The following is a 142,351-nucleotide window of genomic DNA, read 5'->3' on the forward strand; positions in this document are numbered from 1 at the left end:
ACATATTCGGATTCGGGTAGTCCAGCACATATGTTGAAGAGAGACAATGATAAGTTGGATAGGAGTTCACTTGTTTGTGGGTTATCCTAGATAAACGAAAGTAGATTTATAGTCTTTAAAATCAGAAGGTCATTGTTAGCATCAATGACTGATTTTTAGAAGAGGACTATATAATGAACCACAAGCCCATAAGTTCTTAAGAAAGTAACAAAGGACATGTCTAATCTAGTACCAACTGTACAAGATGAAATATCACAAGAAACTGTAACACGTATCACAAATGATACACAATTATAGACAGTGTCTCGTCGTAGTGGGAGGGTTGTTATGCAACCTAAAAGAGTCATGTTTTGGGAGAGCCTTTGGACTTTATCCCTGGTCAACATGAACTCAATCCCTAGACATGTGACGAAGCACTCTAAGATTAAGATGCAGCATCTTGGCAAAGAGCGATGAATATAGAAATAGAATTTAGTATTCTAATAAAATCTAGAAGCTTATAGAATCACCAAATAGTGTAAAAGCCATTGGGTGAAAATAAGTCTACAATAGAAAAAGGGATAGATGGGAAAGTGGAAACTTTCAAAGCAAGGCTTGTTGAAAAAGGAAAACCTTTTATCGGTAGCCATGCTTAAATCTATCCGGATTCTTTTATCTATTGCTGCTCATATAGACTATGAGATTAGGCAAATGGATATCAAGACAGTTTTTCTTTATGGAAGTCTTGAAGAATACATCCATATAAAGCAACCAGAGAGGTTCATTGCAAAGGGCAAAGAGCATCTAGTATGTAAGCTCAATCAGTCTATAGACTGAAGTAAAGCTTCAAAGTCTTGGTTTATCCGGTTTAATGAAATAATCCAATCTTATGGATTTAGTTACCGGATAAGTCTTGTGTATACAAGAAGTGTAATGAAAACGTGGTGGTATTTCTTGTACTATACGTAGATGATATTTTGTTAATTGGCAACAATGTCAAGGTATTATCGGACGTAATGGTATGGTTGTCCAAACAATTTGATATGAAGGACTTAGGAGATTGTGCACATATTCTTGGGATCAAAGTTATAAGGTGATCTTGTCCGAAAGCTGAATCAACGGACGCTGGGCACGTGGCGCTCTCCGAGTGGTTGACGTAGATCTCCAACCGGTCGTACGAACCTCCGGCGAACCTGCAAGGAAGTCGGGCCGAGAAGGGGTTCCCGGCGACGACCCTCCGACGCTCAAGTCAGGCAAGCAGACAACAAAGAAATGGCTCAAAATCTCAGAGAATGCATACCTCCGGTGAAGTCCGAGGCTCCTTATATAGAGCTGGGAAGGAGCTCATGCACACATGCCGAGGCGAATACGTGTCCCCAGCCCATACCTCAGTAAGGGCTTATCAGAAAGCTTACCTAACACCATTCTGCTACAGTCCAAGCACATTTTCGATGGGACAGCGTAACCCCTTGTCGTAAGGTTTGGAGTATGGCCTGGCCATAGAGCATGCACGCTGTCAGAAGATGTTCCTTGTCCTTTTCTCCTTACTCCATGACGGGTGTCCGGCCGGTCGGCACTCCACTCACACCCGGCCGGTCATGTGTACTGGTCCACTTAGGAGATTCCCGGTAATGTGCTCTGTGGAGACTTTGCAGTATGCTATTCTATGCCTTCGGCCGAACGGGCTATCCGTTCGGCCATATGCCTCTCTTCAACCCGAGCGTCGGAACCCTGACTCTTCGCCGGGAGCCTGACTTTAATGAGACCCCGTTAGGCCGACCGGGCTCCCCCTTCTCCGGTCGGCCGTTCAGCCCTTTGCCTCCACGTGGCGTTGACTTCCCTCAGAGGGGGGTCCCTGTTCTAACCGCTGGATCACTTGCCTCCCCTTCAAGTCTAGTCGAAGGAGGCGGTTAGTCCGACTGACTGGACCATCAGTTGGGCCGAGCGGCGTGCTGCAACTACCATCCGCTCGGAAACCAAGGGCAGCCAAAACGCCAATCAACGCCACCGTTACTCAGCATCTCTTCGAATTTTCCGCCAATCTCCATCATTAAGGTCTAACACGCGCTCATTAAATGCGTTCCAGTGGTTGAATGCCACGTGGCGATGCTGCCGTCATCGTACGGCGGCGGCGTGGTGTTCTGATGGGATCGAGGTGGTTCAAAATGAACGGCGCGATGAGTGCTCCGATTCTCGCGACCTGGATCCAACGGTGGAGACCGCTCAGGCTTCGCCCTATAAAATCTTCGCCTTCTCCACTTCACCACATTTGCGTCTGCGCGAGTTCACCGCTTCCCCTTGCGCTCCAAACTCTCGGCGATCTCACGCTTCTGTTTCCGGCGATCTCCGGTGCTCTTCCCTCGATCTTCTTCTTCGTTGTAAGGTTCTTCTCCTTTCTCTTTGGTTCTAGCGTTTTCTTTGCGCCTCTTTCCCCAGTTTTCGTCCTCGGGTACTGTTCCGTTGCCATCTTCTTGCTTTTATCTTCTGCTTTCATTTTTTTCGGTTTCGTCCGCTCGGACAATGGCCCAATCTTCCCAACCCAAAGACGAAACTTTTGGCCCATGGTACACTACCATGGAGTCGCGCTTCGATCGGCGCGACGCCAATGTTTTGATTAACGGTTTCGACATCCCCTCCAATCTTGAAATCATCCTACCCACAGACTCCTCTCGGCCAAACAAACCGCCGCGCGGAGCTTTTTGTGTTTTCCGCGACCATTTCACGGCCGGTCTGCGCTTTCCACTTCATCCCTTTATCATCGATGTCTGCAAGTTTTTCGGCGTTCCGCTCGGAAGCCTAGTTCCCAACACCTTCCGCCTTTTGTGCGGTGTTGTCGTCCTGTTTAAAATCCATAATATTCCCCTCCGACCGGAGGTTTTCTACTACTTCTATTACCCTAAACAGTCTGAGCCGGGCACTTACATGTTCCAAGCTCGGCCCGGCTTAGTTTTCTTCAATAAACTTCCTTCTTCCAATAAGCATTGGAAAGAATTCTTTTTTTATATTCGCCTTCCCGAGCGGGCTCCCTTCCGAACCCAATGACAGGTCGGAAATCCACTCTCCTCAGAACTCAAAAGATTCAAGACCCGACCGGATTATCTCCACGTCGCCAATATGCTGTCCGGTCTACGGTTTGACATCAATAAGTTCCTTCCAGAAGGGGTCATGTACATATTCGGCTTGAGTCCGATCAGAACCCCACTCCCGAGCGGCTTCGGTAAGAATTCCACTTCGTAAATTCATTTTAATTGCTAACTGATTTTCTTTGTTTTCCTTTGCAGCTAACACCATCATGGAGTCAGTGATGGTAGGCATCTTGAAGAGAAGAACGGCGGCGCTCGAAGCCGCAGCGGCCAAAGAAATGGAGACGCTCGGCATCCAGCCGGTTGGATCTAATGAAGGGGAGAGTGGGACCCATGCTGGGGAGTCGGCCGCTCAGGCTTCTCTTCCAGGGCAAGCGACTAGCGCAACTGCCAGTCGAGAGCCTTCCACTCGGGATGAGGGCTCAGCGCAAGAGGAAGAACACCCCCTCCGACAAAAAAGACGCCGGGAGGAAACTCCGCTCCACTCGGCTGCTTCAGCTATACATCCATCTGAGCGGGTTACCGCCGCTTCTCGAGGTAAAGCTCCAGAGATCGAGGCGATTTCGTCCGATCGGACTCCCTCCCAACTTGACGCGTCTGCGGACCCTCTCGAGGCAGTTCCAGTCAGCGTCCTTCCACCCGCTCCCCGCCAGGTCCATCGTTCTACAATTTTGTCCCAGTTTTCTGCGCCGGCTTCCGCTCCTTCTCCGGCTTCCGCCCAGACGACACCCGGTCGGCGCCGCACTATCCAAGTCTCACTTCACCTCCCTACCGAAGAATTGCTGCTCGAGGCCGATCGACCCTCCGCGCCCGAGCACATGATCACAATGAAGGGGCCCTTAGCTGAAATGTGGGCCGACGCTCGGGCGCGTGTGGCGCTAATTCCGCTCCGCAACTTGGCCGATAGCCACATGCAACAGGCCACCGGGGTAGGTGTATTTTCTCCAACTCCCTCGCACATTCTTTCCGATCGGCTTATAATAAATTTTCTTTTGTCAGAGATGGGTGGAGGAGATCGCCGTTTCCAATCGGCTTGCGATGGTGGACGAGGAGCTTAAAAGGCTACGGAGCTCGGGCGACACTCCTCCGCAAGGCCCTTCGTATGCAGAGCTTCAGAAGGAGCTCAAAAAGACTCAAGATTTACTGGCGGCCGAGCAGAAGAAGACGGCCGATCAGGCCCACGCCTTGGCCGAGTCCGAGCGGCAAGTCAAGTTGCTCGACCAAAAAATAACCCTGGCCACCACTCGAAAAAACACGACAATCTCTGATCTGGAGAAAAAGAATGTCGAGGCTCGGGGATTGGAGCAGAAAGTCAAGGAGTTGATGGAGCAACTCGATAAAGAGAAGGCGAGTCGCTCGGCCGACGCAATCAAGCATAAGGACGAGCTGAAAACTCTGCAGGAATCCCTTGCTGCCTCCCAAGCGGTCTTCACAGAATATCAGGAGGCCGAGCCGAGCCGGGTCATCGCCCTGAGACAGAATTACATCCGCTCGCCTGAATTTTCGGAGAAGGTTTGCGAGCGGATGTATACTGCATTTAACCTTGCTATGGCCGCCACGATGACCTATTTGAAATCCAAGGGGCTTCTTCCCGAGTCCACCATCATCCCGGCCGCGGATCAAGTGGCTCTTCTCGACAATATCCCGAAGGATCTGTACGATTATCTTGAATAAGAAATTTATATGTGATTCGGCTGCTCGGGCAAAGACTACCCTTTTTGTAATTCGGCCGATCGGCCTTAGTTTCTTTAATGTAATCTCTGTTGACTTGCTTTGTCCTTTTCCTAATCAATATGCGTGCTGTCCGCTCGCCTCTTATCCTATCTCTTATGTTCAAAAGGGATTTTTACGAGTATTTTGAGTAAGTATTCCGCTCGGCTCAATATGACCTTCTTCGACAGAAGAGGTTATTTGCTGGATATTGAAGTACCTTTGGGTACTGGGCCGAGCGGGACGTAGAGGCGGTCGAACGATTATCGATGGAGAATACCTTTAGATACGTGTTCGCCAGCCTTTTTTATTGCCAAATTCCGCTCGGAGGGTTTATAGACGCCGACTCGTCTCTCGATTTTTAACGTCGGAGCTCGACGGGCTTCCGCTCGGATGATTTATAGACGCCGGCTCGTCTCTCGATTTTTAACGTCGAAGCTCGACGGTCTTCCGCTCGGGGGGTTTATAGACGTCGGCTCGTCTCTCGATTTTTAACGTCGGAGCTAGACGGTCTTCCGCTCGGAGGGTTTATAGACGTCGGCTCATCTCTCGATTTTTAACGTCGGAGCTCGACGGTCTTCCGCTCGGGGGGTTTATAGATGTCGGCTCATCTCTCGATTTTTAACGTCGGAGCTCGACGGTATTCCGCTCGGAGGGTTTATAGACGCCGGCTCGTCTCTCGATTTTTAACGTCGGAGCTCGACGGTCTTCCGCTCGGAGGGTTTATAGACGCCGGCTTGTCTCTCGATTTTTAACGTCGGAGCTCGACGGTCTTCTGCTCGGGGGGTTTATAGACGTCGGCTCGTCTCTCGATTTTTAACGTTGAAGCTCGACGGTCTTCCGCTTGGAGGGTTTATAGACGCCAGCTCGTCTCTCGATTTTTAACGTCGGAGCTCAACGGTCTTCCGCTCGGAAGATTTATAGACGCTGGCTCGTCTCTCGATTTTTAACGTCGGAGCTCGACGGTCTTCCGCTCGGAGGGTTTATAGACGTCGGCTCGTCTCTCGATTTTTAACGTCGGAGCTCGACGGTCTTTCGCTCTGAGGGTTTATAGACGCCGGCTCGTCTCTCTATTTTTAACGTCGGAGCTCGACGGTCTTTCGCTCTGAGGGTTTATAGACGCCGGCTCGTCTCTCGATTTTTAACGTCGGAGCTCGGTCACTATGTATCCCAGGAAACGTCCGCCCTTTGCTCCGAACAGACACTTCTGAGGGTTGAGCTTAACTCCATACCTCCTCAGCGTTCGGAAAGTCTCCTCCATGTCTTTAAAGAGATCGACCGCTCGGACGGACTTGATGAGAATGTCATCCACATATACTTCCAGATTTCGCCCGATCTGCTCCTTAAACACTTTGTTCATCAAGCGCTGATAAGTGGCTCCCGCGTTCTTCAGTCCGAACGGCATCACATTATAGCAGTAGGTGTCGTCGGCTGTAACGAAGCTGACTTTTTCTTGATCTTCTCAGGCGAGTGGCACTTGATGATAGCCTTGGTAAGTGTCGAGCATACATATCAACTCGCAGCCAGCTGTGGAGTCCACCAATTGATCGATCCGAGGCAGAGGATAAAAATCCTTCGGGCAAGCTTTGTTGAGATCCCGAAAATCTATGCACACTCTCCATTTGTTGCCCGGCTTGGAAACTAATACTACGTTCGCCAGCCAGCTCGGGAACCGGACCTCGCGTATATGGCCGGCCTCTAGGAGCTTCTCAACCTCCGCTCGGATGATGACATTCTGTTCAGCGCTGAAATCCCTTTTTCTCTGCTTCACCGGCCGAGCGTCCGGTCGGACGTGGAGCTCGTGCTGTGCTATACTCGGCAAAATTCCAAGCAGCTCATGCGTCGACCAGACGAAGACATCCCAGTTCCTCTGGAGGCATTTGATCACTTCCTCTTTCTGGCTCGCCTCCAGATCGGCCGCAACGAACGTGGTGATCTCCGGTCGGGTTGGATGAATCTGCACTTCCTCTTTTTCTTCATACACCAAAGAGGGTGGTTTCTCGGTTATGGCGTTTACCTAGATCTGGGGCGCTTTCCGAGCAGAATTGGCTTCTGCTCGGACCATCTCGAAGTAGCATCGCCGAGCCGCTAGTTGATCTCCTCGTACTTCTCCCACTTTGTCTTCAACCGGGAACTTGATTTTCTGGTGGAAGGTGGAGACGGCCGCTCGGAATTCATTGAGAGCCGGTCGTCCCAATATGACATTGTATGCCGACGGAGAGTCCACCACAACGAAGTTTGCAGTCCGCGTCCTTCTGAGCGGCTCCTCTCCCAGCGAAATGGCCAGCCGGATCTGTCCGACCGGCTGAACTTCATTGCCCGTAAACCCGTAGAGGGGGGTTGTCATGGGCAGCAGCTCGGCTCGATCAATTTGTAGTTGATCGAATGCCTTTTTGAATATAATATTGACCGAGCTTCCTGTGTCAATAAAAATGCGGTGAATAGTGTAATTGGCTATTACCGCTTTGATGAGAAGAGCGTGGTCGTGTGGCACTTCGACTCCCTCCAAGTCCCTGGACCCGAAACTGATTTCGGGTCCGCTCGCCCGTTCCTAGCTGCAACCGACCGCATGAATATGGAGTTGTTGGACGCTCGCCTTCCTTGCTCGGTTAGAGTCGCCTCCGGTCGGCCCGCCAGCTATAATGTTGATTTCGCCTCGGGAGGTGTTACTTCTATTTTCTTCTTCCCGAGCGGACGGTCGGGGCCGCTCCCTAAACATCCGGAGATTCTCACGCCTGGGAGTATGATGCTGCTCGGGAGTCTGTTTTTGTCAGCGGTTGGGTATCGTCCGATCGGCTTCATGAGTTCTCTGTCGCCTGTCGGATGATGGCGATCGATGGCCGCCACTCCGGGGAACGGGATGAGCGATCAAGGGAAGACTCCGGCAATCTCTTGTGTTGTGCGTGTCCGTCCAATGGAATGAGCAAAACATAGGGGTCCACACCTTTTTCTTCGGTCTGGGCCGTTCTGCAGCTACCTCTTGCACATGGGACCTAGCATGGGGGGAGCGGATTGCTTCGGCCCTCGGTCCTCTGGGCGGCTGATGAGCAGTGCGCGGATTCCGCTCGGCAGGAGGAGCCCGCTCGGTTGGAGTTTCCTTTCTTCAGGCCTCTTGGGCTTCCTCTACGTTGATGTATTCATTGGCTCGGTGTAGCATATGGTCGTAGTCTCAGGGCGGCTTCCGAATGAGCGATTGGAAGAAATCCCTATCCACGAGGCCTTGTGTGAAGGCATTCATCATGGTCTCCGAGGTGGCTGTAGGAATATCCATGGCCACCCTGTTGAACTGCTGGATATAGGCTCGGAGCGATTCGCGGGCTTCTTTTTTGATGGTAAACAGATTGACACTAGTCTTCTGATAGCACCGACTGCTTGCGAAGTGGTGGAGGAAAGCCGTTCGGAAGTCTTTAAAACTTGTGATGGATCCGTTCGGCAACCTCCGAAAACACCGTTGAGCCGATCCCGAGAGGGTGGTAAGAAAAACTCGACACTTCACTCCATCTGTGTATTGATGAAGAGTAGCTGTGTTGTCGAACTTACCCAAATGATCATCTGGATCGGTGGTTCCGTTGTATTCACCGATCGCCGGAGGCACATAGTGCTTTGGCAGAGGGTCTCATAGAATAGCCTCTGAAAATTGACGGTTGATCCGTTCGGGCGAGGCGTCCGCTCGAGGGGCTTTGCCTTTTCTGCTGTCTCGTCTTGGTACTTCATCTGAAGAAGATCCTCGATCACGATTAACTGCTGTGGCTTCAGGAGTACGGAATAGGGCCCGATGGAATGGAACTGTGGCCGGCGGTGCTTCCGCTCGGCCACCCGATGCTGATGTTGCTTGCTGCTCAATCCGCTCGGCTTGCGACTTCTGCCTTTGTTCCACAAGCTTAGCTGCTCGCGTCTCGATCAGAGCGTCAAGCTCCTCTATGGAGAGCATCACCGAGTGCTGTCGTCCAGCTTCGTCCATTGCTTCCGATCAGATTCAGGAGTGTTCCCACAGACGGCGCCAAATTGATCCTGTCCGAAAGCTGAATCAACGGACGCTGGGCACGTGGCGCTCTCCGAGTGGTTGACCTAGATCTCCGACCGGTCGTACGAACCTCCGGCGAACCTGCAAGGAAGTCGGGCCGGGAAGGGGTTCCCGGCGACGACCCTCCGACGCTCAAGTCAGGCAAGCAGACAACAAAGAAATGGCTCAAAATCTCAGAGAATGCATACCTCCGGTGAAGTGCGAGGCTCCTTATATAGAGCTGGGAAGGAGCTCATGCACACATGCCGAGGCGAATACGTTTCCCCAGCCCATACCTCAGTAAGGGCTTGTCAGAAAGCTTACCTAACACCATACTGCTACAGTCCAAGCACATCTTCGATGGGACAGCTTAACCCCTTGTCGTAAGGTTTGGAGTATGACCTGGCCATAGAGCATGCACGCTGTTAGAAGATGTTCCTTGTCCTTTTCTCCTTACTCCATGACGGGTGTCCGGCCAGTCGGCACTCCACGCACACCCGGCCGGTCATGTGTACTGGTCTACTTAGGAGATTCCCGGTAATGTGCTCTGTGGAGACTTTGCAGTATGCTATTCTATGCCTTCGGTCGAACAGGCTATCCGTTCGGCCATATGCCTCTCTTCAACCCGAGCGTCGGAACCCTGACTCTTCGCCGGGTGCCTGACTTTGATGAGACCCCGTTAGGCCAACCGGGCTCCCCCTTCTTCGGTCGGTCGTTCAGCCCTTTGCCTCCACGTGGCGTTGACTTCCCTCAGAGGGGGGTCCCTGTTCTGACCGCTGGATCATAAGGGATCGCAAGAAAAGAATGTTGTATCTATCCCAAGCTTCATATATAGATACAGTCCTTGCTCGTTTTAGCATGTAGAACTCCAAGAAAGGTTTCTTACCTTTTAGGCATGGAGTAGCCTTATCTAAAGAGATGTCTCCGAAGACATCAAAGGAGATTGAGGACATGAAGACAGTTCCTTATGCTTCAGCTGTAGGAAGTCTTATGTATGCAATGCTGTGTACGAGACCTGATATCTGTTTTGCCGTGGGCATGGTCAGCAGATATCAGAGTAACCCTGGACAAGGACATTGGACTGTGGTAAAGCATATATTGAAGTATCTGAGAAGGACTAGAGATTATATGCTAGTTTACCAAGCAGACGAGTTGCTCCCTGTGGGTTACACGGATTCGGACTTCCAATCAGATAGGGACAATAGTAAGTCAACATCAGGCTATGTGTTTACTCTAGGAGGTGGAGCGATTGCATGGAGCAGTGTTAAGCAGAAATGCGTCTCGGACTCAACCATGGAAGCTGAGTATGTTGCAGCCTCTAAGGCAGCAAAAAAAGCTGTATGGCTCAGGAACTTTCTAATGGACTTAGATGTGATTCCTGGTTTGCCTAAGATCATCACAATTTATTGTGATAATAGCGGTGCAGTTGCAAACTCGAAGGAACCACGAGCCCATAAAGCCAGTAAACATATAGAGCGCAAGTACCACCTGATATGAGACATCGTCAAGCGAGGATAAGTTGTCGTCGCCAAAATTGCATCAGAAGATAACCTAGCAGATCCTTTCACAAAGGCCCTTTCGGCGAAAGCTTTTGATCGGTATGTGGAGGGGATGGGAATCAGATGTAAGGCAACAGATATGGCAGCTTAGACTTTTAGTATAAGTGGGAGATTGCTAGAGTGTATACTAAAATCCTAGCTTTTGTAAACATTTATTTGTTAAAGTAAAAGAATCACATTGGTCAATATCTACATTTATTTATTAAATGTAAATGTTCAATTAATTTATATAGTAGACAACATGGAGTGTGGTGTCACACTCAGAAGATCATGTTGTCGGTTCTCTATAAATTATAAACAGTTGCTCGCGACTAAGATAGAAAGGAACAAACTATCAGTATAGTCATAGTGTAATTAAGTATTAGTTTATCTTGACTAATAAATTACACTAATACACTTTAAGTGTATTGAGTAGGATCATTTAGGTATGTTCTTTTTGTACTGACTTAGTAAAAGAACTAAACCTTAGTTATTATGGAAGTGTGTGCTCTTAATCCTAATATAATAACAAGCACATATATTTAATATTTATTTCTTTGATTTATCAAAGGGTGAGGTTTAGCTCGATAAATCAATATGCCCGATAAATTGGGAAATGATATTACTTATAGTGTGTGTTGTTAATTATAGAAGGAATCTGTGTCCTAGTTATCTAGGTTGAGATGTCCCCAAGAGGAGCTCATAAGGATTGCCATGTTAAACCTTGCAGGTGGACCTAGTCCGACATGACAATAAAGTTGAGTGGTACTACTCTTGGAGCTAGATATTAATTAAGTGAGTTGTCAGTAACTTACTTAATTAGTGGACATTTGTTATCTTAAACACAGGGAGACTAACACACTCATGATAAGAAGGAGCCTATAATATAATTTGGGATTGGTGCGGTAGTGCGGTAATAACTCTCTAGTGGAATGAGTTATTATCGATGAACTTGAGTTGTGTGTTCGGGGCGAACACGGGATACTCAAGCTCATCGGAAGGTCAAAACCAATTTCTCCTCTAGGTCCCTGTCGTAGCCTCATTATAGCCTCAAGTCCATCCAAATGTAAGACTTTTCTTGGTGTCCAAGAAGGGGGCCGAACCATTGCTTGATGACCAAGCAATGGTCGGCCACATCCTCTTGAAAGGGGCCGGCCCTATAGCTTGGTGACCAAGCTTGTAGGGGCCGGCCATAATAATTCAAAAAGGGAGGGTTGTTTTGAATTTTTAAAATCTTCTCTTTGTAGAAAACTATAAGTTTTAAAAGAGAGATTTTAATTTTTAAAACTTTCCTTATTTGAATTAGGCTACATGTTTAAATAGAGAGTTTAAAATATTTTAAAACTTTCCTTTTTTAACCATCCTTATGGTTTAAGGAAAAAAAAGGAAAAGAAGTTTTAAAATTTAAATTTTCTATCACCATGTTAAAAAAAGAAATTTTATAAGAGAGTTTTTAAATTTTAAAACATGATTTTAATTTTTAGAAACTTTCCTTTTTTAACTCATACTTTAGGAAAGAGAGCTTGTAAATTTTATAAGAGGATTTCTTCTTGTAAAATTTTTAAAAATTATTTTTCCTTTCCTTTTAATTGTGGCCGGCCACCTTGCTTGGTGCCCAAGCAAGGGCTGGCCAATAGGATTAAACCAAATTCAATCCTAAACCAAATAGGATTGATCATAACCATTGATTGGTGATTGATTCAATCAAGAGGAAAGAAAAGGAAAAATAAAAAGGGAAAAGGAAAAACTCTTGGATGATTTTATTTTTAAAAGGTTTTTCCTTATTTGCCTTGGACAAGTAATATAAAAGAAGGAGTGAGGGGGCTTCATGAGACACAACTCTTATTCTTTTGCTTGGGTGATCTCTTGGTGGCCGGCCCTCTCCCTTCTTCCTCTCCCTTTGCTCTCTTTTCCTTGGTGGTGGTGGTGGCCGGATTTTAGAAGAAGAAGGAGGAAGCTTTTGGGTGGTGTTCATCTTGGAGGATCGTCGCCCACACGACGTCCAAGGCGAGGCGAGGAATACGGCAGAAGATCTCGAGGTCATTAGCTTACAAAGAGAAGGTATAACTAGTATTTTTCTCCCGCATCATACTAGTTATTTTTCTTTGTATGAATTCTAAATACAAGAGGCAATTAGATCTAGTTTATCGAATTTATTTTTTGATTTTGTGTTTTTATTCTTTTTTGAATTTGTGATTCGATTGTTCCTTTTGGTTAACCTAGAGTTATTTAAGGAAATAAATATTAGCTTTCCTTAAAAGGCTTTGCCTAGGCGGTGGTGGTTGCTCCCATATCCAAGAAGGCCATGTGCCTCGCCATGCAATCCTGGAAGCCAATTTTGGAAATTAATATTTATGAAATTAATAACCTAGGTAGATTTGAATCAATAGTGTTAAGTTCCGCTTGCGATTCAAATCTAAACCATTAAAAATAGATAAGTTAAATTTGGAATCAATGATGTTAAGTTCCATCTGCGATTCCTTATTTAACTTCTAAAGAACACAATAGGTTATTTAAGGAAAGGTTCGACACTTGTATAAAAAATTTTGTACAGTGGAACCGGTACGTTTTCCTAGGTTTAACCAACAGGGGCGGGGTCGAACGTTGGGCGAGGGGCTCGGCGTCGGCGTCTTTGAGATAGTGGTTGATCGTCAGAGTCAGAATCATTGGAGGACGACTGAGCCCTGCGTATGAGGGAGTTGGGGTGTTTTGGCTCAGACGTTCATTGGTGGCGCGAGCCCTACGAGCCGCCTGAGAAGCCTCTTTGAAAGCAAGACTGGCGAGAGAGATGTTGCCTGTTCTTCCGCAAAGGCCCATAGGCCTCCCATCAAGGCTTTGACCAGGGATGTAAGGAGCTCGAAGAGGACTAACTGAGGGTAGTGGTGTTGGGGGAGTAGGTCGGGCCGTACGTGGGGCTCGGGGACGAGTGGGAGCCCGGGGCGAACAGGAGTAGTCGGCCAAGGTGGACGAGCAGCCCAGGGGCGAGCGAGAGTGGCCGATCGAGGAGCACGAGCAATTCGACAGCGAGTAGGAGGGGCCAGTAAAGAAGGTCGGGCAGTAGAAGACTCTCGCTAAGCAGGCCTGAGCGGAGAATTGGTTACTGAAGCCCCATCGATTGAGGTCGAAGACGAGTGGAGGAGTGCTCTTCTCCCCAGGATAACTCGCCCTCGCCTCATTATGTCCATGTCACTTAGAGGAAGGGGATGAACCTCTGAAGTATAGGTCAAGATTTCAGCTGCAATGGGTAAAGTGTGAAATTACTTTCCTTAGGAGAAATACAATACTCATGCAGTGATGACAAAACAGAAAGAAAAGCTTACCCAGGGAGCGAGGCGTCTCCTGGGTCATATTACTCAGGCGAAAGTAGGACAACAATTCCTCAGATAGAAGACATATTAAATTAATGCGCCAGCCGACCAGGCGAGATGAGGCTTCCAAATAAGAAGCGTCCAGATGAAATTCACCCAGCTCGGGAGAGGAGGGAAGTGATTGTTGCCATCGCAGGGGTCACTCCACGTCGCGAGGAAAGGCAATAAAGAAAAATTGATTTCTCCAGCTCGGGTCGGAAGGCGGTAAGGATGAGAAAAAATTAGTTCGAAGACGGGGCTGAAAACGAAATGTGCCTTCCTCTTGGTGCCGTAGGGTGAAGAAGCAATGAAATAAGTGGGCGGACCAGGATATTTCGCACACTTCACACAGAATTACAAAGCCACAAAGGATTCTTATGGAATTGGGTGTCAGTTGCCCTAGAGGAATCTGGAAATAGCGGGATATGTCGGTAAAGAAAGGATGGATAGGAATGCGGAGGTCAGCCACAAATTGTTCTCTGAAAAAGGTGCTGGAGCTAACAGGGGGATCAGAGAATCGATGTACTCTAGTGGGATGATCACTTGCACGTCATCTTCGACCCCATAGGTGTAACGTAAGTCATCTCGAGCACATTCATCGAAAGAGGAAGAGCCGGAGTAAAGTATAGACACCAAAGAAGAGAGAAAAGAAGGGGACGCCATGAGAAGCGGAAACGAAAAGAGGGAGGATTAAGCGAAAAAGGATCGGGTCGAAAAGGACAGGAGCAGGAAGGATGCAAATAAAAGGCAGAAGAGAAGGAGGTCAAACGTTGCAAGTTGAAAGCGTGGAGAATATTTATAAGCACCTAACCAAGGGGTATTTTCGTCAAATTATCAGTTGTCGGCACAAAATAAGGGGCAGGAACAACGAGAGCCGTAGGATCAGCCTCGAAAGTAACGCTTAAGGGCATACTGGGAAAAGTACTAGCACGAAGTACGAAGTGGCGAACCTTGGGAAAAGATACCCAATGTACTTGAAAAAGTAATCGCGCTTCCCCGAGCTGGCTTATCCCTTAAGTAACGACCTATATTGGAGCAGACCTGAGTAGCGAGGAGTCCTGGTCTACATCAAATTTCCTGGTCGGCCTCAACACAGATCTGGAACTGAAAGGATCCTGGCCTGTACATAATTTTTTAATGTCTCGGTCTTTAGGCTTAGACCGACCTGCAAAAGAGGACAAGGAAAGATCAAGAGGCAAGAATAAGGCAGAATCAGCGGGGGAAGGTAACGAAGTAGGTCGGGAGATTAGAAGGATCCCTGATCAGGGGTAGGTGAGACCTAAAAAACAAAAGGTCGAAGCCGGAACAGGAGAAGGATCGATTATCAACAATAGTAGATCCATACAATATCAGCCAATTACTATGATAAAAGAGGGCCCGCTACTAAAGCATATCATTAGAAGCACAAGCATGCCAAAAGAAAGATAAGTTTATAAAGATGCTGAAACGGAAGTAAAGTTGGTTAATTATAGTTTCACATCAAGACTTGCATTACATGGTGTCATTCTAAGGAGGGTTGTTTGCGGGAGCCAAATCATCAATAGTTGGGTCTGCAGGAGGTTCAGGCGGGCAGGGAGCAGGGTCAGCCGGAGGCTCGGGCAAGAGGAAGAGGTCGTCATCATCCTTAAAAGAGGGGAATGACCCATCAGGAATCTCATCCATGATGCGACCTATATCAATAAAATCTTCGGAAGGGACAGTGAGAATCATATTCTATTCCAGCATTTGATGAGCTCCTCCGCCCACGCCGCAACATACCAGGAAGTTCATTAAATCTCCCATTTTCTTCATGAAAAAGGGGGAGGTAACATATGCTTGTCTATAGGCCCTCAGCCGACCCACTTCACCTGCTTGATAATCGGCCAACTGTGTCTCTGCTTGCTTTTGGTCAGCGCGTGCTTGAATCAGGGCTTCTTGACCTTAGGAGACGTCCTCTTGAATCTTTAGAAGGTCGGTCTGCATAGCTTTAAGAGTCGCCTGGCTGGTTTCCCATTGGCTTTGAAGAACTTTCTCTCGGTCGGCGCTAGAAGCCAGTTGACTTTGAACCTTTGCCAGGGCCTTTGAAGACTCTCCTGGGTTTCTTGCAAGCTAGCCAATTGAGCATCCTTCTTCTCCAGCTTAGCCTCTAGCTCTTTGTGCTTTTCTACCTCGGAGGCCAACTCCGACTCATTGGTCTGCAAAGCTAGTTCCAAGGCCTTGATCTTGTCAAAAGCCGCATGAGAAATATCATGGGTCGATCCGGCAGACTCTCCAATTAAGCGAAGATAGTGAGCCAGATCCCCGGGTGTGGGGTTGAGAGGATCGCGAGGAGTTAGGGGCAGCTCTATTTCCTCCAGACGAGCTTTCAGCGCTTCATTGTCCCTCTGTAAGCTACAGGCGTACTGAAGGGCACTTAAGTTGGTGGAGCAGGCCTGGGTCAGGTGTCAGGTATAAGAAGAAAGGTTATAAAAGATTGTAGCAAAGAAGCGTAGATGTAAAAAGACTTACAACGACCATTTGACAAGTCGCATGATCTAGCCCCCCCAATGGAGCATTCTTCCAAAATTTGCGATTGTCGGTGAGCCAGGAGGCCGCTAAATCGCCCTCTAACTCGATCAGAGCAGTAAGGGGAGGAGCCCCATCAGTAGTTTCTGCGCCTACCCCTGAGCCTGTGGAGGAAGGCGCACGCCAAAAATCAGTTAAGGAGTATTTCTTGCGAGTTTTCCTCCGGGATCTAGAAGTAGACGCGGGAACATCTAAGGGAAGGGGGGCGGATGGAGTGTCTGAGCTCCCGAGCTGGTCCGCTAAGGGTAAAGGTGGCTGACAGGGAGAAGAGGCTGGTGCTTGCGAAGAAGCCTGCGCAGGAGCTATGTCTCGACCAGAAGCCAGGACTGATACGTGGGGTGATGCGATGGGAACTTCAGGCCCCATAGTGCTCTCTCGGGCAGGAGTAGCCGCTTTGATTTCCAAGGGGCGGAGAGCAGCAGATGAGTGACGACTGGGTGGGATAGGTGGAGGTGACGCTTGAATAGCTGGAGTCACTCTCTTACACTTGCGTTGAAGTTTCAGACGCTCAGCCGGTCGGGGGAATGCCACCTGCATCTCTTTAAATTGCTCTACGATGGCCTCCCGGGCCTGTTCTCCCGAGGCTTCCTCCATCTGCCCTATCAAGGATAGGTCAGCTTGTTCTACAACGACCGGGTCTTCAACTATAGCTGCATCCAGGGGAAGTGTTGAGGCAGTTCCTTCCGGGGTCACCGCCGGCAAAATTGGAGATGGAACAGGAGCGGATTGCGAAGCGGAGGGGCCAGACCGGGAGGAAGCCGCTACACCTCGTCTAAGCTCTTCACCTAGATTTTTCAAGTAAGAGGAGGACCGGCGCTTAACATCAGACGAGTAGGCTTGGTACATGGCAGCTTCTGCGATAGAGAAGAAAGATACCTCAGTTAGCGAATAATAGATAAAAGGAAAGCGGGGTCTTACCAAACGGAGCCCCGATGTCCTTCTGAACAGGGCTGAGCCCAAATAAATATAGAAAGCCTTCCAACAACAACACAGAAAAGTTAACAAGTACGCCTTGCAATGCTTCGGAGGCAGAGATACAAGTAGGCTGATGCTGGTGTGTAGGAAGATTGTCAGGGAGGTCTGGGCGCCATTGTATGGGCCCGACCAGTGGTTGAGGTAGTCTGACAAAGAAAAAACGAGATTTCCACCCCTTATTCGAAAAGGGCATGTCGACAAAGAACTTATAGCCGGGTCTAGCTTGTACCATGAATACGCCCGGCTCTGAACGTTTGAAGGAATAAAAGTGGTGGAAAAGATGAACAGTCAAGGGAAGCTCATATACACGACAGAGAATAATGGTGCCGCAAACTGCCCTAAAGAAGTTAGGAGCGAGCTGAGAAATGCAAACGCCAAAGTATTCGCTCAGGGAAGAAATGAAGGGATGAATGGGAAAATGAAGACCTCCCAGAATCTGATCTCTAAAAATGGTCATGAAACCTTCCGGAGGGCTAGCAGGATGCTCTTGAGGTGTGGGAACTCGAAGTTCATAAGCATCATTAAGATGCAGGTCCGAACGAATCACTGATAGGTCGTGGTCATCCATATCTGAAATGAAGCAGGAATACCAAAGAGTGGTCTTACCATCAGCCATTGTCAGGGTAAAGGGGGTTGAGGATGAGATTAGTCGAAGAGGAGAAGAACGCTAGATGGAGGAGCTTAGAAGAGGAAAGGTGCAGACGCCGGTGAAGTTGAAGCAACAGGAAGCAAGCAGTCAAAACGCGCAAGGCAATGACTGCGGACGGCCTTTAGGGTTTATAAAGGTAGGGTGTCTAGGGAATATAAAAAAAAAAAGAGTCTCTTTTTGGGTAAAGCGCTTAAAACCATCCGATCGTCAAAGAACATACTCTTATGGGAAAGCGTGTACAAAAAGGAGTGGTGTGGATGGCGTCACTCTGCATAAGCAGTAAAGGCAGAGGACAGGTGTCGACCTCCGAGGAACTGTATTAATGATGGATGGGATAAGGAAATCATGATATGAAGCAAGTGTACGAAAACGCTTACCACACTCTTTTCTGGGGAATCGTGAAAGAAAAGTAGCGGGAGAGGAATTCAAACACAGCAAGGCCAAGGCTAAGTAAAGTGTTAGTATGGTTATTCCCTCCACACTACTAATAATATGTTTCTTGATGACAGACGATGTGGGAGCTCTGCGAACGAATCCAGGTCGGGAGTTCGACCCCCAGATCAGCAACTTATATCCAGATCGGGAGTTCGACCCCCAGATCGGTAACTTACATCTGGATCGGAAGATTAGACCCCCAGGTCGGCGGCAGGTGTCCTGGTTGGTAAATTGATCAGCAAGTTGGCAATGTTTGTCTGGACCAGGAAAGCTCCTGCTCGGTCAGCTGCCCCAGACTCTTGCCTCAGTGCAAGTTATAAGTGAGCTCTGCTCTCACGCCCAACGACCGAGCTGCTCGATCGGCTGCCCCAGACTCTTGCCTCAGTGCAAGTTATAAGTGAGCTCTGCTCTCACGCCCAACGACCGAGCTGCTCGGTCGGCTGCTCCAGACTCTTGCCTCAGTGCAAGTTATAAGTGAGCTCTGCTCTCACGCCCAACGACCGAGCTGCTCGGTCGGCTTTTCTAGACTCTCACATCAGTGCGAGTTATAAGTGAGCATTGCTCTCATGCCCAACAACCTTCCCGGTTGGCTCAATCACTTTCTCGGTCAGTATCTTTTACATATAAAGCAAAGTATAACATGCCTTACAGGTATTACTGCTTACTACTATAATGGCCCGGGGTAAGGAAAAAGTGAGGTACTCGAGGTACTTTTGTTATGTTTTCTAAAAAGGCTAAAAGAATGCAGGTATTTTATAGCGATACAAACACAAACAGGAGGAAGGAATACAGTCATAAAGTAGAAAGTTGGCTTCATTTCATAAAGAGGAATTCATGGAAAGGAACATTTAGTAGTGCTCTCAATCGCTATCAGATCCAGACACTTGAGGTCCTTCCTCTAAGCAAGCTCTTGCTCGAGCCAGCTCTACCTGGGCATGATCAAGAGCGGCCCGCAATTGATCAATGGTGGCGTTTTGTAGTCGATTCTCCTCTTTCAAAGTCGTCACCTCATCCTCATGCTTCAACTTCAAATAAAGGATATGATGGAGTTGGGCGTAAAAGTCTGCTTGTGCTTTCATCTTCAGAGCCATTTCTGCCCGGGTCCTGCATTTGGCTGCTCGCCATAGCTCTTCTAGTTCCCGGCAAAGAGAGGTCTGTAGATCCCGACTCAAGGTCATATCATGTAAAGCCCTCTCGGTAAGAACCAGCCGGCGACGCAGAGCAGACAACTCGGGGGATTCCATGAACACGTTAACAGGTATAAAGGGAAAATGTGGATAGGAAGGATGAAGTACCCCAAATCTTTTATATGGACAAGGAAGGTGAAAGGACTCTCTCGAAATTGGAGAAGGCACTGGGAAACCAGTGTCGCAATAAAGACGGAACCGACTCAGAAGTCGAAGAGTTAGTGCGATCATGAGGGACGTCTGGTTGTCGCACAGTCAGGCGGGCATGTCTCACGCTGATCGAAGCATCTTCAAGTGATTGGGTCAAGCAGCCAATTGATTCTCACAACAGACCAAATGGGCAAATGGAATCAAGCGGGATGGACTGTCCAGAAGGATGAGCCTTTCCAACTAATAAATATCAGGGGCACAGGCTAGTATAGCAGCATAGCTCAGTGAGCATACAAAACATTCGTTACAAAGACAGCACCCATTATACAAGCTCAATAGCTGAATTATTGTTTATCAATTACATCAGACAAGTAAGGGATACAGGCGCTGTTATAGGAATGAACGTCCTACAAGAAGGAACGCCCTACAAGTCAGGAGTCACTAAGATAACTAAAACCCGGACAGGAGTCACTGAAACAACTAAAGCCCGGACAGGAGTCACTGAGACAACTAAAGCCCGGATAGGAGTCACTGAGACAACTAAAGTCCGGACAGGAGTCACTGAAACAACTGAGGTCCAGACAGAAGCTACAGGAGTTAGTTAAGGGATGTGGGCACTGCCACTGGAAGGAACATCCTGAGGGTCAGAAGCCACTGGGATGTTTGAAGCTCGGGCCAGCTCCGCTTGAAGGGATTTGATGACGATCTGTTGCCGAGAGATGATGTCTTGCTTATCATCAAGGCACGCACGGAGGAGGGATAGCTCAGCCTCATACCCTCGCTGCAGATGTTCCTGGAGGCTAAGATGGCGTTGCAGGTCAGACTGGTATTTTTCTTTCATCGCCTTTTCTGCGTGAATGCGAGATTTAGCAAGGTGATACAAGGCGTCTGCGTCCCGCCAAGAAGCAAGTTGACGGTCTCGCTCCACGGACATATTTTTCAGCTCGTGCTCCTTCTCTGCAAGCTGTTGGGTGAGTTGATGTATCCGCACTTGGGGGGATGGCTGATTAACCTCGTCGGAAGAGGGTGAATGCATTGTGTGAAGGAGAACCCGGGAGAAGGCAGAGTGACGAAAAGCAGGAAGAAATCAGGGGAAAAGAAGAATGCGAGAAGGAAGCGTCTTGAGGTCTTTTTAAAGAGGAGATTGAATACTTGAGACAAAGCAATTACACAGGCACCGTACCCCAGGCAACCACTAAAGCAATTACACAGGCACCGTACCCCAGACAACCACTAAAGCAATTACACAGGCACCGTACCCCAGGCAACCACTAAAGCAATTATGCAGATAGGGTATTCCAGGCAACACGACATAAAGGTTGGTACGATAGGTAAGGCAGGAGGCAGAGAGCACATGGGGGCATAGGGGTCTAGTCAGTCAGACTTGGGTCTTCCTTCGACTAGACTTAAGGGGGAGGCTTGTGATACGGTGCGTGAATGTGAGGTTGGTGAGATGATCTGGCAAGAAGTCAAAGCCACAGAAGGGTCTAAAGTCATGCCAGCCTGGAGGTCAGAAGTCTAGCCCTCGTGGCTAGTCAAAAGTTACACTAGCCTGGAGGTCAAAAGTCTAGCCTCCGTGGCAAGACCATCGTGGGAGTCAAGAATCAGAATTACAAGGTCAAGATTCCGGCGCACGTGAATAGAGTCAAAGCTTTCGTTGTGGGACTAGTCAAAGAACAGTATTTACGAGGTGGGCCGGATCTGACCTTGAAGGGAATCAAAAATGAACCTGACCCACAAGAGCAAAGCCAATTAAGGATCAGGTCCATGGGTCAGATATAATCAGGGATTGAGTGTGACTAGGGAGACAACTTGTTGATCGGATAGGTGTACCGAATAAAACTTCTGAAGAAGCGATGCAGGTCAGGGAACCGACTCAGTGGGCAAGTTGGGACGTACCCAGCGTGCAGGTCGGAACGCTCATGCCCTGGATAATAACAAACAGATATGGGTCGGCGGACAAACCCAGCGTGCAGGTCGGGACGCTCATGCCCTGGATAACAACAGACAGATATGGGTCGACGGACAAACCCAGCGTGCAGGTCGGAACGCTCATGCCCTGGATAACAACAAACAGATGTGGGTCGGCGGACAGACCCAGCGTGCAGGTCGGAACGCTCATGCCCTGGATAATAACAGATAGATATGGGTCGGCGGATAGACCCAGCGTGCAGGTCAGAACGCTCATGCCTGGATAATGACGGGCAGATGTGGGTTGGCGGACAGACCCAGCGTGTAGGTCGGGACACTCATGCCCTGGATAACAACAGACAGATATGGGTCGGCGGATAGACCCAGCGTGCAGGTCGGACTGCTCATGCCCTGAATAACAACAAACAGATGTGGGTCGGGAAGCAGACCCAGCGTGCAGGTCGGAACATTCATGCCCTGAAGGAAGGCAAACAGAGGTGGGTCGGGAAGCAGACCTAGCGTGCAGGTCGGAACATTCATGCCCTGAAGGAAGGCAAACAGAGGTGGGTCGGGAAGCAGACCCATCGTGCAGGTCGGAACATTCATGCCCTGAAGGAAGGCAGACAGAGGCGGGTCAGGAATTAGACCCAACGTGCAGGTCGGGACGGTCATACAATGGATAAACGGTGGGCAGATGCAGGTGGGGAAGTAGACCCAGCGCGCAGGCCAGGATGTACATGCTTCGAATGACGCATACGAAGGGAGGTCAGGAGACCAGACACTACACGACAAATAGACCTGCAAGGAATCGTAACCGCTTGTCAGAGAACAATCATAGCATGTCAAGGAATATTCTAACGGAGGGAGGCTCATACTCTTCTCGATTCCTCCGCCAGCCTGTAAGAGGAAGCCACGTGTCGACCACCGCCAGACAGAGCCTGACACCCGACATTCCCTGACATTCACTAGGTTCCAGAAGCCTCAGTTGCAGTATAAAAAGGGATGCTTTGTCCCTTACGGAGGTATGCTCCCTCATCATTTTTTACCAGTCTTTTACTTTTCTTGCTTTCTCTGTGATTTATGGGGAAAAAGTACCTGACTTGAGCGTCGGAGGGCCTGACCCGGGGACTTTTTCCCTGGTTTCTGGTCTCTAACGACCGTGTGACCCGTCTGAGTGTGCGCAGAACAACAGTGTCATCATCCTGATTCTTTCTTTCCATGTAGTCGCCCGTGTGCACCTGTCCAGGGAGGACCTCGCTGACTCGGCATCTCAACGACTCTCCGTCAACTTTTAGCGCAACAAGGCCCGCCTTCATCTGACTCAGCTTCCGGACGGGATCAGTATTCATTTCCTAGCAACTTTCTGAGAGTTCAACGAGTATAAAAGGTTTCTTCACCTTCACTAAATAAGACTTTTTTAGTGTATTTATTTACATTGGATTAATAACTACCTAAGTTATAACCAAGTAACTCTATTGTCTCTTTTCTTTTAAAGTTGTTCATTTATTTTTATTATAATTATACTACCGCTACTAATTCGAGTTGAAAGATTGGAAAAAACTTGTTCGATTTTCACATAGGAAATTCAACCTCCTCTTATCGGCTCCGCTGTGCCAACAAGTTATTTTCCAAGTAAGACTTTGTAAAAACTTTCAAGGAAATTATTTTACAATTGTTGAGGAATTTTTTTTCAAAAGAAATTTCTAAGTGGAGTTTTTCAAAGAAGAAAAAAAATTCTTAATTGAACTTTTTCTAAATAAGCCTTTGAAAAAAATTTCTAAGTAATTATTTGTAAAGAAAATTTTTGAATAAAGATTTTCAAAGTAAGTTAAAGAAAAAATTTTCTAAGAGAAGATTTTCAAAGAAATTTTAAAGAAAAATTTAACAAAAAAAGATTTTGAAAGTAATTTTAAAGAAAACTTTTCAAAGAAATTTTAAGGAAAAATTTAAAAAATATTTTTTACAAATTTTTAGGTAAACGTTTCCCAAAAAAATTTATAAATGATTTAAAAAATATCTAATGTTTCAAAAACTTTCCATATTATCTGACTAAAATATTTTTAAAAAATTCTAAGTAAATTTTTAAAGATTTTCTGAACAATATTTTCAAAAATTTCTAAGTAAATTTAAAAAAAAAATTAAAGTAAGTTTGAAGAAATTTTTTCTAGAAAGATTGTCAAAATAATTTTAAAGAAAAAATATTTCATTTTCAAAGTAATTTTAAAGAAATATTTTTCAAAAAAATGTTTTCAAAAATAATTTTTAGGCAAACATTTCCAACAAAAGTTTAGTAAATGTTAAAAAGGATTTTAGGTAAGAAATATTTTCAAAATACTTTTAAAAGTATGAATTTAAAATAATTTTCTAGCTTTTAAAAGGTATGTTATTCAAAGTAAAATAATTATCAGAATAAAGTAAAAATATTTTTTTTAAAGTATTTGAATTCTTTCTCCCTTTAAGTTAACACTCCCCTTAATTTGTGCTAGGGTTTGAATATGTTAAATTTCTAGGCCTTAGTCTAGTACATTCTGGTTATCTTTGTTAATTATAAGAAGTTCTATCTAAGTGTTTAGGGAAATGAGTATACGTAACACTTATGTTCAGTAAACATATTATTTCTATAAGTATGTTGTATATATCTATTATAATTGTTCTTTTAAGTTTAATTAAAATAAAATTATTTAAATTAATCAATTATTAGCACAAAATTAACCTCTAATTAAGTTAAAATTAAGTTTTAAGTTAAATAAAATAATTTATTACTAACTCGATAATAGTTAATTATTATCAATAGTTTATTAATTAATTTTTACTTAACTCAATTCAGTAATTTAATATTTATTTGATTAAAACAATTTAAATTTCATATTAATTAATTGATTAAGTTAATTAATGAAAATATTAGTTTTAATTTTATTTTAATTTACTAAGTTAATAAAATTATTTAAATTAATCAATTATTAGCACAAAATTAACCTCGAATTAAGTTAAAATTAAGTTTTAAGTTAAATAAAATAATTTATTACTAACTCGATAATAGTTAATTATTATCAATAGTTTATTAATTAATTTTTACTTAACTCAATTGTAATTTAATATTTATTTGATTAAAACAATTTAAATTTCATATTAATTAATTGATTAAGTTAATTAATGAAAGTATTAGTTTTAATTTTATTTTAATTTACTAAGTTAACTAATTGAGTTAATTTTAAGTTTTGATTAGATTTAACTTAAGATAAATATTAATTAAAGTTAATTTAAATTATGTTTTAGTAAAAGTTTCAATTAAATTTTTTTTAGTTTTAGTTAAGTGTTAAAATAATTTTTAAAATACTTGTTTTTAGAATGATTTTTCAAAAGATTTTTAAAATAATTTTTAAATAGTTTTTAAAGGTTTTTTTAAATTAATGTAAGACGTTAATTAACTTTGCATTTAATTATATTTTAGTTTAATTTAATTTAACTTAATTTATTTTAATTTATTTTATTTTATTTTATTTTTAAATTTATCCTTATTCATTTTACTAGTCTAAGTTTTCAAACAAAGGGATTCTATGGTTTATTTAGATGAGTTAAGTTAAATTTCAGGATTTACTTAACTTGTGTTAGATTCAAATTTAATTATTCAAACATAAATATTCTGAAATATTTAAAAATTCAAACTTAATTATTTTAAATACTTTATATAAATTCAAACTTAAATATTAAGATTTTCAAATTCAGACTTAAGAATTTTTAAAATTCAAAACCAATTTTAAAATTAACTTAACTTTATCTCACACAAACTCATAAGATGGACATGTTTGATAATTTAGAAAAAGTGAGATGAAAAATCAAGAAAATAGATAATAACTTATATATTTTTTTATACTGGGACTCTAGGACCCTTAGAATTAAATAATTTAGTTAAAATTTTTTAAGATATTAATCGAGGGAGAGTGAAAGGAGTTAAATTAAACTTTTTTTTTTAAAAAAAAAAGTTAAATATTTTCCCAAATTTAAAGTATTTTCCAAAATCTCAAAATTAAATATCTTTTTAAGTTAAAGTATTTTTTAATTTCAAAGTTAATTTTTTTAAAAATATATCAAAGTATTTTTCAAAATGAAGTTATTTTTTTTTAACTACTTTTGAAAGTTTAACTATTTTTAAAAATAAACTTAAATATTTTTGAAAATGAAAGTTTAAAAAGTATTCTTAACTAAGTTTTTATGATTTTTTTTATCTAAGTACCTGACCAGGTTTTTTTTAAAAAAAAAATCTAAGAATTTTACTAAGTTTTTTACTAAGGCTGCGTTTGGTAGGGTGTAATCTACCTTGTAATGTAATCCAGATTATATTACAAGGCTGATTATTTTGTTTGGTTTCATTTTTAACTTGTAATGTAATATAATTTAGATTACAAAATGTAATGAAGTTTTGTAATCTGGATTACAAAATAAACACATTGTAATCTGATTACATTACGAGGTCATCTTTTAACAAAAATTTGAATGTCAAATATACCCCTAGTCTATCGCCGCCCAACTTCACCTGCCCCCCGGCGACCGGCGGCCGGCGACCGCCGACGACCGGCGACGCCCGACGATGGTCGGCGACTGGCGGCAGTGGCCACCGCAAGCTCCGACAGAGATATAGCGCCCACCGGTAGAAGTCGTAGGATATTTTTGTCATTTTATAATAATACGAATTACATTTCTTATAAAAATAATGGACACCAAACAAAAGAATGTAATCACCTTAGTAATTAAAGATTACATACATTTCATTACCAAACGTAGTAATGTAATCAAGATTACATTACATTACATTACAAATTTGATTACATTACAAGCTTAATTACATTACGCCCAACCAAACGTAGGAAAAAGTTAAGTTCTTTCTCAAAATCTTTAGATATCCTTTAAAAACTTTTTTAAGGCTTTACAATAAGGCCTAAGTTTTTTTTAAAAAAAAACTTTTTCGCAAGTTTTTAGCTATGTTAAACTCCCTATTTAACACTCTCCTTTTCAAATTTTTCAAAGCAAAAATTCTACCATCTTAAGTATTTTTCAAGACAAAGTATTTTTCAAAGTATTTGAAAAGTTAAAATATTAGATTTTGAACTTAAGTTTTTTCTCCCTAAAATGTTTTTTATATATGTCAAAGGGGGAGAGAATATTCAAAAGTTAAAGGGGAGAGAAAGTTAAGGAATTAAAGGGGAGCTAACAAATTAATTCTTTTCTATGAATCTCTTAAACTTTTGCGATATGTTGCATTTTTTTCTATATATTGCTAAATGTTTTGTTTAACTTTTGAATCAAGTTGTCATAATCAAAAAGGGGGAGATTGTTGGTATAGGGAACACCAGCCGATCGAACTTATGTTTTGATTATGACAAATAGTTCAAAAGTTATGATGTCTGGTTATCTAACAAGTGTGAATGGGTTGGCAGGAAAGTCATAAGTGTTCTTAGGTAAAAGTCCTAATAGATCTTAGGTAGGTGGAAACCCCCAAGGGGAGGTAACTCCAGGTCATCGGGGGTGGTAACCCTAGGTTATGGAAAGTCTTAGCTGCTGTTTGGCAATGAAGTCCTGGTTTGGGGACTGAGGTAAGTCTTGGCAGGTCAAGGACTTTGGGCAAAATCCTAAAGTCGAGGACTCTAGGTGAAAATCCTGGTAGTCACGGACACCAGGTGGAAGATTGGACGGGTCATGCAACGGACGTCCAACATGAGGTCCTGAAGTCTTGGATGCTGAGCAAAAGTCAAGACAGTCTGGAGGACATGTCTGGCAAAAGGTAATTTCTCCTGAGAGGAGTATGTGAGGGCGTGTTCCCCAAAGAAGGAACAGTAGGTGTCGGTTCGACCTAGAGTTTCAGCGAAACTCAAAGTTAGGACCAGATAGTCCTAAGTCTGTCAAATCTTATCATTCTTTACATATTATTTGCTTGGACTAACCTTGTTTTGTAGGAAATTGAAGTTGGTAAAACATGGTGGTCTGGGTGCCTGGAGTTGGTCCGAGCGCTCGGACCACCAAAATCCATCTCTTCGCCAAGCTGTAGTGCGAGGATTGGACAGTCTTACATCATAGTCCAGGCGCTCGGAAGAGGTCCGGGCTCCCGGAAGCTGATAACTTTTGCCGATCTACTTTTGCCGAGAGCACGCCATGTCAGCACGGTCCAAGCGCTTAGGAGGGGATCCAAGCGCCTGGAACAGGGTATAAAAGCAGCCTTCGACCAGTGACTTCACAATAGCTTTTCAAACAACTTCTGCTTCTGTGTGCTACTCAAAAAATGCTTCTTTGATGCTCGAAAGTTGCTTTGACGACAACTGCACTAAAGATTTAATTCTTCAAGTCATTGGTATTATTTACGTTTTAAATTGTATGCACTTAAATCTTGCTGTATTTGTAAACTTTGTGATTGATTAGTGATTGTCCATTTAAAGCACTTTCATTTGTGGACCTTAAAGTAGGAGTCGTCACAAGCTCCAAACCAAGTAAATCTTGGTGTGTTTGTGATTGTTTGTCTTCTCCTTTATTCCGCTATCTATCTCTCGATTGTTTTAAAACAAACGTGAAAGTCATGAGTGTTATTCACCTCCCCTCCTAGCGCAACAATCCTACAATTACCTTGTGCATATATCTGGTATAAAAATAACTCTTTTGGGTTGATTACTCTTAGCATAGAATATATATTTACCAATACAAAATATACTAAACATACCTAAGGTACATTCCTTTAGGTTGATACAATAGTTCAATTTAATAATACATTATATAGATAGACTCAAGAAAATATTAATAACTTTAATTGAACAGACAATCACTTAATCAACTTTAATAATTCTAAATTAGACTTGATTGATATCCTATAATAATCAATTGATTTTATTTAATTGATTATCATAATCAATTTGAAAGTTTACTTTACGTCATCATATAAAGAAATCACCCATATATCAAATTAAAACTTCCTTCAAATTTTATAATTTACCAATCATTTAATTGATTCTAATGCATACATCGATTACATTCTTTAATGCCTTTCATTTGAATCGATTAAACATAATATATTAATCGATTCATGATTTGCATTACTTTTTTATTTTTTTCTTTTAATGCATAAATAAAAATGTTAATCGATTTATATTTGTTTTCTTTATACGACTACATGATCATTTTTATTTTTATCACGTTAGAAACAGTATTTAATCCATATTCCTAAATCGATAGATGGTATTAATTGATTAAGCTAATCAATTTTAATCGATTTTATCATAATTTTACATTGTTAATCGATTGTGTAATCGATTAATAGCATTAGATCGATTGGCTTGATATATTAAAATTGATCTCGTATAATTCTGTATCGCAATCGTTTTGTAAAATTCACTAATCGATTAGTGTCAACTGAATCGATTGGATTAATTGATTTCCATCAATTATGTTCGTTATTTAGACTTGATAATTGATTGGCTGACCAAGCCATCAAGATTTAATGTAAAATCACAATGGTTTTTAATAAAGAAGCGACGATTCGCTCGCTATTCTTCATGCACTTCACGAAAACAAAAAAAAAACTAAAAAATCCAAGTCTTTCCTAGGTTTTCTCTTGTAGTGATTTGGCGATTAAATTACTAAAACAATAGATAAAAAATCCCCTACCTTTAAATCATTGATACGGTGCACGATTGTGGGGTCAGTAAGATGATGTGGTTAGGAGGCAAGACCACAAAATGGTCAGAAGTCAAGCTTACGTGGAGGTCAGAAGTCTAGCCTACGTGGAGGTCAGAAGTCAAGCTTGCGTGGTTATGGTCAGAGTCCCAGCTGACGGGGCAGTCAAAGGATAGGATTCCAAGTCGAACTGGATTCAGCCTCGATAGCAATCAAGAACGGGACTCACAGGGCGGGTACAGCTGAGGACTGGATCCATAGGCCAAGTATATCTAAGGAGAAGGCCCACAGGCCAGGTAAGGGCGCAGAAGGAAAGACCTCAGGAGAAGCACAGAAGGCCAGGATACAGACCTGACTTATAGGTCAGGACGTACAAGCCATGGATAATAGTAGATATATGCAGGTCGGGATGTACAAGCCATGGATAACAGTATACAGAAGGACAGGATACAGACCTGGCTTATAGGTCGGGACGTACAAGTCATGGATAATAATAGATAGATGTAGGTCGGGATACAGACCTGGCGTACAGGTCGGGATGTACAAGCCATGGATAACAGTATACAGATGCAAGTCGGGATACAGATCTGGCATACAGGTCGGGACGTACAAGCCATGGATAATAGTAGACAGATGCAAGTCAGGATACATACCTGACGTACAGGTCGGGATATACAAGCCATGGATAATATTATACAGATGCAAGTCAGGATACAGATTTGGCGTACAGGTCGGGACGTACAAGTCATGGATAACAGTAGACAGATGCAGATCGAGATACAGACCTGACGTACAGGTCGGGACGTATAAGCCATGAATAATAGTAGATAGATGCAGGTCGGGATACAGACCTGGCGTACAGGTCGGGATGTACAAGCCATGGATAACAATATACAGATGCAAGTCGGGAAACAGATCTGGTGTATAGGTCGGGGCGTACAAGCCATTGATAATAGTAGACAGATGCAGGTCGGGATACAGACCTGGCGTACAAGTCGGGATGTACAAGCCATGAATAACAGTATACAGATGCAAGTCGGGATACAGATCTGGCGTACAGGTCGGGACGTACAAGTCATGGATAACAGTAGACAGATGCAGGTCGAGATACAGACCTGACGTACATGTCGGGACGTACAAGCCACGGATAACAGTAGACAGATGTAGGTCGAGATACAAACCTGGCGTACAGGTCGAGATGTACAAGCCATGGATAAAAGTATATAGATGCAAGTCGTGATACAGATTTGGCATACAGATCGGGACATACAAACCATGAATTACAGTAGACAGAAACAGGTCGGAATACAGACCTCGGAGTACAGACCTAGAGTCCAGGCACTACAGGACAAACAAGCCAGGGAATCGTAACTGTCTGTCAGAGAATGTCATAGAATAATCAATGTGTTAGGGAATATGCCAACAGTCGGGGCTCATTATGTTGGAACCCCAAGGTGTTTTGATGTGATCAAACAAGCTAAGTTAGGTCCTGCGTTTGTTTAACCCTTGTGTCTAAGTGTGCAGGAGCTTAGGAACACAAGAAGTCGAGCGGAAGATGCTGCTAACGAGAAGGACGGCACGGGGAGAGAGCCGACGGGCTCGGTGCGTCCGAGGGACGAGGTGACCGCGGAAGAGTACACCGGCGGACAAGAAGAACGTGCGCGGCGTTCGAGGGACGAGAAATCGGGAAGGAAGGCTGCTCGAGGAGAAGGCCGGAACATGGGTTCGGGTGAGCCCTATTCCGGAAGGCCGAGATCACCCAAGCAAACGGAGCCGGAGCGAACAGACCCGGACCGAGATGAGCTGGATCGAGACGAGCTGAACCGGAGTCGAAAAGTCAACTTATGTTGACCTTAGGGCTCCGGGCGCCCGGAACCGACCGGGGCACCCGGAACCCTTCCGGGCGCCCGGAATCGACTTTTCAACAGGATCGAGTTTTGACTCGATCCGACCGTTGGGGGATAAAATTTACCCCCCCCCCCCCCCCCCAGAGCGCCCGGAACCCTTCCAGGCGCCCGGACCGAGACTATAAATATAGCATTGGTCCAGAAGCTTAAATGCAACGACTTGTAATCCAGTGCTTTCATTTGTGTTATTTCTTTCTGTGCTTTCAACGCTGTAAGAGGCTACTCCGCCCAGAGGAGAATCAATTAGTGCGTCTTCTTTGCCTTGGATTAGCAATCCTCTGATTGCAAACCAAGTAATTCCTCTGTGTCTACTTTCTGTTTTAATTAGTCTCTACCTTTTTAATTACAAGTTCTTTTAAGTTAGTTGAATATTCGAGAAGGGTTTTTGGTTTTATTTTGTAGGGCAATTTACCCCTCCCCTCTTGCCGGCCTCCAAAGGGACCTACAAGTGGTATCAGAGCCAAGGTGCTTCAGGAGGACTAACCGCCGATCGAAGCAACAAAGATGGTCGGACCAAGTATCGTCCCACCAAAATTCGAGGGGAACTTCGCAGATTGGAAGCGTCGTATGGAGGTATTCCTAAAAACAGATTTTGAAATTCGGTTAATTATGAAATATGGTTTTGTAGCTCCAATAGATAAAGATGGAAAAGAAAAAGAAGAGAGCGATTGGACAAAGAAGGAGCAGAATGAGTCGGTAGCAAACAGTCGTGCAGAACATCACCTGCTGAGCGTGTTACCGCCTCAAGAGGTCAACCGCATCGGAAACTACTTATTTGCTAAAGAACTTTGGGAGAAGTTCTTGGAACTCCACGAAGGCACGTCCGAAGCAAAGCTCGCTAGAAGGGACATCCTCCGCAACAAACTGATGAACATCCGTCTGGAGAAAGGTGAGAAAGTAGACGGTCTACATGCAAAGGTGAAAGAATTAGTTACTGGTCTCGAAAACCTTGGTGAAACGGTAACAAACCGGGACACTATACGCTATGCACTCAACGCGTTTCCAAAAACTTCGGAGTGGACATCAATAGTCGATGCTTACTACATCTCAAAAGACCTAAAGGTAAGCACTTTAGAAGATTTGTTTTCTACCCTTGAATTACACGAAACTAGATGTGCAGAGATATCAAAGGACACAACCAAGACTATGGCGCTGAACGCAACCAATAAGGATGAACCCGAGTCAGACTCCGAAGACGATCAAGAAGCGTACATGGTAAGAAACTTTAAAAAGTTTTTTAGATCTAATAAATTTAAAATGCAAAATAACAAGAATCAAAAAGGTAGAAGAAAGGTACGGTGCTACCAGTGTCAGAAGGAGGGACACCTAAGAGAAGACTGCCCAGAACTCAAGAAGGTCAAAATGAAGACACCCAAGAAACACAACCTGAATGCAACTTGGGACGACACTTCTTCATCTGAATCAGAAGCTCAAGAATATGCGGGGATTGCACTGATGGCAAGCCACAAAGGACAAAGTACATCAGAACCCAGCATCGATGAAGGGGGAGCGACCTCAGATGAAAGTAGTGAAGCAAGGGGAGATTCAGGCTTCAAGTCTGATATGGTAAGTGAGGTATGCCTCTTACCCCCCTGATAACTTTACTTTGGTATCAAAGCTATGACTAAATCCATGTATAAATTAGAAAATAAAAATGCCAAATTAGAAAATAAAATTTTAGAAACAAAGAGAATTTTGGCAAAATCATGTCTTATAGAGGATTTTGAAAAATTGAAAATTGAAAATGAAAAACTAAAAGAAGAAATAGAAAGATTGAAAAAATCTAATGGTTCAAATATTTCTACTTTTAGAAATTATAGAAGTTTAAATTGGTATTATAGATTTCATCAAAGTCAAATTAGAAATATATCAAAAATCTATATACCTAGGAAATACTTGGTTAATCCTGTAGGTAGGAACCTCTATTGGGTTCCAAAAACTTATTTAATTTAAAATTAAAATTAGACTTAGCATTTTCAGCAAGGAAATTAAACAACTAATTTCTTTATAAGGTTTTGTCTAAGGAAGTGGTTGTTGCTCCAATAACCAAGAAGGCCTAGTGCCTTGCCACGACCTGGAAGCCAAGTATCGAAATGAAAAGTTTAATTGACTAACTGAAAAAGTATTAATTCAAATTAGTTAATGCTTTAACAGAGTTATTCAATTTGTGTTAGAAAATATTTAAATTTTTTTTAGTATCTTATAAATTTGACTTAGAATTTTTTTAGTTATCTTAGAATGTTTTTTTTTTTTGCCTTATAATTTTCTTAAAATTGACTTAGATTTTTTTTAATTAGAATTTTTTTTTGTTGAGATAAGTTTCAAAACTTAATTTTTTTTAACACTTATGACTGTTTTATCTGAAAAATGTTTTACTTAAATGTTTCTCTTTCGAAAGAAAAATTCTGAAGAGTGTCTTTAAATGTTTTACATTAACCCCAATTTTTATGTGATCAAAGGGGGAGAAGTGTGTTAAGTCTAGGGGGAGGTACTATAATTTTTCAATTGAAACATATTTGGACTTATTGGAATATAAATCGTTTTTATTGCACATGGTTACCCTAACTTAACTTGGGTTGCTCACATCAAAAAGGGGGAGATTGTTGGAACCCCAAGGTGTTTTGATGTGATCAAACAAGCTAAGTTAGGTCCTGCGTTTGTTTAACCCTTGTGTCTAAGTGTGCAGGAGCTTAGGAACACGGGAAGTCAAGCGGAAGACGCGGCTAACGAGAAGGACGACACAGGGAGAGAGCCGACGGGCTCGGTGCGTCCGAGGGACGAGGTGACCGCAGAAGAGTACACCGGCGGACAAGAAGAGCGTGGGCGGCGTTCGAGGGACGAGAAACCGGGAAGGAAGGCTGCTCGAGGAGAAGGCCGGAACATGGGTTCGGGTGAGCCCTATTCCGGAAGGCCGAGATCACCCAAGCAAACGGAGCCGGAGCGAACAGACCCGGACCGAGATGAGCTGGATCGAGACGAGCTGAACCGGAGTCGAAAAGTCAACTTATGTTGACCTTAGGGCTCCGGGCGCCCGGAATCGACTTTTCAACAGGATCGAGTTTTGACTCGATCCGACCGTTGGAGGATAAAATTTATCCCCCCCAGGGCGCCCGGAATCCTTCCAGGCGCCCGGACCAAGACTATAAATATATCATTGGTCCAGAAGCTTAAATGCAACGACTTGTAATCCAGTGCTTTCATTTGTGTTATTTCTTTCTGTGCTTTCAACGCTGTAAGAGGCTACTCCGCCCAGAGGAGAATCAATTAGTGCGTCTTCTTTGCCTTGGATTAGCAATCCTCTGATTGCAAACCAAGTAATTCCTCTGTGTCTACTTTCTGTTTTAATTAGTCTCTGCCTTTTTAATTACAAGTTCTTTTAAGTTAGTTGAATATCCGAGAAGGGTTTTTGGTTTTATTTTGTAGGGCAATTCACCCCTCCCCTCTTGCCGGCCTCCAAAGGGACCTACAAGTGGTATCAGAGCAAGGTGCTTCAGGAGGACTAACCGCCGATCGAAGCAACAAAGATGGCCGGACCAAGTATCGTCCCACCAAAATTCGAGGGGAACTTCGCAGATTGGAAGCGTCGTATGGAGGTATTCCTAAAAACAGATTTTGAAATTCGGTTTATTATGAAATATGGTTTTGTAGCTCCAATAGATAAAGATGGAAAAGAAAAAGAAGAGAGCGATTGGACAAAGAAGGAGCAGAATGAGTCGGTAGCAAACAGCCGTGCGGAACATCACCTGCTGAGCGTGTTACCGCCTCAAGAGGTCAACCGCATCGGAAACTACTTATCTGCTAAAGTACTTTGGGAGAAGTTCTTGGAACTCCACGAAGGCACGTCCGAAGCAAAGCTCGCTAGAAGGGACATCCTCCGCAACAAACTGATGAACATCCGTCTGGAGAAAGGTGAGAAAGTAGACGGTCTACATGCAAAGGTGAAAGAATTAGTTACTGGTCTCGAAAACCTTGGTGAAACGGTAACAAACCGGGACACTATACGCTACGCACTCAACGTGTTTCCAAGAACTTCGGAGTGGACATCAATAGTCGATGCTTACTACATCTCAAAAGACCTGAAGGTAAGTACTTTAGAAGAGTTGTTTTCTACTCTTGAATTACACGAAACTAGATGTGCAGAGATATCAAAGGACACAACCAAGACTATGGCGCTGAACGCAACCAATAAGGATAAACCCGAGTCAGACTCCGAAGACGATCAAGAAGCGTACATGGTAAGAAACTTTAAAAAGTTTTTTAGATCTAATAAATTTAAAATGCAAAATAACAAGAATCAAAAAGGTAGAAGAAAGGTACGGTGCTACCAGTGTCAGAAGGAGGGACACCTAAGAGAAGACTGCCCAGAACTCAAGAAGGTCAAAATGAAGACACCCAAGAAACACAACCTGAATGCAACTTGGGACGACACTTCTTCATCTGAATCAGAAGCTCAAGAATATGCGGGGATTGCACTGATGGCAAGCCACAAAGGACAAAGTACATCAGAACCCAGCATCGATGAAGGGGGAGCGACCTCAGATGAAAGTAGTGAAGCAAGGGGAGATTCAGGCTTCAAGTCTGATATGGTAAGTGAGGTATGCCTCTTACCCCCCTGATAACTTTACTTTGGTATCAAAGCTATGACTAAATCCATGTATAAATTAGAAAATAAAAATGCCAAATTAGAAAATAAAATTTTAGAAACAAAGAGAATTTTGGCAAAATCATGTCTTATAGAGGATTTTGAAAAATTGAAAATTGAAAATGAAAAACTAAAAGAAGAAATAGAAAGATTGAAAAAATCTAATGGTTCAATTATTTCTACTTTTAGAAATTATAGAAGTTTAAATTGGTATTATAGATTTCATCAAAGTCAAATTAGAAATATATCAAAAATCTATATACCTAGGAAATACTTGGTTAATCCTGTAGGTAGGAACCTCTATTGGGTTCCAAAAACTTATTTAATTTAAAATTAAAATTAGACTTAGCATTTTCAGCAAGGAAATTAAACAACTAATTTCTTTATAAGGTTTTGTCTAAGGAAGTGGTTGTTGTTCCAATAACCAAGAAGGCCTAGTGCCTTGCCACGACCTGGAAGCCAAGTATCGAAATGAAAAATTTAATTGACTAACTGAAAAAGTATTAATTCAAATTAGTTAATGCTTTAAAAGAGTTATTCAATTTGTGTTAGAAAATATTTAAATTTTTTTTAGTATCTTATAAATTTGACTTAGAATTTTTTTAGTTATCTTAGAATGTTTTTTTTTTTGCCTTATAATTTTCTTAAAATTGACTTAGATTTTTTTTAATTAGAATTTTTTTTTTGTTGAGATAAGTTTCAAAACTTAATTTTTTTTAACACTTATGACTGTTTTATCTGAAAAATGTTTTACTTAAATGTTTCTCTTTCGAAAGAAAAATTCTGAAGAGTGTCTTTAAATGTTTTACATTAACCCCAATTTTTATGTGATCAAAGGGGGAGAAGTGTGTTAAGTCTAGGGGGAGGTACTATAATTTTTCAATTGAAACATATTTGGACTTATTGGAATATAAATCGTTTTTATTGCATATGGTTACCCTAACTTAACTTGGGTTGCTCACATCAAAAAGGGGGAGATTGTTGGAACCCCAAGGTGTTTTGATGTGATCAAACAAGCTAAGTTAGGTCCTGCGTTTGTTTAACCCTTGTGTCTAAGTGTGCAGGAGCTTAGGAACACGGGAAGTCAAGCGGAAGACGCGGCTAACGAGAAGGACGACACAGGGAGAGAGCCGACGGGCTCGGTGCGTCCGAGGGACGAGGTGACCGCAGAAGAGTACACCGGCGGACAAGAAGAGCGTGGGCGGCGTTCGAGGGACGAGAAACCGGGAAGGAAGGCTGCTCGAGGAGAAGGCCGGAACATGGGTTCGGGTGAGCCCTATTCCGGAAGGCCGAGATCACCCAAGCAAACGGAGCCGGAGCGAACAGACCCGGACCGAGATGAGCTGGATCGAGACGAGCTGAACCGGAGTCGAAAAGTCAACTTATGTTGACCTTAGGGCTCCGGGCGCCCGGAACTGACCGGGGCACCCGGAATCGACTTTTCAACAGGATCGAGTTTTGACTCGATCCGACCGTTGGAGGATAAAATTTATCCCCCCCAGGGCGCCCGGAATCCTTCCAGGCGCCCGGACCAAGACTATAAATATAGCATTGGTCCAGAAGCTTAAATGCAACGACTTGTAATCCAGTGCTTTCATTTGTGTTATTTCTTTCTGTGCTTTCAACGCCGTAAGAGGCTACTCCGCCCAGAGGAGAATCAATTAGTGCGTCTTCTTTGCCTTGGATTAGCAATCCTCTGATTGCAAACCAAGTAATTCCTCTGTGTCTACTTTCTGTTTTAATTAGTCTCTGCCTTTTTAATTACAAGTTCTTTTAAGTTAGTTGAATATCCGAGAAGGGTTTTTGGTTTTATTTTGTAGGGCAATTCACCCCTCCCCTCTTGCCGGCCTCCAAAGGGACCTACAAGTGGTATCAGAGCCAAGGTGCTTCAGGAGGACTAACCGCCGATCGAAGCAACAAAGATGGCCAGACCAAGTATCGTCCCACCAAAATTCGAGGGGAACTTCGCAGATTGGAAGCGTCGTATGGAGGTATTCCTAAAAACAGATTTTAAAATTCGGTTTATTATGAAATATGGTTTTGTAGCTCCAATAGATAAAGATGGAAAAGAAAAAGAAGAGAGCGATTGGACAAAGAAGGAGCAGAATGAGTCGGTAGCAGAACATCACCTGCTGAGCGTGTTACCGCCTCAAGAGGTCAACCGCATCGGAAACTACTTATCTGCTAAAGAACTTTGGGAGAAGTTCTTGGAACTCCACGAAGGCACGTCCGAAGCAAAGCTCGCTAGAAGGGACATCCTCCGCAACAAACTGATGAACATCCGTCTGGAGAAAGGTGAGAAAGTAGACGGTCTACATGCAAAGGTGAAAGAATTAGTTACTGGTCTCGAAAACCTTGGTGAAACGGTAACAAACCGGGACACTATACGCTACGCACTCAACGCGTTTCCAAGAACTTCGGAGTGGACATCAATAGTCGATGCTTACTACATCTCAAAAGACCTGAAGGTAAGTACTTTAGAAGAGTTGTTTTCTACCCTTGAATTACACGAAACTAGATGTGCAGAGATATCAAAGGACACAACCAAGACTATGGCGCTGAACGCAACCAATAAGGATGAACCCGAGTCAGACTCCGAAGACGATCAAGAAGCGTACATGGTAAGAAACTTTAAAAAGTTTTTTAGATCTAATAAATTTAAAATGCAAAATAACAAGAATCAAAAAGGTAGAAGAAAGGTACGGTGCTACCAGTGTCAGAAGGAGGGACACCTAAGAGAAGACTGCCCAGAACTCAAGAAGGTCAAAATGAAGACACCCAAGAAACACAACCTGAATGCAACTTGGGACGACACTTCTTCATCTGAATCAGAAGCTCAAGAATATGCGGGGATTGCACTGATGGCAAGCCACAAAGGACAAAGTACATCAGAACCCAGCATCGATGAAGGGGGAGCGACCTCAGATGAAAGTAGTGAAGCAAGGGGAGATTCAGGCTTCAAGTCTGATATGGTAAGTGAGGTATGCCTCTTACCCCCCTGATAACTTTACTTTGGTATCAAAGCTATGACTAAATCCATGTATAAATTAGAAAATAAAAATGCCAAATTAGAAAATGAAATTTTAGAAACAAAGAGAATTTTGGCAAAATCATGTCTTATAGAGGATTTTGAAAAATTGAAAATTGAAAATTGAAAATGAAAAACTAAAAGAAAAAATAGAAAGATTGAAAAAATCTAATGGTTCAAATATTTCTACTTTTAGAAATTATAGTGGTTTAAATTGGTATTATAGATTTCATCAAAGTCAAATTAGAAATATATCAAAAATCTATATACCTAGGAAATACTTGGTTAATCTTGTAGGTAGGAACCTCTATTGGGTTCCAAAAACTTATTTAATTTAAAATTAAAATTAGACTTAGCATTTTCAGCAATGAAATTAAACAACTAATTTCTTTATGAGGTTTTGTCTAAGGAAGTGGTTGTTGCTCCAATAACCAAGAAGGCCTAGTGCCTTGCCACGACCTGGAAGCCAAGTATCGAAATGAAAAGTTTAATTGACTAACTGAAAAAGCATTAATTCAAATTAGTTAATGCTTTAAAAGAGTTATTCAATTTGTGTTAGAAAATATTTAAATTTTTTTTAGTATCTTATAAATTTGACTTAGAATTTTTTTAGTTATCTTAGAATGTTTTTTTTTTTTTTTGCCTTATAATTTTCTTAAAATTGACTTAGATTTTTTTTAATTAGAATTTTTTTTTTTGTTGAGATAAGTTTCAAAACTTAATTTTTTTTTTAACACTTATGACTGTTTTATCTGAAAAATGTTTTACTTAAATGTTTCTCTTTCGAAAGAAAAATTCTGAAGAGTGTCTTTAAATATTTTACATTAACTTCAATTTTTATGTGATCAAAGGGGGAGAAGTGTGTTAAGTCTAGGGGGAGGTACTATAATTTTCAATTGAAACATATTTGGACTTATTGGAATATAAATCGTTTTTATTGCATATGGTTACCCTAACTTAACTTGGGTTGCTCACATCAAAAAGGGAGAGATTGTTGGAACCCCAAGGTGTTTTGATGTGATCAAACAAGCTAAGTTAGGTCCTGCGTTTGTTTAACCCTTGTGTCTAAGTGTGCAGGAGCTTAGGAACACGGGAAGTCAAGCGGAAGACGCGGCTAACGAGAAGGACGACACAGGGAGAGAGCCGACGGGCTCGGTGCGTCCGAGGGACGAGGTGACCGCGGAAGAGTACACCGGCGGACAAGAAGAGCGTGGGCGGCGTTCGAGGGACGAGAAACCGGGAAGGAAGGCTGCTCGAGGAGAAGGCCGGAACATAGGTTCGGGTGAGCCCTATTCCGGAAGGCCGAGATCACCCAAGCAAACGGAGCCGGAGCGAACAGACCCGGACCGAGATGAGCTGGATCGAGACGAGCTGAACCGGAGTCGAAAAGTCAACTTATGTTGACCTTAGGGCTCCGGGCGCCCGGAACCATTCCGGGCGCCCGGAACCGACCGGGGCACCCGGAACCCTTCCGGGCGCCCGGAATCGACTTTTCAACAGGATCGAGTTTTGACTCGATCCGACCGTTAGGGGATAAAATTTATCCCCCCCAAGGCGCCCGGAATCCTTCTAGACGCCCGGACCAAGAATATAAATATAGCCTTGGTCCAGAAGCTTAAATGTAAAGACTTGTAATCCAGTGCTTTTATTTGTGTTATTTCTTTCTGTGCTTTCAACGCTGTAAGAGGCTACTCCGCCCAGAGGAGAATCAATTAGTGCGTCTTCTTTGCCTTGGATTAGCAATCCTCTGATTGCAAACCAAGTAATTCCTCTGTGTCTACTTTCTGTTTTAATTAGTCTCTGCCTTTTTAATTACAATTCTTTTAAGTTAGTTGAATATCCGAGAAGGGTTTTTGGTTTTATTTTGTAGGCCAATTCACCCCTCCCCTCTTGCCGGCCTCCAAAGGGACCTACACATTACCCCTTTGGTTATGCCGCTGGCCTATGAGGAGATGCCGCGTGTCACTCACCGCCGGACAAAACCTTACAGCTGACATTCCCTGACACCCACCAGGCCCCAGAAACATCCGTTGCAGTATAAAAAGGGATGCTTTGTCCCTTATGCAGGTACGTTCACTCGTCATTTCTTACTCGTCTTTACTTTTCGTCCTTTCTCTGTGTTTCTGGGGAAAAAGTACCTGACTTGAGCGTCGAATGGCCTGACCCGGGGACTTTTTCCCTGGTTTCTGGTCTCTAACAACTCGTGGGCTCGTCTGAGTGTGCGCAGAGCCGCAGTGTCATCATCCCGGTCATCTTCCTTCGTCATCCGCCTGTGTGAACCTTTCTGAGGGGTGCCAGGTAGATCAGACGCCGTGGTAACTTTCCGTCAACTTCCAGTACATTAAGGCCCGCCTTCATCCGACTCAGCTTCCAGACGGGATCAATCATGAAATTTGAAAAAATAAAATCATGGCTATGTTACCAATTGAAAGGTGTTGTAAAACCTTATGTCATATGGATTCTAAAAAATAGAATAAGAATTCAAAGAGAATACAACAAGTAGAGCATAGAGAATACAACAAGAAGAGCATGAATCTTGTTTCTACAAATCCTGGCATAACAGGAATGAAAACGGTAAAGCAATGACATAGAACTTGATTATAGCGGAAGTGTCATTGCATCCGGAAAAAAAAGCAAGAAGCAGAAGTAAATGGGGAAGATCTTTCAAAGGACTTAGGGGTGACAGCGCCAAAAAATTTCTTGTCAATGAGAACAAGAAACTAGGTCGAGATTATTCTAAACCCTTGGAAGATCCATTATTAATAACATAGATAATAATAGATTAGGCTAAAGAATTCTACACATTTAACCCGCATCCAATAATCCAAAATTCAATAATTTTAAGTTAGATCACTTAACGGATTTTGGTATTACAAGTTTCTTAAATCATATGTAAGTTGACTTTAAGAGATATTAAATTTAACAGTGTTTCATTAGATGCTTTTATTGTCTCCTTCTCATGTTACAAATAACATAATACAATTGTCTCAGTCTAGTTAGTACTCATGTTAGAGGTTATCACAATAAGTCTCAATCGGTTAAATGACCTCTAAATGACCTCGTGATTTACTTTTATATTTTTAGCGGTGATTATGTTATCCCAAACGTCCTTTTCAATCCATTCTCAGATTATATGAAGGGAGATAAATCATAGAGTTTACTTACACTCGATCGCCAAGTTAGTTAGGAGTGAGAGGAGTTTTTTCTCGAGGACATGCACCCACTGGAAATTAATGCCTTGATTTACTTGTTTTTTTACCCGATAGTATTGAACGTGGGGCGGCTAACCTGACCCCATGAGATTTGCATATGTCGCTAGGGTAAATCGGGAAACACTCACGGTGAGCGGCTTAGAAACCTAACATTCCATGGTTGTGCACACTATTTGGAGAATTTTTTTTATAAATACACCGTAGTTGGGATTGAATCGTAAGTACATGGATGACAATTTAACATCCTTCCGTTACACCATAGTCTTAGGGGCTTACTCTCTTTTGTAACAAGCCGACCATCCTCAAGCCAACTGAGCATCCTGCAGGAACAAAGCTTACTCATTTTTTTTTTTTGGTTGGTACCAAGTATCCAAGCCTTGGGTTCGATTAATCTTGGAGGTAACCGTTCTAGTCTCACGGAAATTTTCCATCGACCACGATAAATCAAAAAATACACATGAAGACTCATTTTGAGAGCCAACGTTCTTGGATTCACTATTCATTAAGAAGAAAATTTTGTATAATACGCAGTTGAATTTCAAACTTTAAATACTTAATTATTATTGAATGACCTAACCATGAGACTCTATCAGACCGGTTACTCTCTTCAATATACTTAGGTGGGCTTCAAGGAACATTATCATTTTTGCCGCAAATAAATGAATACAATTATTTGTATAACATCAACCATCTTTACACTGAAATCATACTATATGATTTGCCCTTACAGTTCTCATAACTCATAAGAACAATTTCGTTCTTAATTTTACAAATCGACAAGTTGATTTTTTGCCAATCGAATTTTAAATTTTTTTATTTACCCCATATTTCTGATTTTATGTCCTTTTCATGGCGGGGATTCTCGCCGGCGTGCCGAGCTCTGGCCGCTGCTTCAGCCCAATACCGGTTTTTGGAAGCGCGATCCGCGTCCTGAGAGGCGACACCATCCGGTTCACGAACTTGGAAGGAGAGAAGGAGCGCCGCCGGGTCTTGAGAACCACCACCTTCTCCGGCGACGCCTTGAGCACCCGCACCACCGCGACGCCCGGCTTCCTGGTCGCCAGCTGAGACCCCAGCGATGCCGTCGGCGACTTGATCAGGAACTTGTGTGGCGGCGGTGTCTGAGGCGGACGCGACCGGCCGATGATGGGTGATTTGGTCTTGTAGAACCTTTGCCCGCGGCAAGCCGACGCGGGCGGCGGTGAGGAAGAGGAAGAGTTGAACAGTACATTCGGGAATAGCACCGTCTTCTTGGCCCACGGTCGGTTTCGCGGCGACACACGGTGGGCCGCCACCGAAAGCTTGCCGGGGTTCACACCCTCTTCTCTTCTCGTGGCGGCGGCGAGGGGAGAAGTGGACTTGAACCGGATGCGAGATCGCGCCCTAGCGGCTGTAGCCGGTGATGACTCGGAACGGATCACCTGGAATCTCCCTGGTTGCTTCTCCTTCGACCGCCGTGCATAGAGCGCGACGTTCTCGCTCGGGATCGCCGCCGGCTTGTTGGCGGTTCTTCTCCGAATTGCCACGGGGGTTTTGGGATCGGCGGCAGCGGGGTCAGAGAGGGACACATTAGCGGTGGTTTTAGCAGATGATTTCTTTGCGACACGGCTAGCCTGGAGAATCTCCGCCACGGTCTCGTTCAGCAGCATCGCCGGCAGAGACATCCGCCGCCACTCCCCTGTTTCAAAACAGATCCCTTTAGGAACGACGACCCGAAACAACCAAAATTGATCCCTTTTAGCCAGGAGATCTAATACCGTTTGTGCCGCCTTGGAACTTGCCGGCGGGAGATCGCCGGGACGAGGTATTACTCCACGTCCTCAGGGATTCCTGCTTGCACCGGACGCTGGTGCGGAGGTAGCCCCGGGTGCTGCGTGGGCTCAGGGTGACGCCGGCGACCACCTTGGCGCCACCCACCACCGTGTACTGGAGCTCCTGCAGTCGAGCCACGCACCTGTCCACCTTCGCCGGAGCAAGGAGGTCAATCCCTCAATGGATCCCAAAGTCCACGTATGAACAGAACGAACAACGCCAGCGAACTGACACGTACCTTGTTTAGGGTTTGGCGGACGAGATCGGAGTCGAGGCCGGCGCCGGAGGTCGCGGCGACGAATCCTCGGTACTTGATCGGAGTTTTGGCCACCATCGTGGTGGGATTGGGGATTTCAAACTCGATCTGTGGTAGCAGAGGAGAAGCGATCTAAAGACGAAAATGAAGCGGAGGGAGAGTTTGAAGTGGAAGGCTTGTAACGGTCGTCTGGATCTAGTGGACTGCAACGGCTACTTGCTGTGGTTTTTTTTTTTTAAGTGTTGGAAACGCTCGCTGTTGACTTAAGTAGCTGACGTGTGCAGTGATGATTGGCGGAAAAAGTTAGATACGACCCAGACTCCCACCCAATATAGTCCTTGAAACTTCAAAGGAACAACTTTTAAGATAGAGCTTGGTTTCTTCATCGAAGAAGTTCCATCGTTCCAAGGGGAATTGGATTTTTGATTTTAGGACTTTCCCTAATGCTATTAAAATCTATCAACCAACACACTCGATCAAATATTTTCAACAACAATGGCCACTGAAATATACAAACAATATGATGAAATACTTTCACCAAAAGGCAAAACAAAATCTCAATGGATTGTTTTTGGATTCATTTATTTAGAGCAACATAGTTCTCGGCTCAAATAGTTCATCAAAACAGATATGCGAACCGATCAAATCTGGTCCAAGATCACCTCGCCACCGGAGACTTTAAATTCAGAAGGAACTTTCTCGATGTTAAGCACCTTTATTTTCCCGTCAATAACATAAGCCGACCACCTAGAGAAGATGAACACGAGAATATAGGTTAGGGCACTACTTAACAAGTTAGTATCGACTATCAGGATCCTTGATCAACATCATAATCAGAAAGTCCTAATGCGCATTGCCAATCTAACTGTTAATTTCATAACTATAGTCATTGTCTCAACTTAATTGATCTTTTAATGTCATAATATGATAATGTACGCAACTAAAAGTTAGAGAAATATTCAGAGAAGAAAATATAAGGAAGAATATGATTAGAGAATATTTACGATATATGAGAACAAACAGAAGAACATGATTCAACATAAAGTTGGTTTTACCTTTGAGACCTATGCCCAAGCAATGCGGCAGAGAGGTCCAAATCCAACTCCAAGCTTTTGTGAAAGCTCCCATCGAAGTCACCGTAAAACTCGATCTGATAACAAAGCAGCAAAAGCCATGAAGATAAGGTGAAATGGCCATGATCACATTCTCAGGAAAAACAATTTAAGAAGAATTCATATCTGAGAAACAAATGACTATTCCAACTTTAAAATTTCTAATTATTCTTTTATAGCAATTCTAACTAATACAGCCAGACAAAAGACCACCTTCTTTTCAACAGCATGAATATGATACCGAGAAATTCCTTGAAGTATCTTGTTAATAAAAATTAACAATATTTTTAACATCCCCTCAGTTTAACTAAGCAATAGGGCATGAAGATATCATCCCATATGTGATGAATCTAATTGACAATGTTCCATTTACAGGAATGACTATAAAAATTTGGCATTTCTTGTATTTCATGCCGACAAGAATTACGGGCATAGCAAGTCAAACAGGAAACTCACTGCTTCCTTTGCCTGAAGTTTTTCGGCCCATCCATTCATAACATATGGATCATTGACAGCAACACAGATCACAGAATCAATGCCTTTAGACTTGAACTTTTCGATGTTGTTTCTGTAGCTAGGAACATGTTGCGCTGAACAAACACCAGTGTAAGCACCCTGAAGGTTAATGTAGTGCATAATTAGCAACGTGAGTAATCAAAAGACTAATGGAGAGCTCCACTTACACAAAATGAGTTAGAAATCTCTTTAGTTCTAAAATTGCAGAAATTTTAAAGATTTTGTCTGCACTTTTCTGTTTTCTGTCTTACTGTTTTCAATTTTTCAAGAACTATCTGTTTGTTCTTATGCTTTCATGCATTTTTGCATTCCATTTGTATGTTTCTCTTCCTTTATTAGTGGTTTTGAGCAGAAAAATATAGCAGATAAAAATGAAGAACTGGAATCACTGATTAAACTAGAAAGGCAATACTGCCACTTACCGGCAATCCAAAGATGACAACTTTCTTCCCCTGAAATTTACAACAATTGTAAATTCGAGAACACCAAGATCAAAAAAATGATAAAAGTTGAAGTGTTCTAATAAAAGAAATTGAAAGGAAAAGGGAATAAATGAAAACCTGAAAGATGTCTTTCAGAGGCGTTGTCGAGAATTTGGAGGCGATGCCTTCGTCCCAGGAGCGCGCCTTCTGAAGCGCCACATTGGGTGCGGCGGATATGATATCCAAACCCACGGACAGAGACGCGAACGCCCTGCATATAGACGCCGTCGACATCGCCGTCACCGCCGACGAGAAACCCGCGGCGCGCTTCGCCCTCAACAGCGCCGACGCCATCTTCGCCCGATCGAGCTCCCCAGACCACAGCTAGGGTTTTCTTATGCCTCCCGGTTCGCAGGAAGTAATGAGTTTTACAAACAACCCCCTCGAGTTTTATAAATTACGTCGACTTTTCCGTAATATCTAAAATGCTGCCCGTGGGCTGCTACACTGTTCCACTCTTCCGAGTCCCTTTCTGTCGTAGATGCTTTTGTTGCCGGCCATGGTTTGTCCAACGTAGGGCGATGCTGCCGATCCGCACCACAGCCATTTCCTCAAAGTAATACTCCTGGACCTTCTTCCCCTCCCCTACCTTATCGATTCTGCTTGCACCGCGCTTCCTTCTATCTAGGGCTAGAGATAGGGCTGAGATTTTGATGACGGAAGATTCTATTTTCTCCTATTTTCCCCGCTTCTTGGAAGCATTTGATTGATTTCCCTGGGCATATACTTTACAATCTTTTATACGTGTCTACTTTGGACCAATAAACAAAATCATTCGTTGATGCAGTTCCATTATTTGACTGGCTCAGTGTGCTTGATTTGTTGTTGTTGTTGTTGTTGTTGTTGTTTTTATGTATTTTATATGCTATTTGGTTAATGCTGGTTAGGGATCACTGAAAATTTTTTGTTTTTTGCTCGAGTGACGGATCACTTGTTTTATAGATTATTATGTGGTGCCAGAGCATTGTTAGTACCTGGGAAATGGGGCTCAGGGTCATCAACCCTGGAGTTGAAATACATCAGTTTTGATGTGCCTTGTATGAACTTATTCTCCAGGACTGTCACTGCCATGGCGACCCGTGGGAATAATAAGAAGCCGATGACACTTTCCAGTTCCATGACACAATCTGAGAAGACCATTGTTGAGGTGCATTATTTGGATAAAATTGCAGGCAAGTTTGCCCTTCTAAATGCATGACTGGGTATGACTTGTTGTGATTGTAGGTGGATGCTAATGAAACCAATGTCGAAACTGGAATGTCATGGAACAGTTCTAGTAACCTTAGTGCTATGACAATTAATAAACTCAGAACACTCGCTAAGTATGTTTTGCATATCTCATTTGAAACATTATTCTAAACTCACTATGGTGATTGCTTTCTCATGTTTTTGGGCTTCTACTAAAGGAGCGCTGGTCTTCCATCAAGAGGTAGTAAGAAGGATCTAGTGTCAGCTCTAATGGCCCTCTCATCCAGTGGGGAGAATGGTGTGGATTTGCATCTTGGTGTCTCTTGACTTTTACTTAATAAATACATAACTCAATGGTAGTTTTTTTTAGAGGTGAATTTTGCAGCTAGTACAGCATCAGATAAAGTTCTGATTGGTAATGAGGAACTGCATCCTATGACATCTAAAAGAAAACCAAAGGTTTCATCAACTGAAGATAATGCTGCTAACTTGACAACGGTTCCTGAAGCAAACAAGAGAAGTAGGGGAGAACAGCAATCAATTGGTGGTAAGAATTTGTAATGGCGAATATTCTTTAAACAAGCTGCCTGACTCTGTTTTAAAGTTGACCACTGCCATTACATGTTCATTTTAGGTATGCAAAATGACAAAGGAATTTTGCATCAAACAAGCATTGAAATGAATGCAAGTGAACCTTGGGCAAAACTTGCTCACAAGAAGCCACAGGCTGGGTGGATCCCTTATAATCCCAAAATTATGAGACCCCTACACCCTACCAATGATATTAAATATGTGAAGATGATTTCATGGAATGTCAATGGCTTGAGAGCACTACTCAAAACAGATGGCTGTTCTGTGCTTCAGTTGGCAGAAAAAGAGGATTTTGATGTTCTATGCTTGCAAGAGACTAAAATGAAGGCAAGGACGTTCATATTTAATTTAAATTGATTAATGCACATTTGTAATTCCCCAAAAACTGTGAAAAATAAGCATTGATTGTATGTTACTGACACCAATATTGACTCACTAAATTGGTATCATCTTACCTTTCTTGGTTCCATTATTGGACTTCCATCTTTTACTGAATCAGTTTAGTTTTGAATTTCTGAATAGGAGAATGATGTAGAGAAAATCAAGGATTGTCTAGTTGAAGGCTATAACAACAGCTTCTGGACTTGTAGTGTTTCAAAACTTGGCTATTCTGGAACTGCGATTATTTCACGGGTATGTATATTCTGATGTTAGCATATATTTAATGAGGTTGCTTATTCTTCTTCTACTAACAGTCTAGCATCTTTAATCATGTTTCTGGCTTCTAGAGAAATTGTGTTTATAAACCATAAAATGATAAAATCTTATAACTTATGCCAATATAGGCTTTGAACTCTGATATTTTATAACTAAAATGATAAGAATTTGTCTTGGTGGGAACCATGAGAGCCATCACTGATTGGTTAATTCCTAGTTTTATGCTCAATTTAATAAAGGAAAAAAAATCAAAATCCTGACAAAGTCCAGATCTTAAGTAGTCTAGGTCTTGAAGGTGTGTCCACATCACTTCCACTACTCGACTTCGACACTGAACTTCATCGCAAGGCCTATTAATATATTCTAGATTCCTAGGGGTAAAAATTGATGACTCCAAACCAAATCCTCAAGCCAATGTTTGAGAAGATGGAACATGTGGTCCTAGGATTCAAGTTTTGTTTTTGTTTTATTAGAACGTGAGCCTTTTCTGATTTTGTCATATAATAAATCCAGGTTGATTGTTTTTCTCTCCAAAGTAGCGGCTCAACCCAACCTTGTTCCACTCATATAGATTTCTAGTATGTAAAGCAAAAAACATAAGATCTCTGAATAGCTTTATTGTCTAAGCTTGACAAACAATTTTAGGGGTTAAGTGATCAAATAGACAAAAGTAAAGTACATTGATTATGTAAACACTCTTTCTATCAGGAGTTAATTCTGAGACCTAAGAGTTCTACATCATATTTTTTATCTTTCATCTTACAGTAGTCCAATGATGTGTTCAAAAGAATTCTAGCTAAATGTTTTTTCCCAGCTCTGTCCTTATTGGTTCCTTAGACTGAGGAATTGATGATGGCCTGATGTGAAGGAGCTGCATCTTATTGTTTATCAATATATCTCAGGTCCTAATTTACATGGTTCACATTTTCTTTTCTTACTGTTCACAGAAATACTCCATTTTACTAAGGGGCTTGAATTATCTCTTTGAATAGTTTTAGCTTACCTTCTTGAGCTAACTTGTTCATGAAAAAGGCTCTAATTGTCTTTATAGTAATTGTTTTAAGCTTCTTGAGATTGTCTAAACTACATATATATCAAAATACTTATCCGCCTTACTCTATCCACATTACTGCAAAATAGATCAAGCCAATCTCGGTGAAGTATGGACTTGGTATACTAGATCATGATGGTGAAGGGCGCCTAGTGACAGTGGAGTTTGATACATTTTATTTGATCTGTGCATATGTGCCCAATTCTGGTGATGGTCTGAAGAGGCTTGTAAGCAGTAGTCCATTTCATTTTATTTGTCTTTTTTGATTCTCCAGTCGTCTTCTTGTGACAATGACAAAATCTGATATTTTGGTTTCATTAGAACTATCGGATTGAGGAATGGGATCCATCTCTTAGCAAACACATGAAAGTAAGTTACTACTAACATGTGTTTGTTTCTTCCTTTTGTATGAGGTTTATGTAGGTTTTTAAATCTAAGCTGGCAGTTTATTACATACTTCGGAATGTTTTGGCTGGCATGTAGTCAAGATGCATTTTTTTTTTTCATACTGTCAGAGAAACATTGTTGGGGATAAGCGTCATAGGGGAAAAAACATAATTATTGCAACCATTATGTTTTAGTTTATTCATTTTACAGAAACAGCAACTAAGCACTCTGGCTTGATATTTGCTCTTGTAGATCTTAGATTTTGGTATGCTAAATCTAGTTGGGGAATTCAGTTTCATTCTCATGCTAGATCTTAGATTTTGCTCTAGTTGAGAGTGCCAAACATTACGTATTTCAGCTGTCATGGATTTGTAAATCCATTAACATGAGATTTCTCTAGTTGAGAGTGCCAAACATTACGTATTTCAGCTGTCATGGATTTGTAAATCCATTAACATGAGATTTGATCACATCATCAAATAAAGTCAAGTTCGACCTATAAAATATATTGTTGTGTGGTTCCTTTAATCCAATGTAAAGTGTGTGTCTCACGGATAATACTATATCACCTTACTCTAACCATAAACTTTATTAGAAGTTCGTGAGACAACTAGCAGATTGATCTGCCAGCCCGCATATGTAAATGAGTTAGTTGGCTGGTATGATTGCTTGTCTCAGTTCTAGTTGAATATTTATGCATGATCTTTAATGACAATGTTTTGCCTGGATTGTTAATTAATCTGTGCAACTTTTTGGTTAAATTGAATTCTTTAATATTTATCTGGAGTTTTGACTAGTGAAATATATTATTGTTTTGGAGTTTTCACGAGGATATGTGCAATGAAATAGTATTTTGGCCAGTCTCAAATCTTGTATGATTTGTTTTTTCTGAGAATACAAAGGACATTAACTGCTGATAAAACCTAAAGACATCTTTTTAAGAAATGAAAACGAGAGTTCCATATTTATGTGATTTCACCTCAAAGCAATTGATGGATTTGGTGGGACTTATAGCACATCTCTTTTGCCATGATTAAATTTGAAGTTTTATCTGCACTGCACTGTTCAATAGTAAAGAGACTGGAAGAAAATTTGGTAAACGAACAGTCTTATCCTTTTTGTGTTTTTTTGGCACTGAAGCCCCGGTTGAAGATTATGTCATGGAGCATTACTGTATAATGGTTTAAGATCTTCTGAAGCTTATTATGACATCTAAGATGCTAGTTACTAGAGTATCAAGAGTCAAAGAGTGCTTTGGTCGTATATTGGCTTCATGAATGGAACTGTTAGCAATAATTCTTTACTATTCCTTCAATAATTCTGTTTGCATTCTTACTTTCGGTTAATCATTCTGGTCATTGCTTTTAGTTTTATAGCCAATTTCCAATATGGATACTTTTGTTATTTTCTAAATTAGTACTTACATTTTGTTTTTGCAGCAACTTGAACAATCAAAACCTGTGATTTTGACTGGTGACCTCAATTGTGCACATCAAGAGATCGACATCTATGATCCTGCTGTAAGAAAAGCCTCATTTCTATTTATTTAGTTTATAGGAATATTATTACAAGAATATCATGTTATGGTTTAGTTAGAATTAGTTCCACTTCTATCAAACAACTTTACTATAAACCTTCAGATGCAATAAACCAATGCTCATCTTTTGTTGGTGGACTTGCATCTCTACTCTTGGTCTACGTGGCTAAGAATGCTAATATTTATATGCAAGAACACAGATAAAAGCATACGACATTTCAGCTGTATTTTATTAACTTCACTCTTGAGAATACTGCATAGTACTGCAAATTTTGGAAATATAATTACGTTGATGGCACTAAGATCGATGCTGTAGATAGCAAATAGAGTTAACTAACAGAACTTAACAATGATGATGACTACAAATAATGAAATATTCAATAACCAGGATTACACATGATCTAGCCTAATGTAGAGTTGCCATTAATACCTCAAAGCAAGAAAATTCTTTGACTTAATATTTTAAACTGTTAATTACAATCATTAAGAATGATTAGACAATTTGTTGGATGGATTTTATCAAAGTAGTATTCGAACTATTAGAATATGCATAGGGATATTTAAGCGATGCTGATTTTTGTAGGATACTAATTAGGTCTCTAATCTGCAAATAAAAACAAATAATTCAATTGCACAGTTAGAAAATGCTCTCTTGCTACATCAGAATCTGCAAATGAGGAATTTTTTCTTTCAAAAATATTTCTGATGGTCTGCGTTAGAGATGAATTGTGGTATATTCATATGTTAATGTCAGGGTAATCGCAGAAGCGCCGGTTTCACAAAGGAGGAAAGAGACTCATTTGAAATGAACTTTTTATCTAGAGGATTTGTCGATACCTTTAGAAAACAGCATCCAAATGCAGTCGGCTACACTTATTGGGGCTATAGACATGGTGGACGAAAGACTAACAAAGGTATGCCAACTTATTTTTTTTCCGATAGTTTGACCATCTATCGTTTTCATTTTTTGGTCAAAATTCAAGCATCCAAGCAATGTATCCGCCATCTAATTGGGAGCTCCGGTGTAGTGTATGGTGTGCAGAAACACACTTTCTTTGTGATTTTATTCTCCATTTGGATGTGAATTGCAAGCCGGAGATGAGATGTTCATTCTCGTTCCTCTTACTTTCTACTTTTTTACTCCTAGATCCATAAATGCTAAGGCTGTGAAAACCAACTTCTTAAGACTGGTCTGTTTGATAGACTGATAGACTGCGAGCTTTTAGATCTGTACATTCTTGTTCGTTACACTTAAGCTTATGCATAATTTCAGAGAAAATTGCAAAAGAACTTCTACAGTAGAATTTCAAATCTATCCATCCATCTAAAGAATGGTTGCGTATGGACGCAACTTGAGATCATTAAACATTTGTTCATTTGATTAAGTGCATTTGCCACATGTATCATGCAGTTTACTGGTTTTTCGCTCATATGGTATTTAATATTGTGGAAGCTACTTACTTTTGTCTATTCTTCGCTGTTCCCTTAAGTTTTCCATTTCATGTCTTGGCTGCTATGAATACCAGGTTGGCGGCTCGATTATTTCCTCGTCTCAGAAAGCATTTCTGACATGGCTTACGACTCATACATATGCCCGGATGTTCCAGGGAGTGACCATTGCCCTATAGGCTTGATATTGAAGCTCTAGGTTCGAATCGCACTGAACAATATCCTGTTTTACTTCACTGCCTCTACAGTTTTGAAACTACAGTTTGACGACATCTACTCGAGGTCGCGATGACGCCTTTTGAAGCGAGCCTCAATCGATTGTCATTTTGTGTACAAGGTAGAAGATTATGACCATTGTGCTACGGGTTTAGTTTAAAAAGTTCCCCTCCTTGTAGCTTATTGATAGTTTCTATGTTGTCTATGGATCGATTAAACTTCACTTAACTATTATGGCTCTATTGTGTGTGCTCGGATAAAAGTTTTGTCATCTTAAATGGTAAACCCTAAATCTTAAACTCTAAACTATCTAAATAAGTTGAGATTTTTCAAGTTGAGAAGGGAAGAAGAAGGCTTCAGGCTCATGGTAATTGAATTTTGGTATTTAAAAGCTTAATGATATTTTTGATTAGCAAATTTGGAAACAAAAGCTTCCATTTAGGGCACCATTTATTGACGCCACCGTCGGACCGTCCCATCCATTTAAAGCAAATTGGGAGCCAATCTCGGGAAGTGGGAAAAAGCGTTCAACGCATCGCCCCTTATCACGCCATTTGTGCCACGGTCGAGATCGAAACTGCCCTGCAGGGCAAGTGGCGACCTGCTTCAGCACCACCGCGCTCTCCCCCCACGTCCCCAGTTGGTAAGGCACACCCACCACGCCAGGTCCCAGACGACGCATCCACCGAAAACCCTTCTAATCCCTCCCTTTCGCCTTCCTTTCCCCCTCTCCCTTTTGGATTCGATCGCAGGATGGACGATCCGCGGGACGATGAGATCCTGCTGGTGGCGGAGCGCGAGGCGGAGATGGTGCCGGAATCGCCCCACCACACCGACGATCCGATCGACAAGAGGGTCGCCTTTTTCCTCGGCCACAACCCCGGCGAAAAGGTCAGCGCTCCCCCATTCGCTCCTTCCGTGTGTAAAAATGTCTCCTTGGATCATCTCCGCGAGTCCAAGGTGCTGTTCCGGGGCTGGGGCAGCCCCTTGCGCAAGTGGGGCGACTGGGTCGACAAGCTCCGTCCCCGTTACGGCGATCTGTGGGAGAGAGCCGGCATCCTGAATGCCGTTGTGGTCTCTACTTACAAGATCAAGCGAGACTACGCGGCGATTTTGGGGGTGGCCGCCTATTGGTGCGGGGAGACCAGCACATTCGTGTTCCCCTGGGGGGAGGCCACTGTGACCTTGGAAGACATGATGGTTCTCGGTGGGCTCCCCGTGCTCGGAGAGCCCGTCAGGGGATCCTTGTCTGGGGAGCTCGCGGAGATCGAGCAGAGGATGATAAGGGAGCACCGGACGTTCAATCGAAGCACCAGCAAGAAAGCGGATCAAAGCGCATGGATGAGGCATTTCATCGAAGGGGACGGCGGTGACCTGGAGCATGTCGCGTTCTTGGCGCTGTGGCTGTCCCGGTTCGTGTTTCCTGGTCCTCCGATCAAAACCGTGAAGCAGCACATGCTTCCCATTGCTGTTCGTTTGGCACGGGGAATAAGGATTGCCCTAGGCCCTTCTGTTCTAGCTAGCTTCTACCGGGACTTGAGGCTTGCCAATGAGTACCTTGTCTTTCAAACCAGCCAAAAGGCCGACCCTTTGGTTTTGTGGGCGCCTTTAGATTACCTCCAGGTCTGGTTGTGGGAGCATTTCTTGGCTTTGAGGCCAGATAAGCAGAACCTGATCGATAATGGCGAACCTAGGATAGCAAGGTGGCATGATGTGGGTAAGAAGTCAGATTTCTCTCTTGTTGTTCAAGTTTTGGAGTCATCGAATTTTCTCTGGCGCCCATATACCATTACCCTGGAGAATTGGACCAGGCCGTCTTTCTACAGAGATGATGGTGTGTGGGTTCGAGGTGAAGAAGCAAAGAACGAAGAGGTTCGAACATTTGCACAGTGTTTAAAGGTTGCTGAGCTTGTTGGGGTAGACTGTGTCGAGCAGTATCTGCCTCATCGCGTGGCGATGCAGTTTGGATTGGATCAGGATTTACCTTGCCACTTTCCTCGTTATAATTCGACATGGGAAATTGCTTGGGGGACTTACGATATCACTTCCAGAAATGTTGCTTTTTATATCCCTGCACAATTTTGCAAGTCTAGCATCACACTACAGTACTCAATTTGGTGGAAACAATGCATTCCTTCAGGAAGTAAGTTAGTCGAAACCGACATTCAACTGCAACCATCCATGGAGGATATGAAGGATAGTCAAATAGTAGTTGTTCCAGAAAAGAAGATGAAGAAACTCCAAACTTTTCCAAGTACAAAGAAGAGAAAATTGCAAGAGTTCTACGATGCCATGCTTTCTGATTGTCTTGCTTATGGGAATAATTCAGTTTCTGGTGAGAATGATAGTGTAGAATCAGAGAACCTTCAATCGAGTGCTACTGAATCTGAAAACTTTCATTTGTCTATGACAAAAGAAAAGGAGCATGTGTGCCTCAACCCTTCAAGCGATTGTGTTGACAAAATTAGACATAATTCTGAGATTTCTCAATCTGTAAAATCTGGAACATCTGAAGCAACTGTAGTCGATGCACCGATCAATGAGGACAAGCCAATGATGGGAGATTTTAATCAAAGAAATAGTTTTGGGTCAGTTTTCGAATACCTAGTCCCATTGCAACCTGGAATGAATTCTGTTTCTGATGAAGCAAAGATGAAACTGGAACAAGAACTAGAAAAGCGTATCATGATGAAAGCTGAAGAATCTGCTCTTGAAATGCAGATTAAACTGCTCAAGGAAGAAATTGCTGTGATAGAGGCCAGAGCAATGGAATTAGAACCAGTAGCTGAGGTGCACTTGTAACCAATTTCATGCTCTATTCGCAACTTTTTTGTCCATACTTCACTTGGAATCCTTTTTGTATATACCAATATTGTCATCAGAATATTTTCATCGTGAATACTTGTTAGTTCTTTTCATCATGAACGTTATAGTTCTCCTACCACCAAATTTTGAGACTAATCATACATGGAACTTAGAAGCTTTTAGATTTGTTTTCCTTGAAAATATTCTATGATAATGCTGCCAAGTGATGGGCATTAATGATTGTTGCCATAGCAATTTGCAATAAACTGGAATAGGTTTGATATGCTATTGATACACTGAGTTTATGGCTGGAAAGAAACTTGTGCTAACGCCTGTTACCCGCTTGAATGGTCTCTCCTAGATTCATAGACTTCATGCCTATCAACTAGTTCACATGTGACATGGTTCGGTGCTACAACAGAAGGAAATCTATGTTATCTCACGATTGATCCCTTTGTGTGCCATAATTTCCATTATAGTTAGGCAATCTATTTCTTTGAATTATTTCATATTTTTTTCCTCTCTTTTACTACATCTGTGTTTTTACCACCTCAGTTATGATCCTGCATATGTGGGCTGCTTAGTCTGGATGTTTGTTGGGAACTTTTAGCGGTCTGTGAATGGATACAATCCTTACAGCCACCTTGAATTGTTGACTCTGTTATTTATTGTCGAAATATATGCAAGCTGCATGATTAATATGCAAGTTGTTTATGCCTGCTTAAATTCAAAGTAAGTTCGTGTTGGATCCAGTGCCAAATGAATAAGTTTCGGCTAAAATGAAGCAGATATAATACTGAAGAACATATAAAAACTTAGTTTGTTCTTGATGGTTGCCTCTATAGGAAATAACTCGCCACTGTTGATTCATTTATATTTAATATTAGTACCTTCTTTATGATTGCTCTAGTTCTGTCTATAGCTGGTCAGTGACAATAATAATCCTAAACTGAATATTTTCAATAAAGAAATAGTTGGCACTAGAATTCAGTCTATCATGGAAGTTTATTTGTCATGGTACCACAGCCACTGCAGTTTATTATGGAAGTTTAACCAAAACTCATATATTAGTTGATGTAAATTTTGGGCTTAAATATATTCTATGAATCAAAACCTTTTCCAATTGGATTCTCAAAAAACCACTGAACTAGAGGGAGCCTGACACATTGAGACCATTCTTCAAAGTTGAAAGTTTCCTTTCAATCAATTTCCTTTTTATCTTCTGAAATCTTACTAACAAATGTATTCTTCACCGATGAAAGGTCTGAAAGCGAGGCAATTGTTTCGCTTGATACCATATCCTCTTATTATATATATGGATTGAGATTTCATTGACAGATAAAAGGAATGGAGATCTTCTGGTAGCCAATGCCAAAATGATATTGCTTGTTCTAAAATGAAATTGTTTTGGTGGCTCTAGATCTTTTCCATTCACTTGTGAGTTCATTCAGCCTGGCATGAGCTAATGCAGCAGCAAGTATGCATATTATTCTTGTCGCCCTTCGAGCCAAACATGACATAGGATAATAATCTTTGATGTAAAATTTAGTAGTAATTTTTCTTGTCCTATAATATTTGTGAGAGAATGAATGAAGTTGTATCTAGATTTGGATGCTATACTTGTTGCAGCTGGTAAATGTTTTGTTTATTTATTTTTCTTCTCCAAGACTTTGATCTTGCCTTATGAATGAATCAAGTTGTAAATGAGTGAGCAGGTGTGTGTACCTATTTGCAATAACTGTGGGCCTGTGGCTGCTAAGGTAGTTGTTCAGCTGCCCATTCAAGGTTGTTTACTTGTGCGAATCTGAACGTGATGATTTTTCTTGCCAGGTTCTTAGCGTTGTAGGTGATGATTTTTCTTGCCAGGTTCTTAGCGTTGTAGGTTTAAACTTTCAAGCTGTGCTTGTCGGTCAGCATGAGTGTTAATATTGTTTCATTCATCGACGAGCATGTGGAATTAATATTAGGTATTTAGATCTGGCAATCCATTAATATTGTTTCATTCATCGACGAGCATGTGGAACTTTTTTTTTTTTGTTTTTTTTAATATTAGGTATTTAGATCTGATCCTATTTTCATCCACCAAGTAATTTCATGAAGTACTGTGTGGCATTTTAGTTTTATTTGTAGTTCTATAACGATATGCGTCGTGTGAAAATTGAATTCTGAGTTGTTTGAAAAATATATCTTGTCTTTTACTGTTACAAATATATGCATGGTTCAATCTATCAGAAGGGTGAACAAAAATTTGATTAAATTTATTGTATTTAAAAATTTAGTTAGGTTATTTTGGTATTTTATTTTTTTCAAATAAAATTAATTTAATCAGTTATTTTAATTTTAAAAATTCTTATTTATTTAAATTGAAATATAAAAATTGAATTGATAAATCTTGTTAGTAAAAAAAACAAAACGAAAAATTCAATTTTGATTTGATTAAATCTTTGGATTCTATCCTTATTTAAAAATTTTAATTAATTTAATTTTTAACTAAATTAATTGATATTTTATTTATTTCATTTTTATTAAAAAAAATAGATGGATTAGTTTGAAAAAAAAATAATTTATTCGTGTCAATCTCTCTTATAGAATATTTAACCCTAAATTCAACTTAATCTGATTTATTTTTTTAATTTTATATTGTTTAATTTAATTTTAGAATTTTAAATTGTCTAAAATTATTTATTTTTTTGAAAATATTATAAATTCATATTATTTTATATATTTTTATATGTACAATGATGTGGCAAGTAGAGATGAGGGGGTATTCTAGTTGTTTGACGCAAGTCCATTTTATTAGGACATTGTTTATGTAAAGAGGCACCCTTTCTTCCGAAATTATGGGGCTATTTTATCGAGTTCCTTAGAGAGAGTTGTCTCGCGTCCCTAGGTATTCTCTATCTACCCACTAGTGTCGGTTTCGGGTATAGGTATCCTTTTGTTGAAGATTGCCCGAGCTTTTCCTGGGAGTATGGCATGGGTTACTTCCGCGTCGTAGTGCCTCGTACTCGGACATTGGCTCGAGGCATTTCCTCTACCCTTTCTTACCCTGAAAAAGCAAGGTCACCTTGCATCCTTGAACAGATAACCATCCTTCGGCTAACTTACCCTCCTCCGTCCCTCGGGACCAACAAGGAGTAGTACAGGAATATTCGCCTGTTGCCTATCGACTACACCTTTCGGCTTGATCTTAGGCCCTGACTCACCCTCCGTGGACGAACCTTGCGGAGGAACCCTTAGGTTTTCGGGGCATTGGATTCTCACCAATGTTGGCATTACTCAAGCCGACATTCTCGCTTCCGCTTCGTCCACACCTGCTTGCGTGGGTGCTTCGCTCTAAGTCCCAAATGAATTGGCTTATTCGAAAAAAGTCTTATTCTTTGCAAAATCTATTTAGTGTCTGACACTGCATGGTTCTCCTTTGCAAGAACTCCTCCTCTTCATGATAAATGCTCTGCTTGCCCTGAAATGATCCGGCCCGATAGGGAAATCCCAATTCAGTGGGTCTTTCAATACAATCAAATAGATTGGTCCAAGGGCGTCATATTCTAGGAGCCTAAATTATGTGATTGAATAAATTCTCCTCCACCTGTTGTGGATTGATGTCCTCTTCCTCTTCTTCAAACTTCGATTCGTATTTTTCATAGTTTTGAATCATATCTAACTAATTCCTTGGTTCAGACCGAAGAAGTAATATCACTCGATTATTATCAAACTGACTGCAATCTTTTTCTGTCCGTGAGGATCCTAATAGAGCGCCTTCTAGTTCTAATAGGCCATGAACTATATTAGAATAATTCTCAGCGAATCTATAAGAAGCGATCCAATTATTTTCATCAGGTTTGGGTGAAGAGGGGTGTGACGTTCTCTTCTTCTACGTTTTCACGCTGCCACCACCACGAAAAGGAGAGGGAGAGGGCTTCTTCTTCGTCTCTCGCCGCCACTAGCAAGCGACGCCCGCCGATGGTGATCGCCTCCAAGCCGCCATCTCTTCGTCGCTCCAGGCCACCGCGATCCAGGACAAACGACGCCACTGACGGTGTCACCTTCTCCCTTGTCGCCGGCGATTTACCACTCCCCTACTCCTCTACTCTCTTTCTTCCTTTACCCCAGCGACCACCGCAGCCACGCCCGTCGATGCCTCGTTCGACTCCTCACACATAGGGGAGGAGGGGCTGGTTTCGGGTGCCGCCACCACAGTAGGTAGGCCTTAGCTGCCTCGTCGCCTACCCGCCTGCAGCAACACTAACGCCTCTTAGCCACCAAGGCCTTCGGACTGGTGCCACCTTTCGTTCATGACGCCACTAGCATCACAACACCACGACACCTTCGCAACCTCCAACGCTAGCAGCAACCCCTCGCTCTCACGCACGAGGCCTAACGCAAGTCGTTGGGCTCTCTTTCTCTTCCTTGCTCACGCAGCACTTCCTTCTCCAGGCCGACGCCATCGTAGAGCATCGCTGTCGGCCCAGGCGACCTTCGCCGTCACCTACAGCAACCTCCTCCTGAGCTCGCCAGCACGTCGACAGCCCACTGCCCTCGTCATCGCTCAACAGACCGCCTCTGCTGTGGGTTGTCTCCTCTTCTCCTCCTCCTCCTCTTTACACAGCCACCGTTACAGGATAGACCCGATGTTGCCCCACCTCGCACAAGCAGCAGCTTCATGAGGGCGACGCCATCCCCATCACTTCGTGACGTACGCCGTAGTCGTTTCCCTCTCGTTGCCTTTGCCGGCTGCCGCTATCGCAGTAAGCTACCATGCCAACTCCTCTGTTCACAGTTGACCATCGTCGGCATAGCTCTGCTGCAATAGCGGTCTTCACATGACATCTCCAGCGACAGTCGTCGCGCTTAGTACTCACGGTTGTCTTAGGTCGCTGATCTTTCTGCTTCCGTGGTGTTCCTGCCTCCACGTCGATCAAGCCTGTGTGTTGTGTTCCAACCCCGATCCAGTTTGTATGTCTTATCTCGACTTACATGCCAATGTCTTATCCCAGTCTACGTGTCGAGATCGTATCCAATTTCGTGCCACTGCATCCGGCTCCGCATCGTCAAATCCAGCTCTCCAACTTGTTTAGAGTCATCTATCCTTCCGGGTCAGGGCAACACGAGCAGCATTCTGACCAGCTCATCGATCCACCAGAGGGCACCCTCCTGGGTCAGGGTACATTCTCCATTCTTATTCTATACACATTTCATTATTATACGTCTTAACCTATTTCTTATATATTCATTGGATTTGCCTCGAGCATCGGGGTATCAGAGACCGGAGCGACCCGGTCGCTGGCTATAGGTAGCCTTAACCAGAGGACTTTTGATAACTTGGTCAATATAGAAGCCATCTCAGCATACTCCCCTCCGGGACATCATAATTCGGTCAACATTCCAGCCACTTCACTCAACGACCCGTCTAACTCAGTTTCCGGACAGGATCAATTTCGCGTCGTCTCTGAGAATCTTCTCCACCTATTCTGGAACGTGAAGATGGATGACGTCAGAAGGTTCTTTGTCATTATCACAGTCTCGGAGGATCTTGACGAACATATTACCTTCTCCCCTCACTCCAAGGGTATTAGGGAGTTGAGGGATTGACTTGGAGCTTCAGCTGGCCGACAAGTTAATTTTTCCATTATATTTTTCCCCGACTCCATGGGTATTCAGGAGTCGAGGGACCGAGACATATCCTCAGCTGGTTGGTACGACTCATCGATCAGGTACGTTACGGGCTTTGCTCCCTTTTTACAGTCTGATAAGAGAATAAGATCCTAGTCCCTTGATAAAAAACTAGGGCCCTAGATCTTTGATCGAACACTAGGGGTACAACTCCCCGATCAGACATTAGGGGCACAACTTCTCGATCAGATAATAGGGACACAACTCCTCGATCAGAGACTTACAGTACAACTTCCTGATCAGGATCGAGGGCCCTTGCTCATTGATTATAGGCTAGGGGCCTTACTCCCCTATCAAGGACTAGGGGCCCATCTCCCCGATTAGGCGTGTTATAGGTTATGCACCCTTCACCATGGGGCTCTGCATTCTCTTATTGCTACAGGCTCTGCACTCTCCATCCATGGGGCTCTGCACTCTATTGCTACTATATTCTCTACATCCTCCACCTATGAGGTTTTGCATCTTCTTACGTCTACAGGCTCTGCACCCTCTATCCACGGCACTTTGCTTCCTTCTATTGTTACGGGCTCTGCTCCCTTATATTGCTATGGGCTTAACTCTTTTTGACGGTCAGGATTCAGATTATTCTCTCTCTGACTTCGCGGGCATTTGGGAGTCAAGAGATTGACACTATTTCTCTCCCTGACTTCACGGGCATTTGGGAGTCGTGGGATCAAGTCAGATCCTCAGCCGGTCGACATCACTTGCTACAGGCTCCGCTTCTATGGACTTCAAGGCTTCTCCTCCCTCGTTAGAGGTCGAGCTATCGCCACAGATCTCGCACCAGAGTATCGCTATCGATCTTTGATCGGAGTACCTCTATCGATACGTCCTCTTCAGGGCTCAATCTTCCCCGTTTGGGGTCGAGCTATCATCACTGGTCTTGAACCAGAGTATTCTCACAGGTCTCAGACCGAAGTATCGCCAACGACCTCCCGGTTGGCTTTCCAAACTCTCGTCCTAATGCGATTTATAAGCAAGCATGTTCTCGCGACCAACAACCTCTCGATCAACTTTCCATACTCTCACCCCAGTGCGAGTTATAAGCGAGCATGCTCTCGCGACCAACGACCTCTCGGTTGACTTTCTAGACTCTCGCCCTAGCTCGAGTTATAAGTGAGCATACTCTTGCGACCAACGACCTTTCGGTCGGGCACAACGACTAGTTGGTCAAGTTTTGCTCCTCTGCTTGGCACTCACCGTTCATGTTTCACTCGCTCCTCTGCTTGGCACTTGTCGCTCAGTTAGCACTCGCCCCACTCGCCACTAGGCTCACGGGGTTTGCGCCCACTCGGCTCCTCGGCTTTGCCCCTCTTGCATTCGTCTTCGATCTCATGGGCTTCACGCCCATTTGGTGCAGCGAGGTTGTGCCTTTTGATCCCTCGGGATCTGCGCTTGACTCAGCTCGCTGAGCACACGAGCTTTGCGCCTACTCGACATCCTTGCGGTCATTTGGTCGCATTTTACGGTCGTCCGGTCGTCATTTTTCGATCGCTCGATCTCGATTTTCTGTCGCTCCATCGACATTTTCTCGATCGCACACTCGACACCGCTCGCCCATCGTCTTTCCATCTGCTCAACATTCTCTCGATTGTCCGATCGATATTCTCTCGATCGCACGCTCGACACTGCTCGCCCATCGTCTTTCCACCTGCTCAATGTTCTCTCGATTGCTCGGTCGACATTTTCTCGGTTGCACGCTCGACGCTGCTCTCCCATCGTCTTTCCATCTGCTTGGCATTCTCCTAATTGCCCGGTCGATATTCTCTCGGTCACACGCTCGACACATCTCACCCATCATCTTTCCACTTGCTCGGTGTTCTCCCAATTGTTCGGTTGGCATTTTTTCGGTCGCGTGCTCGGCACTGCTCGCCCATCATCTTTCCACCTGCTCGGTGTTCTCCCGATTGCTCGATTGACATTTTCTCGGTCGCACGCTCGACGCCGCTCACCCATCGTCTTTCCATCCGCTCGACATTCTCCCGATTGCCCGGTCGGTATTCTCTCGATTGCATGCTCGACACCGCTCGGCCATCATCTTTTCACCTGCTTGGTGTTCTCCTGATTGCTCGATCGGTATTTTCTTAGTTGCACACTCAGCACTGCTCGCCCATCGTCTTTCCACCTGCTCGGTATTCTCCCGATTGCTCGGTCGGTATTTTCTCAGTCGCGCGCTCGGCACTGCTCGCCCATCGTCTTTCCACCTGCTCGATATTCTCCCGATTACCCGGTCGACATTTTCTTAGTCATGTGCTCGACACCGCTTGTTCATCATCTTTCCAGCCGCTCAGTGTTCTCCCGATTGCCCGATCGGCATTTTCTCAATCGTGTGCCAGTTCATTGTCTTTCCACCCACTCGGCGCTCTCCTGATTGCCCGATCAGCATTTTCTCAGTCGCGCGCTCGACACCGCTTGTTCATCATCTTTCCACCCGCTCGGCATTCTCCCTATTGCTCGACCAGTATTTTCTTGGTCGTTCGCTAGGCTTTGCTCCCATCCTCTTTGTAGCTGCTTGATTCCATTCGACTGCCCATTCGATGATACTCTCTTGGTTGGGTTCCCAGACTCCCGCCTAAAAGCGAGTTATAAGCGTGCATTGCTCATACGACCCATTGTTTCCCCGATTGGGATAAATCCCATGACAGGTACCTATCTTAACAGTTGTTCTATCTTACACTCACCGTGCGTGTTTCACGTACTGCTCTACCTGGCACTCACCGCTCATGTCTCACTTATCGCTTTGCCCGACACTCACCGCTCATGCCTCACTTATCACTTTGCCCCGCATTCGTTGCTCGGATGACACCTATTTTTTACTTCTTACTTGGCATTTGTATAATCGTCCGATCGCTCTGCTCAACATCGTCCGACCGTCTTCTCGATATCACTCGGTCTCCCTCGGCATTCGACCGATCGCTTACTTGGCATACACTTGGCATTATTTCTTACGTCACTCAGCTCGACATTCCTTACGTCGCTCAGCTTGGCACACCTTTATTCGATCGATCGCCCTTTCAACATTTGCTCAGTCGCCTGCTCGGCTTTATATTCCCTGTTCAACTCGGCATCGCCATAACTACTCCTTCAACATTATACGACAAGACTAGCGATATGACTCTACATTCAGGAGGGATTGCACTTTACGTTATACGACTTGGTCTAGTCAGTCGGACTTGCGCATCCTTCGATTAGATTGAAGGAGAGGCTTGTGATGTGGCAAGTAGAGATGAGGGGGCATTCTGACCGTCTCCTCTTCTTCTTCTCCTCCTCTTTACGCAACCATCGTTACAGGATAGACCGGATGTCGCCCCACCTCGCGCAAGCAGTAGCTTCATGAGGGCGACGCAGTCCCCATCGCTTCGCGACGTACACCGTAGTTGTTTCCCTCTCGTTGCCTTCGTCGGCTGTCGCTATCGCAGTAAGCTACCACGCCAGCCCCTTCATTCACAGTTGGCCATCGTTGGCACAACCTTGCTATAGTAACCATCTTCACATGCCATCTCCGGAGGCGGTCGTCGCCCTTAGTACTCACGATTGTCGTAGGTCGCCGATCTTTTCTCTTCCGTGGTGTTCCGGCCTCCACGTCGATCATGCCTGTGCATTGTGTTCCAACCCGATCCAGTTTGTATGTCTTATCCCGATCTACGTACCAATGTCGCATCCGGTTTCGTGCCATTGAGTTCGGCTCCACGTCGTCAGATCCAACTCTCCAGCCTATTCAGAGTCATCTACCCTTCCAAGTCAGGGCAACATGAGCAACATCTCGATCAACTCATCCTTAGGCCAGGATACGTTTTCCATTCTTATTCTATACACATTTCATTATTATACGTGTTAACCTATTTTTTATATATTCGTTGGATCTGTCTGGAATATCGGGATACCAGATACCGAGATAATCCGATCGCTGACTACAGACAACATTGATCAAAGGACAATCAAGTCATCTCAATATATACTCCTCTGGAATATCATAATTCGATTAATATTTCAATTATTTTATTTTACTATTCATCTGACTTAGTTTTCGAAGAGTATCATATCGAAACAATATGATTTAATTATTTACTAATATTTCCATCTTAGCGCCACCTTTCAGTCGACGATGCTGAATGCCTCTTTAAATTTAGTAAGGCAAGAGTAATTTTTGTTTTTTTTTTGTTTGATAATTTTGAAAGCAAATGACCTTTTATGGGGCTTGCTAGTTGACTCCAATTTTCGAGCGAGAAAGAGTCTTCTCTAGTTGATTAATTAGGATGTAATGTAGTGCATCAATATCTTACTCAAGACTTTAAATCCAAAAAAGAATTTATAAGGTATATTATATTTCATATATAATACGATGTCATACTAATACATATAGGGCAAAAATAAAAATTGAAAATGTATATTAGACAGTAAATTAATCTGTCGAGACAATAACACAGACCATGAATGAATGGAAAAAGAAAATTTAATTTTATATGAATGAAAATAAAATCCGAGTGGATCTGAAGAACTTGAATTTGGAAACGATTAATTGGTTAAGATTCAAAATTATCATCAGAATCAATGCAACTCAAATACGACCTTGAATCTAACTTTGTACAACGTATTGCTTACCAAAAAATTGTGCAAAGACTCAACACTCTACTCTAATTTGAGCAAAAGGATGATAGAATTAACATGGAGTTTCATACTCGACTCCTCATTCATCAACAAATGACATTAGGACATGTTTCATACTCTTGCCTTTTCTTTGTTTCCAATCATGGCCACACATGGAATAATTAAACAAATGAATCACAGAACTCATGCATATCCTCAAAATAAGAAAACTGATGGATTAACAGAAGTTAACAAGTTGTCATGGCTCAAACAAGTGAAGAAATAAACTTTTATCACCATTACTTGAAAGTAGTTGGATCTAGTACAAGAGTCGATTAAACTTAAGGATGTGTCCTAAATTGCAACCATAATTAATTTTTTTTTAAAAGTAACTAAAAAAAAGGAGTAGAATTGCATTATTAATGCATGAAGTATTGGCCTGCGTCTGCGTATCTAAATAAGAGCTTATCAATCTGAAATGAGAAGCATACGGCAAAGAAAGCTAATAAAAAGTAGATAGATAGGAGATCACATGGCATCGATCAAGATCCAGAGTTGCTGTTACGATCACCTTTCATCTCCCCGAGGAGTTTCCCGGCTTCCTCATCGGCCTGTTGAGCTTTCTTCTGCGTCTCCTTGGCCTTGAGAGCCTGCAGCTTGGCGTGGTTGTAGTAGGCAACGCCGAGGAAGGCGACGCCGTAGCCGAAGAGGTTGATGGGGGTAACTCTGTCGCGGATGACGGACCAGGAGAAGGCAATGAGGAGCCAGTCCTTGACGACGCCGGCGACGTTCATGGTGAGCGCAGAGGTCTTCCCGACAAGCAGGAAGACGGCGAGGTTGAGGGCGAAGGCGCAGAGGGAGTTGGTGCCGAAGACGAGAAGATCGGGGCGGAAGGCGGCCTGACCGCGGAGGAGGGGCAACTCGATGAAGGACCAGGGAAGGAGGAGGAAGACAAAACAGCAAGGGGCGACGTAGTAGAGGGAGGTGATCGGGTTGAGGGAGATCCCTTTGGAGGTGAGCAAGATCTGGATGAGAACGAGGCGAGTGGCCTCGAACGCGACGGCGCCGAGCTGGAGTGTGACGCCCCAGGCGTCGAATCGGGCCTCGCCATAGGCGGCGATGGCGACGCCGAAGGAGATGGAGAGCATGTTGAGCATGGAGGAGCTCTTGTAGGACTCCTTGTTGAGGAGGACGCCGATGGAGTAGACGGCGACCGGCATTAGGGCTTTGAGCATCTGGATGAAGGAGACGGAGAGGTAGATGTAGGCGGAGTTGGAAAACCAGAGGGAGAGGGAGTAGAGGGCGCCGATGGGGACGACGGACGCGACATACAGGTCGCGGGTCATCGACGGCGAAGACGGCGGCTCCACGAGGCGGAGGACGCGGATGAGGAGGAAGGCGATGGAGGAGCAGAAGGCCATATGGATCATGGTGAGGCTGATCGGAAAGGGCCAGTTGTACATCTTGGGATCCAAGATGTACTTATTGTACACGATCACGGTGAAGCTGAGGAAGATCCAGATCGCGACGTAGGCGTAGGCGAGGAGCACCTTGCGCACCACCCCCTCCGCCGCCATGATCCCTACCCCGCCGCCGGCACCGCCGTTGCCCTCTTTGCCTCCCATGCCTGCTGCTGCTCCTCCGCTCTTACCCGGCGTAAATGGCGAAGGCGATCGCGAAAGGGAAGAGAAGGTGGGAGGATGACTGGATCTGAGGCGAGAGAGAAGGAACGAGACCTGGTCTTCGAGAAGCAGAAATGGAAGTGGGCGACGGTGTAGATCTGGGTGCGCGGAAGTATTTAATTGAGAGAAACTTCCAGTTGCTCCCCCCCCTGAAGTTTATCAAAATTACTACTACACCCTTTCCAATTTTAGATTTTTAAAAAATAAATTCACGATTTTAGACAGACGTGGCAATTTAATGCACATTTAATCATATTTTTTTTAGATATTATAATAATATTAAATAATTATTTGGATTTAATTTTCTAAGGCATGGAGGCATAAGAATGGCAACTCTTTGACAGGGAGAGAATCCAACTTTTGTTATTGTTGGCCTCCTTTTTTTGACTTCTGGAAAGAATCTAAAGGGACAAAGCTTAGCTTCATATCTCAACACCTTAGTTTGTGTGGCTGCAAGCAAGTCTTCCTTGTTCACTTGTCGTTTAAATTTTGTGAACTTTGTCAACTATGATGCCTTACGATGTGTATGTAACGACGACTTCAGCCTGAGGAACAGCCGAACAGGCACAGACAGGCAGAGCCTCGCAAAGCAGGCTCATATTGATCACGCCTGCTAACCCGGCCCTGATCAGAAACTGGAACACGTACTCGAGTCTCATCGGTATCATCTGTCGCTTGTCTTCTTCAGATAGTTGAACTCCAGTTGAAGTTCAAAACCGAAATGACTGCAAGAAGGTCAATGTCATTGCTGTCTGATGCAGGACTTTTGATGGTCATGTTCAGTCTTGGTGAGTACAAGTTGCATCAGTGTCTTTACGAAAAATGTTTGTAAGAGTGAATAGACCTTTGTTCTTGTTTACTGGTTTGTTAATGTCTGTCAGGTTTGTTACAGGCCCTGCTGAGTTCTCTTGCATATCACAATCATGCAAGTCTAGCAAATCACAAACGAAAAATAATAATCAGGAAAATTACCGATAGATGATAAGAAATATTACTACAAGATTATTGTTAATCCACAAACAGCATCAGCCTAAAGGAATGTGCTAAATAGGTGGCAGCCATATGTGCACCAGTTCCTTCTCTCCTTCTGCCTCGTGTGTGTTTTGCTTAAAAATGTGAGTTTGATTCTTCAAGTGTTTTTTTTTTTCGTAATGATAATTGCATTTCCCATCACTCTAGTTCGCTACATATTACTGGGACTTAGAGGCTAAAAAGTTTTCAATCTGAACACTGATAGATGCAGATAGGAAGATAGTCTGATTTCTTAACCAACCTACCCAATCTGACTGAAAAAGGATGTAGGTAGGAGCAGTTCGTAGCTACTAAACACACTAGTTCAAACCCTAATCATTTTTCTATTCTTGTTGTATGTCCTATGTTTTTGCACAAGTCATCTAGAAATGATATTTAGCATATAAAATGTAAGATGGCATTGTTATTGCAGAAATCACAATTCTTATTGTGTTTTTCTTAAATGTGTTGCTTTAACAATGTCATCTTGTTCCATTGTTTATCAATGAGATAAAAATATGATCAACGGTGAGGTTTTAAGTAGAGGAAAAATACCAAATTCCGTTCATGCTGCTGGAGTCGATTGGTCTTGAATGCTGCTCAAGTCAAAGTTATGCAGTCACCAGGTAGACGTCAGTATGGTCTGCAATCAACATCACTTGGCGATGAAATTAGGCAACCTGCAGCACGAAGGTCATGCTCTGCAATCAACCAAATCAGTTGACTTTGTTGAAGGGAAATAATAAATTTCGTGTGCCGAATAAGCAAAACAATTGGAAAAATTCCAGTGATATAGAGCCGAACTCAGAAAAAAAGGATTGTCTTTAAAATGAGAAGCCAAAGAAAGATTCATTCTAATGCTGTCCAGATTATTGATACGGGCTAAATAGATCAAAGTCACTGAAAGAGATTACCAACTCTTCGCCTAATTCTGGATATTATATAATATTGATAGATACAATACAAAATCTACTGTCGACACTGATGAGGTAAAAAAGAATTGGATTTAGGGCTTACGGTATATTGGCACATATGACATATCCAAATAAAAAGGTGGATAAACGAATGCATGCATCCGCAGCAGGAGATGTGAATGATACTGTCTTCTGTCGTGCAAAATAACATTTTAAAGCATAAAAAAAAAGTGTGATTGACAACCACAGAAGAATCTATCGTGGCCAATGGCGCTTTAAATAAAACATCCAACAAGGTGGAACGAATATACAAATTGGCTGCCAAGGAATTGGTAAGATTTACGTGTCTTCAAAACCTTATGGAGTAAATGAAATCACATGTTAAGGTATTCTTTTGACAGGATAATCTGCGTGAGCTCCTTTAAATTAGGTAATATATGGCGTGGGCCCAAACTTTCTGCGTCGATGTAATTCAAAAGTTGCTCCAAATTCTGCAAGCAAAAAGTGAGAACCATATATAAAAATTCAAAGCAAATCCGGGAATTATGTATACTGAAAAGATTGATGGAGGTTTATTATACTTTATGCGGAGATTATATTGACCTCACGCAAAGTCTTGATATGGAGCAATAACAATGTGCAGGAATTTAAATAAAACTACTTTGAAGGGAAAATTATCCCTTCATTAAATATCGTGACATGGGGAAGTAACAATGTGCAGGAAAAAACCTATTCTGAGTGAATGGGTACGAAACAGAAGCAAAAATTTTTAAACTGACATCACTATTACAATTTTTTATCCTATTCCCTTCATTGATTTTTTTTTTTTTTTTATGAATCTAGGTCATCAAATAAGATAGGAGATCAGTCATATGAGGTCTAAACTAAGATGCATCAGAGCAGAAATGGAAGCACAGACAAACCTTATTCAATAAGAATATTGCATAGGCTGCTCTTGTAGTATCTTGACCATCTAGAAAAAGTGGAAAGTCAATCGGCTTAGAGCTTGTGCTTAATGATGCCGAGTTTCCCATCAAATCAGATGCAGCATTATCAACTGTAGATGTATGATCATAAATATATGAGCGCGAGCCTTTGAAGTGCAAAGGATAGCGGAGAGGCACATACAGGTATGATGAAATAAGTGAGACTGCCTGAAAAGACAAATTAACAAATAAGTATGAACACACAGTCAACCATCCATGGCATATGACAAGACATTCAAGAAAGCAACTTAGATGCACTTAAATATTTTCAAAACAAATAGTATAATTAAAAAATTATTATCTTGCTAGCAAAATGACATCTTACATGTGCAACATAACCCAAGGCACTTGCAAACATCTGAACCTCCTTCTTGTCACTAAAGTAACCCATCGTTTTTATAGGAAGCATAGTTAGTTGAAGACCTAATATTGTCAAAGATGGCAAGTGCAGGGGTTTAGAAGGTGAGGATGGACTAGTAGAACCTCCTGAGAAGAACTCAATAATGTCAATAAAGTAAAAAAATCATGCCAACAAATTATTTCACAAGAACAAATAAATCTGCAACATTAACCAATTATACCCGTTCATTAATCCATATCAGTTGACAGATTCAATACAGAGAACTATGTAGGGGTGTAATTGAGCCGAGCTGAACTCTTGAATGCTTGAATTTGACTCGTTTATAATCGAGCCGAGCTCGAGCTTTATTTAACGAATATATTCATGACTCACGAGTTTATTCGAACTTTTATCGAGCCTAAACGAGTTTAATAAACATAAATTATAAATTTAAATATTCATTAAAAACTAAATTATATATTTAGAGAAAATTATAATATTTTTATTAAAATTTATAATTTTATTCTAATAAATAAATTTAATATATTTGTCTATATGTTTCATAAGTAGAGTGTAAAATCTATAAATTCAATATCAAAGCTATTATTTTTTTATTTAAAAGTTGATTCATGAGTTTAACGAACATGTTCACGAACTAACGAGCCGAATATTGTGAAGCTTGAGCTTGGTTTGTTTATCTTAACGAGTCTCATTAAACGAGCTTAAACGAGTTTTTATCGAATCGAGCTTCGAGTAGCTCATGAGCGGCTTGGTTTATTTACACCCCGAGACCTATAGTCTTGTAATGCTAATAACCTTGCTATTCACAGAGGATAATTAAGAGTTTTCACAACTAGATCTATGTGGCTCCATGAGGACATTAGATATGCTTATTCATTAAAAATGCTGATATATTCAGATTAGGCTACAAAAAAAACTATGCCTTACAAGAACCTGAATCTTGATCACCACCTGAGTGCAATAATTTGGCAGAAATTTCATAAAGAAGTAGTATAATCACATCACTTTTATTCTAGTGTTATAGCGAAGCAATCCCAAAAATTTAAAACAGTTGTAGTCATAATCATCATGATGATCAATCCAATAATGAATCAATGAAGACGATACCCAGAAGTAATTGGTCAGAATTCCAACCAACTGCAACATCATCTAATGAAACCACTTCTTTTACATAGGTACCATTTTTAGAATATGGCCACTGTACTTTCTATGTTTTGGCCAAGATTTATTCTATACCTACTTGTTTTACCTCTTAGGTACCAGATCCACACTATGACTGATATGGAGATAGAAATTCCAGTCTCCACAAGAAAACCAACAAAAATACATTTGTTTTTCAAGGTTCCCCAGAAGTTTAAGGTTCATTGGAATCATAACACTGTTTGTGCAAGTAGAACCCAAGCTGAGGATAATAGTGCTTTTAAGACATTGGATAATAGAGAGACTGTCAAAGAAGGGTAAAGGAGAGACAATATGAAGTTTGGGACTTCATGACCCAGAACATATATGTGGCAAGTGGCAAAGGCGAAGACGTTCGCCCCCAACGCCCCTGCCAGCCAACCCCAGAATCAAAACGGAGGAGGTACATCACGGCGACTGAAGAGGCAAGTGGCAGGTGGGGTAAGTTTACACAGGTTACAGGAATTTACGCCCCGCCAGCCCTAAGATTCGACCCCAAGACCTCATGTGGCAATCAACTTGCCATATGACCCAAAACATATATGCCCATATAACAAGTGGTCACCATATTTACTTTCAGGAACAAATAACGACAAACATTGAGAATTAACTTCTGGAAAATAGTACATTAATTCACATAACACAATTAAACACCCAAAATTATAGAAGGGTTTATTCTTCCATGCTGCAAAATTTTAATATGGATGATGATCTAAAAGTGCAACCTAAATTCTCTAGCCAATTTATTCCAAAAATTATAAAATCAAATATTGAAATTGAAGCAAGTGTACTTGAGCTTCCAAACTATCCAGACATATACTAAACGCATGATATTGTATTTGCATAACTAACAGGTCCATAAGCATGCATGATATCATTAAAATCTATATGATATATTCACAAAAAGTCACCCTCCATCAATAGGAAGAGAAAGGAAATCATACTTGAACTCGTGCCAATAGTATGCGGATCAGTGGCCTCCGTAAATGGTTGTTCACTTGCACTCTTGATTGAGTAAAGTTTTGATATTTGAGTTACCATATCACCTTGCCTCAGCCTAAGCAACTTTTGCAGCTTTTTCAGATTATCATATCCCCTTTCTCCAGATAGCAATTTACTAGCTTCCTAGCACAAAACAAGTGGGTAGATCAGGTAACCAGAGATGAAAATCAATACAGCATTTCTGAAGTCCAATAATGTATAAAGCCATAGCAATTAACCAATAATGGCAAGCTGCGATAAGGAATGCCAGTTTCTTTTAGTGTGCGAGATGATTATTTTTCATAATTAATTTGTCAACTCCTATACTGTTATATTGAACAGTCCCAAACTGCCTGTGCTCATCAGACTAGGGCAAGCCCTCCTATGCTTTGCTTGTCTCTGTGTATGCTGCTTCAAACATTTCCTAGTCAATATGCCCCAGCACATCAATCTCTTGGACACTAGCCTGGTGTTGGATAATTCTTGCTATTCCAACTTGTCTCAGAAATTCAGAATCAAAGTTGAAGCTCTGTGAAGGATCCAACAGGCAATGGCTGGCAGAGGATAAGTATTAGGAAACAATCACCAACCATTATCTTATAATGGCTCATTAAGGACTATCATTTTCATTACTAATGTTCCTTGAGCCAAACTTTTCCATTTTTTTTCTCTCTCTATTTTTACCTCCTCTCTAGCATCACAATTGGAAAAGAAGTTCGAGACAGCTGTTTAGTACAATTCTCAGTTTTTGCAACTATAGTTTCATTATTGGCTCCAACTTGGTATCTTATGCGTTCAATTGCTTTTCACCTGGGAGCTTGTTTCATATATCACACAAGAATCAAATTTAAGAAAATAAAATAGTGTTCTACAGATCTCAATATAACCTTAGTTAGAAGTAGAAGGATTTTTGCCTCCTGACCTTTTTAAACTGGCCCAGTTAGCTCTCTTAAATTTTTCAGGGAACACCAAACCTTTTCATTTGGGTACACAAAAAATTCCATTCCAATAAAATGTTTAAGATTATTGTAGTTGCTTCATGTCTACATTTTAAGACCAGATAATTACACATCTCTTTACTGAAATTCCACCAAAAAAGCATTGGATTTGGTGATCATACACTGAAAGGAGTCCATTCTTTTTATCCTTTTCTCTTATATGCAGTTCACGTCATTCACTTTCTAGGTTTGAGAATTTTAATCGGATAATTAAATTTTGGAAAAAGAAACAAGAGACCACTCAAATCTTTGCAAACAATTAAAGATAAATGCTTTCTGCAAGCACGCCTGATGCATCAATCTCACTACCTGCAACTGCTGGTGGGACGCAGTTAATCTCTTTCCAGCTACCAACAACACTCTGGTACTGTGGCAAAGTTTATCTCTTTCTTTTTGTGAATTCTCTGAAGTCTGCTTAATGTGCATGGACAAGTTTTCCAAGGCAAGTCTCTTAGATTCCAGTTTATCCTTCATCTCCTCTAACTCATTTGTTTGGCGTAATGGTCCTTTTCTCGCCTGTTCACATGCAGAAAAGTGATCAGCCAAAGTTAGCTAAGGTTACTTAATGAACTACCAGCTATGAGATAGCTCTTCCCCAAAAACAATAAGGGAAAGCAAATCAAGTATCAACTAATAACTAATTAAAAAGCAAAACAAAGATATAATTCAAGGAATCTACAAGCAGGGATGTCGTAACTAAGCTGTTGATGTGTGAATCGTGTCGACCAATTAAGTTACATTTCAGCTATTGATATAACGTTGCTCCAATTAAAACTCTTCAAAACATGGCAAAGAACTGATTCAAGCTATTGATATAAGACTGACAGGTGTTACAGCAACTACTTTATAGTTGGGAAAACAAAGTGAGGCAAGGGGAACCTATGATATTAAGCGCAAACTCAGATAGTCAAACAATCGAACACCCAGCCTGACTTCTCTATTAGAATTGAGATAGATAGAGAGCAAGGTCCCCTAGACAAACGCTGGCCAAAACGAGAAAAAGGCCTACCTCGATGAACGATTCCAGACGTTGGGAAAGCGACTCCTTCCTCTCCTTAGCCTTCTTGAGCGCCGAAGAGAGGCTCCAGAGTCGAGCGAGCTCCTGCTGCAGGTCCTCCCAATCGACAATCTTGGGGTCGTCTCCGCCTTCGATCTCCTGCGCGTCACAGACAGCCCACTCCGACAATTCGGTCCCCGTGGCGAGATCAGGCTCCCTTGGACGATCGGATTCCATCGGCAGCGATCGCGGCGATCTTCATCGTTCTCCAGCAACGGCGGCGGCGGAGCTCATCCGCGGATCATGGCGAACGAGAAAAGGGAGGAGTTGCGGCGCGCGTATTGGGGAAAAAGATATTTCGGTAGAAAAAAAAAAGAGAGGAAAATGATGGGATCTCATTTCAAACGAATATATTCTATTTTGTTTTCAAACCAACCATTCAAAACAATTTGCCTGAAGCAATTAAACAAACCCTATTTTGTTTTCATTTTGAGGAAAATAAATAAATTTAAATTAAACAAACTATTTTGTTTCAGTTAAACAAATACAATTAAATAAATAATCCTCATTTTTTTTTCACTTTACATAAAAACAAAAAGTTGCAAGAAGCCCCCAATGAAGAGTGATCCTGTCCGAATCGTCGAACCAAAGGACGCTGGGCACGTAGCGCTCTTCTAGTCGATGACGCAGGCCTCTGAAGCTCCGGCGGTCCTGCACAGAAGTCGGGTCGGGCAGGGGTTCCCGGCGGCGACCCTCCGACGCTCAAGTTAGGCAAGCAAGTAGTAAAGAAGGTGACTCCAAAGCTGGTAGAATGCGTACCTCCGGTGAAGAATGAGGGCCTTTATATAGGGCAGCGAAAAAGTGAGTGTGCACTTATCGAGGTGTACACGTGTCCATGGCCCATACTCCAGTAAGGACATGTCAGTGAGCTTACCTGACCCATACTGCTACAGTCCCAGCATGTCCTCGATGGGACAGCGGAATCCCCTGTCACAAGATTTGGAGCATGGCCCACACGTGAAACATACCTGCTGTCAGAAAAAGACGTTCCTTGTCCTTTTCCCCTTTGCTCCAAATCTGGCTTCCGGACGGACAGCTCCCTCAACATCCGGCCGGACATATGCGGTGGTTTACTTGGGGAGATCCTCCCTCACGTGCTTTATGGGGACTATTAGCAGTGTTACCTTATGGCTTTGGCCGAGCGTGAGGTCCGCTCGGCCCACGACCTTTTCCACTGAGCGCCGGAACCCTGATTTCGACAGGGCGCCTTTAACCATCAGCCGAATACCGTCCGGTCGGCAAGCCGATCGGACCCACCCCTCTCCGGGCGTTCGAATCCATCAGCCGACAGGTCAGCCGGTCGGACTCGGCCCTCTCCGAACGGACAACTGCCACTGTGGCTTCCACGTGGCGTTGACTCTACAGGGCGGGGTCCCCTGTTCTTACTACCGGATCACTTGCCTCCCCTTCAAGTCTAGTCGAAGGAAGCGAATAGTCCGACTGACTGGACTAAGAATCTGGACGAGCGGCTCCTTCGTGTTGGTATCCTCCGCTCGGCCAACCATAGAGGTAGCCTTGAGCGAATCAACAATGGCATTCACTGGATCTCCTCGTGTTCTGCGCCAATCTTCGACATTAAGGTTGAGCATGCTTTCATTAAATGCTCCGAATGATTGAATGCTACGTGGAGCACTGCCATCGGCGTACGGCGGCGGTGGCGTGGTGTTTTGATGTGATCGAAGCGATTCGAAATGGACGGCTCGATGCAGAAAAGCTTAAGAATCTGAACGAGGCCCTCACTGGCTCCCAGGCGGCTCTCAAAGAATATCAGGATGCCGAGCCGAGCCGAGTCGAGTCGCCGCTCTACGACAGAGCTACATCCGATCGCCCGAATTCTCGGAGAAAATCTGCGAGCGGATGTACACAGCCTTCGACTTGGCCATGACTGCCACTATGACCTATCTGAAGTCGAAGGGCCTTCTTCCGGAGTCCACCAATATTCCGGCCGGCGACCAGGTGGCGCTCCTAGATACCATCCCCAAGACCCTCTACGATTATATCGAGTAATTTTTGTAATTTAGCCGCTCGGCTAAATATGATCTCTTTTGTACTTAGGCCGCCCGGCCTGAGATTTTATTTTTAATACAATGCTTTCCTTTCGCACACTCCATCTTTTTGCACTGTCCTTTTGCTAATTAATATGTGTGTTGCCCGCTCGCCTATTATCACACCTCTGGCATTCGAAAGGCATTTTTGCGAAGTACTGGGCGATGCCCTTCCGCTCGGGCATTTATAGACGCCGGCTCGTCTCTCGATATTTAACGTCGGAGCTCGACGGTCTTCCGCTCGGACGTTTATAGACGCCGGTTCGTCTCTCGATATTTAACGTCGGAGCTCGACGGTCTTCCGCTCGGAGGATTTATAGACGCCGGCTCGTCTCTCGATATTTAACGTCGGAGCTCGACGGTCTTCCGCTCGGATGTTTTATAGACGCCGGCTCGTCTCTCGATATTTAACGTCGGAGCTCGACGGTCTTCCGCTCGGATGTTTTATAGACGCCGGCTCGTCTCTCGATATTTAACGTCGGAGCTCGACGGCCTTTTTTGGCTAACTTTTAAACTGATTATATACGCCCTTCCGAGGGGCGAGGGGTCTTCGTTATCGAGCGTGCGGCTCGTACAATATACCTCCGGCCTAACGGTCCAGGGCCTTCGATATCGAGCGTGCGGCTCGGATATTTATATGCCCCTGCCAAACGGCACGGGGTCTTCACGCAGTAAGCCGTTCGGCGGAGAATGCTCAATGTGTTTTCATCTTTTTGCTTCCTGCATTACAAGTACATAGGCGACTAGCATATACACAAAAATGAATTACATTCGTGCACCTTTCATCCAGCTCGATAAGGCTGGAAATGATTTGCACTCCACGGTCGATCCAGCTGCCGCCCGGCTTCATCCTCCAAATAATATGCGCCCGAGCGGAGCTTTTCAATAACTTTGAATGGGCCCGCCCACGGTGCCTCCAGTTTGCCGACGTCGCCGACCGGCTTGACTTTCTTCCAGACAAGATCGCCGACTTGGAATGATCGGGGATTACACGGCGGTTGTAACTTTGTTTCATCCGTTGCCGGTACGCCATCAGCCGGACGGACGCCTTGGCTCTTTCTTCTTCGACCAGATCCAGCTCCATGTTCCTCCGCTCGGCATTGTCCTCATCGTAATGTTGGATCCTAGCGGATTCGACGCCGACTTCGACCGGGATGACCGCCTCGCCACCGTACACCAAATGGAATGGCGTGACACCCGTCCCTTCCTTCGGCGTCGTTCGGATGGCCCATAAGACGCCCGGCACTTCATCCGGCCAACTTCCTCCCAAATGGTCGAGCCGAGCGCGCAGAATACGAAGAATTTCCCGATTGGCCACTTCGGCTTGACCGTTGCTTTGGGGATAAGCCACGGACGTGAAGTGTTGCTCGATGCCGTAACTTTTGCACCAATCCTCTAGCATCTTCCCTGTGAATTGCCGCCCATTATATGAGACCAATCGGCGAGGGATGCCGAACCGACAGATGATGTGTTGCCAGATAAATTTTTTGACCATCTGTTCGGTGATCTTGGCTAGCGGCTCGGCTCCACCCACTTGGAAAAATAATCAACCGCCACTAGCAAAAATTTCCGCTGCCCGGTCGCCATCGGGAATGGACCAACAATATCCATTCCCCATTGATCGAACGGACATGAAACTACGGATGCCTTCATTTCTTCTGCCGGTCGGTGGTTGAAGTAATGGTACTTTTGGCATGAAAGGCACGTTGACACTGTCCAAGCGGCATCTGTTTGTAAGGTCGGCCAGAAGTATCCAGCTAGCAGGATCTTCTTGGCCAACGATCGTCCGCCCGGATGTCCTCCGCACGATCCTTGATGTACCTCTTGGAGGATGTAAGCTAAGTCTTCCGTGCTCATGCATTTCAACAGCGGGCGTGAGAAAGCCTTTTTGTAAAGCTGATCGCCGATGAGTGTGAACCGACCGGCCCTCCTTCTTAACAGCTGGGCTTCGTTCCGGTCGGACGGCGTGGCTCCCGAGCGGAGGAACTCTACGATGGGTGTCCGCCAGTCGCTTGGAAATGTGAGGCCTTCCATCCGGTCGACGTGCGCCACCAACAGTACTTTTTCAATTGATTGCTGAATGGCGACCGGCGTTATTGAGCTCGTGAGCTTGGCTAACTCATCAGCTGCTTGATTTTCTGCTCTGGGTATCTTCTGGACAATAACTTCTCTAAAATCGGCTTTCAGCTTCTCGAAGGCTTCAGCGTAGAGCTTGAGCCGAACACTATTGATTTCGAAGGTACCAGAGAACTGCTGAGCGGCCAACTGCGAGTCCGAGTGGAGTGTTACCCGACCGGCTCCCACATGCCGAGCTGCCTGCAAGCCGGCTATGAGGGCCTCATACTCTGCTTCGTTGTTGGTAGCTTTATAATCCAGCCGAACGGAAAGGTGCATCTTTTCTTCTTGTGGGGAGAGCAGCAATATTCCAATTCCGCTTCCGAGCCGAGTGGACGACCCATCCACATATATTCTCCACATAGCTTCCGGCTCCGGCTTTTGCACCTCAGTCACAAAATCGACCAAGGATTGCGCTTTGATTACCGAACGGGGCTGGTATTGGATGTCAAATTCACTTAGCTCTGTCGTCCATTTGATGAGCCGTCCGGATGCCTCTGGATTTAGTAGAACACGTCCGAGCGGGCTATTGGTTTTGACAATAATGGTATGTGCCAGGAAATATGGACGAAGGCGCCGAGCGACGAGGACCAGAGCGAAGGCTAGTTTTTCGAGCCCAGTGTAGCGGGATTCAGCATCTTTTAAAATGTGACTAAGGAAATACACAGGCTCCTCTCCGCTCGCCCTCACCAATGCTGAGCCGATTGCCTGCTCGGTCGAGGATAGATAAATACAAAGTGGCTCACCAATAGTCGGCTTGGCTAATACCGGGAGCGAATTTAGATATGCCTTCAAATCTTCGAACGCCTGATCGCATTCTTCGTCCCAGTAAAATTTTGTAGCTTTGCGCAAGATCTTGAAAAAAGGAAGGCTCCGGTCGGCGGTTTTGGAGATGAATCTGGATAGAGCGATTATCCGACCGGTCAAACGCTGCACTTCCCTTGTATTTCTTGGGGGCGGCATGTCTTGTAGGACTTTCACCTTGCTGGGATTCGCTTCGATTCCCCGCTCGGTCACTATGTACCCCAGAAAACGCCCCCCTTTTGCTCCGAACAGGCACTTCTGGGGATTTAGCTTGACTCCATATTTGTGCAGCGTTCGGAAGGTTTCCTCCATGTCTTTGAAGAGATCGGCCGCTCGGACGGACTTTATGAGAATGTCGTCCACATAAACTTCTAGATTCCGCCCGATCTGTTCTCTGAATACTTTATTCATCAAGCGCTGATATGTGGCCCCCGCATTCTTCAATCCGAACGGCATCACATTATACAATAAGTGCCGTCGGCCGTCACGAAGCTGACTTTTTCCTGATCTTCTCGGGTGAGCGGCACTTGGTGATAGCCCTGGTAGGCGTCGAGCATACAGATTAATTCGCAGCCGGCCGTAGAGTCCACCAGCTGATCTATCCGGGGCAGAGGATAAAAATCTTTCGGGCAAGCTTTGTTAAGATCCCGAAAATCTATGCACACTCTCCACTTGTTGCCTGGCTTGGAGACTAATACAACGTTAGCCAACCAGCTAGGGAACTGCACCTCGCGTATATGGCCGGCTTCCAGAAGCTTCTCCACCTCCGCCCGGATGATGACGTTCTGCTCAGCGCTGAAGTCTCTTTTTCTCTGCTTTACCGGCCGAGCGTCCGGTCGGACATGTAATTCGTGCTGCGCTATGCTCGGCAAAATTCCGGGCAGCTCATGTGTCGACCAGACGAAGACATCATGATTTCTTCGGAGGCACTGGATCAGCTCTTCTTTCTGTTTCTCCTCCAGATCGGACGCAATAAAGGTTGTGGCCTCCGATCGGGATGGGTGAATCTGCACTTCCTCCTTTTCTTCATAAATTAAAGAGGGTGGCTTTTCGGTGATGGTGTTTACCTGGATCCGGGGCGCCTTCCGAGCGGAATTGGCTTCTGCTCGGACCATCTCAATGTAGCATCGCCGAGCTGCTAACTGATCTCCTCGTACTTCTCCCACTTTGTCTTCCATGGGGAACTTGATCTTCTGATGGAAGGTTGAGACGACCGCTCGGAATTCGCTGAGCGCCGGTCGTCCCAGAATGACATTGTAGGACGAGGGAGAGTCGACCACCACAAAGTTTGTTGCCCTTGTCCTCCTGAGCGGCTCTTCTCCCAACGAGGTAGCCAGCCGGATCTGTCCGCCGGCTAAACTTCGTTACCCGTAAACCCGTAGAGCGGAGTTGTCATGGGTAACAGCTCGGCTCGATCAATTTGCAGCTGATCGAACGCCTTCTTGAACAAGATGTTGACTGAGCTCCTTGTGTCAACAAATACGCGGTGAATTGTGTAATTGGCTATTACCGCTTTGATGAGCAGAGCATCGTTGTGGGGTACGTCAACTCCTTCCAAGTCCCCTGGTCCAAAACTGACTTCCGGTCCGTTCGCCCGTTCTAGGCTGCAGCCAACGGCATGTATTTGGAGCTGCCGGACGCTAGCTTTTCTTGCTCTGTTGGAGTCTCCTCCGGTCGGCCCGCCATCAATAATGTTGATTTCGCCTCGGGAGGCATTGCTTTTATTTTCCTCTTCCCGAGCGGACGGTCGAGACCGTTCTCTGGACGCTCGGCGATTCTCCTGCCTTGGGGAACGGTGTCGATCGGGAGTTTGTTGCTGTCGCCTATTGGCTCGCGTCCGATCGACCTCTTGAATTCTCTGTCGCCTATCGACTGAGGGAGACCGTCGTCCGACATTCCGGGGTACGAGATGAGACCCGAAGGGAAGACTTCGACAATCCCTTATGTTGTGCGTATCCGTCCGGTGGAAGGAGCAGAACATCGGGGTCCATTTCTTTTTTGGCTTGGGCCGGGCGGCGGCTACCTCTTGCACGTGGGACCTGGCATGGGGGGATCGGATTGCTTCGGCCCTTGGTCCTCTAGGCGGTTGATGAGTGGCGTGTTGCTTCCGCTCGGCTGGAGGAGCCCGCTCGGTTGGAGTTTCTTTTTTCCTAGCCGCTTGTGCCTCTTCCACGTTGATGTATTCGTTCGCCCGGTGTAACATGTGATCATAGTCTCGTGGCGGCTTTCGGATGAGCGATCGAAAGAAATCCCCATCCACCAGGCCTTGTGTGAAGGCATTTATCATGGTTTCTGAGGTGGCCGTTGGAATGTCCATCGCCACTTGGTTAAACCGCTGGATGTAAGCTCGAAGCGATTCACGGGCTTCTTGCTTGATGGCGAACAGGCTCACGCTCGTTTTCTGGTAACGTCGACTGCTCGCAAAATGGTGGAGGAAGGCCGTTCGGAAATCTTTGAAGCTCGTGATGGATCCGTCTGGCAGCCTCCGGAACCACCGTTGAGCCGATCCCGAGAGTGTGGTAAGAAAAACTCGACACTTTACTCCATCCGTGTAATGATGGAGAGTGGCTGTGTTATCGAACTTACCCAGATGATCATCCGGGTCGATTGCCCCATTGTACTCGCCGATCGTCGGAGGCACGTAGTGCTTGGGCAGAGGATCTTGTAGAATGACCTCCGAAAATTGGCGGTTGATCCGCTCGGGAGAGGCGTCCGCTCGGGGGGCTTTCCCTTTTCTTTTGTCTCGTCTTGGTATTTCATCCGAAGATGATCCCCGCTCTCGATTAGTTGCCACAGCTTCAGGAGTGCGGAAGAGAGCCCGATGGAATGGTGCTGTCGCTGGTGGTGCTTCCGCTCGGCCACCAGACGCTGATGTTGCTTGTTGCTCCGGTCGATCGGCTGTGGCTTTCTGTTTTTGCTCCACGAGCTTGGCGGCCCTCATCTCGATCAGAACGTCGAGTTCCTCGTTCGAAAGCGTCACCATGTGTTGTCGTCCAGCCTCGTCCATTGTTCCCGTTCGGATGCAGGAGCGTTCCCACAGACGGCGCCAAATTGATCCTGTCCGAATCGCCGAACCAAAGAACGCTGGGCACGTGGCGCTCTCCTAGTCGATGACGCAGGCCTCCGAAGCTCCGGCGGTCCTGCACAGAAGTCGGGCCGGGCAGGGGTTCCCGGCGGCGACCCTCCGACGCTCAAGTCAGGCAAGCAAGTAGTAAAGAAGGTGGCTCCAAAGCTGGTAGAATGCGTACCTCCGGTGAAGAATGAGGGCCTTTATATAGGGCAGCGAAGAAGTGAGTGTGCACTTACCGAGGTGTACACGTGTCCATGGTCCATACTCCAGTAAGGACTTGTCAGTGAGCTTACCTGACCCATACTGCTACAGTCCCAGCATGTCCTCGATGGGACAGCGGAATCCCCTGTCACAAGATTTGGAGCATGGCCCACACGTGAAACATACCTGCTGTCAGAAAAAGACGTTCCTTGTCATTTTCCCCTTTGCTCCAAATCTGGCTTCCGGGCGAACAGCTCCCTCAACATCCGGCCGGACATATGCGGTGGTTTACTTGGGGAGATCCTCCCTCATGTGCTTTATGGGGACTATTAGCAGTGTTACCTTATGGCTTTGGCTGAGCGTGAGGTCCGCTCGGCCCACAACCTTTTCCACTGAGCGCCGAAATCCTGATTTCGACAGGGCGTCTTTAACCATCAGCCAAATACCGTCCGGTCGGCAAGCCGATCGGACCCACCCCTCTTCGGGCGTTCGAATCCATCAGCCGGCCGGTCAGCCGGTCGGACTCGGCCCTCTCCGGACGGACAACTGTCACTGTGGCTTCCACGTGGCGTTGACTCTACAGGGCGGGGTCCCCTGTTCTCACTACCGGATCAAAGAGTTTGAAGGGTTGCTCTGTTATATATAGTATTATTATATATTACAAAGGTTATTTGCATGACTCAAATTTGTGATCACAAGGTTACAATAATTTTACCGTTACGCCATTTAGCAACTATTTTGTTGAGCTCCATGGCTACGACTCTGAATGAGTTGGTCGACTGTTCTTTGAATGAACCCAACCTCCGCGACAGGTAAACTAGCATCAAATTGTTCGTCGGCTCCGTTAGCAAGTCCTCTGGCAATGGATGCCTGCAGAATCAAACTCACAAGTCAAAGCCCAAGCAACGAGAGGAACATTGCAGGGAAGAACTCAAGAAAGTGTATGCATTGTGATCTAAAGGTGCAATACGATCGACCAGATGAAAATTTAGGCGAGGTTTACTTGCATTGAAGAGGGATAGGGAAGCTAATACAAAAGTGTATATCTATGTTTATTAGCGACTTCATTTTACAATGCCAAAGACAATGAAAGCGAAAGATTTCATTGATAAGTAAAAAAGATGAATGAGCATGTAAACAAACCCAGTGCCGTTCATCAATCTTGTAAAGTGAAAACTTCCATTCCCTTGATTCAATTCCATCGATATAAACTGATATATCAGTCCAGTTTTTGTGGTGAAATTCCAGCCTGTGAAAACCAAAGCCCAAGCCAGCACCAGTAGCTTTGACGAATGCCTCCTTTAGACACCAGTATCTACAAAACAATCGAAGACAGTTCAGCCTATAGAGATGAAGCATAATGGATTAGTGAGAAACTGGCGTCTGCATGCGGGCTTGTTAAGAACAAATGAGTCAGCTAAACTTGGAGTGAGAATTTCAGTATGCATAACAGCAGATAATAGTCGGTGAACTCTTTCTCAATAATGCAAAAAGTCACAATGATCACAAACAGAGGAACATAAGTGATCATTTACATCAAGGAAACTGTATATGAAATATGAATTAATGAAATTGATCATAACTAATCAACGAAACATAATATCAGGGTAATAATACGCATTTGAACTTTCCCAAAGTAAATTTCATAGGTGAATAGAACACTAGATGGAAGGTCCCGTGCAGCCACAGCCTTGAAACCATATGAAAGTGTCTATTAAAAGTGGCTTGTTAGCGTACAAATTCCTTTCTTGTTGAGTAATTTTGACAGAAGCATAACAATGTTCAGATTCACATACCTGTAGAACTCACACAACTTTACTTCTGAAGTACCAGTCTTTGCAATGTTCTTCCACTCTAATGCAGTTAAATATGATGAAAAATTACTCATGAACTCATGTTCTGTTGTTTGTTCTGGTATCATAATGGAAACGATATCCAGACCAACAAGACAGAGAGGATCAGATGCTATGCCAACGTAATCTCCATGATGTGACACGTTGAAGTTGAAATTTGAAAATGGAGAGCCTATGCCATTAATCTGCAATGGTTATATGGAAATACAAATTAGACAACATTGCAAGCCAAAATCAGAATGCGGACAGAATGATATCTTCTGCACGTTAATGAGCCAACATTTTCTTCATCATGTATAAAGTGACCTAGAAAAATAGAAGAAAAACTCAGCAAAGAGAATGACAATCATACCAGATACGGTTTGCCCTCAAGCGTCCGATGTATAATTATCTTGTCATAAGGTATACCTAAAACTTCATGCACAATTGAGTATTGAAGTAGTCGACTTACAAGAGCTCGTTTTCTATCATCAAACTTCATGTACCTATCAAACAGCAAAACTTGTAAGATGCTTCACTCAATGTCCTACACAATTGAGCATGCTGATTCCATTAGAACATATGCAATTCATGTTTGACCAAATTCTTTATTTATGAATGAAGAACTATACAATAGAAGCACAAAAATCTAAGTTGATGCAAATGCTCAATGTCATCATCAAAGATACATAAACAAATCAATGACTATTGAAAAGGCCACATGAGTGGGGGAAAAAATTCCTCCAAAACATAATTTACACCTTTCTGTTAGGACCTCCATGAGAAGGCAAGAAGCTTTAACAAGTTTGAAAGGTTGGAACCAATATCGAGTATCAAAGTAGTACATAATCATGATGAAAATGCAATACTTTGTCATCAGTTAAAGCTATATGTGGTCAACCGTGCAAGATAAGATTTGCAGCTTCTTCTTGTTGCTGCTGTTGTTGTATAAAAACACAAAGGCTAACAGGCAAAAACTATCACAGGATTAATCCACTGAAAGAATAGATTAAAAGAAAAGAACAGGTTTTGGAGTTTTCTTGATCCATAGTAAGAAAAAGAAATCTACTTGGAAGAAAATTATGCCCTAATGAATAACTAGAACTGAAGAAAAAGTAGCAATAACGAAGTCTGAAACAATAGTGACTTGGTGATGGTTCTCTGCTCATCTTCCGGAAGAAGAGAAACAACCGAAGCAAACTGGTCCACGGAAGGGTTCCAAAGGGAGACGTTGACCAGCCATCGCCTCACTCCACTTTCCATTTCGAAACCGCCTGATCGCGGTCACCCGATTGGCTGCGGAAAGGGGCACACGATCAGGATCGAAATCTAGGGCTTTGAGGAAATCTAGGGATTTGCTGAAAGGGAAGACAGAGAAGAAAAAGTAGTCCTTCACTGGATTACGAGGGCGATGAGATCGCCGGCGCCAGTTTTGGGCAGCAAGGACTATATGGCCGGCAGTGAACGTGGTCCGATGAGACCCGGGCCGCGTCTATCCCGGCCGGTTCACAAATTCGATTTTTGTCATGAGAAAAGAAACACTAAACAAATATATTTTTATATTTAAAAAATAAAAATTAGGATGTTTTAGTATTCAATTTTCATAATTTTAAAAGCATGTATTATATTTCTATTATAATCCTTCTTTGTTCATTTAAAAATTTGAGCCGCCCTCGTGGTTATATTGGAGTAAAAAAACGATGGAATTTATCGTTCCAATAGTCTCACCGCTCTCGTGATTAGGGATATAATTGAGTCTAGTTAAATCGAATTTTTTAATATTTGAGTTTGATTCATTTATAAATGAGTTGAGTTCTAATTTTATTTAATGAATATATTCATAATTCACAAGGTTATTTAAGCTTTTATCGAATATTCATTAATAATTAAATTATATATTTAAAGAAAATTATAATATTGTTATTAAAATTTATATTTTTATTATAATAAATAAATTTAATATAGTTGCCTATATATTTTATAAGTAGAGTTCTATAAATTCAATATCCAATTATTATATTTTTTTATTTAAAAGTTGATTCATGAGCTTAACAAACATGTTATCGAATCGAGTTTCGAATAGTTCATGAACGACTTGATTCATTTACACACCTACTCGTGGTTATATGATACAGTGATAAGGGTATGTCTCCTAGGTATTTATAGTTCAATTCTCTCGAATTCGACTCCTATTTTTATTTTAAATCAAAATTATTATATTTGTATAAACCTTCTCAATATATTCATTCCCTCAAATATGAATTCAAAATATAAATTATGAGCGGTAATTTATCAAAAGGCGTACTTAGATTTTTGAATTTACCAAAAGGTACATACTACTTTAGTATTTGCCAAAGGGCGCACCTTTTTACAATGATCTTCCTATTCTACCCTCCTGATAAATTTAACTGATTTCCTTTTTCTTTTCTTTGTCATTTCTTTCTATTTTCTTTCTTACTATACATGCAACGTATCCTCTCTTTCCTGTCCTTCTTTTTATCTTTTTTTTTTTCTTTTTTTTTTCAATTCTTTTTCTCAAACCTGTTATAGGAGATTATACCCACATTGGGCCTGATATCTCTCCATATCAGGCTTAATGTGGGCCTGATATAAGGAGATATCAGGCCAAACAATAGGAAAAAAGAACAAAAAAGAAAGAAAGAGAGATTTAGATAACCTCTGGTCCACCACTAGGAATGTCAAAAATAATAATGAAAAGCATATTTAGACTCATTTTAATTTTAGGAATCCACAAGAACTGAAATGTGTGTAATTAGAGTTATTTAGGTTGATCAGTGGGTTTTAACCGAAATCCACTAATCGACCTACAGACCTCAGATTGCAGTCATTTCAGGTCCTGTGGATTTCTAAAATTACAACGAGTCCAAATATACTCTCCATTGTTATTTTCGACATTTCTGGTGGTGTACCAGAGGTTTTGAAAAACCTAAATCTCTCTTTCTTTTTTGTTTCCTCTTTTTTTTTTTTTTTTATTGGGCCCGATATCTCCTCATATCAAGGTCAATGTGGGTCTGATATGGGAAGATATCAGGCCTAATAACAAAAAAAGAGAGATTTAGGTTTTTCAAAACCTCTGGTCCACCACTAGGAATGTCAAAAATAACAATGAAGAGCATATTTGGACTCCTTGCAATTTTAGAAATCCACAGGACCTGAAATGACTGCAATCTGAGGTCTCTAGATCGATCAGTGAGTTTCGATCAAAACCCACTGATGGACCTAGAGAGCTCCGATTGCACCCATTTCAGTTATGTGGATTTCTGATATTTTAAGGAGTTCAAATATGCTATCTATTATTTATTTCAAATCTAAAAGATGTTAAAATATAATAAAAAGAATCAGCAAAATAATCCCCATACGTTTTAGGTTTTTCAAAACCTCTAGTCCACCACTAGAAATGTCGAAAATAACAATGGAGAGCATATTTGGACTCCTTGTAAATTTAGAAATTCATAGGACATGTGTGCCTGATATGGGGAGATATCAGGCCCAATAACAAAAAAAAAAGAGGATTTAGGTTTTTTAAAACCTTTAGTCCACCACTAGAAATGTCGAAAATAACAATGAAGATCATATTTTGACTCTTTGCAATTTTAAAAATCCATATGATCTGAAATGACTGCAATCGGAGCTCTCTAGGTCCATCAGTGGGTTTTGACCAAAATTCACTGATGGACCTAGAGAACTTTGATTGTACCTATTTCAGTTTGTAGATTTTTGATGTTGCAAAGAGTTTAAATATGATATCTATTATTTATTTCAATTTTTAAAAGATGTTAAAATATAATAATAAAAATCAGAAAAATAATCCCTATACGTTTTAGTTTTTTCAAAACCTCTGGTATACGGAATGCTAAAAATAACAATGGAGAGCATATTTGAACTCCTTGCAACATCAGAAATCCACAAGAACTAAAATGAATGCAATCGGAGGAGCTCTTTCGGTCAATCAGTGGATTTTGATCGAAACCCACTGATGGACCTAGAGACCTTAGATTGCAGTAATTTCAGGTCCTGTGGATTTCTAAAATTGCAAGGAGTCCAAATATACTTTCCATTGTTATTTTCAACATTCCTAGTGGCGGACCAGAGGTTTTGAAAAATCTAAATCTCTCTCTCTCTCTCTTTTTTTTTCTTTTTTCTTTTTGTTATTGGGTTTGATATCTCCCCATATCAGGCCTAACAAAAAAAGGAAAAAAGGGGGAAAAAAGAAAGAAAGAGAGATTTAAGTTTTTCAAAACCTCTAGTTCGCCACTAGGATGTCAAAAATAACAATAGAGAGCATATTTGGACTCCTTACAATTTTAGAAATCTACAGAACCTGAAATGACTGCAATCTGAGGTGTCTAGGTCAATTAGTGAGTTTCAGTCAAAACCCACTAATGGATCTAGAGAGCTCTGATTACACCAATTTCAGTTCTTGTGAATTTCTGATGTTGCAAGGAGTTGAAATATGCTATCTATTATTTATTTCAATTTCTAAAAGATATTAAAATATAATAAAAAAGAATCAGCAAAACAATCCTCATACGTTGGCCTAATATGAATCATATCAGGCACAACGTAGGCCTGATATGATTTATATTAGGCCCAACGTGGGCCTGATATGATTCATATTAGGCCTACATATGAGGATTTTTGTCAATTCATCATTATTACAATTTTACACCTCCGTAGAAGCTGAAATAAATAATGGATCAGTCTCTGTTGATTTATGGGGTTGCAAAGAATTCAAATATGTCGTCTATTGATTATTTCGACTTCTTCAAATGTATTATAATGTTATCAAAAAATCAACTAAACCCTAAATATTGTGGGTCTGATATGATTTATATATCATGCCTATGTTATGCATGCATGCATGGAAAAAAAGAGAGGAGCATAGAGGAAAAATTAGATTGGTTGCATGTATAGGAGAAAGTAAATAGAAGAGAGAGTGAGAAATAATAGTGAAAAGAAAAGTCAGATTTATCAGAAAGATAAAATAGGAAATGCACTTAAAAAGATGCGTTCTTTGATAAATACTAAAGTAGCGTACGATTTTTAATAAATTTATATCTATGCATGAGTCATTTGATAAATTGTCAAGTTATGAGTAATGAATTTTTAAATTTTTAAATTTTTTTTCATAAATTTATTATAAAATAATGATACCAATCAATTTATAATACTCTTTTAATTAAAAAATATTAAACTTTTAAATGGACAGAGTGAAAATTTAAGCAGAAAAGAGATGGTAATACTGAAAATTATAATTAGGAAAATTCAACAAATCAAGTACGTTTAAATTATTTTTTATTTAAATAAAAAAAATCAGAATTTGAAATTAAAGAATGGAATTATCAATTAATATCTGAAGCGTTAGTGGTTTGACAGTCGTTGAAATTCATATATTCGATTTATTATTAATATTAAAAAAAAAAGTGTATCCACTGACTTAATTCCGTACACAGTTCCACTCTGGAAAAGTAAATTCGATAGAGTTGCGTGTGGTTCGATCAGATGCCGCACGCCGATCTCGTCTACTTAGAACCCTTCAGCCGTCACCTCGCCTCGCCTCGCCGGAGATCCGTCCGCCCATCGATTGATCGCCGCTGGAGTTGGCAAAGCGGCATCGCATCGGTTTGCGCAGGCCAGAAACCATTGTGTGTCGTTTCAGATTCTGTGATTGTGTCGTCTCATTTTAGGGGCAGAAGGAGGCATTTTGGACGCTATGGATCTTCCGCCGACGCACAAGGAGCAGGATAATCTGACGGTTAGCCAGGTCGGTTTCGGTGGGTTCGACGCGAATGTCACTGCGAAGCAGCTCGCGGATTTCCTGGAGGACGAGGTCGGGATCATATGGCGGTGCAGGGTGAAGAGCTCCTGGACGCCTCCCGACTCGTTCCCCGTCTACCATGTTCCCGTCGGCGGGGAAGCCTCGTGGAAGGAGGATTACGAACGCGTGGTGCCGCACGCGTTCGTTCACTTTGCGCGGCCGGAAACCGGTAAGAAAGCTATGGATGCGGCCGGAAGGAACGCGCTTGTGTTGAATGGTCGTGTTCTTAGGGTGAACATGGGAACCGAGAGTTCATTGCTCGTCAACAGGAGGAGAACCAGTGATCCCTTCAAGTTCTCCAATGTGCGCGTCGAGATTGGGAATCAAGTCAGCAGGGACGACTTTTTGGTGGCTTGGAAGGGACCGGATTTGGTAGTCGATTTTTTGATTGATCCCTTTGATGGACGCTGCAAGATCCTTTTCTCAAAGGATACAGCTTTCTCATTCAAGGGGACACGGGACTTGGCTTTGATCAAATGCAATTTCAAGCTGGAGTTCTTGGTGAGAGACATCAATGAGGTGAGAGTCTATCAAGATAATGCCCCCTTTGTAATGCAGTTCCAACTCATCTCAGCACCGTCAGTGTATTACCGCACCGCTGATGATGACATCTACGAGTCTGTTCCATATAATCTGCTAGACGACGAGGATCCATGGATCAGGACAACAGATTTTACTCCTAGCAATGCTGTTGGTCGGTGTAACTCATACAGAATTTTGTTCTCCCCTCGCTTTGGGGTTAAGATGCAGAGATCCCTGGCCTATCTGAGAGACAGGAGGATAGATGATGTCCGACCGAAGCACCGACAAATCATAAGGGATGAGCCCAATTATGGAGTGCTCCCGGTCGATCCTTTCTTCTGTATTCAATACAAGGAAGGAATCAAATTTTCGACTATGTTTTTAGTGAATGCACTTGTGCACAAAGGCATTGTTAATCAGCATCAACTTACTGAGGAGTTCTTTTCCTTACTTAGGCAACAGAGTGACATAATAAATGAATCTGCTCTACTGAATATCTGGTCATACAAACGCTCCAGTTTTGATGCGCCAAGAAGGCTGAAGCTCGTTCAGGACTGGCTGTTGAAGGACCGTAAACTTCTCAGGCAGCCTTCTAATGAAACTGTTGAAGTGAGGAGGCTTGCTATTACTCCTACAAAGGCATACTGTCTTCCTGCTGAGGTAGAACTCTCAAATAGGGTTCTTAGGAAGTATAAAGAGGTTGCCGATAGATTCTTGAGGGTGACTTTTATGGATGAAGGGATGCAACAGTTGAATAATAATGTTTTAAACTACAATGTGGCACCTATTGTCAGAGACATAACTTCTAGCTCATTTCCTCAGAAGACTACTGCGTTCAGGAGGGTAAATCAGATTCTAACTAATGGGTTTCAACTATGTGGTCGAAAATATTCCTTTTTAGCATTTTCATCAAACCAGCTAAGGGATCGATCAGCATGGTTCTTTGCAGAGGTTCCCAACACCATAACTGTGTCAAATATTAGGAATTGGATGGGAAAATTTTCTAATAGAAATGTTGCTAAGTGCACTGCTAGAATGGGGCAATGTTTTTCGTCTACATATGCGACAATCAATGTTCCTCCCCATGAAGTAAACCCTGACCTTGAAGATATTGTGCGGAATGAATATGTCTTTTCGGATGGAATTGGGACGATTACACCAGATCTCGCACTTGAAGTAGCTGAAAAACTGCAACTGACTGATAACCCACCTTCTGCCTATCAGATTAGGTATGCTGGCTGCAAAGGGGTTGTGGCTGTTTGGCTAGGAAATGGTGATGGGATCAGGCTGTCACTGAGACCAAGCATGAATAAGTTCGAGTCTAACCATACAATGTTGGAGGTTGTATCGTGGACTAAGATCCAGCCAGGTTTTCTTAACCGGCAGATTATCACGTTGCTTTCATCTCAACAGGTGCCGGACAGTGTTTTTGAAAGAATGCAAGAAACTATGATTCATAAACTGAACCAGATGCTTGTGGATGCTGATGTTGCATATGAGGTTCTTACAACATCATGCACCGAGCAAAGTAGCACTGCAGCAATGATGTTGAGCGCTGGTTTTAGACCTCAAACTGAACCTCACTTAAAGGCTATGATCTCATGCGTTAGATCATCTCAGCTAGGTGATCTTTTAGCAAAAACAAGAATCTTTGTCTCGAAAGCCAGGTGGTTGATGGGCTGCCTTGATGAACTTGGGATCCTTGAACAAGGGCAATGCTTTATTCAGACCTCAAGCCTTTCGCTTGAAAATTGTTTTTCAAAGCATGGTTCAAGATTTTCAGCTCCACAGAAGAATAGGCAAGTCATTGTGGGTACCGTGGCCATGGCCAAGAATCCATGTCTTCATCCTGGAGATATTAGGATCCTTGAGGCTGTTGATGTGCCTTCATTGCATCATCTTTCTGATTGTTTAGTATTCCCTCAAAAAGGGGACAGGCCTCACACCAATGAAGCATCTGGAAGTGACTTGGATGGCGATCTCTATTTTGTTACATGGGATCAAGATCTTATACCCCCAAGCAAAAAGAGCTCGATTGCTATGGATTACACCCCTGCTGAAGTCAGAAATTTACCACGACAAATCTTTCCTCAAGTAAGTATTAAGCTATATGATTTTAACCTCAATGTACGTTGAATATACTATGCACTTTAAATATTCAAAGCTGCTGCTTTCTGAAACTCAGAGTGAAGTTTTTTCATCTTTAATTTGTTGTTGTAATACAGTTTTAATAATAAGAAAAGAATTGGGAGAATAATTAAGATGGATGAGAATACAAGAAGATTATACAAATCCTTTGTAGTTTGTCACCAACTTTGTCTTTTATAGGTAGTCTCACAAGAAGATCATTACCAATTATATCTTTTAATATGTCTCTTATTGTCATTAACTTTAGTTCAGTAAACTATATCGAAAATTAACCCAAACATCACATTGTCAAGCTATTAAATTGCTACACTATTATTGTGTCTTTGTCATCTTCGTCCTGTGCCTTTATGGTTTTCTATAACAAGTTGAGCATCGAAAATATCTGTCCCATCTAATGTGCTTAGCATGAGATAAGAAGTTATATATATATATATATATATATATATATATATATATATATATATCAGTGAACATAAGAGGAAAAGATAGCTAAATCTCTACAATTTCACTACTTGAGGAAAAGTTCTCTAATATATATATATATAATTTGAATTATTTCCTATTGCAAATTGTTGATATTCCAATAGTAGTTTTATGTAGAATTTGACCAATGTTCTTTCAAACATTTTTCCTACAGGACATTATTGACTTTTACTTGAAGAATATGATAAATGAGAATCTCGGTGTTATTTGCAATGCTCATGTGGTACATGCTGACCGTAGTGAATATGGAGCATTCGATGAGAATTGCCTTAAGCTGGCTGAGCTCGCTGCTATAGCCGTAGATTTCCCGAAGACAGGAAAAATGGTTACTCTGCCTCCTACCCTTAAACCTAAGTGCTATCCTGACTTCATGGGCAAGGATGGTTACATATCCTACAAGTCAGAAAAGGTATTAGGAAAGTTATATCGCAAGATTAAAGATGTCACAGATGATATTGACTCATCTGAAACTGCTTGCATGGTCGAGGATTTACCCTATGATGTGGATCTCGAGGTTGTTGGATCTTCAGATTATCTTGCTGATGCATGGCAGGACAAGGTTGTATACGAGCGTCGTCTGAATGCATTGTTGGCTCAGTATAGAGTTAGCTCAGAAGGGGAGGTTGTTACAGGTCACATATGGTCATTGCCTAAATTCAATAGCAGGAAGCAGGGTGAGTTGAAGGAGCGCCTGAAGAATGCATATTCTTCTCTTCACAAGGAGCACCGACATGCTTTCGACACCATGGACCCTGATTTTCTTCAACTAACAGACGCAGAAAAAGGAGTGCTTTACGAACGGAAGGCTTCAGCATGGTACCAAGTGACTTATCATCCTCGGTGGGTTAAGAAGTCGCTCGAACTAAATGAGCCTGATTGGGAGTTGGTGCCCGCACGACTTAGTTTTGCATGGATAGCAGCGGACTACCTTGTCAGGATCAAGATAAGATGTGGCGATGAGAGGAGAAAATTAAATAGTCAAAGGCCGATCGATTCCCTTGCGAGCTATCTTTCTGAAAGAATAGATTGATTTGTTCCATCGATTTATCAGGTGCTTTTGGCAATGCCTTGGTCGTTCTGCTGGTGAAAACAACTTTTGATGGTATTATATTCTTTCTTGAGGTCCTATATGTTACCTCGATCTCTTCGATTAATGTTTGTGTAGAATTGCATGAAGAACAAGAAACTTGATCAGAAACGATGCGATTAGCTACTTCTTTAGATTCCGTCTCCTTGAATTGGGAACCAGACCTCTATACTGTGTTTCAATGGTTTTTAATCGTTGATATTTTTTTTTGTTCCAAAGTTGGCTGAACTCTTTTCTCTTTTATTCTAAATCCTTCTGGAAAATTAGAGTTGAGTTCCAAATATTAAGGTTTTACAATGGTTTTTTGTGCAAGGAGAGTCAATTCTTGGGTTATCGTGTGAACCGGCTGGCTGAGAAATAGGCCGGAGCCTTCCGGTTTAATCCTACAGCGCCGAGCGCAGGTGGCTGGATGCCAGTCCTTTGGTTGGCAGTGTGGCACGGCAGCAGCCGTGCACCACCGGCGCCACCAGTGGTATTTCATTCTTCTGGGCGTAGGTTCCAGCTCACAGCCAGTGGCGCCGCAGATGCTGTGACCTGCCACCTCGGCCTCCTGATGATATTTTGTTGCGGTGGCAGAGCGGCACCAGCGGTTCTTGGCACCCTCGTCCAGTGGCCACCGCCGTCCTACGGCTCTCATCTTCCTCTACATTACTATGGACCTTCCCCTTGAAGTTTCTTGGTGAAACTATGTTATACATAATCCTTCAACTAGATTTATTTTGTTAAACAACCTTTAACATGAACTATGCAACATTTAGTTTTTTTAATAATTTGTACAAAATAAAAAATTTAGAATGATAAATATTCACTATAGTATATTTACAATGTCACAAAATTGATAAAACATCATAAGATCTGTAGAGTAGCTTCTTCTAAGTTGAAAATAGATTTTTTTTTTTTTTAAAAACATCAAATAAAAAACTTGCTTTCTAATACATGAAAACCTCTAAAACTTCTACATATGACCGACATCTACCAGTGCAAGGAATATTCAGAAACAAAATATAATTAGAGCAAATGTAATATATATTCAGAAAAACTCAGCCTTGATCAGCATGGAAGTAGGAGAGATGATAAAGTTATTTAAATAATGTAAATGTAGAAGTTTACAGACATCTTGCCATAAACTTTAAAGTGTGCAGCGGCAGATATTTATGTTGTCATCTAAATATTTGTAGCTTAAATCTCAGTTATAATAAATTTATAAAAAATTTTTCTCTAAATAAAACATGTAACTAAAAAATACTAGATTCCTGGGCTGCCCACTGTGAGCACTTTCCGATTTATCCTGGTGGCCGATAGAAAACTTCCGTGGGGCCGGGCCAGTCACCCCAGACTCAACGTTACCGATTAGTCATTTTTAGATTGTCTTAAGTTGCTACTGGGACAAGGTTAAGTCAGCTAGTGCTGGTAGAATTACTATAATAGGGCAAGGGTTCGAATCTCAGTAAAGCCGAGAAAAAAGTCCTCCCCGCACTAGTCAACTACAGCTTCCCGATTTACCTCCTCATAGATGGTCGTGGGGCCGACCGTGTGGGATCGCTGGGGTGGTGGATTCCACCTTTTTGCTACAATAGATTATCTTAAGTTAGCTAACCAACATGATAGAATATAAAGCTTACTACCCAACAAAGGTTGAAAGATTGCTTAGCCAATCAATGCTAAGCAATTGTTAGCCCTGATGTGGCTTGTAAGAGAGGGTGAATTACTTATAAAATAAAATATAATATTTTCTCGATCTTTGGACTTTGTTAGATAACACAATTAAATTAAAGTAATTGAACAACTAATAAAATAAAAATAGGCGGAAGAATTACTTGGTTATAACCTAGGTGGTTGTTAGTCCAAGGCAAATGAAAACACTATAAAGTCTTTTTCGTTGAAAGCTGAGAAGTTTTTTACACTCGTTGAATGCTCAGAAATATGTTAGAAAATGAATACAGGAGTTGTTGAATATTTTCTACCTCCGAGGGTCTTTTTATAGCCTTCGAAAAATTCTATCCGAAGATGGAAGGCGTTTTTAATAGAGTTCAAGGCGCCTTCAATCAGATAAATTTTATCGTCGAAGATAAAACTTTATCTTTGACTAACAAACACTAGAAGGGGCCTTCTATAGGCTCAAAGACGCCTTTGACATTGTTCATCGAAGGCGCCTTCCAAGCTATGGAAGGTGCCTTCCATAAGGCAGATCAACTCCTTAGTTGATCTCTTCGCATGGGTGATGCTCTAGCTAACCAGAGTTGAGTTCACCCAAATCCAACTCTGACATTCTCCTTGAGCATACTTCCTCCCCGACTTCTCGTTCCTCGAACATCGTGCATGCCCTTCTTGTCTACCGGTGTATTCTTCTACAACACCTTGTCCCTCAGATGCACTGACCTCGTCAGCTCCCTTCCCGTGTCACTCTTCTTGCTAGCTACGTCTTTCACTCGACTTCTTGTGTTTCTAAGCTCCTGCATACTTAGATACAAGGATCAAATACACAAGCTCCTACATGCAGTCAAATCTTTAGGCCCGAAGCTGATTTCAGGCTTGGTCGCCTGCTCTATACTGTAGCCGACTGTGTGGATCTCCAATCGGTGGGCGTGTGACTTTCTTGCTCGATTGGAATCTCTATCGGTTGGGCCCCCAACTATCATGCTGATATTGCCCCGGGCAGCATTATTACGGTTCTCCTCTTGCCGTGTTGGGAGCTCTTGATGGACCCGGGCGAGAGCTTGTGCCTGGTCTGCTGGTGGTGACATTATTACAATTCTCCTCTTGCCGTGTTGGGCAAGCCGCACAGTCATTGATAAGGGCAACGGTTGGGTGATGAGGTGCGTTGGTGGATCTTTGATTTCTATTCTGGCGATTGGCTAGATTATAACAATCTTGGGTGTCATGCATAGACGATCGGTGGTATGTGCACCACCGTCGTAGGGCTCCTTAAGGGGTCTCATGATATCTTTCCCGCTCGACCTCCACATGCTGCATGGCCTAGGGCTATGGTTCTTGTTGATGAGGCTGAGGACCGTCCGAGGTTCTTTATGTGGCGGAGCCGGTAAGGGTTGGCACTCGGGTGCTGGAACCACAGCAGATGTGGTGACTTCCTTCTTTCGGGTGGCTTGCGCTTCCTCGACATTAATGAACTCAGTTGCCCGGTGAAGGAGATGGTCAGAGTTCCTTGGAGGTCTTCTAATTAAGGAACAAAAGAACTCATATTGATAAGGCATTGAGAGAAGGCACTCACTAGAATCTCAGTGGTGGCTGAAGGGACATCCATAGCCACATGATTGAATTTTTTTTATATAGGCTCCGAGTGTCTTCTTGGACCCTTATTTAAGTGAAAAAAAGGCTCAGGAGAGTCTTCCGGTAATGATGATTGCTAGTGAAATGATGAAAGAAAACTTTACGAAAATCTTTAAAATAGATAGAGTCTGCTGGCAATCGCTCAAACCATCTTTGTGACGAGCCAGTGAGTGTGGTAGGAAACACTCGACATTTACACCGTCTGTATATTGATGTAGTAGGGCGGTGTTATCAAACTTGAGAAGATGATCCTCAATATCAGTTGACCCTAAATATTCACCCATCATTAGGGGCTGATAATGTTGGTGCAGGTTGTGCTGATAACGTTGGTACAGGCTGCACTGATAACGTTGGTACAGGCTGCACTGATAACCAGGTTTTGATGTATGACAAATAGGTTAAAGTTAAATGTATTGTTTGTCTAACTTTTCTACCAAGTGTACAAGACTTGATGGGTTTAGAGGACCAAAATACTATGCTAAAGTCCAGCTAGGTTGATAACTAGCATGAAGTACAGATTGGTTGAGATATGATAGAAAGAAGTCCAGCTAGGTTGATAGCCAGCACGAAGTTCAAATCGGTTGAAATCTAGCAAGAGGAAATCTAGATTAGTTGAAATCTGGCAGGAAGTCTTGGTGGGTCAAGGGACCAGAAGTTTGCAATTGGTAAGTGAAGGTAAGCAACCGGAGGAGAGATCCAATGAGGACACATTCCTAGTTAAGGGAACAATAGGCATCGATTCAGCTTAGGTCTATTTGGGAAACCTAAGCTGAGACCTTGACTAGATCCTGGTCTCGGGAATACAAGATACTACTACCTTATTGTGATAATTTTATTTTGCAGGATAAACATATTATAATTTTCTGGACTAACTCTTTTTTATAGGAAAAAGAAGGGTGAAAAAGAGTTGTCCAGGTGCTCGAAAGGAATTTAGGCGCTCGGACTCCGGGTGCTCGGAGTTGGTCTGGGTGCCCAGGCCAGCTTCACCCGGACGGGTGTCCGGAGTTGGTTTAGGCACCCTAACTAGTATAAATTATCCAGAAGCTAAGTTAGAGTGTGTCACTGGTTCGACTGCATTCTTATTGGCTGACAAGTACACCCATAAAGGTTCGCCTACCACTGGCTTAGAAAGTATAGGCAGGGCAGACAAGTAATTTTTTAACTCCTTGAAAGCTTTGTCCCAGTCAGCATCCCACTAGAATTTGGTCGCCCGACAGAGGATCTTGAAAAAAAAAGCAAGCTTCGATCGACCGATTAGGAGATGAAACGAGACAGGGCTGTGAACCAACCGGTCAATTTTTGCTCCTCCTTCATATTGCACGAGGGAGTCATGTCTTGGAGGGCTTGCATTTTGCTCAGGTTGGCTTCGATCCCTCACTCAGTCACGATATATCTCACCACTCTTTGCTTTGAACAAATATTTACTGGAGTTGAGCTTTAGTCTGTATCTCCTTAAAGTCTGGTAGGTCTCTTCCACATCGATGCACAAGTTGGTCGCCTTGAGGGACATAATAAGGATGTCATCCACATAAATCTCCATATTTCGCGCGATCTACTTTCGGAACACTTTATTCATAAGTCATTGGTAAGTAGCATCTATATTTTTTAATCTGAATGACATAACATTATAGTAGTAAGTGCCCTCAGTAGTCATAAAGCTAACCATCTTCTGATCATCCTTGACGAGCGGTACTTGATGGTACCCCTGATTGGTGTCCAACATGCAAATTAGTTCATAACCAGAAGTCAAATATACTATTTGATCAATTCTCGGCAAAGGGTAGTAATTCTTGGGGCATGCTTTGTTGAGGTTTCAGAAGTCGATACATACCCTACATTTATTTTCCGACTTGGACACCAGGACCACATTAGTTAACTAGCTCAGGAATTACACCTTTCGGATGTAGCCGAGGTATTTACAATCTCCTCCTTTTTGATGTGCATCAACCCAAGTGAAAGTTAGGATTAAATAAAATGAAATAATATGATTATATAAAGTAAATTTCAATTATAACAAAAAGTTACAATACAATGAAGTTAAATACAAGGATAAAAATTCTAAAATTGTAAAATATTTATCCTCAACTCCCCTTTAACTTGTACCTATTTTTCTTCTTTGATCACATAAAAAATTAAAAAAAAATAAAAAAAATAATTAGAAAATTTTGAAATAATTTTCTAGGGTATATTACAAGAATTACTAGTCGATTAGTATTTTTTCAAAAATAATTGTCAAAAATATTCTATTTTACTAATTACTCTTCTATTTTGATTAAAATAATTTAAAAATGACTTCTCAGTTTTAAAAAACCCTAAATTTTTTTTGTCAAACTTAAACAGAATAACTTATATTAGTAGAAAAAATTTTCCCACAAAAAAAATTATTTATCGAACATAATTGATTTATTTTATTAGAATAATCAAAATTTTGAAGATAAATATTTCTAAAAATATTTTTCTAACTCTGGAAATTCTGTTAATTTTTATGGATATGGAAAACAGATTGTCTAATACAAAAAAAAAATCAAAGTTCCCAAATTTCTATTTTAATAAATTTTTAATATTAAAAATTAACTTTTCGGAAGTTAATTGGTGATAATTACGATAAAATTTGAAAAAATGTCAAATATTTTTATATAATAGAAAATATCATGTTTTATCAAAAAAAATAAAAATTTTCAAAAATAAAACACCATTTTCGTTAATAAATTCATAGAAAATAACTTAATGGTAAAAAAAATAAAAAATTTTCTGTTTGTAGATTAAATCATCAGTAAAAATTTTCAATATGAAATAAGAATAGTAGGAAAGCTAAATAATTAATTTTTAAACAATGTGGAAAATAAAGCATATTAAATTTGAAAGCATGCATAAATTTAATTTAATTATACTAAGCATGATTTGGAGATCGAATACAAATTTTTACCTACTGAATTTATCAAATAATTTTTAGAAATATAATTTCTAGCTACTTTTGTAATTTGGCTATTGTGAAATCTTAAATATTAATTAAGCCTACTATTATATCTAACTTTTGAATATTGAGAGGTATTTGAGCATGCAGAATTTTGTTTGAGTGATTCTATTTTTTTTTTTAATTTTTCATTTTCATTTTTAATTCTATCAAATAATTCTAGTGCACATGCTTTAGCTAATTTTCTATTCAATTCAACATTTTTTTTAATTTATTATTCTTAAATTTTAGCTTACATAAGTATTTACACATTAATGTTATTCCAGAATGAAGTTGATCAGGAGTTAGAAGACATGCCTTACTTATCATATCATGTTTGAGGTTGGATGCTCCCCCTTCATTACTATTTTCCTCAGATGTAGCTTCTCCTTCATCGATACTTTCCTCTTGGTGACTCACTATGAGTGCTAGTCCAACATATTCCTCTAGTTCGGACTCCGATGATGACTCATCCTACATTGCCTTCAGATTTTTGTGCTTTGGTTTGCTTGACCTTTTATTTTTTCTCCTTCTTTTTCAATTTCGAGCAATCATATTTGATGTGCCCTTCTTCTTGATAGTTATAGCATCTTACTTTCTGTTTTCCCGGAACAAACTTCTTGGCCCGCGACTTATTAAGTTTATTAGATTTAAAATACTTAGAGATTTTTTTTACCATGAAGGCTACTTCATCTTCATCAATTGATGAGTTTGAATTTGATCTACTCTTCTGGGTTTGTAGTGCTAGATTTTGATTTGATCCCTTTCTTTACATGTACACCGAAACTTGTGTAATTCGAAAGTAGAAAAAAGATTTTCTAGTGAACTTACCTCAAGATCTTTGGAGATGTAGTAGGAGTCTACTATAAATGTCCATTATGGTGTTCTTGAAAACGCATTTAAAGCATACCTTTGCGAGTCCCGATTAGTTACCGTTTCTCAAAGGTTCATTAATCCAGTGATTAGCTCCTTAATTCTTCCATATAGATGAGCAACTTATTCATCTTCCTCTATCCGGAGGTTGCTGATTTGATTTCAGAGCAAGTCCCATCTAGCGAGCTTTGCTTTGGATGTTCCTTCGTGTAGCTCCAAGAGGGTGGAAGTATGCTTAGCAGGTGTTTATCTCAAAGGTTCCCTATTTTTCTTGATAACAAGTTTGTTATCAAAATAGACAGAATATCTATTCTTTGATAGTTTAGAAACTGAGGGGGCGTTTGGTTAAATGATGGAAATCACTATGGGTATGGATTTGATAGTAGGGTGGAATGGGAATAGGAATGGAAATGAAACCCATCAAGTTATATGAGTTTGGTTGATTCCCATAAATCTAGTAATCATTCCCAAAATATCATTCCTAAACCCACAATCCAAACACTATCTTTTACTATCATTCCATTTCCTCATTCCCAAACCCATCAACCAAACACCCCCTGAAATCAAGTTCTTTCTAAACTTGGTATGTAAAGACAATTTTCTCAAAATCCACTTTTTATTCCTATTAAAGGATAAACATCTCCCACTGCAACAGCTGCTACTTTTATAGCAGTCCCCATGTGGACGGTGATTTATATAGTTGTCGGGTTTCCTGGAACCCCTGCAATGAATTGCAGACATGATCAGTGGTTCATGTATCTACACACCAGATACCGGTAGATAACACCACTAAATATGTTTCAACAACTAATAAAATATACCGTTATTGTTCTCAATTCTGAGAGGACAATCTACCTTAATGTCCAAGTTTTCCAATTATTACAATTGAGACTACTAAGTCTATTCTATAGTATAACAACTAGGGGATTGATTAACATTTGAAATCTTAAGAATCACAAAAATATTTGGTCAAGACCAACATCTCAAAATCCTCGTGAATTTTGTATGCCACGATAGTGTGGACGTATAAAAATTCTAAAAGGAGATTTTATCCATTAATTTTATTATCTTGTCAACTTATGACAAATAAAATTAATAGTTGGTCTATCTTTAATCAAATATTTGGTCAAGACTCTAAATTTAAAATAATATTGATTTCTCTAACAATACTATTTAAATTTACCAACACCTCAAAACACCGTGAATTTTGCATACCACGTTAGTGTGGACGTATACAAAATCAACATTTGTAAGAGGAGGATTTTACCCATTAACTACCTAGTCAAGCTGACTTTATGACAAATAAAATTATCTCAAACACCGTTAATTTTGTATGCCACGTTAGTGTGGACGTATACAAAATCAATCATTTATAAGAGGGGTTTTAACCCATTAATTTTATTATCTTGTCAACCTAATTTTATGACAAATTAATAGTTGGTTTCCTTTTGGTCACACAAGTAATAGCAGTGACTCTGTTGGGGAGGATACTGTTAGATGCATCTAAGTGTATACCATTACTTTAATACTAAGTCTATTAAATAGAATTGTGTCCCTTCAGTTGGAGAAGATCACACACATCCTAAATAATTTCCTATAACCATCCATTAAGGAAGTTTGATCTAGTGATCCACAAATAAACTCATCCGTTGTGGAGGGAGGCACTCAGAGCCAACACGCAAGCTTGTTGCATCACTTACAAACCAGTAATAGAGACCGTGAGATTTATATAAAATCTCTCTCTCACTTAGTTATTTAAAATGAGGATTTTAACCTATGTTAGCATATAACACATGCACACACACAGTAAATAAAAACAATAAATTTAGAAATTAATTTTCCAACTATCATAGCATTTTCATCACTGTCCTCCGTGTGCTCCAACCCTAGCTGTTGCCATCTTTAGCCACCGCCATCAGGTTGAGTTGTCACATCTATCTTGCTTCTTATTCCGCTGCGCCTCTGGTGCTTCAAAAGTACCACGCCTCGTAAGCATCCGATCCGCGACAAAAATAGAATTTTACATATGTCGATCCTATATTCTACAAGGGATTGTACATGAAATCTAGATCGAAAATAAAATTCTAAAAACCTAGGGCTAATATAGCTCCTGCTGTATTAGTTACATACAATCATGCACACACAAAATAATGCCCTTGACATGTCCAAGGGTCCAATCACACACAATATCTAAATGTCATAATAGTTGGAGCCTGCAACCACAAAGTTAGCACATCCTACTATTATCCTGCCTAAATTATGTATGACATGTGCATAATCTATTTGAAAACCAAACACACAGAGGCAAACCCTAGCACTGATACCAATTGTTGGTAGTCCTAGGAAAACCGTACCGGCTCCATTGTACAAAAATTTTGTACAAGTGTCGAACCTTTCCTTAAATAACCTATTGTGTTCTTTAGAAGTTAAATTAGGAATCGCAGATGGAACTTAACATCATTGATTCCAAATTTAACTTATCTGTTCTTAATAGTTTAGATTTGAATCGCAAGCGGAACTTAATACTATTGATTCAAATCCACCTATGTTATTAATTCCATTAAATATTAATTTCCAAAATTGGCTTCCAGGACTGCATGACGAGGCACATAGCCTTCTTGGATACGGGAGCAACCACCACCGCCTAGATAAAGCCTTTTAAGGAAAACTAATATTTAATTTCCTTAAATAACTCTAGGTTAACCGAAAAGAACAATCGAATCACAAATTCGACAAAGTAAAAAAAAACACAAACTCGAAAATAAATTCGAAAACTAGATCTAATTGCCTCTTGTGTTTGGAATTCTTACAAAGAAATAAACTAGCATGATGCGGAAAATAAATACTAGTAATGCCTTTCTTTGTGAACTTTAATGACCTCTTGATCTTCTACCGTATTCCTCTTCTAACCTCGGACGTTGTGTGGGCAATGATCTTTCGAGATGAGAACCACCAAACACCTTCTTCTTCCTTCTAGGTTTCGGCCACCAAGAGTCCTTCTTGATGGATAGGTTTTGCCATCACCAATGCTCCAAGGGATGCTAGAGACTAGGCTTCCTTTCTCTCCTTCTTCTCCTTGCTTGATCTGGCCACCAAAGCAACTCCACCAATGAAGAGGTTTCGGTCACAAGAAAGGGAAGAGAGAAAGAGGAGAGGCCGACCACACCCAAGGAAAAAAAGAGAGGAGAAAATAGAATAGAGATTATCATCAATGAAGGCACCTCTACCCCCTCTTTTATATTCCTTGGTCTTGGCAAGTAAGGAAATTTTAATAAAAACTTCCTTAATTCCTTTGTCATGAAAAAGAAAATTTAATTATTTTAAAATTAAAATCCTTTTCTTAATCCATATGGTCGGCCACTATTAATCTCCAATCAAGAAAAGTTTAATTCACACAAGAATTAAAACTTCCTAATTTGTTTCCGAAAATTTATAAAAAATTTCTCCAATAATTTTTCCCTTCATGGTGGTTTGTAAAAAGGAAATTTTATAAATTAAAATCTTTCTTTTAAACATATGGATGATTTCCAAAAAGGAAAGTTATCTCTAAAAATTAAAATATCCTTTTAATCTACAAATAAGGAAAGATATCAAATCTTTTCTTAATCTTTTGTAGAAACTAATAAAAGAGAATATTTAATTTTTAAACTCTCTTTTAAATCATGAACATGGTTAAAAAGGAAAGTTTTCTCAAAATTAAAATCTACCTTTCAATCTACAAATAAGGAAAGATTTCAAATCTTTTCTTAATTTTTTGTAGAAATCTATAAAAGGAAAGATTTAAATTTTAAACTCTCTTTTAAAACCATGGAATCCACATAAGAAAAATTTAAAAAATAAAATTACTTTTTATTTTAATAGGGTCGGCCACCTAAGCTTGGGTTCAAGCTAGGACCGACCACCTCATGAACCCATGAACCATGCCTTTGGCCGACCCTAGCTTGGACTCCAAGTTAGCTTGGCCGACCCCTATAGGATGGGTAAGAAGGTGGTATAGATGGGTATAGTATTCTATAATTAAGAGGCTACGATAGGGACTGAGAGGAGGAATTGGTTTTGGTCTCCCGATGAAATTAAGCATCTCGTGTTCACCCCGAACACATAACTTAATTTCATCAATAATAATTCATTCCACTAAAGAACTATTATTGAACTACCACACCAATCCTAAATTACATTTTGGGCTCCTTCTTATTATGAGTGTATTAGTCTCCCTGTGTTTAAGATATCGAATGTCCATTAATTCAAATGAGTTACTAACAACTCACTTAATTAATATCTAGTTCCAAGAGTAGTACCACTCAACTTTATCGTCATGTCAGACTAAGTCCACCTGCAGGGTTTAACATGACAATCCTTATGAGCTCCTCTTGGGGACATCATCAACCTAACTCTCTAGGACACAGTTTCCTTCTATAATCAACAACACACACTATAAGTAATATTATTTCCCAACTTATATGGCCCATTGATTTATCGAACTAAATCTCACCTATTGATAAATTAAAGAAATAAATATTAAATATATGCGCTTGTTATTATATTAGGATTAAGAGCACACACTTCTATAATAACTAAGGTCTCATTCTTTTATTAAGTCAGTATAAAAAGAACTTACCTTAAATGATCCTACTCAATACACTTAGAGTGTACTAGTGCAATTTATTAGTCAAGATAGACTAATACCTAATTACACTACGACTTTACCGATGGTTTGTTCCTTTCCATCTTAGTCGTGAGCAACTGTTAATAATTTATAAAGAACCGATAACATGATCTTCTGTGTGTGACACCATACACCATGTTATCTACAATATAAATTAATTGAACAACTACACTTAGCAAATAAATGTAGACTTTTGACCAATGTGATTCTTTTATTTCTAAATAAATGTTTATACAAAAGCTAGACTTTAAGTATACACTCTAACAATCTAGATTCATAAAGTTATAATGTAGAAAATAAACTTTCTAATATACTCACCTCTAGATCCTTCAAGATGTAGTAAGAGTCGATTATCGGTGTCTAATCTGGGGTCATTGGGAAAGCATTAAGAGCATACCTTAGGGAGTCTCTGTTTGTTACAATTTCTTTGAAATTTGTGAGTCTGGTTATCGATTCCTTTAGTTTGACGTGTAGTTGAGATACCGTCTCTCATTCTTTCAGTCGGAGGTTTGTCAGTTGATTCCAAACATGTCTCATTTTGCGAGCTTGGCTTAGAAGGTACCTTTGTGAAACTCTAGGAATTTCTCCTAGATTTACTTTTTTGAGTCGTTTCCGACTAACTTCTTGGGGTGGAAGAATGCTTAGTAGGTGGTATTCAGCTCTCCCATTTACCACGAAATCATTCTGCTCTTTCTTGTTTCACAAGTGCTTTTCCTTTTCTTCTCTATGTTGGTCTTTGGGTACGATACAATTATATTTAATTATTAAAAAAAAAAATTTAAAATTGGCTTTTAAAAAATATATCCATATGACATTTCTAGAGTGCGAACTTTCCCTCAAACTTTGGCAGCTAGATACTTGGTTCAATCATCGTCTTCTTACTTTAGCAAGCGGTTAGTCCTTCTGAAGCAGTTGAGCTCTGATACCAATTGCATATCTGTGTTAGGCTGGCTAGAGGGAGGGGTGAATAGCCCTAAAAAATAAGTTGCCAAATCTCTTGCTTTGTTTATCAAGGATAATCAAATTAATTAAACAGTTAAAATAATTAACATAAAATAAAGAGGCTCAGAAATTTTACTTAGTTTGCAACCGAGAAGTTACTAATCCAAGGTAGTTGAAAGTCCACTAATGTTGATCTCTTTCATTGAATGCAGAGAAGCCTCTTACACACTTTAAAAGTACAAGAAGAGCTACGTAATTGAATATAATGATTGTTGTTTCCATTCATAGCACCAGGAGGTTTTTTATAGCCTCCTAGGATGAAATATTCGTTGATGTTCGTCACTTGAAGGCGCCTCCAAGAGGAAAAAGCTTATCCTCTAGTGATAAGACTTTATCCTCTCATATTGGCTACTAGAGGCGCTTCCAACCAACTTGAGGGTGCCTCGGGTGAAGGCGCGAGGGTGCCTTCCATATGCCGAGGATGCCTTCCTTCGAACAAGCGTAAGGGCACCTTTGTAATCCTTTGAGGCACCCCTCCAAAACCCTTGGAGGTGCCTTCACTCCGGGCTAGCAACTCCAAAGTCCTTTTTTTGCGTGGGTGATGCTCCAGTTAATTAGAGTTGAACTTACTCGAATCTAACTCTGACCTTCTCCTCAAGCAGGTTGCCTTCCCGACTTCTTATCCCTTGATCGTCACACACATTCTTCTCATCCATTGATGTACTCTTACACATCTTCTCGTCCCTCAGATGCACTGAATCTGTCGGCTCACTTTTAGTATCATCCTTCTCGTCTGGTACATCTTTTGGTCAACTTCTTATATTCCTAAGCTCCTGCATAGTTAAACACATGGCATCAAACATAATAAGACCTAACTTGACTTGGTTGACCATATCAAAATCAACCTGGGTACTAACAACTTTGTCACCTTGACTTCACTACAATTATTTAGCCACTGAAGTCGATAAGGATGCAGATGTTTTCGAGTTGGAAGTGACAATTGTTGGAGCAATCCCAATGGTCCATGCGACCATGTGTTTTGGTGTTTGGGCAAATGGTTTAAGTTAGGTTCACCCTTGTATTTGATATGTGTATTTGAGTTGTGTAGGTTTGCAGGATACACATGTGACTCAGGTTGATGGTTTCGGGTCCGATGAAGGATGAAGCATCCGAGGGACCGTGCACAAGACAGCAAGGACAAGGGCTGAGGGAAGCGACTTCGAGACATACGCGAAGAATGACATTGAGGACTAGACACGAGCTTGAATGCATATGAGGGATGAGAGCTAAAGGAAATACGCTTGAAGGCAAGAGGTCAAGGCTACAAAGAAGCATCAAGTGAGTCATAAGGGTGAGGGTACGAGTGCACGAGAGATTGTACTCAGAGTAAAATCATAGTTTTAGGGTTTTACTATAGCGTTACTGTAGCAATACTGTAGCGTTTCTGTAGCAGTCGACTGTATGTTTTAGCAGTCGACTGGTGCAGTCGACCGCGCAGCCGGCTGGGTGCGAACAGGATGGTTCTGTTCGTTCGGTCAGTGTGGATCAGTCGACTGCATGTTTTAGCAGTCGACTACACCAGTCGACTGCAAGTTTTAGCAGTCGACTGGTATCGAGCTGTTGGGATGTAACGGTCGAATTTCCACAGAGGGTAGTCGACTGCATGTTTTGGCAATCGACTGGTAGGCGGGGTTTTCAACCTGCAACCTATATAACCAAAGCTTGGTAGCTTGGTTATAGTTGACAAAATTGGACTTGGTTAAAGTTTAATTACTAGTCTTATGTGCTCAAGAGATCTTTGTGTGCCAAGAAGTCTTGGTTGGAGTTGTGGTGAGGTTTCTCCACCCACAAGGAACTACGTGATCTTGCTGGAGGTCTTCCGGGGAGTAATCCATCGACGGATAGAGATCGCCCACCTCAAGGACACGCCGTGGAGTAGGAGCTTTATCTCCAAACCACGTAAATGATCATGTAGCTTGGTTTGCATTTTTTCTTGTCTTTAGTTTAATTTCCTTTAGCTTGTTTGTTTTGTATATTCCGCTGCGCATACTAACAAGTGTAGGAAGATCAATCGATTTGGGGGCGCCGTCTATCCAACCCCCCTTCAAGCCGACCGTCCGATCCCCAACAAGTGGTATCAGAGCTAAGGTCGCACTTCACCGGACTAATCGCCGAGAAGAGCAAATACAAGAAGATGACCGGCTTGATTGAACCTCCAAAGTTTGAAGGAGGAAGCCTTGGGGACATCACCTATTGGATGATGAAGATGGAGATCTTCTTCAACACGGATTGGGACACCATGATGGTGGTAAATGATCCGTTCGAAGTCCCGAAGGATAAGAAAGTGAAGAAACTCCGACCGCGATATTGGACGGAGAGCAAACCTCACGGTCAAAGGCAAATTCAAAGGTAATATCGATTTTAATTGATATTTTACCTAATAACTTGATGAGTCGTGTAGGTGACTATGAGAATGCCCACGATTTGTGGAGCAAAGTGAAGATGGTTCTACGGGAAGAACCTAAACCTACACAAGAAGAAGAAAAACCCAAGGAAATGAGTTTAATTGCTCAAGTTGAGGAGGAGCAACGGAAGTTGAGCCATACTCAACATCGAGGAAGAGAAGGATGAAGAAAGGCCATCCACAAGTGTGGATGAGGAAGATGAAGCATCATCAACATCCTCAAGGGTTGAAGAAGAATCCAAGACAAGTGAAGAAGAAGAAGAAGTCTTGGAAGTCAACCAAGTGAGCACCTCCACCGAAGCAAAGTCAAAAGATCACATTGTGTGCTTTAGGTGCAATGAAAAAGGACACTATAAGAGTAGATGTCCTATGGGTAAAAAAGAGGTATCTCCTAAACTCAATTCAATTTATTTAAAATCTAATTTCAGTTATACGAAAAAGGAGGAGAAGAAGCACATTAGATGCTTCACGTGTGGAGACATGAGATACTACTACACCAAATGACTAAATAAGAAAGAGCTCAAGAAGTTGGTGCATTTGAAGATGTGGGAAAAGAAGTGGAGGAAGAATGGAGGCTCATGTCAAGGGGGAGCTCCAAAGGTAAAGGATAAGGTAAACCCTAATTTAAATTTAAAGTCAAATTTAAATTCCTCCATGCATGCTAGGAAAAATAATAATAATCATAGTATGCTCATGTAAAATTTTGGATTTAGATATCATGATAGGAATAGGGTTAATGTAGATCAAAACCCTAGGAGACCAATACATGATAAACCTAGAAATGGTAGACCTAAGGAGAACCAAGACATTAATCCCAAGAAGGGGAGACACATGCCTAGCAAGGGTAGATCTAGGAATGCCCAATATGGAAAAATTAACTCTAGGATTAGGAACCTAGAAAAGGAGAATCAAGCTTTAAGGGAAAAACTTGATAAGTTAGAACAATTCCTTAAGAGATTCAATGTTGGATCTAAGGAATTAAGGATGATGTTGGGTAGCCAAAGACCCAACAATGATAGATCGGGCTTGGGATACCGATCTAGTCCCTCCAATGCCAATGAGAGTTCATATGCTAGGGTGACAAATGATCATGGCAAGAGAGAGGTCTCCAAGGCTAAGGGAAAGTTGTATGCTAGGGTGACATATGACTATGGCAAGGAGAAACCAATAAATGGCAAGGGAAAGCCATTTAAAGGTAAGAATAAATTAGCCAAGGACAAGGTGTCCAAGGTTAAGAAGGTTAGATTTGTAGGCTAAGTGTCACCGAAGGTGCATCGATATGGCCTAGCAATTGTAGATGAGTCACCTAGGGAGATGACTAAGGCTAAGAGCTCTAGGGGGAGCTCTAAGAGTCAAGTTGAGACCCATGACAAATGGATCTCAAATGTGTTTTGCTTTGGAGTCTAGAGGAGCCATGGAGTGTGCCAAATGGTTTGGAGATGGACTTGAGTCTCAACCTTAAGAAATTGACACAATTGGGTTGTGTTTCATGTAAAGAAATATGACATTGGGGTTATATAGCATAATAATTGATTTTGGATATATAGATGCCATACAAACCAATGCTAAGGATGCATTGTGGGTTAGTATGGGCAAATACATCAAGAGGAAGTCAAAACTAGGACTTTATGTCAAAGTTCTATTGAACCATTTAAACTAGTTTTGGATTTTGTGTCAATCTTGGGATTGGTGATAGATACATTTTTGAATATATTTTTCCCAAGTAGACATGAGTAAAACAGACCTCTCCATAAACTAGTTTTGGATTTTGTGTCAATCTTGGGATTGGTGATAGATACATTTTTGAATATATTTTTCCCAAGTAGACATGAGTAAAACAGACCTCTTCATAAAATTTAGGGATTTTTGGAGGTCTGTGGAATTATTGATACATTTATGAAATTGGCTAGAAAAGGCTGATTTTTTTATGAATAGTATACCAGTCGACTGGTACAGTTACCAGTCGACTGGTAACCGTGTTTTTGAGCACAGAATGTCTCTGTAAGTTCGTTTTCATGGGGCCAGTCGACTGGTACTTCTTGCAGTCGACTGATACAAGTATGAAAGTGTTTTCAGCACTGGATTTTGACCAGGTCAACTCGTATAGATGTATGAGATCCATGGGGGATAAATACATGAGTTTAGGGTTAATTGGATAATAAGTTTTCAACAATTGGGATATTGTTCGAAAGTTTTTTTGATGTTAGGCAAAGGGGGAGAAGTAAGGTTTAGTTGGGAAAACCTTAGTGCCTTTGCGTAGGAGGAGCCTTGTGATAGGTTCTTAAAAATCCCCGTGGGAAAATTCCTAGCTCAATGGGGAGCATAGGTGTAAGGGGAGCCTTGGGATATGTTCCAATGCATGATGCATTGTTTTGGCGTTGTAAGTCCAAGTGTGTAGCCTTGACAACATAAGTCCATTTGTTTTAGCATATTTATTTGCTATTGTTTTCCCTAACTTAAACGTATTGCCAAATATCAAAAAGGGGGAGATTGTTGGAGCAATCCCAATGGTCCGTGTGATCATGTATTTTGGTATTTGGGCAAAGGGTTTAAGTTAAGTTCACCCTTGTATTTGATATGTGTATTTGAGTTGTGCAGGTTTGCAGGATACACATGCGACTCAGGTTGATGGTTTCGGGTCCGATGAAGGATGAAGCATCCGAGGGGCCGTGGATAAGACAGCGAGGACAAGGGCCGAGGGAAGCGACTTCGAGGAATACGCGAAGGATGACATTAGGGACGAGCTGCGGGCTTGAATGCATCTGAGGGATGAGAGCCAAAGAAAGATTGTACTCGGAGTATCAATGCAGAGAAAGTTGAATGCAGAGAGGTCAAGGCTGCAAAGAAGCATCAAGTGAGTCATAAGGGTGAGGGTACGAGTGCACGAGAGATTGTACTCGGAGTAAAATCCTAGTTTTAGGGTTTTACTGTAGCGTTACTGTAGCAGTCGACTGCATGTTTTAGCAGTCGACTGGTGCAGTCGACTGCATGTTTTAGCAGTCGACTGGTGCAGTCGACCGCGCAGCTGATTGGGTGCGAATAGAATGGTTCTGTTCGTTCAGTCAGTGTGGATCAGTCGACTGCATGTTTTGGCAGTCGACTGGTAGGCAGGATTTTCAACCCGCGACCTATATAACCAAAGCTTGGGAGCTTGGTTATAGTTGACGAAATTGGACTTGGTTAAAGTCTAATTAGTAGTCTTTTATGCTCAAGAGATCTTTGTGTGCCAAGAGGTCTTGGTTGGAGTTGTGGTGAGGTTTCTCCACCCACAAGGAGCTACGTGAGCTAGCCGGAGGTCTTCCGGGGAGTAATCCACCGACGGATAGGGATCGTCCACCTCAAGGACACGCCGTGGAGTAGGAGCTTTATCTCTGAACCACGTAAATGATTGTGTAGCTTGGTTTGCATTCTTTCTTGTCTTTAGTTTAATTTCCTTTAACTTGTTTGTTTTGTATATTCCGCTGCGCATACTAACAAGTGTAGGAAGATCAATCGATTTGGGGGCGCCATCTATCCAACCTCCCTTCAAGCAGGCCGTCTGATCCCCAACAACAATTTGTACACCAAATTAGTACTTGCTACATTGGTGCAACTTCTAATCTGTATGTTTCTTATGTGATTTTTAGCATTCTTTAGCATATATTCTGTGATATATCATGAGCATATTTCACATTCTCACATCTTCGTGTTTGCTTATTTTAACCTTTTACTCTTTTAGTTTCACAAACTGCTTTTTGATTATCTTTTATTAATATAGTACGTGTATTCGAAGTAAAAATGGAGTAATTAAACATTAAATCTAGGAGTTACATCAAGAAACATGTTTTAGTCGTGTCCCAAGACACGGGTATATTCTTCCGGTCAAGTTGATCGAAGAAAGGAGCAAAAAAAATGTTGCCTCCAACATTTGACACGATTATACTTCATAGGCATGTCCATGCTTTTTATCACAAATAGGAGGTTGCAATGAGCATTCGCCAGACATGGTCATGCCTTTCTCCACCGTGAAGAACATCCGGTAAGATATGGTCATGCCTCTCCGACACCACCTTGTTTTTCTCCACCGAGATGACCAAGCAGCCAGGTCTATCAAGAGACAACTGTGCCTCTCAATTATGGTCGTGCTTTTCACCATAGAACCAAACATAGGTCAGTCATGCCTTTTAAAGCTGCATCAGACTAGTATGGTCATACCTCCCTGTTGGAGTGTATACTGAAAGCCTAAGCTTTGTAAACATTCATTATGAATAAAGAATCACATTTGGTTAAATTGTCTACATTTGTTTGTAGTTGTTCATTTAATTTATATTGTAGATAACATAGTATGTGGTGTCACATGCAGAAGATGATGTTATCAGTACCTTATAAATTATAAACAGTAGCTCACGACCAAAATGGAAAGGAATAAACCATTAGAAGGTCGTAGTGTAATTAGGTATTAGTTTATCTTGACTATATAATTACACTAGTACACTCAGAGTGTATTGAGTAGGACCATTTGAGGTCGTTTCTTTTATACTGACTTTATAAAGGAACAAAGACCTCGGTTATTATGGAAGTGTGTGCTCTTAATCCTAATATAATAACAAGCACATATATTTGATATTTATTTCTTTAATTTATCAATGGGTGAGATTTAGTTCGATGAATCAATAAGCCCGATAAGTTGGGAAATGGTATCACTTATAGTGTGTTGTTGATTATAGAAGGAAACTGTGTCCTAGATATACTAGGTTGATAATGTCCCTAAGAGGAGCTCATAAGGATTGTCATGTTAAACCCTGCAGGTGGACTTAGTCCGACATGACAATAAGGTTGAGTGGTACTACTCTTGGACTTAGATATTAATTAAATGAGTTGTCAGTAACTCACTTAATTAGTGGACATTCGATATCTTAAACACAGGGAGACTAACACACTCATAATAAGAAGGAGCCCAAAAATGTAATTTGGGATTGGTGCTGTAGTTCAATAATAGTTCTCTAGTGGAATGAATTATTATTGATAAAATTAAGTTGTGTGTTCGAAGCGATGCTTAATTTTATCGGGAGACCAAAACCAATTCCTCCTCTCGGTCCCTATCGTAGCCTCTTATTTATAGAGTACTATACCCACCTATACCCACCTTCTATACCCACCAATAGGGGGCCGGCCAAGCTAGCTTGGGAACCAAGCTAGGGCCGACCTAGGTATAAATTTGGGTGGCCGGCCCTAGCTTGAACCCAAGCTAGTGGGGGCCGGCCAAATTAAATTAAAAAAGAATTTTAATTTTAATTTTTATTATGTGGAAGAAATAATTTATTAAAGAGAATTGAAATTAAAATATCTCTCTTGTAAAAGATTTACAAAAGATTAAAGAAAGAGATTTGATCTATTTCCTTATTTGTAGATTGGTGAGATATTTTATTTTCTCTTTAAAATTATCCACATGTTGATAAAATTAAAATTATGAAAATTTCTTTTTATCAACCATAAAGAGATTTTTAAAAGAGAAATTTTATTTTTAAAATTTCTGGAAACAAATTAGGAAGTTTTAATTGTTGATTAAAACTTGTCTAATTTATCTCTTTTAATGTGGCCGGCCATTAGAGATTAATTGGGGAAATTTTATTTTATTTTTCTCAATTAAATCATGTCAAGGGAATTAAGGAAATTTTATTGTAATTAAATTTCCTAATTTGCCTAGGCCAAGGAATATAAAAGAATGGGTGAGGGTGCCTTCATGGGTGACAACCTCTATTATTTCTCTCCCTCTTTTATTCTTTAGAGTGGCCGGCCATCCTCTTCCTCTCTCCCTCTTTGTGGTGGCCGAATCTCTCAAAGGCTTGGAGCTCTTGTGGCGGCCGGATACTACTTGGAGAAGAAGAAGAAGAAGAAGAAGAAGGAGAGAAAGCTAGCATCTCTTGGAGCTTGGTTGGTGTTTTGTTCTTCATCCTTGGTTAAGCTTTTTGTGGCCGAACCTAGCTAGGAGGAGAAGAAGGTGGTTGGTGGTTTCTCATCTCGGAAGATCGTTGCCCACACAACGTCCGAGGTTAGAAGAGGAATACGGTAGAAGATCAAGAGGTTTTTCTACAAGGTATAACTAGTAATTTTTCTTTCCGTATCATACTAGTTATTTATGGAAATAATACCAAATACAAGAGGCTTACGTTCTAGTATTTCGAATATGTTTTTCGATGTTGTGTTCTTTTGTTTTATTTTTCCTTGTGGTTTGATTGTTCTTTTCGGTTAACCTAAAGTTATTTTAGGAAATTAAATATTAGCTTTCTATAAAAGGTTTTGTCTAGTCGGTGGTGGTTGCTCCCATATCCAAGAAGGCCATGTGCCTCGCCACGTCAGTACTGGGAACCAATTATGGAAATTAATATTTAATGGAATTAATAACTTAAGGCGATTTGGGTCAAACGTGTTAAGTTCCGCAGGAGACCCAAGTCAAAACTCAAAAGAACGAATAGATTAAGTTTTGGATCAAACGTGTTAAGTTCCGTAGGCGATCCAAAATTTAATTTAAAAGAACACATGGTAGCTAGGAAAAGGTTCAGACCTTTGTACAAATTTTTGTACAGTGGAACCTCTAGGTTTTCCGAGTAGCAACCAACAATTGGTATCAGAGCTAGGGTTTTGCCTCTGTGCATTTGGTATTAGGTTAATTATGCACATGCCATACATAATTTAGGCAGGTTAATAGTAAGATGTGCTAACTTTGTGGATGCAGGATCCAACTATTATGACTTTTGGTTATTATGTGTGTGATTGGACCCTTGGACATGTCAAGGGCATTTATTGTTGGTGCAACATCCCTCAGGTCAAGGTTGACCTGGTTGACCAAACTTGAGTCTTGGTTTGGGTTTCGATGTTTGACAATGCAAGGTTGATTGAAGAAGAGTCAAGTAGGTCAAGGATGACCAGATACTTGTCTGGGAAGTCCTAACTGGGATGTTAGGCAGAAGGAAGTCCTAGTGAGTGAAGCTAGGCAGAATGAAAGTCCTGGTGAGTGAAGCCAGGCAGAAGGAAAATCCTGGTGAGTGAAGCCAGGTGAAAGTCCTAGTGAGTGAAGCTAGGCAGTATGAAAATCCTGGTGAGTGAAGCCAGGTGAAAGTCCTAGTGAGTGAAGCTAGGCAGTATGAAAGTCCTGGTGAGTGAAGCCAGGCAGATGGAAAACCCTAGTGAGTGAAGCTAGGTGGAAGCCCTGGTGAGTGAAGCCAGGCAAGGGAAAATCCAGATGGATCAAGGATTGATCGGACATCTGGTGTTGAGAAGTCCAAGTAGGTCAAAGGATTGACTGGATACTTGGCACGAGAAAATCCAGATGGGTCAAAGGGATTGACCAGACATCTGGTGGAAGTCCTAGTAGGTCAAGGAAGTGACCGGATACTTGGCACGATGAGAAAAGTCCAAGTGGGTCAAAGGGATTGGGGACACTTGGTCCTGGCAGTCAAGGGTGACCGGATGCTAGGCATGATGTACCAACAGTCAAGGTTGACCGGATGTTGGTTTGGGAGTCTTGGAACTTGGTTTGGGTAAAACCAGCCGGATCGATCGGGGATCGATCCGAGAGCTGATCGATCGTGGATCGATCCGGGCTTCTCTAGCGACGAAGCCTCGGATCGATCCGTGGATCGATCCAGATGTCAATCGATCGGTGGATCGATTGGTATGGCCTGATCGGTAAAAGCTGGATCGATCCGTGGATCGATCCGGTGGCGCGAAGGCGCTGGATCGATCCATGGATCGATCCAAAGCCTCCCCGATCGATTGGGAACATTCGAATCGATCGGGATCCGACCGTTGGCGTCGTTTATAGCTGCAGGCGTGCGATGACTGCGGTATCTCTTCTCCGATTCACTCCAGATTTCTCGCCAGCTCCTCCACAGCACTCACAAAGCTCAGATCGCCAGTTCTTGAAGGATCTTGGAAGTTTTCCAAGTCAAGAGGCGGATCAAAGGCAAGAAGAGAAGTTAGGGTTAGGGTTTATACTCATTGTAAGCTTGTAAGCTTGTATTTTTTTGTATCCTTTCCCTCTCTTTTTGTATTGAGTCTTGTAGGGCTTCTCCGCCCTTGGTAGTTACCATAAAGGAGAGTTTTATTTAGTGGAGGGTGTGTGTTTTGGTGTGGATCCTTGGATTAGTCACCTCTTGTGAGGTGGATACCAAGTAAACCAACCGTGTTAGCGTTGTGTGATTGTTTCTTTGTATTTCCGCTGCACATCTTTGAAGGAACGAGCACCGAGCGAACGCGACGAGCTATTCACCCCCCCTCTAGCTACTTTTGGTCCTAACAAGTGGTATCAGAGCGAGGCCGCTCTTCACCGGAATCATCGCCGGAAGGGTCAAGCATAACAAGAAAAGCTAGAGGGGTGAAGAAGTTGGAGCAAATTCTTCAAGTTCAAGATTTTATCAAGCTCAACTTCAAGATGCAATTCCAAGATGGACTTGGATTTGACACAAGGGTGGCTCCACCATATTCATCTACAAGCTTCGATTCTTGGAAATCAAGAATCGAAAATTTTCTTATGATGGAGATAGAGCAATGGTTTGCTCTCATGGAAGGTTTTGAAGCTCCCACAAATTCCAAGGGCAAAGTACTCAAAAGGAGCAAGTGGAGCCAAGAGCAAGTCCAAAGGTGCGAGGCCAATGACAAAGTGACCAAGCTTTTGGTCAATTTATTGCCAAGCACCATCCTTTGCAAAATTGGAGAATTTGAAGATGCAAAGGAACTATGGAGCAAATTGGCCAAGCTTCATGAAGAGATCCCCTCCACTGTACAAGAGCAAGAAGTATCCAGAGAGGGTGACTCTTTGGAGCAAGACCAAGAGGAGGGCTCCGAGGTTGAGAGATGCTCAACCTCCGAAGAAGAGGAAATCCAAGAAGCTTCATCCTCAAGGGAATGCAACGAAGGGAACAAGGAGGGAGCATACTCCTTGTTTCATATTCAAGATGATGAAGCCTTAACCTCTAGGATTGAGGGGGAGCAATCCTTGGTGACGTCGGATCAAGAAGAAGGAGAAGCTTCTACATCCGGGTCAAGAGATGAAGAGATTGAAGAAGCTTCTACCTCCACGAGTCAAGAAAAATCAAATGGAGGAGAATCAAGATCGGATCAATTGGAAGCTTCTACCTCCGGATCCAAAGGGAAAGATGCCACCCCTACAAGCAAAGGTATAAATATTTCAATTAAAAATAAAAATCATATTATATGCTTTGAGTGTAGGGAACATGGGCACTACAAGAGCAAGTGCCCTAAATTGGCCAAGAAGAAGGGCCAAGTGGCACAAAAGGGCAAGGCGAAGCCCAAGGAGACCATCCCCGGAACAAAGAAAAGCAAGGAGCACATTGTGTGCTTCTCTTGCAATCAAAAAGGGCATTACCGAAGTCAATGCCCCAAGGGGAAGAAGATGGTCAAGGCTCAAGGAGGCATTCGTCAAGGGGGAGCCTCCAAGGTAAAGAAGAAGGTAACATTTATTGAGCCTACCCCCTTACATTATGGTGAAAAGCATGATAGTTCTAACTTTTATCATTTTAATGCAATTTACCATAAGAATAGAAAGCATGAGGGCTTTAAGGAAAAACATGTGGCCCTACATGCCAAAACTACCCATCCTAAGGTTAGGAAGGTAGATAGACACTTGGGCGGGAACACTAAGGAAAATAGACACATGCCCAAGATCAAAAATGCTCATGGACCAAAACCTAAGGATTTAATGATAGAAAATCAAGTCTTGAGGTCAAGACTTGACAAACTAGAAAAGACCTTAAAAAGGATGGAGAATATCCTTAAAGGGCAAAATGAGCAATACCTAGGGCTAGGAGCACAAAGGTCATCCAATGACTATAGAGGTTTGGGATACAAACCCAAAGCTAAAAAGGATGTGCCTAGTTATCATAGGGTTCCATATAGCTATGGAACAAACCCTAGGTCTAGTGGTGAAGCCAAAAATACAAGGGAAGTTATCCCTAAGAGTATTTTTGCAACAAATGTGACTAAGACTTCTAAGAAGTCTAAGAAAGTCACAAAGAAGGTTACAAGGGAAGCAATCCCTAGAGTTGACCTAGAAAAAGTGACCAAGACTTCTAAGAAACCAAACAAGGTCACTAGGAAGGTATCTAGGGAAGTTATCCCTAGTGAATACCTAGAGCATCCAAGGAGCACCAATAGGTTTTGGGTTCCTAGGAGCATCTTCTCTACCCCATAGATGGGTTAGAGAGTGTCAACTCCGATTAGAAGGGTAGTTAACCCAACTTTGAGGAAATTGACACTCAAGGAGCATTTTCAAGGTTTTTGTTAACCTTTGAAAATGAAATGGAATTATTATTTACTCTTATGGAAGAGTAAAATGTGCCTAATGGTGGAAAAATTGATTTTATCTTAAAATGGCACAAATTGGGAAAACCTAGAGAAATACCAAGTTGGGATTTTGGTATTCTCTTAGAAATTTAAGGCAATCTGGGCCTTGATTTATGTGGTTATTCTTGAGGAAAAATGGAATATGCCAACATTTGAGGATATGCTTAATGTTTAAGTGGCATAAACAAATCAAGAGAAATAGAAATGTCAATTTAGGTTTTGACATTTCTTTGAAGCATTTAGGGCAATCTAGGTTTAACATTTTAAGTTAAAACAAGTGATATATTTTGGGTTAGCTAAGTGGTTAAGGATACTTAGATAGGTAATCTAGGTATATTTTACTTATGCTAAATCTTGCCATGATTATTTGCCCATTATATGTCATGACATCATGTTTATTTTTGCACTCATACCTTATTATGAAAATACAAAAATACCATGTCATGTCATACATACATCATGTAATTATAGGAATCTTTCTTTTGAAAGTTATTTCATTTTGATGTATGCCATAGCATAATCATGCATTAAGTTTAATTCCTTGTAATTAAGGACAAATGGCATTTAACAACAAATTTTTAACAAGTGACATCCTAGGTGGATGTCTAATAACTCTAGAATGCCTAGATAGATATGCATGATCCCTAGATTAGGGCAAAATCAAAATCTTACATCTCACAAGGACTATAAGGTGACTTGTATGTGTTTTAGTGCACATTAAATATAAGTGAGATGTTAGGAAGATGAACAAAACTCAAGATGTTGAGTTAGTGCATTCTTTTGAGTTTTAGGTTCATCAAAACACATAGTTATGTGTTGTCCCATCATTGGGAAAGCTAATGTACAAGTCATGTGCATTATGCCCAAGGAACATGATGGGATATTGGTTTTGAAAATGTTTTTAAATGTTTTTGGAAAACCTTGGTGAAGGCTATCTTTTGATAGTAATCACCATTGAATAGTTAGACACAAACTTGAAGAAAACACTAAAGTTTTTGTAAGTTTTCAAGTTTGTGTCAATCTTTGAAAATATGAAGTATTTTCATAGAAAACTATTTTTCCATGATTAAGTATGCCCTAAATAATGTCTACACGAAATTTCATGAATTTTGGATTTTTGTAGAATTTTCTAGGGGTTTCTGAAGTTGACTGAAATGGAATTTCAGCAACTATCAGAGCTCCGATCGATCCATGGATCGATTGGAGTGCCTGAATCGATCCGTGGATCGATTCATAAGGCAATTCTCGCGAGCAGAAGCTCGCTGGATCGATCAGCCGATCGATCCACACATCCTGAATCGATCAGTGGATCGATTCAGATAGTTTGAATCGATTGGAACCCAACTCCAATCGATCCAGGTTGCTGATTTTGGCTGGGAAGGCCTGATTTCAGCATCTTTGAACCATGGTTAGTCTATGTAACCATTCCAAACCCTTAAAAATACATTTGTATACACAAACCGGGTGTTTTCGTGTTGAAAACAAGGATGGAATGGTTAAGGAAGACTTCGTTGAAGTTTAGGTTGAGGTTTGTTTCAAATTTTGAATATTTGAACCTCAAAACTTCTAAAATTTGGGTTTTCTAAAGTTTTAGGGATTCCAAGTCATTGTTGGTGCAATGACAGAAGTTACCACCATGTCTTTAGGGGGAGGGACTCTTTAAAGACATGAAAATTATTTTTCATGAACCTTGGAAGGTGGTCAACCTTCCGTTAAGAACATGCTCAAGGTTGAGCGTTTGAACTTTAATGGGGAGTGGATATCCTCATTGTTCAAGTGGCTTCAAGTGGATAATGCTCAAGGATGGGCATTTGCCTACATTGGGGGAGAATGTAGGGTTAAGGTTAATGAAGGGTATGGGACCTTCATTATAGTGTTGGTCACAACGAGTGAAGTTGTGAACAACGATGAGCAACTCTTCAGGGGGAGAGTTTTCAACAATGGGGCATTTGTTGAAGAGTGCCTAAAATTGAGGCACGGGTTGATGTGTGCTCAAAGATGGTTTGATGTGTACCAATAGGGGGAGAATGAAAGGGGAGTAAGTTAGGCTTTCATTACCTAGAGGGAGTTTGCCCTCTTAGGGGGAGAATGAAGGGCTTAACTTATGTATTCATTACCTATTGGCATGAAGAAGGTTTAGTTTATGGGATTAGCCTAACTTACATGTGGTATTGTAAGTGATAGTGTTGGTATTGTCAAACATCAAAAAGGGGGAGATTGTTGGTGCAACATCCCTCAGGTCAAGGTTGACCTGGTTGACCAAACTTGAGTCTTGGTTTGAGTTTCGATGTTTGACAATGCAAGGTTGATTGAAGAAGAGTCAAGTAGGTCAAGGATGACCGGATACTTGTCTGGGAAGTCCTAACTGGGATGTTAGGCAGAAGGAAGTCCTAGTGAGTGAAGCTAGGCAGAATGAAAGTCCTGGTGAGTGAAGCCAGGCAGAAGGAAAATCCTGGTGAGTGAAGCCAGGTGAAAGTCCTAGTGAGTGAAGCTAGGCAGTATGAAAATCCTGGTGAGTGAAGCCAGGTGAAAGTCCTAGTGAGTGAAGCTAGGCAGTATGAAAGTCCTGGTGAGTGAAGCCAGGCAGATGGAAAACCCTAGTGAGTGAAGCTAGGTGGAAGCCCTGGTGAGTGAAGCCAGGCAAGGGAAAATCCAGATGGATCAAGGATTGATCGGACATCTGGTGTTGAGAAGTCCAAGTAGGTCAAAGGATTGACTGAATACTTGGCACGAGGAAATCCAGATGGGTCAAAGGGATTGACCAGACATCTGGTGGAAGTCCTAGTAGGTCAAGGAAGTGACCGGATACTTGGCACGACGAGAAAAGTCCAAGTGGGTCAAAGGGATTGACCGGACACTTGGTGGGAAGTCTTGGCAGGTCAAGGGAGTGACCAGATGCTAGACATGATGTACCAACAGGTCAAGGTTGACCGGATGTTGGTTTGGGAGTCTTGGAACTTGGTTTTGGGCAAAAACCAAGCGCTGGATCGATCAGGGGATCGATCCAGGAGCTGGATCGATCGATGGATCGATCCGAAGTTCTCAATCAGAACCTCGGATCGATCCGTGGATCGATCGGATGTCCCAATCGATCGGTGGATCGATTGGGACGCGGCAGAGCGCCGGATCGATCCGTGGATCGATCCGGGCGTTTTCAAGCGCCTGGATCGATCCGTGGATCGATCCAAAGCCTCCCCGATCGATTGGGAATATTCGAATCGATCGGGATCCGACCGTTGCGTCGTATTTGAGCTGCAGGCATGCGTTGGCTGCAGCATCTCTTCTCCGATTCACTCCAGATCTCTCGCCAGCTCATCCACAGCACTCACAAAGCTCAGATCGCCAGTTCTTGAAGGATCTTGGAAGTTTTCCAAGTCAAGAGGCGGATCAAAGCCAAGAAGAGAAGCTAGGGTTAGGGTTTATACTCATTGTAAGCTTGTAAGCTTGTATTTTTTTGTATCCTTTCCCTCTCTTCTTGTATTGAGTCTTGTAGGGCTTCTCCGCCCTTGGTAGTTACCATAAAGGAGAGTTTTATTTAGTGGAGGGTGTGTGTGTTGGTGTGGATCCTTGGATTAGTCACCTCTTGTGAGGTGGATACCAAGTAAACCAACCGTGTTAGCGTTGTGTGATTGTTTCTTTGTATTTCCGCTGCACATCTTTGAAGGAACGAGCACCGAGCGAACGCGACGAGCTATTCACCCCCCCTCTAGCTACTTTTGGTCCTAACATTTATATGTGTGTGCATGATTGTATTAAAATACAGCAGGAGCTGTATTTAGTTTTATTAGGATTTTATTTTTGATCTAGATACATGTACATTCCTTTTATGGAATATAGGATCAAAATGTAAAATTCTATTTATGTCGCGGATTGAATCTTGCAACGCGTGGAACCTTCTAAGGACCAGAGGCGCAGCGAAACTAGGAGCAAGATGGATGCGACAGCTAGACCTGGTGGCGGCGGCCAAATATGGCAGCAGCTTGGGATGACAACACACGGAGGACAACTAGAGATAAAAGCCATAATAGTTGAAAATTAGATTTTCTATTTATTGCTTTTATATTGTGCTGTGTGTGCATGTTAGTTTACAAGTTTAGTAGGCTAGCATAGTTAAAATTCCTCATTTATAAATAACTAAGTGGGAGAGGGTTTTTTAAATAAATCCCATGGTCTCCATTACTGGTTTGTAAGTGATGCAAACAAGCTTGCGTGTTGGCTCTGAGTGCCTTCCTCCATAACGGATGAACTTGTTTGTGGATCACTAGAACAGACTTCCATTTTTGGATGACTATAGGAAGTTAATTAAGAGCGTGTTATCTTCCCCAACGGAAGGGGCATAATCTTATTAATGGACTTAGTGTCAAGTAATGGTATACACTTAGACACATCTAATAGTATCCTCCCCATCGGAGTCACTGCTATTATTTGTGTGACCAAATGATACCAACTATTAATTTTATTTGTTAAAAAGTTAGGTTGACAAGATAATAAAATTAATGGGTTAAAACCCTCCTTTTACAAATGTTGAATTTGTATACGTCCACACTAACGTGACATACAAAATTCACAGTGTTTTGAGGTGTTGGTTAATTTAAAATAGTATTGTTTGAGGAATCAATATTATTCTAAATTTAGAGTTCTGACCAAAAGTTATTTGTGATTCTTAGGATGACTTTCAACCCACTGTCCATCATACTTCAACAGAATAAACTTACTGGACCTAATTACATAGATTGGAAAAGGAACCTGGACATTGCTCTTACTGCTGAAAGCTATAAATTTGTACTGACTGAGCCTTGTCTTGAAGCACCTACTGGTGAATCTACCCAAGAGGAGATTGAATATCATAGGAAATGGGTAAAAGCAGATGACATGACGCGGTGTTACATTTTGGCTTCAATGTCAAATGTATTGCAACATCAGCATCAAGATTTACCAACAGCCTATGATATTATGAACAATCTCAAGGAACTCTTTGGTCATCAGGATAGGGCTTCTAGACAAGAAGCCATGAGAAAGATAATGACAACCACCATGCAAGAGGGTACTCCTGTGAGGGATCATATCCTAAAGATGATGGCTTATTTGAACGAGATACAGATCCTTGGAGGAGAAATTGATGGGGAAACCCAGATCGATATGATCCTCCAAACACTACCTAGAAGTTTTGAGCAATTCCGCATGAATTACAATATGAATAAAAGGGTATATTCATTGGCGGAACTACTGACAGAACTTCAGGCAGCAGAAGGATTATTTCATCACAATGCTCAAATTCACTATGCTGAAAATGGTTCTACTTCTAAGCCGAGAGGAAAGAAGAAGAAGAAACAAGTCGGTTCAGCAAAGAAAGTGAATAAGTCTCAGAGTACGGGATTTAAATCTGGAGTGAAGAAGCCGAAGGGCCAGGATATTGGAAGGCGGACTGTCCTCGTAGGAACCAAAACAAAGGTATATCTCATGCTCTAGTTGTTGAAACATGTTTAGCGGTGTTATCTACCAACACCTGGTGTGTAGATACGGGAGCCACTGATCATGTCTGCAATTCCCTACAGGGGTTCCAGGAAACCCGACGACTATCTGAAGGAGAGATTACCGTCTACATGGACAATGCTACTAAGGTGGCAGCTGTTGCAGTGGGAGACGTCTACTTATCTTTTAGTAGAAATAGAAATTTGATTTTAAGAAATTATCTTTATGTACCCAGTTTTAGAATGAATTTAATTTCAGTTTCTAAACTGTTTTTAGATGGATATTCAGTTTCTTTCAGTAACGATGTAGTTATTAAAAGAAATAAAGTGATTATCTGTTCTGGTACATTGGTTGGCAATTTATATACTTTAAATCTAATTTCTTCCACAAAGCAAAACATGGAAATTTATAACTCATCTTCTAACTCTAATAAGAGAAAAGAACCTTCGAAAATGAATCAAGCATATATTTGGCATCTAAGGCTTGGTCATATTAACTTAAGTAGGATTCAGAGGCTTATAGCTGATGGACTTTTGAGTTTGATAGAGTTGGAAAATTTTCCAACTTGTGAATCTTGCTTGGAAGGTAAAATGACCAAGAGGCCGTTCAAGGCCAAGGGGTATAGAGCCAAAGAAGTGTTGGAATTGGTTCATTCTGATTTGTGTGGTCCTATGTCTGTCCAAGCAAGAGGTGGTTTTGAATATTTTGTCTCTTTTATAGATGATTATTCAAGATATGGATACATTTACCTAATGCATCGGAGTGCTTTGATAAGTTCAAAAATACAAGGTGATGTGGGAAAATGATTAGGTAAAAGTATCAAGACACTACGATCGATCGTGGTGGCGAATACCTCTTAGGAGAGTTTAGGAATTACTTATCGAGGTCGGATTCAATCCCTGCACCTGGAACACCCCAACAGAATGGTGTAGCAGAACGAAGGAATAGAACTCTTATGGAGATGGTTAGATCGATGATGAGTTATTTAGAATTACCAAATTCGTTTTGGGGATATGCTCTAGAAACAGCAGTATACGTTCTGAACTTAGTACCTTCTAAATCAGTTTCTTCTACTCCCATAGAATTGTGGAATGGGCGAAAACCCAGTCTAAGACATATTCGGATTTGGGGTAGTCCAGCACATGTGCTGAAACCAGATGCTGATAAGTTAGAATCTCGTACAGAAGTTCGTGTGTTTGTAGGATATCCCAAAGGAACGAAAGGTGGTTTATTTTATAGTCCTAAAGACCAGAAGGTCATTGTTAGCACCAATGCCCAGTTTTTAGAAGAAGACTATATAATGGATCACAAGCCCAGTAGTAAAGTTGTTTTAGAAGAACTAAGAGAGGACACGTATACTTTAGTACCAACAGTACAAGATGAAGTACCACAAGAGACTGCAACACGTGTCACACATGATACACAACCACAGACAGTGTCTCGTCGTAGTGGGAGGGTTGTAAGGCAGTCTGAGAGATTCATGTTTTTGGGAGAGTCTTCGGACTTGATCCCGGGTAAACATGAACCTGATCCCCGAACATATGATGAAGCACTCCAAGATATAGATGCAGTATCTTGGCAAAAGACGATGAATTCAGAAATAGAGTCTATGTACTCTAATAAGGTCTGAGAGCTTGTAGAACCACCTGATGGTGTAAAAGCCGTTGAATGTAAGTGGATCTACAAAAGGAAAAGAGGGACAGACGGAAAGGTAGAAACCTTCAAAGCTAGGCTTGTTGCGAAAGGGTATACTCAAAAAGAGGGAATTGATTATGAGGAAACCTTTTCACAGGTAGCCATGCTTAAGTCTATCCGGATACTCTTATCCGTTGCTGCTCATATGGATTATGAGATTTGGCAAATGGATGTCAAGACAGCTTTCCTTAATGGAAGTCTTGAAGAGAACATCCATATGAAGCAACCAGAAGGGTTCATTGAAAAAGGCAAAGAGCATCTAGTGTGTAAGCTCAATCGGTCCATTTATGGACTGAAGCAAGCTTCAAGATCTTGGAACATCCGGTTTAATGAAGTAATCCAGTCATTTGGATTTATTCAAAGTCTGGATGAGTCTTGTGTATATAAGAAGTGTAACGGAAACGTGGTGGTATTTCTTGTACTATACGTAGATGATATTTTGTTAATTGACAACAATGTCAAGGTATTATCAGACGTAAGGGTATGGTTGTCCAAACAATTTGATATGAAGGACTTAGGAGAGTGTGCACACATTCTTGGGATCAAAGTGATAAGGGATCGCAAGAAAAGAATGTTGTGTCTGTCCCAAGCTTCATATATAGATACAATCCTTGCTCGTTTTAGCATGCAAGATTCCAAGAAAGGTTTCTTACCTTTTAGGCATGGAATAGCTCTATCTAAAGAGATGTCTCCAAAGACATCAAAGGAGATAGAAGACATGAAAGCAGTTCCTTATGCTTCGGCTGTAGGAAGCTTTATGTATGCAATGCTATGTACGAGACCTGATATTTGTTTTGCCGTGGGCATGTTCAGCAGATATCAGAGTAACCCTGGACAAGGACATTGGACTGCGGTAAAGCATATATTAAAGTACCTGAGAAGGACTAGAGATTATATGCTAGTTTACCAAGCAGACAATTTACTCCCTGTGGGTTACACAGATTCAGATTTCCAATCAGATAGGGACAATAGTAAGTCTACATCAGGCTATGTGTTTACTTTAGGAGGTGGAGCCATTTCATGGAGGAGTGTTAAGCAGAAATGCGTATCAGACTCAACTATGGAAGCTGAGTATGTAGCAGCCTCTGAGGCAGCTAAAGAAGCAGTATGGCTTAGGAACTTTCTAATGGACTTAGATGTGATTCCTGGTTTGCCCAAAATCATCACAATTTATTGTGATAATAGCGGTGTAGTTGCAATCTCGAAGGAACCACGAGCTCATAAGGCGAGTAAACATATAGAGCGCAAGTACCACCTGATACGAGATATCATGAAGCGAGGAGAAGTTTGTTAGAGTGTATACTAAAAACCTAGCTTTTGGTATGAACATTTATCTAGAAATAAGAATCACATTGGTCAAATGTCTACATTTATGATAAATGTAGTTGCTCAATTAATTTATATTGTAGATAACATGGTGTATGGTGTCACACACAGAAGATCATGTTATCGGTTCCTTATAAATTATAAACAGTGGCTCAAGACCAAGATGGAAAGGAACAAACCATTGGAAGGTCGTAGTGTAATTAGGTATTAGTTTATCTTAACTATATAATTACACTAGTACACTTAGAGTGTATTGAGTAGGACCATTTGAGGTCGTTCCTTTTATACTGACTTTATAAAGGAACAAAGACCTCAGTTATTATGGAAGTGTGTGCTCTTAATCCTAATATAATAACAAGCACATATATTTGATATTTATTTCTTTAATTTATCAATGGGTGAGATTTAGTTCAATAAATCAATAAGCCCGATAAGTTGGGAAATGATATCACTTATAGTGTGTGTTGTTGATTATAGAAGGAAACTGTGTCCTAGTGATCTAGGTTGAGAATGTCCCCAAGAGGAGCTCATAAGGATTGTCATGTTAAACCCTGCAGGTGGACTTAGTCCGACATGATGATGAAGTTGAGTGGTACTACTCTTGGAGCTAGATATTAATTAAGTGAGTTGTCAGTAACTTACTTAATTAGTGGACATTTGTTATCTTAAACACAGGGAGACTAACACACTCATGATAAGAAGGAGCCCAAAATGTAATTTGGGATTGGTGCGGTAGTTCAATAATAGTTCTCTAGTGGAATGAATTATTATTGATAAAATTAAGTTGTGTGTTCGGGGCGAGCACGGGATGCTTAATTTTATCGGGAGACCAAAACCAATTCCTCCTCTCAGTCCCTATCGTAGCCTCTTAATTATAGAGTACTATACCCACCTATACCCACCTTCTTACCCATCCTATAGGGGCCGGCCAAGCTAGCTTGGAGACCAAGCTAGGGCCGGCCATGGGTATGTTCATGGGTGAATTCATGTGGCCGTCCCTATTAAAATAAAAAAGAATTTTAATTTTAAAATTTTTCTTATGTGGATAATATAATTTAAAAGAGAGTTTAAAAATTTAAATCCTTCCTTTTATAAGATTCTACAAAAGATTAAGAGAAGAGTTAAAATCTCTTTTCTTATTTGTAGATTAAAAGGTTGATTTTAATTTTGGTAAAAACTTTCCTTTTAATCATATTCATGATTTAAAAGAAAGTTTAAAAATTAAAAATTCTCTTTTATTAGTTTCTACAAAAGATTAAGAAAAGATTTAATATCTTTCTTTATTTGTAGATTGAAAGGAGATTTTAATTTTTAGAGATAACTTTTCTTTTTGGAAATTATCCACATGTTTAAAAGAAAGATTTTAATTTATAAAATTTCTTTTTATTAACCAATCATGAAGGGATTAAAATTATTGGAGAAATTTTTATAAATTTCTAGAAACAAATTAGGAAGTTTTAATTTTTGTTTTAATTAAAACTCTCCTTGTTTTGGGGAGAAGAGTGGCCGACCATTATAATTTGAAAAGAGAAAATTATTTTAATTAAATAAATTTTCCTTTTCAATGGAAAAAGAATTAAGGAAGTTTTTATTAAATTTTCCTTATTTGCCAAGACCAAGGATTATAAAAGAGGGGGTAGAGGAGGCTTCAAGGCTAACGACTCTATTCTATTTTTCCTCTCTTTTCTCCTTGGGTGTGACCGACCCTTTCTTTCCTCTCCTCTCCTTTGTGTGGCCGAAACCTTCTCATGGTGGAGATAGCTTTGGTGGCCGGATCTAAGAAGGAGAAGAAGGAGAGAAAAGAAGCCTCTTTTCTAGCATCCCTTGGAGCATGATGGTGGTGGCCGAACCTCTTCATCCTAGGAGAAGTTTTGATGGCCGAAACTTGTAAGGAAGAAGAAGGTGCTTGGTGGTTCTCATCTCGGAAGATCGTTTCCCACACAACGTCCGAGGTTAGAAGAGGAATACGGTAGAAGATCAAGAGGTCTTTCTAAAATGTATAACTAGTAATTTTTGTTTCCGCATCATATTAGTTATTTTTGGAAATAATACTAAATACAAGAGGCATACGATTCTAGAGTTTCGAATTTGTTTTCGATATAGTGTTCTTTTGTTTTTTTTCCCTTGTGATTTGATTGTTCTTTTCGGTTAACCTAAAGTTATTTTAGGAAATTAAATATTAGCTTTCCATAAAATGTTTTGTCTAGTCGGTGGTGGTTGCTCCCATATCCAAGAAGGCCATGTGCCTCGCCACGTCAGTACTGGGAACCAATTATGGAAATTAATATTTAATGGAATTAATAACTTAAGGTGATTTGGGTCGAACGAGTTAAGTTCCGCAGGAGACCCAAGTCAAAACCTAAAAGAACGAATAGATTAAGTTTTGGATCAAACGTGTTAAGTTCCGCAGGCGATCCAAAATTTAATTTAAAAGAACACATGGTAGCTAGGAAAAGGTTCAGACCTTTGTACAAAATTTTTGTACAGTGGAACCTCTAGGTTTTCCGAGTAGCAACCAACAAAGTTGTCATCGCCAAGATTGCATCAGCAGATAACCTGACAGATCCTTTCACTAAGGCCCTTCCGGCGAAATCTTTCGATCGGCATGTGGAGGGAATGAGAATCAGATGTATGGTAGAAGATATGACAGCTTAGTCATTAGTATAAGTGGGAGATTGTTGGAGTGTATACTGAAAGCCTAAGCTTTGTAAACATTCATTATGAATAAAGAATCACATTTGGTTAAATTGTCTACATTTGTTTGTAGTTGTTCATTTAATTTATATTGTAGATAACATAGTATGTGGTGTCACATGCAGAAGATGATGTTATCAGTACCTTATAAATTATAAACAGTAGCTCACGACCAAAATGGAAAGGAACAAACCATTAGAAGGTCGTAGTGTAATTAGGTATTAGTTTATCTTGACTATATAATTACACTAGTACACTCAGAGTGTATTGAGTAGGACCATTTGAGGTCGTTTCTTTTATACTGACTTTATAAAGGAACAAAGACCTCGGTTATTATGGAAGTGTGTGCTCTTAATCCTAATATAATAACAAGCACATATATTTGATATTTATTTCTTTAATTTATCAATGGGTGAGATTTAGTTCGATGAATCAATAAGCCCGATAAGTTGGGAAATGATATCACTTATAGTGTGTTGTTGATTATAGAAGGAAACTGTGTCCTAGATATACTAGGTTGATAATGTCCCTAAGAGGAGCTCATAAGATTGTCATGTTAAACCCTGCAGGTGGACTTAGTCCGACATGACAATAAGGTTGAGTGGTACTACTCTTGGACTTAGATATTAATTAAATGAGTTGTCAGTAACTCACTTAATTAGTGGACATTCGATATCTTAAACACAGGGAGACTAACACACTCATAATAAGAATGAGCCCAAAAATATAATTTGGGATTGGTGCGGTAGTTCAATAATAGTTCTCTAGTGGAATGAATTATTATTGATAAAATTAAGTTGTGTGTTCGGGGCGAACACGGGATGCTTAATTTTATCGGGAGACCAAAACCAATTCCTCCTCTCGGTCCCTATCGTAGCCTCTTATTTATAGAGTACTATACCCACCTATACCTACCTTCTATACCCACCAATAGGGGGTCGGCCAAGCTAGCTTGGGAACCAAGCTAGGGCCGACCTAGGTATAAATTTGGGTGGCCGACCCTAGCTTGAACCCAAGCTAGTGGGGGCCGGCCAAATTAAATTAAAAAATAATTTTAATTTTAATTTTTATTATGTGGAAGAAATAATTTATTAAAGAGAATTGAAATTAAAATATCTCTCTTGTAAAAGATTTACAAAAGATTAAAGAAAGAGATTTGATCTCTTTCCTTATTTGTAGATTGGTGAGATATTTTATTTTCTCTTTAAAATTATCCACATGTTGATAAAATTAAAATTATGAAAATTTCTTTTTATCAACCATGAAGAGATTTTTAAAAGAGAAATTTTATTTTTAAAATTTTTGGAAACAAATTAGGAAGTTTTAATTGTTGATTAAAACTTATCTAATTTATCTCTTTTAATGTGGCCGACCATTAGAGATTAATTGAGGAAATTTTATTTTATTTTTCTCAATTAAATCATGTCAAGGGAATTAAGGAAATTTTATTGTAATTAAATTTCCTAATTTGCCTAGGTCAAGGAATATAAAAGAAGGGGTGAGGGTGCCTTCATGGGTGACAACGTCTATTATTTCTCTCCCTCTTTTATTCTTTGGAGTGGTCAGCCATCCTCTTCCTCTCTCCCTCTTTGTGGTGGCCGAATCTCTCAAAGGCTTGGAACTCTTGTGGCGGCCGGATACTACTTGGAGAAGAAGAAGAAGAAGAAGGAGAGAAAGCTAGCATCTCTTGGAGCTTGGTTGGTGTTTTGTTCTTCATCCTTGGTTAAGCTTTTTGTGGCCGAACCTAGCTAGGAGGAGAAGAAGGTGGTTGGTGGTTTCTCATCTCGGAAGATCGTTGCCCAGACAACGTCCGAGGTTAGAAGAGGAATACGGTAGAAGATCAAGAGGTTTTTCTACAAGGTATAACTAGTAATTTTTCTTTCCGCATCATACTAGTTATTTATGGAAATAATACCAAATACAAGAGGCTTACGTTCTAGTATTTCGAATATGTTTTTCGATGTTGTGTTCTTTTGTTTTATTTTTCCTTGTGGTTTGATTGTTCTTTTCGGTTAACCTAAAGTTATTTTAGGAAATTAAATATTAGCTTTCTATAAAAGGTTTTGTCTAGTCGGTGGTGGTTGCTCCCATATCCAAGAAGGCCATGTGCCTCACCACGTCAGTACTGAGAACCAATTATGGAAATTAATATTTAATGGAATTAATAACTTAAGGCGATTTGGGTCGAACGTGTTAAGTTCCGCAGGAGACCCAAGTCAAAACTCAAAAGAACGAATAGATTAAGTTTTGGATCAAACGTGTTAAGTTCCGCAGGCGATCCAAAATTTAATTTAAAAGAACACATGGTAGCTAGGAAAAGGTTCAGACCTTTGTACAAATTTTTGTACAGTGGAACCTCTAGGTTTTCCGAGTAGCAACCAACACTCCCAAGCAAGACTGTGTTTTTTTACCTCCAATGCCAACTAGTTCTTGAGACACGACTATGCCTCCCAGGCATGGTCGTGCCAAGGTAAATCAACCTTGACGGTTAGATATTTTCTAACTATTTTTGATAGTTGCAAGGGATATAAAAGGCCCAAGAAGCCTCCTAACTTGGGGAGGAAGGTTTTTCTTGTTCTAGGGAAACCTAGAGTCACCATTCCAAGAGCCATCACAATGATCTATCCACCATCGAAGCTTGGAGACTCTTTCAAAGACACCAACAACTTTAACAACTAAGTTTTTTCTCTCTACTCTTTGTTTTGAGTTGTAATTGCTTAGATTCATGTCTCTCGATTGTAACTTTATCTCTATGGAGTAGTTTTCCGGATTCTAGTGATGTGGCGATAAGGAGGAGCTTACCTGGCAGGGGTCAATTACCACGGTGTAGGTTAAAGTCAAGGCGGTCAACACCATGGCTTAAGCTAGGCCAATCCGAGTGGGAAGTTGCTATAGCAGTCGATCGGAGGAACCACCGTCCGGTCGACCATCTAGGTGAACCAGTGTCTGGTCAGCCCGGTCGGTAGGAGAGTGGGCCGAGCGGGCTACCCGTAGCCCGCTCGGGGTATAATATTAGCATTATATATATTAATAATGAACCAATAAAATAATAAAAGAGGAAAAGACAGATACTTAATAAGGGGAAGAGAAAATAAAAGAGAACACTTCATCATTGAATGCGAAGAAGACAAGACAAAGATACCTTCTATCGATAATTAATATCATTAAACAGGGAAAGATGGAGGGTCACTAAGAAAGGTATAAAAGAGTATGTTAGGTATGAAGAAAAACAAGATTCATCTCTATCTCTATTATTTTCAATTTCTTTTCCTAATATTATTTCTAACTTGAGCGTCGGAGGGTCAACGCCAAGGACCCCTTCCCTGGTTTGGTTTGTTTTGCAGAGAAGAGCGAGATCTTCATCCAGTCAGCAGAGCTGTCATATCCTCAGCTTTCCAGCTTCACGCTTTCAGACAGGATCATCTAGGATTAGAGAGTAGCCTAATGTAATTGTTGACATTCGATTTCAATACAAATATTTGTTTAGCTTTCTCTAATAAATGATATGTTTATTCCATGGTCTGACTTTATTGTGCAACGATTGTAACACTAATCCACACCTTTGTATCTCACAGGATGTGGAAAAAGATTGAAAGGTGAACCCAACTCTCCAATCCATAGATGTCCAAGATGTGGAGAGTAGTCAGTCACGAAAGTATGCCAATATGCCACAAGGGGATGGTGATCTTCCCCAGTAAGGGCACCATTTGCTATCACAAAGTATAATAGATTTGCTCCGATTCAGCGTCACAAAGTAAAGGAGGGTAACTAAGGGACCGTGGGATTCATGTGACAGGGGTCTCCATGAAAAAGCGGTTGAACTAGCAATGTCACCTTAAAAATAGGTGTCACATTTAGGTAGATACGCTAATATAATTCTAAATGTCTATATCGATATTCCTGAATAGGTCAACCTACATGTTAATAAACATAGAGATAGAAAGTAACAATACTTAGGATGTCAACGATCATTGTGACGAAACCAAAATCCTAGAATCGTTTCCCCAATTCAAATTTCTCCCTTGACCATTCGCTTGCTCTTGACCTCTCGATTACTCTAAACCTTCTCTCGATTACTCTAAACCTTCTCTCAACTCTCTCAGATTAGAACAACCTTCAATTCTCTAGATAATTTGTTTTACTTAATCAATACTTGGCTTTATAGTTCATGTGGATTAAATATCTTTTTATTACTTGACGACAACCATATACTTGTGGATTGTACACAACAACCTCCTTCGTCAATAATAACATTACAAATCTTATTATTCACAAAGCAATGAGTATGAAACAAGTTTTCCCTTTGATTATTTTCTTACTCCTTAGCTTGCAGATTGATACTAGTTAGGCCACTAATAAGTGTCTAACAACAGTATGTTGCTCATCATCACTGTCCTCCTTTTGTGGCACTTCTTCAGCTACTTCATCCTCATCTTCTGATTAAAATTCACCTTGGGCGTTTATTATCATCACTCTTTTGCTCAAACATTAGCTGACATGTGATCACGCCCTTGACATTTAAAACACTTGATATCACGGGAATTGGAAGAAATGGACTCGCTATTACCTTGAGTAGTAGATGCTGTTGGTTTGGGCTTCTTGAAGGGTTCAAATTTTGGCTTGTTTTGTAGTTGTTCCTCCCTTCTTGGAGCTGACTGCCATATGTTGTTGGTAGCCATTAGTTGTCCCCTCTTAGACAATCCTTTCTTCTTGAGCTGTTCCTCCACTTTTAGTTGTTGGTGGACCATGTCTGACAACTCAACATAATATTACAATTCAACAATATTAGCAATTTTTGAGTTTAAACCATGCAAAAACCTAGCTATGGTGACATCTCGATCTTCATCCATATTAGCCTATACCATGAACAACTCCATCTCCTTGAAATACTCATCCACACTTTTGGAACCTTGAGACAACCTCTACAGCTACTGATATAAGCTCCTATAGTAATGGCTAGCTAGGGTACAAATCTCCTTCTCATGAGCATCTTCATCTCCTCTGAAGTGGACACAGGTTGTTCTCTATTACTTCTCCGATTCATTAATATTACTACTTGATCCCACCAAATAATAGCATAATCAATGAATTTAATGGAAGCTATCTTAACCTTCTTAAGCTTTGAGAAATCATGGCAGTCAAACACCATCTCTATCTTAGTTTCCCACTCCAAATAAACTTCAAAATCATTTTTTTTCTTGGAAGGATGGAATCTTCAGTTTAACACCTCCTGAGTCATTAACCCTTCTATTTCCACCAATCCTATCTTCTCTATGCCCATTCATATATTCAATCCAACTCCAATTGTAGCTTCGCTCACCAAATTCTTCCACCTCCTCTTCTTCTTTTACATCAACCCCTTGAGCACGTCTTTGTTGTGGAATGATAGAACGGTTTTATTGATGTCTTTTCGATGTCCCCTCCCTCTTCCACTCAATCCAACCTCTCATGGATAGATTCTAATTTAGCCTTGTCATCTGCTGCATCTCTCCCATCATTGCTTGCAATTGAAGATTTGGAAGTGGTATAACGCCCTTAGAGCATCCACACCATCTTCCTTATCCAAAATGCATAATTTAAGATAAAAAGTTATTTTATTAAATTTGGATATCCACTTTTCACTACATATATCGACTTCTCTATTTTTCTCTCTCCTCTATAATGTTTAGGGAATGAAATCTATTCCCTAAATTTAGAGAAGTACTATTCATAAATCAAAATTTAGAGAATGGATAGGATAACTAATGTAAATATTTTTTTAGCTACTCTATCCAAAATTTAGAATAAAATCTCTGGATAAGGTAACTGATGTTGATGTTTTTAGCTACACCATCCTCTTGGATGTTGGACATTTTTGCAAAGATAAAAGAAACCTCACAAGCACTCCCTCACATCTTTTTCTCTCAAGATTAAGGCTCTCACACTGTTTACTCATAATTAGGCTCTCACTCGATAATATCTTTTTATAATTTTTAATCAAACTCTTAAATAAATCAGAATATCATGTAACAATTCAAAACAAAAGAAACCAACTGAAAATGATGGAAGAACTTTAAGAAAAAATGAAAGAGTAAAAGATTTGAGAGTAGAAAGAAATAAGAAATGAATTGTTGAAGTTCCCTTTATTAGTTCAATGAAACTTCGACTTGCACAAGCAACTTTTTTTTTTCTTTTAATTTTTTTTGCTATTTTTTTTGCAGGACAACAAGTAAATATAGATTTAGGACTTGCTTTTGAATTAAAGCTATGATACCAGATGACACGATGGATAGAATCTTAAGAATTGGAAGACAAGAGTTTAAGTCTTAACTCATAATTAAGACTTGGAATGAACTAAGACTATGAAGGAAATAAAAGTCACATTACAAAGGTGATAAGTTTCGATAGTTTGAATGCCTCAAGATAAATTTGATAAGTTCATAAGTTCTTTTAAAAACTAAGAGAGCACACACATAAAAGCTTCACCAAAAATCCCTTTAATAAACGAGCTCCCTTGCTTGTATAATGAGAGCAAGCAATTAAGATTACAAAAACATACATGAAGAAATTAAGAGTATCAATGCATGCATGCAAGCTACTAAGAGTTCATATGCATGCAAACAATTAAATAACTTAGCAACTCAAAAATACACAAGTTCTCATACTTATTTAGTGTTTAAACGAGTCACTATACTTAATTAGTGTTCTTCAAACCATCATGCAAAACTTAGTCATGGATGGATAAGCTCGATCACATGGACTAAGCCTTGATTAACAGTTGGACTTATTTTGATTTCTCCTTTTTCATAATCAACCCAATGTTCTTCTATTAATCCATTTAGTACTTTCTAAAAACGTCTTGTTTGAAGTCTTGTAACTGAATCTTCTGAAAGTGACAAATGATGGCTCGTTGGATATGCATCATTACAAAGAACTCCCTAATTAATGTGCATCATTTTACCTTATGATGTGGATTTTGAGGTTGCTGGATCTACAGATTATCTTACTGATGCATGGCAGAACAAGGTCGTATACGAGCATCATCTGAATGCATTGTTGGCTCGGTAGAGAGTTAGCTCAGAAGGGGAGGTTCTTACGGGTCACATATAGTCTCTGCTTAAATTCAATAGCAAGAAGCAGGGTGAGTTGAAGGAGCGCCTGAAGAACGAATATTCTTCACTTCACAAGGAGCACCGGCATGCTTTCGACTCCATAAACCTCATTTCCTTCAACTAACAGACAGAAAAAGGAGTGGTTTAGGAACGGAAGGCTTCAGCATGGTACAAGGTGGCTTATCATTCTCGGTGGGTTAGGAAGTCGCTCGAACTAAAAGAGCCTGATTGTGATTTGGTACCCACACGACTTAGTTTTGCATGGATAGCAGCCGACTACCTTGTCAGGATCAAGATAAGATGTGGCCAAGAGAAAAGAAAACTAAATAGTCAAAGGCATTCCCTTGCGAGCTATCTTTATGAAAGAATAGATTGATTTGTTCCGTCGTTTCATCAGGTGCTTTTGGCAATGTCGTGATCATGCTACTAGTTAAAATAATTTTTGAATGATATTATATTCTTCATCATGCTTGTACATGACATTCTAAGGTCCTATATGTTACCTCAATCTCTTCGATTAATGTTTGTGGAGAGTTGAATGAAGAACAAGAAAGGATTTTCACAGGGGAAATGCACAATGAGTATGTCACGATTGGGATAGGCATTGATAGAATGTAGCAAGAACTTGAGAAATGATGCAATTAGCTGCTTCTTAAGATTCAATCTCCTTGAATTGGGAACAAGACCTCTGTACTGTGTTTCAATGGTTTTTAATCGTTTATACTCTCTTCTCTTTTATTCTAAATCCTTTCCTTCTCGAAAATTAGAGTTTAGTTCCAGAATATTAAGGTTTTTAGAAGGGTCAATTATTGGGTTATCGCGTGAAACGGCTGAGAAATAGGCCGGTGCCTTCCAGTTTCATCCTACAGCGACGAGCAATGGACTGACTGGGTTGGCAGTGCGGCACGGCAGCAGCCATGCACCACCGGTGCCACCAGTGGCGTTTCTTTCTTCTGGGTGTAGGTTCCAGGCTCTCATCATCCTCTGCATTGCCTGCATCTGCCAGTGCAAGAAACTTGCTTGATTTCTTTCTAATACATGAAAACCTCTAAAACTTCTATATCTGGCCGAGCATCTACCAGTGCAAGAAAATATTCAGAAACAAAATATAATTGGAACAAATGTAATAAATATTCAGAAACTCAGCCTTGATAAGTACGAGAGATGATAAAGTTATTTAAATAAATAATAATGTAAATGTAGAAGTTCACAGACATCTTGCCATAAACTCTAGATTGTCTTAAGTTAGCTAACCAACACAATAGAATACAAAGCTTACTATCCAGGAACGGCTCAGAGATTCTCCATTCTTGGTACTTGATTAAAGTATTTCCGAATAGAATACATTTGACAACAACTTCGATGCAGATCCAGCTGTAAATCTTTACTGGAGCCAACCCAAATAGCCAATCGATGCTAAGCAATCACTTGATCTATCATACAAAGGCAGTAATGAAGAGGGAAGCAGAAATAAACCTACATGAAGAAAACAGATCAGAAGCCCAGAACAATCTGTGCCAAAAATGTTGGCAATGGATAAACATAGAGTAGACAAAAAAGGCTTAAAGAGGTTAGCACATGCAAAGAAGCTAATGAGTTCTAGAGAAAGCGTCCAACTGTCCAAGTCCTATAAAAAATACTCTGTAAAACATGCCCCAAAGAGAACTCCCAACATCAAGGAAAATCAGCTTCAGGTTCTAGAAAAAAAAATAATTACCAAGAAACTCTTTGCATTTCAATAATCCAGATTCATATGATTTCATAATCTCATATCCTAGATACACCCATAAGTTACAAGTAAAACTCATTATTTATAGCTTATGCAATTATTAAATTGGATCATAAACAAACTACGTGCATCACCAATTACAATATATCACCATAGGATTCATGTGAAAGATTAGCTCTAAGCCTTTTATGGATGAAATTAACTCTCATTTTAATGCATTTGGGATACAACTCTATGATTTACAGATGATCATAAGCAAATTGATAAGAATTTGATTAGACTAAACTACCAAAATTGATTGCAGAGATACCCTATAATTATTAATAGCCTTAACTAAATGTATCAAATCCCTTCATAAGCATATTAAATACCATTTTAATGTAACAATACCCATTGAAACTAGAACTCCCCACTCCATTAGGTGTGGACTAAAATATATGAATGTCACAACACAGTAAGAAACCAAATCATTATCATGAAAAATTCAAATTTCCTATCCCACCATAAAAAGATCAAATTTCATAGACAAATTGGTTTAACATATGATCTACTTACCTGAATAAATTGTCAGCAATCAAGTATTGACAGAAAAGTAAAAAAGATTCAATGCAATAAAACCAATCAGGAAAAGAAAATTAACTCAACAGAAGTGACGCCACACTACCCGCTCAAATTCTCAGGAGAACCATCATCATCATCGTCGCCGTCCTCTCTGTCTTCACCATCATCTTCTTCACCTGGTTCCTCGTTCAATTTAGCAATTTCTGCTTGTGCTCTCTCCAAAATCTGTCTTTTTTGCAACTCCAAATCCCTTTGGAACTCCTTCCTCATCCTTTCGAGCTCTGTCATCTGCTGCCTCTTGTAATTTTCCATCTTCTCATAAATCTCCCCAAATTTCTTAATTGAATCAGCAAGCATCCTAAAGGAAGAATCTGAGCTCCATGAGATATTGTCCCTTACCTTTGGCGGGAACCCATCAGAGTAATCCTCACTTCCACTGTCATCTGGACTGTCCCTCATCTTACCGTTACCATTACAACGATCTCGATAGGCACTAGAGCTAGCAAACACATATTCTCCTGCATCAACACCATAAGGGAGCTTTGGTGGTGGCGGCGGTGGAGGAGGAGGCAGCTGAAGCGGTTGCTTTCCTGTCGTTGGTATTGGCGATGAGGGTGACATCAAGGCGTCCATATTCTTGAAATAAACCCACTTGCTTCCAGA

At 41.4% G+C, this 142,351-nt stretch overlaps 9 protein-coding genes across 16 annotated transcripts in view; 3 read left to right on the forward strand and 6 right to left on the reverse strand.

Moving 5' to 3' along the window:
• Positions 1-42,577: 42,577 nt before the first annotated feature.
• Positions 42,578-44,344, reverse strand: LOC121981080 (microtubule-binding protein TANGLED1-like). The gene is made up of 3 exons (XM_042533424.1): positions 44,007-44,344; positions 43,714-43,918; positions 42,578-43,634 (listed from the first exon to the last, which is right to left on the reverse strand). The coding sequence occupies exons 1-3, from the start codon at positions 44,100-44,102 to the stop codon at positions 42,793-42,795; spliced, it is 1,143 nt and encodes a 380-aa protein (XP_042389358.1). The 5' UTR covers positions 44,103-44,344; the 3' UTR covers positions 42,578-42,792.
• A 137-nt stretch (positions 44,345-44,481) lies between these two features.
• On the reverse strand, positions 44,482-46,484 carry LOC121981081 (peroxiredoxin-2F, mitochondrial-like). Its single transcript, XM_042533425.1, has 5 exons — positions 46,213-46,484; positions 46,075-46,104; positions 45,593-45,751; positions 45,080-45,174; positions 44,482-44,771 (listed from the first exon to the last, which is right to left on the reverse strand). Exons 1-5 carry the CDS (start codon positions 46,426-46,428, stop codon positions 44,666-44,668), a joined length of 606 nt encoding a protein of 201 aa, XP_042389359.1. The 5' UTR covers positions 46,429-46,484; the 3' UTR covers positions 44,482-44,665.
• Positions 46,485-46,538: 54 nt separating this feature from the next.
• Positions 46,539-53,472, forward strand: LOC121981079 (DNA-(apurinic or apyrimidinic site) endonuclease, chloroplastic-like). 3 transcript variants are annotated; one of them, XM_042533421.1, is made up of 12 exons: positions 46,539-46,690; positions 47,077-47,281; positions 47,359-47,456; positions 47,541-47,620; positions 47,693-47,869; positions 47,957-48,240; positions 48,436-48,546; positions 49,711-49,848; positions 49,943-49,990; positions 51,448-51,528; positions 52,300-52,459; positions 53,072-53,472. In XM_042533421.1, the coding sequence occupies exons 1-12, from the start codon at positions 46,560-46,562 to the stop codon at positions 53,191-53,193; spliced, it is 1,635 nt and encodes a 544-aa protein (XP_042389355.1). In that variant the 5' UTR covers positions 46,539-46,559; the 3' UTR covers positions 53,194-53,472. The 3 variants fall into 3 exon arrangements, with proteins under 3 accessions (XP_042389355.1, XP_042389356.1, XP_042389357.1); XM_042533422.1 differs by having other exon boundaries at positions 47,708-47,869; XM_042533423.1 differs by having other exon boundaries at positions 46,545-46,690; positions 47,191-47,281.
• A 249-nt stretch (positions 53,473-53,721) lies between these two features.
• Positions 53,722-56,118, forward strand: LOC121981078. The gene is made up of 2 exons (XM_042533420.1): positions 53,722-53,853; positions 53,963-56,118. Exon 2 carries the CDS (start codon positions 53,964-53,966, stop codon positions 56,010-56,012), a length of 2,049 nt encoding a protein of 682 aa, XP_042389354.1. The 5' UTR covers positions 53,722-53,853; position 53,963; the 3' UTR covers positions 56,013-56,118.
• Positions 56,119-66,550: 10,432 nt separating this feature from the next.
• LOC121981085 (probable sugar phosphate/phosphate translocator At4g32390) lies at positions 66,551-68,055 on the reverse strand. Its single transcript, XM_042533430.1, has one exon. It carries the CDS (start codon positions 67,898-67,900, stop codon positions 66,818-66,820), a length of 1,083 nt encoding a protein of 360 aa, XP_042389364.1. The 5' UTR covers positions 67,901-68,055; the 3' UTR covers positions 66,551-66,817.
• A 791-nt stretch (positions 68,056-68,846) lies between these two features.
• LOC121981083 (UV radiation resistance-associated gene protein-like) lies at positions 68,847-76,313 on the reverse strand. Of its 3 annotated transcripts, none has more exons than XM_042533429.1 (8): positions 75,397-76,313; positions 74,697-74,903; positions 73,353-73,533; positions 71,194-71,354; positions 70,806-71,036; positions 70,239-70,373; positions 69,524-69,648; positions 68,847-68,888 (listed from the first exon to the last, which is right to left on the reverse strand). In XM_042533429.1, exons 1-6 carry the CDS (start codon positions 75,619-75,621, stop codon positions 70,257-70,259), a joined length of 1,122 nt encoding a protein of 373 aa, XP_042389363.1. In that variant the 5' UTR covers positions 75,622-76,313; the 3' UTR covers positions 68,847-68,888; positions 69,524-69,648; positions 70,239-70,256. The 3 variants fall into 3 exon arrangements, with proteins under 3 accessions (XP_042389363.1, XP_042389362.1, XP_042389361.1); XM_042533428.1 differs by having other exon boundaries at positions 69,986-70,373; XM_042533427.1 differs by having other exon boundaries at positions 69,524-70,373.
• Positions 76,314-84,405: 8,092 nt separating this feature from the next.
• LOC121979809 (L-aminoadipate-semialdehyde dehydrogenase-phosphopantetheinyl transferase-like) lies at positions 84,406-86,774 on the reverse strand. Its single transcript, XM_042531801.1, has 5 exons — positions 86,659-86,774; positions 85,885-86,017; positions 85,476-85,717; positions 84,823-84,994; positions 84,406-84,549 (listed from the first exon to the last, which is right to left on the reverse strand). Exons 1-5 carry the CDS (start codon positions 86,772-86,774, stop codon positions 84,406-84,408), a joined length of 807 nt encoding a protein of 268 aa, XP_042387735.1.
• Positions 86,775-91,020: 4,246 nt separating this feature from the next.
• Positions 91,021-95,724, forward strand: LOC121981082 (probable RNA-dependent RNA polymerase SHL2). Its single transcript, XM_042533426.1, has 2 exons — positions 91,021-93,966; positions 94,658-95,724. The coding sequence occupies exons 1-2, from the start codon at positions 91,246-91,248 to the stop codon at positions 95,531-95,533; spliced, it is 3,597 nt and encodes a 1,198-aa protein (XP_042389360.1). The 5' UTR covers positions 91,021-91,245; the 3' UTR covers positions 95,534-95,724.
• Positions 95,725-140,563: 44,839 nt separating this feature from the next.
• The window catches only part of LOC121981086 (trihelix transcription factor ASIL1-like), a 2,592-nt gene continuing 804 nt past the window's right edge, over positions 140,564-142,351 (reverse strand). The window contains exons 1-3 of one of the 4 annotated variants that reach the window (XM_042533434.1): positions 142,088-142,351; positions 141,792-142,012; positions 140,564-140,874 (exon numbers count right to left, since the gene is read on the reverse strand). The exon at positions 142,088-142,351 is cut by the window's right edge and continues 804 nt beyond it. In XM_042533434.1, coding sequence (XP_042389368.1) covers positions 140,835-140,874; positions 141,792-142,012; positions 142,088-142,351 — 525 coding nt within the window. In that variant the 3' untranslated portion in view covers positions 140,564-140,834. Of the gene's footprint in view, positions 140,875-141,767 lie in introns of all 4 variants that reach the window. The other 3 variants (XM_042533433.1, XM_042533432.1, XM_042533431.1) reach the window with 3 other exon arrangements.

Source organism: Zingiber officinale, chromosome 5A (genome assembly GCF_018446385.1).
Source record: "Zingiber officinale cultivar Zhangliang chromosome 5A, Zo_v1.1, whole genome shotgun sequence".
Lineage (NCBI taxonomy): Eukaryota > Viridiplantae > Streptophyta > Magnoliopsida > Zingiberales > Zingiberaceae > Zingiber > Zingiber officinale.

Excerpts from the sequence above, each read along its gene's own strand:
- LOC121981078 (XM_042533420.1), top strand. The coding sequence starts at position 53,964 with ATGGACGATCCGCGGGACGATGAGATCCTGCTGGTGGCGGAGCGCGAG.
- LOC121981085 (XM_042533430.1), bottom strand. The coding sequence starts at position 67,900 with ATGGGAGGCAAAGAGGGCAACGGCGGTGCCGGCGGCGGGGTAGGGATC.
- LOC121979809 (XM_042531801.1), bottom strand. The coding sequence starts at position 86,774 with ATGGAAAGTGGAGTGAGGCGATGGCTGGTCAACGTCTCCCTTTGGAAC. Across the intron at positions 86,018-86,658 it reads GAGCAGAGAACCATCACCAA|GTACATGAAGTTTGATGATA; the intron begins GTCACTATTGTT and ends GCTGTTTGATAG. Across the intron at positions 84,550-84,822 it reads AGATTGATGAACGGCACTGG|GCATCCATTGCCAGAGGACT; the intron begins GTTTGTTTACAT and ends TTGATTCTGCAG.
- LOC121981082 (XM_042533426.1), top strand. The coding sequence starts at position 91,246 with ATGGATCTTCCGCCGACGCACAAGGAGCAGGATAATCTGACGGTTAGC. Across the intron at positions 93,967-94,657 it reads CACGACAAATCTTTCCTCAA|GACATTATTGACTTTTACTT; the intron begins GTAAGTATTAAG and ends TTTTTCCTACAG.
- LOC121981083 (XM_042533429.1), bottom strand. The coding sequence starts at position 75,621 with ATGGAATCCGATCGTCCAAGGGAGCCTGATCTCGCCACGGGGACCGAA. Across the intron at positions 73,534-74,696 it reads CGTCCCACCAGCAGTTGCAG|GAAGCTAGTAAATTGCTATC; the intron begins GTAGTGAGATTG and ends GTTTTGTGCTAG. Across the intron at positions 71,355-73,352 it reads TACTATTGGCACGAGTTCAA|GAGGTTCTACTAGTCCATCC; the intron begins GTATGATTTCCT and ends AGTTCTTCTCAG.
- LOC121981080 (XM_042533424.1), bottom strand. The coding sequence starts at position 44,102 with ATGGTGGCCAAAACTCCGATCAAGTACCGAGGATTCGTCGCCGCGACC. Across the intron at positions 43,919-44,006 it reads TCCGCCAAACCCTAAACAAG|GTGGACAGGTGCGTGGCTCG; the intron begins GTACGTGTCAGT and ends GCTCCGGCGAAG. Across the intron at positions 43,635-43,713 it reads GTTCCAAGGCGGCACAAACG|GGGAGTGGCGGCGGATGTCT; the intron begins GTATTAGATCTC and ends GTTTTGAAACAG.
- LOC121981079 (XM_042533421.1), top strand. The coding sequence starts at position 46,560 with ATGCTGCCCGTGGGCTGCTACACTGTTCCACTCTTCCGAGTCCCTTTC. Across the intron at positions 47,282-47,358 it reads CTGAGAAGACCATTGTTGAG|GTGGATGCTAATGAAACCAA; the intron begins GTGCATTATTTG and ends TTGTGATTGTAG. Across the intron at positions 48,241-48,435 it reads TGCAAGAGACTAAAATGAAG|GAGAATGATGTAGAGAAAAT; the intron begins GCAAGGACGTTC and ends ATTTCTGAATAG.
- LOC121981081 (XM_042533425.1), bottom strand. The coding sequence starts at position 46,428 with ATGGCGTCGGCGCTGTTGAGGGCGAAGCGCGCCGCGGGTTTCTCGTCG. Across the intron at positions 45,752-46,074 it reads TTGTCATCTTTGGATTGCCG|GGTGCTTACACTGGTGTTTG; the intron begins GTAAGTGGCAGT and ends ATTAACCTTCAG. Across the intron at positions 44,772-45,079 it reads CTTGGGCATAGGTCTCAAAG|GTGGTCGGCTTATGTTATTG; the intron begins GTAAAACCAACT and ends CATCTTCTCTAG.